Source organism: Myodes glareolus, chromosome 11, assembly GCF_982192425.1.
Source record: "Myodes glareolus chromosome 11, mMyoGla1.1, whole genome shotgun sequence".
NCBI classification, from domain to species: domain Eukaryota; kingdom Metazoa; phylum Chordata; class Mammalia; order Rodentia; family Cricetidae; genus Myodes; species Myodes glareolus.
In genome coordinates, this window is record NC_142036.1 from 41,574,320 (window position 1) to 41,699,931 (window position 125,612).

General features: G+C 42.8%; 5 protein-coding genes across 10 annotated transcripts; 2 read left to right on the forward strand and 3 right to left on the reverse strand.

Annotated features, from left to right (window-relative positions):
* Positions 1-1,699: 1,699 nt before the first annotated feature.
* On the forward strand, positions 1,700-28,387 carry Entpd5 (ectonucleoside triphosphate diphosphohydrolase 5). The gene is made up of 15 exons (XM_048449149.3): positions 1,700-1,845; positions 3,231-3,302; positions 7,758-8,040; positions 8,969-9,048; positions 10,208-10,351; positions 13,900-13,975; positions 14,195-14,230; positions 15,083-15,171; positions 15,403-15,482; positions 16,082-16,143; positions 16,981-17,082; positions 18,855-18,995; positions 20,213-20,269; positions 21,659-21,774; positions 23,879-28,387. The coding sequence occupies exons 3-15, from the start codon at positions 7,824-7,826 to the stop codon at positions 23,963-23,965; spliced, it is 1,287 nt and encodes a 428-aa protein (XP_048305106.1). The 5' UTR covers positions 1,700-1,845; positions 3,231-3,302; positions 7,758-7,823; the 3' UTR covers positions 23,966-28,387.
* Coq6 (coenzyme Q6, monooxygenase) lies at positions 27,989-41,717 on the reverse strand. Of its 2 annotated transcripts, none has more exons than XM_048449148.3 (12): positions 41,509-41,717; positions 37,187-37,321; positions 35,769-35,827; positions 34,823-34,946; positions 31,995-32,125; positions 31,148-31,255; positions 31,007-31,069; positions 30,622-30,729; positions 29,800-29,972; positions 29,580-29,695; positions 29,259-29,425; positions 27,989-28,600 (listed from the first exon to the last, which is right to left on the reverse strand). In XM_048449148.3, the coding sequence occupies exons 1-12, from the start codon at positions 41,693-41,695 to the stop codon at positions 28,571-28,573; spliced, it is 1,401 nt and encodes a 466-aa protein (XP_048305105.2). In that variant the 5' UTR covers positions 41,696-41,717; the 3' UTR covers positions 27,989-28,570. The 2 variants fall into 2 exon arrangements, with proteins under 2 accessions (XP_048305105.2, XP_048305104.2); XM_048449147.3 differs by having other exon boundaries at positions 29,770-29,972; positions 41,509-41,715.
* A 185-nt stretch (positions 41,718-41,902) lies between these two features.
* Positions 41,903-55,260, forward strand: Fam161b (FAM161 centrosomal protein B). The gene is made up of 9 exons (XM_048449144.3): positions 41,903-42,049; positions 44,779-45,098; positions 46,123-46,673; positions 47,401-47,750; positions 49,441-49,568; positions 51,891-52,055; positions 52,280-52,379; positions 53,816-53,958; positions 54,349-55,260. The coding sequence occupies exons 1-9, from the start codon at positions 41,996-41,998 to the stop codon at positions 54,419-54,421; spliced, it is 1,884 nt and encodes a 627-aa protein (XP_048305101.1). The 5' UTR covers positions 41,903-41,995; the 3' UTR covers positions 54,422-55,260.
* A 1,323-nt stretch (positions 55,261-56,583) lies between these two features.
* Positions 56,584-85,380, reverse strand: Znf410 (zinc finger protein 410). Of its 2 annotated transcripts, XM_048449145.3 has the most exons (12): positions 85,240-85,380; positions 79,674-79,857; positions 78,628-78,763; positions 75,223-75,441; positions 73,849-74,040; positions 69,808-69,958; positions 68,400-68,581; positions 67,368-67,457; positions 65,725-65,850; positions 64,323-64,463; positions 62,795-62,922; positions 56,584-57,298 (listed from the first exon to the last, which is right to left on the reverse strand). In XM_048449145.3, the coding sequence occupies exons 2-12, from the start codon at positions 79,704-79,706 to the stop codon at positions 57,260-57,262; spliced, it is 1,437 nt and encodes a 478-aa protein (XP_048305102.1). In that variant the 5' UTR covers positions 79,707-79,857; positions 85,240-85,380; the 3' UTR covers positions 56,584-57,259. The 2 variants fall into 2 exon arrangements, with proteins under 2 accessions (XP_048305102.1, XP_048305103.1); XM_048449146.3 differs by lacking the exon at positions 64,323-64,463.
* A 1,243-nt stretch (positions 85,381-86,623) lies between these two features.
* On the reverse strand, positions 86,624-111,550 carry Ptgr2 (prostaglandin reductase 2). Of its 4 annotated transcripts, none has more exons than XM_048449150.3 (11): positions 111,395-111,550; positions 106,236-106,320; positions 104,084-104,202; positions 99,869-100,060; positions 99,264-99,434; positions 97,491-97,610; positions 95,941-96,150; positions 94,082-94,203; positions 93,241-93,328; positions 90,921-90,960; positions 86,624-88,721 (listed from the first exon to the last, which is right to left on the reverse strand). In XM_048449150.3, the coding sequence occupies exons 2-11, from the start codon at positions 106,270-106,272 to the stop codon at positions 88,645-88,647; spliced, it is 1,176 nt and encodes a 391-aa protein (XP_048305107.3). In that variant the 5' UTR covers positions 106,273-106,320; positions 111,395-111,550; the 3' UTR covers positions 86,624-88,644. The 4 variants fall into 4 exon arrangements, with proteins under 4 accessions (XP_048305107.3, XP_048305109.3, XP_048305110.3 ...); XM_048449152.3 differs by having other exon boundaries at positions 111,353-111,498; XM_048449153.3 differs by lacking the exon at positions 111,395-111,550 and adding an exon at positions 111,192-111,312.
* Between the last annotated feature and the right edge of the window lie 14,062 nt (positions 111,551-125,612).

A 125,612-nucleotide genomic window follows, 5' to 3' on the forward strand; every position in this document is an offset into this window, starting at 1 on the left:
AGTACTTATCCCAATACATTGTAGCCATTAGTTTACCCATCTGATATTTTTTTAGTAAGTCTCCCCACTAAAGCCGATGTCCTTTATGGGTCTAGACTCTAGCCTGATGCTGATATGTTAGACACTTAGTTGGAAAACCACTGCCTGGCTTTCTAGAGACCATCCCAGGAACGGAAGTTATCATTAACTTGTCCACCTTTTATCTAATGTACAAACAACTCAAGGAGAGATGGCTTAACTCAGAGGTTAAGCGCACTTGTTTGTCTTGTAGAGATCCCAGGTTTGGATCCCAGCACCCATTTGGTAGCTCATGACTATCTGGAACTCCAGGTTCAGGGCACACAACGCCACCTTCTGGCCTTTCTGGGCACTCACAAACAGTGCAGACCCAGCAAGGCCGGCACATACACATAAGTAAAAAAGTAAAATTCAAGGATTTATTTTATTTTCATTTGTTTTATTTTTTGAGACAAGATCTCATTACTTAGCTCATGGTGGCCTTGAACTCTTTTCTTTCTTTCTTTCTTTCTTTCTTTTTTTTTGTGGTTTTTTTTAAAGACAGGGTTTCTCTCTTTGGAGCCTGTCCTGGAACTAGCTCTTGTAGACCAGGCTAGCCTCGAACTCACAGATTTCTGCCTCTGCCCCTGCCTCCCAAGTGCTGGGATTAAAGGCTTTCTGTAACATGAAGGGAGCCGGGCCTGCTTGTTTGGGTTTTCTGTCCTGCCCAGTTCCCCCAGCTGTTTAGTCCCAGAGAAAAATCACATAAGAGATCTCTATAAGTTATAAAGCTGATTGGCCCGTTAGGTCAGGCTTCTTACTGGCTAACTCTCACATCCTGATTAACCCATTTTTCTGATCTGTGTTAGCCTTGTGGCTCAGTACATTTTTCAGTGAGGCAGCTCACATCCTGCTCCTTCGGTGGCCTGAGCAGGAGTGCGAGGAGTCAACTTCCTCCTCCCCAGGCTGCTCTCCTCGCATCATTTCCACTTCTGTCTGGTTTTTCCACCTACACCTCCTGCCTGGCCAATCAGCGTTTTATTTAAAACATGATTGACAGAATACAGACAGTTCACCCACACCAGCTTTCACTACTGCTTCCCGGCTGGCCTTGAACTCTTTTATCCCCAGGTGAATTCAGACTTTCAATCTTCATATCTCAACCTCTCGTGTGCTCGGGTTACAGCCCTGTGCTACCAAGCCCCACTAGAATTCACTTTTGTTTTGTTTTTATGCTTCAGGATAGGGTTTTTCTGTCTAACAGCCCTAGCTAGCTGTCCTGGAACTAGCTCTGTAGACCAGGCTGGCCTTGAACTCATAGAGAACCCCCTGCTTCTGCCTCCCTGCTGGGATTAAAGGTGTGTGCCACTACCGCCCCAGCTAGATTTCAGTTCTTAAGAAACTTCTGCCCTATCGGGCAGTGGTAATACACACCTTTAGTCCCAGCATTCAAGAGGCAGAGACAGATAGATCTCTAAGTTTGAGACCTGCCTGGTCTACAAAGTGAGTTCCAGGACCACCAGGGCTACACAGAGAAACTCTGTCTCAAAACACCACCCACCCACCCACCCAAAAAAGAAAACTCTGCCTTAGAAACAATAATTCTGTTGGTTGGCATTTAGCAATTATAGAAGTAAATGCACACAAAAGGTGGAGAAGGGAAGAATGAAAGATAAATGATAAAAGATAAAAGAGAATGAGTTGGCAAAAATCTACACAGTTGCAAAGTAGCACAGGGTGACTCATGTGTGAAGCAAGGCTTGTTTCAGAAGGGCTCAACAAGGAGCAAAGAGCAAAAGCAATCCACAGTGAACGCAACACTCCTAGCAAACAGGCAGACAGGCTCTGGTGAGTACCTCATGGGGCATTGTGGTCTCCTGTAGTCTAGAGGGCATGGAAGATGAGGAAGAAGCAAACTGAAGCTCAGGGGAGGCTGGCAGGAGGGCTAGTGTTTGCTCTGGTTATAAAGAAACTGTGATGAGCTCAGGAGGTGAAGGCAGCAGGATCTGAGTTAGAGGCTAGCCTGAGCCACATAGGAAGACATCAGAAACAAACCGAAAACTACTTTTGAAAAGACAGTAACAGGAGACGGGCGCACATTACCTGTGTTGGGGAGAAGAGAATGAGCAAGAGATTACTGGAGAAAACAATTCTGAAAAGAGTGGATTTAAAATATTGTATTCTTCCCAGTCTTTAAAAAGGAAACAACTATCTATATTGTTTTGTGTAGCATACAAAACTTAACTTATTTGGACAAAGTGAAACTTCTATGTAAAATAGTCTGTCCTTGGCAGCTTGGGATCAAGTTCTCCGGTGTGGGGAGATTAATTCTTTGGAAAGAAGTCAAGCTCCTATGCTGTGCTAAATGATCCGGACCTATGTCTGAGCTAGTAGGTCTGCTTTGATCCCTTCGGGGTGTTTATCCAGCACCTACAGCGCATTATCACTGTTCTAGCCATAAACACATAAGAAGCAAAACTCAAAAATCCCTGTAGGTGGAGGAACATGGAAAATAGAAGTGGAGAAAGGAGGAACATGGAAATAGAGTAGACTGGGAGTTGGGAGGAGGAAGTCACTGTGAAGAAAAATAAAGAGAGAGCATGTAGTTAGCTGAGTTGCAGTTTTCAAAAAGGAAAGCAGGGAGGATTTCACTGAGAAAGTGGCAGGTGAGTAAAGACTGAAAAAGTGAGCAAGCCGTGCAAGCAGGCCTTGTGAAATGCAGTGCCGCCGTCAGCTCCACAGCGAAAGCCCTTCTAATACCATGTCAAGATAGCCAGTCTTAGAGGTGTAGAAGCCAGATGCCGAGGGCAGAGGGAATCTCGTGTCGTCTCGCTTTCTTGTAAACCCTTTGCTTGACCTTCTCACACAAGTATGACTCTGCAGTTTCTAGCTCCATGAAAACAGATACCCAGTGTGTGTTTCTTCCCTTTTTAATCTCTTCTGGAAGAAAACAGATGTCTGCTCAATGAATGTTTGCTGGAGAGGTTTATGGAAACTACAGTAATGCAGAAAATCCGAGTGACCCCGGAAGGAGTTTAGTGACAGAGTGAGAAAGCCGATGAACAAAGTCTAAAGCAGCTGGGCATGGTGATGCATTCTGCTAATCATCGCACTGAGAGGCAGAAGCAGGCTGATCTCTATGAGTTCAAGCCCAGCTAAGACTACATTTTTAAAAAAAAAAAGCAACTTTGTCTCAAAACACAAGAATATCTAAAATATATTTCTGCTTTCAGCTATTTAAGTTGACCTTCATGAGCTGCCCGCTTGCTGTAAAAGGAGAGCCAGCGAAGGTAGTGCTTTAAGAGGTGAGTACAAGTCGACCGGGCGGTGGGTGGCGCACGCCTTTAATCCCAGCACTCGGGAGGCAGAGGCAGGCGGGTCTCTCTGAGTTCGAGCCCAGCCTGGTCTACAGAACTAGTTCCAGGACAGGCTGCAAAGCTACAGAGAAACCCTGTCTTCGAAAAACCAAAAGAAAAAAAAAAGAAGTGAGTACCACTCACTTCAAGTCTGGCCAGGCACGTGCCCCTTCTGTGATTGCTTTCCTGGGATGGAGTTTCCTTTGTTTGGGATTCTGAAAGATTAGCAATTCTCACTGTTTTGTTTTTTCCCTAAATAATAGCTTTCCTTCTTAGTCATAGGATGGAAATTGAGCCTCGGGGCTCCAGTAGCTTTTCAGTAGCCATTGCCCATCGCAGTGTGCTCTATAACCACAGCTCCTTTAAATATTTGTAAACCTCAAGTTTAAACTTTCATTTGCTTAACTTTATGTAATATGTTGTTTCTGGGGAGAGAAGTGTTTTGGCTAAACAAACCCCAGATGGTTAACAAAGGAGAATAATCAAGGACCCCTACTCTGTGTACTCTGTATGTACCAAGTGTTCTATTAGGGATAAAAAGCCTGGGAAGTAGGCTTTGGTTTCAGATCTTGTGAATTAACCAGTAGTATTGACTCAACGCAGAGGTTCAGAAACGGAACATTTTGGAGTAAATACATAATAGTCGACTAAGCAAGACTTAACTGTTAGAGGATAGCTGTGGCATTTTTTACTGCTACCAGGAAAGCAGGAGCAAACAGCCAAGAGATGGCTGGAGATGTCCAGAGTCACTTCCAGTTGTCACAGCTGATATACTGGGGAGGGTTGCAGTGAAGCCTTCTACAGACATCTAGTGAGTACAGGCCAGAGATGCCACTAAACAACCTCCTATACGTGGAATAGCCTGTGACTAGGAGCCGTCAGCCCCAAGTATCTGTGATGAGGCTGAGAAACCCCAGCACAAGGGCTCTAGCTCTCTTCACAGTGTAGGTCAGCTGGAAATCACCAAGAAGAGTGCCCTGTTTGGTTTGGTTTTCATGTAATGTCCATCTAGGAAAGAATAAATGTTTAAAACAACCAGGTAGAATTGATTTCGTTGTTCCACTGAATGCTACTACTGAAGGTTTGGGTTTTTTTTTTAAAATGAGATTTATTTTGTTCTAATTGTGTGTGTTGGATGAGTGCTTGTATGAGAGTATCAGATCCCCCAGGATCTGGATAGACAGTTGTGAATTACCCTGTGTGGGTGCTGGGAACCCAACTCAGCGCTTCTGTAAGAGCAGTAATACTCTTAACTTCTGAGCCATCTCTCTAGCCCTGCTACTGAAGGTTTCATCACATATTTCAAGAACATTCACACTTCCTTTAATGGCTTCGATGCATTATGATGAAAAAAAGCCTCTTGTACATTTTGAAAATGTCAGTAATAATAGTAAGTGATAATAATATAACAATAATAACAAATTCATTGTTTCTTCCCATTTCCCACAACATCAGACCTCAGAAAAGATTAGAACATATTAAATAATCAATCTTTAAACAATATTTTGTGATTTAAAAACAGAAAACCATATAGAAGAAACAGAACCCTTGTTCTCACCCCCCTTTCACAGAGGAGGCAGTGAAGCCTCGGAGGCTAAGGGACTCGTCAGGGTTGTGTAACTCCCCAGGGGATACAAGCACTGGACTGAAACCCAGGACTCAGGCTTGACAGTTGTGTTCTCTCTGTTGTGTTCCTTGCTTTTATGCTAGGTTTCCAGCATCATTTGGACAAATTCAAAACAAATAGTTAGGGGCTGGAGAGATGGCTCAGAGGTTAAGAGCATTGCCTGCTCTTCCAAAGGTTCTGAGTTCAATTCCCAGCAACCCCATGGTGGCTCACAACCATCTGTAATGAGGCCTGGTGCCCTCTTCTGGCCTGCAGGCATACATGCAGAAAAAATATTGTATACATAATAAATAAATAAATAATTTTTTTTTTTTAAAAAAAGAACTGATTCCCTCAAGTTGTCCTCTGACCCTCAATCAAGTGTTGTGGCACACCCAAAATAAATAAATACATGAATGTTTTAAAAACAAAACAAATAGTTAGCTAACACATTGCTGGGTTTGTCTCTTCTGAAGGCACATTTAAAAATACAGTTGTGGGGGCTGAAGAGATGGCTCAGCATGGTTAAGAGCACTGGCTGCTCTTCCAGAGGTCCTGAGTTCACTTCCCACCTGGTGGCTCACAACCATCTGTATTGAGATCTGGTGCCTTCTTCCGGCATGCGGGCATACATGGAGGCAGAGTGTTGTATACATAATAAAATAAATTTTTAAAAAAAGAACTAAAAATACAGTTGCTAGGGCCAGGTGTGGTGGTGCACACCTTTGATCTCAGTATTTGGGAGGCAGAGGCATGTGGGTCTCTCTGTAGGTTTTTGGACAACCTGGTCTACATAGTGAGTTCCAGGATAGTTAGGGCTACATAGACCCTGGCAAAACACATGAACACAGAGACATTTGCCATAAGGGGTTTGAAATCAGAGACAATGAAAGATAAAACGTCTGATTTCTGGTCACATTTCACCACCGACTTGCTTTCTGACTTCCAGCAAGACATAGAATGTCTCTACCATAATTTATCCGTTCACAGGCTGCAGGAATCTGTTCCAGGCTGCTCAGTAGTTAGGAGCACAGGCTACTCTTGCAGAGGACCCAGGTTCAATGTTCAGTATCCACATGACTGTGAACAACTGTTATGTAACTCCAGTTCCAGGGTATTTGACTCCCATTCAGGCTCCCTGGCCATGGAGCAAAAACATGATACACAGACCTGTATACAGGCAAAAGATATCAATGCACGAGAAATTTACCTATTCACTCTAAGTTCTCATGACAGTCACATGATCCGAATCGTAAAGTGTGGGGGTCTTGTTAGGAGTTTGTACTTATGTTGATTTATTTCCTTAAAGTGTTGTGCATGAAAGCCGCTGCCAATATTGATCACAGGTCCAGTTTGGTGACCTGCTTTTGGAAGTCCATAAACACAAGGAGAGATGTTTTATAATTTTGTTGTTGGTGAGACTTAAATCCAATGTGTGTGTAGCTAAGGATGACCTTGAATTACTCTTTTTTTTTTTCTGAGACTAGTTCTCACCATGTAGCTCTGGCTGGTCTAGAGCTCACTGTATAGACCAGGCTAGCCTCAAACTCACAGCAATATGCCTCAGCCTCTCTGACTTCAATTTTGACCGACCTGCTGGTTTCAAAGGCACTACTTAACTGAGGATGACCTTGAACTCCTACCTTCCTACTTCCAGCTCCTGAATTTGCTAAGATTACAGGAACGCACTGACACCTGGTTTAACCCTAACCTAGCGCTTCCAGCAAGTTCTTCTGTGCAAATTGTAAACTGTGTCACTGGGTGTAGCTTGAGCATAGGAAACCTCAAAGCCCAAGTCCACATTTCCTCCAAAAAGATTACACCGATTCCAACAAGACCACACCTCTGAATAGTGCCACTCCCTACAGATAAACATTCAAACACGTGAGTCTATGGGGGCCACACCTATTTAAACTACGCAGTAGGCAAGGATGATTTGAAATTCTGACCCTTGGCCTCTACTTTCCCCAAGCGCTGAGATGACAAACTTGTACTTCCATGCTTGGTTCATGGGATGCAGAATATCAAACTTGGGGGTTTATGCATACTAGTCAAGCATTCTAATTGACCTACATCCCCCTTTAAAATGTTCCATTTTGAAATAACTTTCTTAAATTGAACAAGCTGACCTTAAACTCACTTTGCAGCCCAGGTAGATCTCAAACTTGTGATCCTTCCAACCTTAGCCTCATGAATAGCTGGGATTACAGGTCTGTATCATCAGGCCCAGTTGAATGAAACTTCTTTTTTAAAGATTTATTTATATATCATGTATGCCTGCATCCCAGAAGAGAGCACCAGATCTTATTATAGATGGCTGTGAGCCACCATGTGGTTGCTAGGAATTTAGGAATTGAACTCAGGACCTCTGGACGAGCAGGCAGTGCCATCTCTCCAGCCCCCAAAGAGCTTCTTAAGTGCCAGTCAAAACCAAGAGGAGGAAGACATGTTTGTGATATAAAGGCAAATTTCTCAAAATGGAAAGAAGAAAGTTAAGCCGACCCATAGAAGCAGGGAAGAAGACAGCCTTTGAGTGTGTGAAAACCACCCTACAATTCAAGACAAAGTGTGGGAAAGTATATTTTAAATCCCAGTTTCCTCTTGGAACCAGATACTCTTTGGTAGAAAGGCCTAAGAGCCCGTGTTGCCCTGGTTCAGCTTGTTGTACTGGTTATGAGAAATAGAGAAGGACCACCTTGGAGATCTGTAGGATTTCCATAATGAATTATTCATTTATTTATTAAAATAGATTAACCATAAAAGCCAGTTGACTAACCTGCGTATCTTTGTTCCCTAAGCCCCTACAGGAGTGTGAACAGCCCTGCTTCAGCAGCAAAGCCTCTGGTCCACATCTTGGGAAGAATATGGCCACTTCTTGGGACGCTGTCTTTTTCATGCTGATGATAGCCTGTGTTAGCAGCACTGTCTTCTACAGAGAACAGCAGACATGGTTCGAGGGTGTCTTCTTGTCTTCCATGTGCCCCGTTAATGTCAGTGCCAGCACCTTTTATGGGATTATGTTTGATGCAGGCAGCACTGGAACTCGAATTCATGTTTACACTTTTGTGCAGAAAACAGCAGGTAAGTGCAGCTGGGGCCCTTTGCAGTCTGCATGTGTCTATGCCTTAGCATCTTCTTCCAGAAACAGATGTGCTGGGTGTGGTGTGGATTAGAGAACCTTCCAGCTGTTGGATATCATTCTTCAGAGATATTATTGAACACATAGTTTAGTTTAATGTGGAATCAAGAGAGACTTGTGGGATGAACTAGGGACGTAGCTCAGTATGGGGAGCATTTGCCTAAGTTTCGTGAAGTACTGAGCTTGATCCACAAGAGCACATAAACTGTGCATGCTAGTGCATGGAGGTGAAAGCAGGAGAATACGGTCATCCTCTGCCACACAACAGGCATTGTCTCATGGATGGATAGATAGATAGATAGTTTTGTCCAAGTATAGCTGTAACTTGTCCATCTTCTCTAAAGGTTAATACCCCAGAGGTCCAGAAAATTGAGAATGCTGGCAGTGATTCTGGGGGAAAGTGTCCCAATAAATTTTCACTACCATCCTTGGAAAGGGAACTGAGGGGACCTTGAATACTAACTTTCTCTGAAATGACAGGTCCCCCCCCCCCTTGGGTTATCTAAAGAGCCCAGGAACTCAGGCAGGAGAACCATAATTCAAGGCCAGCTGAGGTTGTGTAGGGAGCTCAAGGCCAGCCTGGGCTACATAGTGAAACTGTCTCCAAAGTCTATTAACAGTTTGAAAAAGAAAGAGAGAGTTGGGGGAAGGAATAAGAGCTGGAGTCCCACCAGAGAGAGAGCAGAGGGACCGTCAGGGTTGCATAACACCCTGTAGTCTCCTTCCTAACAATTCTGCAAAGCATTCCTCACAGCTCAGCTGGAGACTGTTTTAATCTACTAAATCATACAGCAATGTCTAGAGATTAGCATCTGAGGTAGTCTGACATCTGGTAACCCCCACCCCCTCTCTGTTTCATGGACAAAACAGGACAGCTTCCCTTTCTGGAAGGAGAGATTTTTGAGTCTGTGAAGCCAGGACTTTCTGCTTTTGCAGATCAACCCAAGCAGGTGGGTTATGATTGATGGGTTTGTTTCCATGTTGTATATGCTAAGGAGAAAGCCCAGAGTGAGTGCTCTGTGCTTGAGCTCTGTCCAAGAAACCTTTTACTTCGTATTTGGGTGAGCGTCTCACTAAGTTGACACAGTTGACCTTGAACACACTCAGTGGCATTAGAAGGCCTTAAAATTGTGCCCATACTGTTTCAGTCTCTTGATAACTCTACAACACCCCTGTCATTAAACTCATGTTGTAAATCTCGTGCTGTTCAGTAATAATAGTGAGGGCATGTGAGACCATTTTTCCTTCTTAGTGAGGTTCTGAACTGTATACCCCAGACTCACAAGGAGTAGAAAAAAGGGTAGAAATAGATCTGGGGAGTGGGGCAGGTGCCCCAGTGGTTAGGAGTGCTTGCTGTGCAAGTGTGAGGAGCTGAGCTCAGACCCCAGAGCCCATGGAAAAAGGTGACATGTCCGTGCTTGACTGCTTGTCACCACAGCACTATGGGGATCAGAGACAGGAGGATTGATGGGGCTTGCTAGCTGCCAACCTGGCCGGGTGTGGTGGCTCATACCTGTAATCCCAGCATTTGGTCGTCTGAGGCAGGAAGATTACTAAGAGTTTGAGACCAATTTAGGCTATATAGTGAAATGTATTGTTTTGTTTTGACAGCCTGGGCCACAGAGAGACCTTGTCTTAAACAAATAAATAAAACAGTGTGAGCTTAAAGAACTGAAATGTGTTTGCTAGTTCAGCAGGTAATTGGCAAATGTGCTAGGGTCTGAACTGTTGAAAGCAACTTCATTAGCAGAAGAGGATTTGACATTTAGAAAGGAGGATTGCATTATGTTTGCTAAGAGGAGGAGTGTGCTGGCTCATACCTGTCATCTCAGCCAGCATATGGAAGACTGAAGCAGGAGAATTAAAGAAGTTTTGTCTCAAAGGGTAGCTTGTTATCAGAGTAAATTTTCCCGTAATAAACAGAGGGTTTTTTTTTTTCATTTCATTTTGTGTATGGGTGTTTTTCCTATCTGCACCATTGCCTGTGGTGGACAGAAGAGGGCATCAGACAGTCGTTAGCTGCCATGTGGGTGCTGGGAATCAAACCTGGGTTCTTATAAGAAAGCTAATGCTTTTAACCACTAATACTAGTGCCATTCTCTTTTCAAGGGTGCTGAGACTGTTCAAGAACTCTTAGATTTGGCCAAAGACTCAATCCCCAAAAGTCATTGGAAAAGGACCCCAGTGGTTCTGAAAGCAACGGCTGGACTGCGTTTACTGCCAGAACAGAAAGCCCAAGCTCTGCTCTTCGAGGTGATTTCTGAATCTGAATCTTGGATAATGCTGGGTTTTGTTTCTGTTTTTTCCTTCTAAGAAGTACTCGGGAGTGACTACTGCTTTTAGTATCCCATCATTGCCCAGTTATTGTGGTGACTGGGATAGTCAGCTGGTCATTTACATTTTAAATTACTACCCTTCAACTTAAAGAGGTTTTCCTTAAAAGTTCAAAGTACTTCTTCCATGATATTTTTATTGCATTTATTTATTTGTTTATTTTGAATGTTTGTGTGTGTGTGTGTGTGTGTGTGTGTGTGTGTGTGTGTGTGAACTCAACATGTGCCACTGTGCAGCATGGAGGTCAGAGGTCAACTTAAAGTTCATTCACACCTTCCATCAAGTGAATTCTAGAGATCAAACTCAGATAATGAGGTTTGGTGACAAATACCCTTACCCACTAAGCCAGCTCACCTGCCCTCCAAGATATCATTTATTTGAATTTTCCAAAGGTATAGTATAGGCATGGTTTTAAGTAAACTCTACTGAAGAAAAATTACATATAATGAAATCTGTCTACTTATTAGGGTCTGAGCATTGGATCCCCAGCACATCCATAAAAGTACCAGGCCTGGGGGCTGGAGAGATGGCTCAGAGGTTAAGAGCATTGCCTGCTCTTCCCAAAGGTCCTGAGTTCAATTCCCAGCAACCAATAGTGGCTCACAACCATCTGTAATGGGGTCTGGTGCCCTCTTCTGGCGTACAGGCATACACACACAGACAGACTATTGTATACATAATAAATAAATAAATATTTTTTTTAAAAGTACCAGGCATGGTGGCACATATTTAAAATCTCAGTGCTGCGGAAATGAAGACAGGAGATTTCTGGGACTTGTTGGCCAACCAGCATAACCCAGGTCCCAGTGAGAAATCCTGTCTCAGAAATGAAGGTGACAGACCTTGAGAAAGAAAGCTCAAAATTGACCTCTGCCCTGCATACATCTGTGCACGCAGATGTGTACACACCTGCAAATATGCACACACAAATTAAAATGTAAATGTACATTTAAAGTACTCAGATAAAGGTGTTTTGACAAATAGAGGTCTTGTACCCTTTTTTAGTCTGTTTTCACTACTCTTGAAACCAGGCAACCACAGATTTGCATTCTCTCACTGTATATGAGTTTTGTTTCTTCTTATGTTTCATAAAATTAAACATTATACAGTTCATAGTCTCTGGCTTTGTAAGTCTGTTTTTTTTTTCTCTCAGCATAAAATGTTGGGAATATTTTTAAAAATTTAAATACAATTTTATTAAACTTTATATTCTATTGTATGTATATAATAAAGATATTACAAGATATAGTAAACATTAGATTTCATGTTGTAAAGAACATTTATATAGGCAGAATCTCATTATAATTAAAAATAATCACAGCAGAGTGGGATTCTGCCCCCAAAGTGCCTCCACCTGAATCATGTTCTTGTCCTAGTTTAAGGCAAGCCGTTAACAAGATCTCACTGTGAGCAGGTTTTCTTGACTCTCAGCCCGTAGGGCTTAAGTTCTTGTGCAAGCATGTCTGTGGGAATTCAAATCCCAATTTTTATTGAAAAGTTTTTTCTTTAGATTTATTTTTTATTTTATTTTACTTGCATGCATTTCTGTGTACCAAAAGCATGCCTTGTTCCTATGGAGGTGAGAAGAGGTGGTTAGATCCCTTGAAACTGAAGTAATAGAGGTTTGTGAACCACTGTGTGAGTGATGGAATGGAACCTGGTCCCTGCGAGAGCAACAAGTGCTCTTAACCTCCGAGCCATCTCTCCAGCCCCTAAGATCTCAATTCTTCATCCTCATTCATTCATTCATTTATCTACCATCTGAGTGTTTAATCATGTTTTGGGCACAGTGAAATTACTGGAGATATAGATAAGGAATGAAAAGGATACAGTCAGTGCCTGCATAGAGCTTACATTTTAGTTTTAGGAAGACAGAAGATAAGCAACTAAATCAGTTACTGCAGAGTATTTCATGCTCCGTAGATCCTGTGGAAAGATACAGAAGGGTAAAGCACATAGGGAATACTGTAGGGCATAATTGTGTTCAGTAGAGCAACGATCCCTTCGAGCAGTGTGTTTTCTCATATGCCGAGCCATCTCTCTAGCCAAATCTCTTAGACATAATTCATTTGGTGAGAAATCTGAGGAGAATGAAGGATTATACAAGTCACTTGTAAGAAGACTATTTCAGACTAAAGAAAGAGCAGATGGAAAGTCTGAAGTCAGGAGCAGCTTCCAGGAAGTCCTGTGGCTGGCTTGAGAGGACAGGAGGCAGTAGGGAAGCAGGGTGACAGGAAGTAATCATATCAGTATTAAAAGGGCATCAGATCCCATTATAGACGGCTGCTGTGAGCTGTCAGTGGGTGCTGGGAATTGAACCTGAGTCCTCTGAAAGACCAGTCAGTGCTCTTAACTGAGCTGTCTCTCCAGCCTGGCCTTGTTTTTTTGTTTATGTTTTTTTCTTAAGGAAGCTATCTGGATGTTTTAAGCTAAGGAGAAATAATCTGTTGTCCATTTCTAAAGCACCAGCCTGGAAACAGTGCAAGCATGAGGGCCTTAGTCTTGCTTCCTCTCATCCACACAAGGCGGGCATGGGAGTATGCACCTGTGACCCCACACTGAGAAGACAGAGTCCTTTATATTTATATTTAGAGAGTCCCTCACCTAAAATAGTAGTGTAAAAATAAACTATAGGCCAGTGAGGTGACTCAGGGTTAGGGGTGCTTGCCACCATGCTTGATAACCCAAGTTTTGTCTCCAAGACTCTCATGGTAGAAGGATCTAACTGACCCCTGAGAGTTGTCTTCTACCCTCCAGACATGTACTGTGGCATGCACAGGCCCACATGAATGCACACATATGTGCACACTCATACACAAAAATCCATAAATGTACTTTAAAAACATTTTAAGGCCGTAATGCATGTATCAGTGGTCTATACTTATGAAGAATCAGGAACATTTGTGTAAGGCCTTCATTCACACCTCTTCAGTAAGACTCCATGAGGCCAGGTGTGAGGACCCCTAAATCTCTAGAAGCCCTAGCTGTGCAGCAGTCCAGCAGAGGGAAAGTGCCTCAGCTCCTAGGCTTATCAGCGTTCACCACCCGACCAGGTAGAGTTAGTCAGGGTGCTAACAAAAATTATAGGCTCTTGATTCAGTTGGAAGGGTTAAATATATGTTCTTCCCTATGTCCAATTGGTAATAAATTTAGATGGGTTTCTTTTTTGTTTGTTTGTTTTTGTTTTTGGAGGCAGGGTTTCTCTGTAGCTTTGTAACCACCGCCCAGCTAGATGGTTTCTTAAGAAGTCCATACCATGTGCTTATATTTTTTCAAGAAAATTATATCCTTGCCTAGTTCCTGCTCTGGCTTCCTGGGGGAAAGGAGTAAGTGCTGCTATCGTCTTATCTCGGGAGAGCATGAGAGAGAGCTGTTTCCTAAGACACAGAGGACTCAGCCAATGGGATCACTACTGACCATTTGTTTTACTGCCTCGCGGAACCTGGGTTTTCTGCACTTTTCCGTAGGTAGAGGAGCTCTTCAAGAAGTCGCCTTTCCTGGTCCCAGATGACAGCGTCACCATCATGGATGGGTCTGATGAAGGTGGGACAGACGCTGAAATTCATCCTGTGGGGAAAGCGGGTGGAGTCAATGGAAGATCCAGTTAAAGGGACTGGGAATAAGAATCCAGCATGAAAGAAAGAGGAGCTAAGTAAATAGGGAGAGATGGGGCAAGGAGACAATGCTCTAGACATGAAAATTAGAGAGAAATAGAATGGAGAGGAAAATGATCTAGAATCTTTTGTTTTTCTCTTCTTTTAGGCATATTAGCTTGGGTTACTGTGAACTTTCTAACAGGTAAATTAAATACATCTTGAAATTTATCTTTAACTGGCTTTTATAGTTTTTGTTTTATTTTTACCAGGAGGGTAAAGTCTACTTCTTTCTTCCTATACTGTTCTTTCTTTGTTTTGGGGTTTTTGTTTTTTGTATTTGTTGTTTGTTTTTTTGAGACAGGGTTTTTCTGTAGCTTTGGAGCCTGTCCTGGAACTAGCTTTTTTTTTTTTTTTTTTTTTAAAGATTTACTTATTATGTATACAGTGTTCTGTCTGTCTGTATGCTTGCTGGCCAGAAGAGGGCACCAGATCTCATTACAGATGGCCGTGAGCCAGAATTGAACTCAGGACCTCTGGAAGAGCAGTCAGTGCTCTTAACCTCTGAGCCATCTCTCCAGCCCCCTGGAACTAACTCTTGTAGAGCTGGCTGGCCTTGAACTCACAGAGATCCGCCTGCTTCTGCCTCCCTAGTGCTGCACTTCCTTTAAAAGAGGGGGCTGGGTTGGAGAAATGGCTCAGGAGTTAAAAGTGCTTACTGTTCTTTCCAAAGACCCTTGGGTACCTGTAATTTCAGCTCCAGGCCTCTAACTTCTGGACAGCCACACTCATGTGTATATAACCACAACCCACATAATTAAATTGAAAAAAAAATATCTTTTTTTTAAAAAAGAAGAGGTTAGGGAGATAAGCTAATTTTATAATCTGCTTTCAAGGCCTCAGCTTCAGCAAGGCCTTGAGTTTACATTAGCCTGCAGCCTCTGGGCTCAGAGAGCAGTCAGTTGTGACAAATACCTTTGGTGCACAAAAGCAGAGGAGAACCTCCAGACAGAGTATCTGGGTGGCCTGGGTACTCATACCTTGCTCTCATTAACAGGTCAACTGCATGACCATGGCCAGGAGACTGTGGGGATCCTTGACCTGGGGGGTGCCTCCACCCAAATCACGTTTCTACCCCAGTTTGCGGTGAGTCACTTTATTAAGGCCCTGTTGGCTACACACTTAGACAGTATCATGGTGCCAGAAAAGTGACACCCTGTTTGAAGATGTCAGCTCTACTGTGAATAGGCTACGTAGTCAATGACTGAAGAAAGTCTTCCCCATCTCTGATTTTGGGGCAGAGGGTTGTGGATAGTGGTACTAAAATCTTAATATAATTGCAGATGCTGAAGTCTTTTTGCTTTTTCTGATTTGCAGAAAACCCTGGAACAAACGCCTAGGGACTACCTCACTTCCTTTGAGATGTTTAACAGCACTTTTAAGCTCTATACACATAGGTGAGGAGGGGGTAGGGAAGAATAATAGTTTACATTGTGTTACTTTTCATAACTTTTCAAAGCACTCCTATTTGTTACTGTATCTTATCAGCCTCTGAAAGTCTCTGCCAGTCTCCTAAGCCCTGTCTACTGAAACCTAAGTCATACACCAAACCTGAGAAACGTAGGAGGCATCCTCATTTTTGGCAAAAAAATTTTATGATGTAAGAGTCAGTTTTTCTTTAGATGGGAGCCTGTGGAGAAGGCCCAGAACTCTGCCAGAGCTCCATACCAGCTCCTGAGACCTGGGCTCCAGTGTTGAGAAAGCAGTCTGGAATTGATAAGAGCTAAACCTCTGAGAGCTTTTTCTGGGGCTGGTTCTCGGGCTGGACCACCAGGAATGATCTAGTCTTCGGCATCACACCTGAGCCATTTACTGCATATCCTTGATCCAGACTCCAGAGTCTTCTTTATTGGTCACGTGAATAACGTGGTACAGAGAGATGGGGCCAAGTTTCCATGTTTCCAAAGGGAGTCAGAGAACCACGTCACATCTGAAAAAGGCAGCAGAGGGCTGAAAACATCAGGACAGCCTGAAATCAGTCAATCCTCTGTTTCAGTTACCTGGGATTTGGATTGAAAGCTGCAAGACTGGCAACGCTGGGAGCCCTGGAAACAAAAGGTTTGTCTGAGTACCAGTTTGTGGCGGGAGACGGTGGGAGTGATGCCAGTCGCAGCTCGCCTCTTCCCTTCCTTGGCATTCATTCTGTGGAGCAAAGGGTTGTGTCCGCTTGAGAAGCATGTGTCGCATAATAGACACAAAAACGGCTGGTGCTGTGATGTATCCGTCAGCTTGAGAGTGAGGGCTACTCATATAGGGTAAGAGCCTGTGTCTGCAAGGCTGAAGCCTCGACAGTGTTTAGTAGGAAATTGTACAAGCCTTTGTCAGGAAACAAGGTCTGTTGTGTTTGCCAAGTGGAATGACTGAGCAGTTCCCTTTCTGTCTTCACAGCTGGGCACAGGCAGAACTGGCTGCAGTCCCAGTTTGATGACTGGGAACAATTCGTTGACCTTTCTGTGCCCTCATCTTCACCTTAAACTGATTTCGCATCTGATGCACTCCAGTGCCTTGCTCACAGTAAGCTAGTACTGGGATGAGGAGCACGTAGCATTTCAGTTTACCAAGTATCTTCAATTCTATTTCATTTACTCTCTCAACTACCAGTGGAGGAATGTTCCTCTATTAAAGAAAGAAACTTATTACTATTTTTTTATTTCTTTGGGATGTGATAAAAATTATAAATCCTGCCAAATGTGTATATGCCTGAAAAATTGCCTCTGATTTAGAGAGTTCACCACTACCATAGAGCCTGTGAAGAATCCCTGCCACAGGATGCAGCCAAGGAACCAGTTTCATAAGATTATAAGGCCCAGATCCCTTAATCATTCCTTGCAGCCTTGTGTGCTTCTTCTACACTCCCTCTCACATGCATGCTTTCTTGTGTTGTGGTTCTTCCAGGAACTGAGGGACATACATTTCGAAGTGCCTGTTTACCAAGATGGTTGGAAGCAGAGTGGATCTTTGGGGGTGTGAAATATCAGTATGGTGGCAACCAAGAAGGTGAGTCGTGTTTCTTCACTGGTTAAAATTCCCTTCATCGTTCATGGTCTGTAAAAGTCCTATAGGAACCTGTTCCAGAGTCCAGAGTGACTTACCGTATTGGAAGCACTCGCTTTTGGTATGTTCATGGTCTGGAAGAGTCCTATAGGATCCTGTTCCAGAGCCCAGAGAGACTTACCATATTGAAAGCACTCACTCTTGGTATGTTCAGAGGCCAGCAAGCAGGGCAGCAGCTACTCTGCATCCTGTTCTGCCCCGTGGTGGAGCTAAAAACCTGTTGTAACCTGTCTGGTGCAGCACTGTGAGTTCCTCTTTCAGACCCAGTGTATGTTTAACAACTTCAGTTATAATAAAGCCCAATTGAGATAAGAATCATTCATTTCAGATACTATAGAAGGCACAGACATTAAAGTGAAGGGGAAATTGCCAGAGAAAGAAACAAGCTTTCTGAATAATTGCTCACAAAGACTGTGAAACATAATGGCAGGCAGTAAGTACCGCAGTAGCTGTGACTGTCTCTGGTGACGCAGGTTAGGGGAGGAGCTGCCATGGACATGAACAGTGAGGTTGAGGAAGGTCACACATTTTTTTTAAGACTTCTAAAACTCAGCCATCTTTTTTTGGTTTCTTCAGTTAATTTTATGTTTTTGTCGTTTTTAAGGTTTATTTTTTTGGCCGGGCAGTGGTGGCGCATGCCTTTAATCCCAGCATTTGGGAGGCAGAGGCAGAGGCAGAGGCAGAGGCAGATGAATCTCTGTGAGCTCGAGGCCAGCCTGGTCTAAAGAGCTAGTTACAGACAGCTAGGACTGTTACACAGGGAAACACTACCTCAAAAAACCAAAATAAATAAATAAGTAAATAAAAGATTTATTTTTTTATGTGTACGTATGTATTTTGTTTTTTGCCTGCATGTTTGTATGAGCACTGTGTGTGTGCGCCTAGTACCCATGGAGGTCAGAAGAGGAAGTCAGGTCCCCTGGGACTGGAGGGACAGTTAGTTGTGAGCCTTCACATGGTTGCTGTGTTCTGAACCCAGGTCTTCTATACGTACAGGGAGTGGGGCTGGAGAGATGGCTCAGTGGTTAAGAACACTTGCTGTTCTTTCAGAAACCTGGGTTCAATTCCCAGCACCCGCATGATGACTCACAACTGTCTGAAACGCCAGTTCCAGAGGATCTCATGCCTCTTCTGGACTCTGAAGGCACCAGATAATATGTGGTGCACAGATATACATGCAGGAAAACACACACACATAAAATAATAAAATTTTAAATGAGCAGCCAGTGTTCTTCATTAAGTCATGTCTTCAGCCCCCAGCTATTATTTTGTTGTGGAGGAAATTCTGGGTTAGCTTGTTCAGCAGGTGCAGCTGCTTCTGCTGCTGCTTCTTGTCTTCAGGTTTTCAGACTTAGAGAACCAGCAGTCCCTGCTCCTGCTCTCGTCTTTCTGGAGTGCCCTTTTCTCCCTGAATCTAATAATTGAGGGTCTAGTCAGTGCCTTTGTGGACAACTCATATCTTGAATAACATGGACCGTACAATACCTGTCACTCCACCCTCATATTGTCCAGCTGTTTCCGGAGCCGCTCCTCTTCCTTGCTGTGAAGGTCTTCAGCCTAAACCTCAGCCATAGCTGTGCTGCTTCCACTACTGCTGCTCACTGCTAAGGCGCAGCCGCCTTGAGTTCTTGTTCCTCTCTCATTGAGCCATCAACTTGCCACAGGTGACTCTTGCCACATCATTTTTCTCAAGTGATAAACTTTCACCCTGACAGGGGAGATGGGCTTTGAGCCCTGCTATGCAGAAGTGCTGAGGGTAGTGCGAGGAAAACTTCACCAGGCGGAAGAGATTCGGGGAAGCTCCTTTTACGCTTTCTCCTACTACTATGATCGAGCTGCCGATACACACTTGATTGGTGAGTGCATGCCTGGTGTCAGGTCACGAAGGAAGAGAATGGGACTATGCTGGCATTAAAGCTTGCGTTGATTGGAGAGATTTATCAACTTTTCCAGTAGTGTTATACTAGCCTCTAGAATGGAAAGGTGAATATACTTGAGGTCTTTGGGAAGTGGAAAATGACCTAATGTTCATAAAGTCTGTTTGAGGCAGGGTTTTACTATGTATCCTAGGCTGGGACTGAACTATGTAGCCCAGACTGGCCTGGAATTAGTAGCCATCCTTCTTTCCCAACCTTCTGAGTAATAGGGTTACTCAGATGTGCCACCATGCCTGACTTTGTATCTGGAGTCTTTTTGCATTTTTTTTTCAGTAATGGGGTTGAATCTAGAACCTCTGCACATGCTAGGCAAGTGTTCTACCATTAAATTATAGCTCAAGCCCCCTTTTTAACTTTTCATTTTGAGACAGATCTAAGTTGCCCACGATGACTTTGAGACGAACTAGGTACCCTGTGTGGGCCTTGTAATTGTGATTCCCTGCCTCAGCCTCTTGAGTAGCTGTGCTTCCAGGACCAGCTTGCTTTATATCTGTATTACAAAATTGTATGTTAGCTGTTTTGTAATTGTGACTAAATACTAAACGAGAGAGACATTAGAGGAGTAAGGGTTTCTTTTGGATCATGCTTTCAGAAGTTTCAGTCCATGATCAGCAACTTCCTTTTTTCTGCCACAGTAAGGCAGAAGATACTGGTTGAAGGATTAGAGGAGCAAAGTTGCTTACCTCATGGCCGCCAGAAAGAAGGGAGAAGCAGAGGGCGGGGCCTAAATTGAGCCCTCAGCTACACATTCCTCTTAACCCATGTGCCCCACCTAAGCCCCACCTCCAAAAGTTCCCATTACCTCCCAATTGTGTTACCAAGTTATGAATACATCTATGCCTTAATTGATGAAGGACATCCCCCATGGTTCAGTCACCTCTCAGTGAGCCTATAGGAGACATTTCCTATCCAAATCATAACAAATTGTGGTTAAATATATAATACAAAATTGGTAATATGCATTAATCATAAATAAACAAAATAGACAATGGATTTGTATTGCACAGATATCATGTTTATGTATCAGCCTTTTATGTTGGGAAGTGTATATTTCTAGTTTTTATTACTGTATATCACTGGGATAAATGTCCTTGTTTTCTTGACATATTGACACTAGCAATTCTGCTTCATTTTAGATTATGAAAAGGGTGGTGTTTTAAAAGTTGAAGATTTTGAAAGAAAAGCCAGGGAAGGTAAGTGTTAGGACATTCTTGAGGTTGGGCTGTGAAGTGTGGCTGCCAGTGCAGGGTCTCCTGGGACTTCTGAGCCTTCCAGTCTTCTGGAAGATGCTTTAGGCGCTGTCAAAAAGAATATGGGGATCTAAGACATTTCAGGGAAATAGAAAAACTTTCTACACTTTTTTTGCTATTATTATTGTATTACTATTCTCTGTGTTTTTGTTTGTTTTTCTGAGACAAAGTCTTACATAGCCCAGGATGGCCTCACATTTGTAGTGTAGCTGAGGATAACCTTGAATTCTGATTTGGTTTGGTTTGGTTTTTCAAGACAGGGTTTTTCTCTATAGCTTTGGAACCTGTCCTAGAACTCGCTCTGTAGACCAGGCTGTCTTCAAACTCAGAGATCCACCTGCCTCTGCCTCCCGAGTACTGGGATTAAAGGCGTGCACCACCACTGCACCCTGAATTTTGATCCACCTCTCAAGTGCTAGGATTATAGGCATGAGTCGCTGTCACTGACTTATGTGATAGCAGGGATGGAACCCAGGCTCATGAGGGCTAGGCCATCATTCTAACACCCAAGCTAGCTATACACTCAGCCTGGCTTGTGCTCACTCTATTTTTTTCATTCTAACACCTGAGCTAGCTATACACACAGTCTGGCGCATACACTGTCTCTCTTAAGTTGAAATAGGTTTATCAGCAGTAATAAAAAACTGAGCAAGAGAACACATGGGATATCCTTGAGGGCACAAATCTAAAATATTAATCATCTTTTCCAGTGGCCACAGGAGAGAGTTACATTATAGTTTCCTGTCCACTGGGCCTCAGTTGAGGACTTGGTATTAAGTGACCACAGTATGTCATAGAAATTTGAAAAACAGCTTGCTGAAAGTATAGTTCAGGTGTTGAGAACTTGCCTCATATGTGCAAGGCCCTGGGCGTGATTTCCAGCAGAGCCTTGACCCCGCTCACCCCCACACCCATAACTAATAAGCTAAGATGTACATAAATATGAATAGATTTTTTTTTTTACAAGACAGGGTTTCTTTGTGTAACAACTGTGGCTGTCCTGGAACTCATTCTGTAGACCCGGCTTGGCTCGAACTCAGAGATCTGCCTGCCTCTGCCTCCTGAGTGCTGGGATTAAAGGTGTGTACTGTCACCACACCCAGAGAATAGATGATTCATACCAGAAATGTGCAGGTTCTAAAGAAGCTGTAGTCTTGTAGAAGTAACCAGGACACAGATGTATACAGTACACAGTAGACAGGCTAGTCTACAGGAAGCCCAGGTACCAACTATATGCAGACATTTTTGCTTACTCAGCCACTTCCTACAGCTCGAGAAGACCCTACAGCTCTTTGTTGCAAACTTGAATGCTGTTTTCTCTCTCACTCTCAGTGTGTGATAACTTGGAGAGCTTCACCTCAGGCAGTCCTTTCCTATGCATGGATCTCAGTTACATCACAGCTTTATTAAAAGACGGCTTTGGCTTTGCAGATGATACCCTCTTAAAGGTAAGAAAGAGCACTGGATCTTACAGTTGTCTGTCTTGTTGCTTTGGGAAAGAACTTGTTTAGTGGTCAGAGCGGCAGGTGTTCTTGTTTGGGCTGAAGCCACACCCTGCTAGATATCACAAACACATGAAACACTTGGATGCAGTTATAGTCTCTGAGTACAGTACTAGGCATGGTGTCCTGTGGACACAAGATGGAAAGACTTGAATATATTCAAGATACACTGTTTATGAACTCAGTGAGAAGCATTGAGAAAGAGATGGGGAAATAAATATCCAGAATACAGTACAAGCCAGTTGGAAGGGCTGTGCTTCCTGAATCCCAGTTCCTCATCTTGACTTTGTGTGCCCTCACCTGCCACTGATCATATGGTTGTTAGAACTTGAGCTGAAGTTTGACCAAGAGAGCACAGATAGAAAGTAGCTGGGGTCATCACACAGACTTGTATTCGGAAGCTGCGAGGCAGATGAGCCTGCCCAGTAACATTGTCTTACCCCTTACCTCATCTTGCACAATGATGTTAACACACGTGGCTGACTTCAATGTCTCAAGCATCTGTAGTGTATCCTGTATATCCTAAGTCTGCTGGATACTGAGTTGAATCTCTTCTAATAGCTGTATGCAGCTTGAGGACAAGGATATCTTTTTAACCATCTTTGTAAATATAATTTGCAATCAATAGTGGTAAAGTAAGAAAATGAATGATATGAAATTCATAAAGTAAATTTTAGAGGGGATGGAGAGATGGCTTAGTGGTTAAGAGCACTTGCTGCTCTTGCAGAGGACCCAGGGTTGGTTCCCAGGACCCACATGGTGGCTCACAACCACCTGTGTCTACAATTCCAGGGGATCTGACGCTGCCTTCTGATCTCTGTGGGTACTAGGTACACACATGGTACACATACATACTTGTAGCTGAAACACTGATACACATAAAATATACAACTTTTGTTTGTTTGTTTTATTTTTGATTTTCAAGACAGGGTTTCTCTGTGCAGCTTTGGAGCCAGTTCTGGAACTTGCTCTGTAGACCAGGCTGGCCTCAAACTCTGCCTCCGCCTGCCTCTGCCTCCTGAGTGCTGGGATTAAAGGTGTGTGCCGCCAACACCTGGCTACAGTTTTCTTTTTCTTTCTTTCTTTCTATCTTCTTTCTTTCTTTCTTTCTTTTTTGGCAGAGGGTTTCTATGTGTAGCCCTGGCTGATCTAGAACTAGCTTTGTAGACCAGGCTGGCCTTGAACACACAAAAATTTACCTCCCTCTCCTTCCCAAGTGCTGGGATTAAAGGTGTGTGCCACCACAGCCCAGCTACAATTTTTTTTAAAGTTTATGTTTTTTTTAAAGATTTTATTTATTATATATATAGTATTCTGTCTGCATGCCAGAAGAGGGCAGCATATTTCATTATAGACGGTTGTGCACCATCATGTGCTGGGAATTGAACTCAGGTCCTCTGGAAGAGCAGTCAGTACTCTCCTTAAACACTGAGACATTTCTCCAGCCCCTGAAAAATCTTTTTAAAAGGATTATTGTACAACAAATAGTTTATTACTGATGAAGCAAGTCTGCACATGCTGAAATCAATGAGGAAGGAGAGGAAGGAGTTTTATGAAAACAATTTGATAAACTTTTGTACAGAAAATTGCCCCTTTCTGTAATGGAGGGACCAGATCTAAAGTTTTGTCCCAAGCAATAAAGGCATTGAGCTATCAGGACAGTCTGGCGTCGAATGCCTCAGCTGGTTTTTATTAACGCTTAAGGCACAGCTGCTTACATAGACTCCAAGAGCTGAGAATGTGCTTTTCTGTTCTAAATACATTCCCAGCTCTTGCCAGTTCCCTTCCTACCACATCCGTGAACATTACATTCTGACTGCCTTGTTAGGTTAAGGAGCATCCAGAGCCTTTTCTGACACAACCTCTGTAAAAATTTCTGGATAGTACGGCTTCCTGAGCCTGAGGTTCTCAGGCATGAGCATGCTGGGTGTAGGGCGATTGGGGCCGGGCCACAGGAGTGCTCTTTATAGGTATTAGCTGTGCAGAGGCCATCCTTGCTAATGTTGAAAACTGGATGAAAACGTGAAGACTTTTTCTTCTTCTTTAACAGCTCACAAAGAAAGTGAACAACATAGAGACGGGCTGGGCCCTGGGGGCCACCTTTCACCTGCTGCAGTCCCTGGGCATCTCCAGCTGAGGCTGCCGTGTCCTCTGAAGCCTGCATTTCTCAAAAACTTGGTTTTACAAGAAGGAGAGGACTCAGGCATTTTCTGAACAATTCTGGGGAAAGCCTGGACTGAAACCCATTAACTGGCTTTATTGGGAGGGAAGGGGTTTTATAGATGAGTCTTGCCCTTGAGCCTCGTGATTTGGGCTTAATTAATTTTGCACATCTACTGTGAACAGCTCCCTAACCACTTGGCAGGTGCAAAGCTGGCACCAGAGTGTAAATCTTTTGAGATTCTTTGTATGTCAGTCCTGTGAAGAAACAAGAATAGACTTGGAACTCCATGTTAGATTGAGAGTTCAGAGACAAGTCCCTGGGAACCAAAGAAAAATCTCATTTCAACCCTTGGAGTGCCTCATTCCTTTGAATGTTTCAGTTTTTTGCTTATAAGCTAAATTAAGCTGACTTACTGAAGTCCCATAACCTATTAATACTGATATTTTTTCTTCTTCCTACCCTTATACATTCCCTACCCTAAAACCCAAGGTGAGAACTATGTGGCTTTGCATTTCCATTTGTAATTCAAAGAGAAGGGGAAAAGACACTATATTAGAATTTGTGTGACCCTATGGCACAATTTAGAGCTTAGAGTGGCCCTGGGTGTTTTATTTTTAGACTGAGGTCATGTTACCTTGCTCTGGCTAGCCTGTGTAACCCAAATTGCCTTGAATTGTTAATTCTCCTGCCTCTGCCTCCTGGGTCTTGGGTTACAGGTGAACCATCATGCTCATGTCATGTTAAATCTCACAAGATGAGCGTGCACCTCTTACTGTGCCGACTAGAGCTGTAGGAAGGAGGGCTGATCCGTCCGTTGAGAGGGATGGCTGTTGCAGACCGTGACTGCTGCTCGGTTACCACCTTCTTCTCATGGCCCTAAACTTAGCATCTTTCTGTTTCTTTGACATACAGCTGCACCCTAGTTTTGGTCTGTGGTTAGAAGTTAGTGTGTGTGCTGTTTGAGTCTAACGATGACCAACGCTTTCAGTTTGTCCTTTTGGGGGTTGAGGTGTGGAAAGTGCTGGAGATTGAACCCAGGACTTCTTGCATGTTAGGCACAATGTGCTACCACTTTATAGTAGTGCTTTCTTGCCTGGATTCTTGCTGATTTTAGCCAGAACTTTCTGAATTTATTGTCTCCTTCAGGATTTTATATCCCCTTACCACCGATACCCAACATTTGATTTGATTGATTCTTTCGGCCCCTGTCAGAACAAGGACTAACATTTCTAGAGAACCGTGTGGTTTTCTCAGTCCACTCTGTTTTGAGGTTGAACACAGACCATCATGCATGCTAGGCATGGGTGCTCTACTACATTATAAAGTCATTATCTTAATTTTTTTTGCCAGGCAATGGCGGCGCACACCTTTAATTCTAGCACTTGGGGAGGCAAAAGCAGGTGAATCTCTGAGTTCGAGGCCAGTCTGGTCTATAGAGCAAATTCCAAGACAGCCAGGGCTACACAGAGAAACCCTGTCTTAAAGGGAGAAAAAAAAAGTGCTGTCATTTCTTGTGTGACTGTCATTGGCTTGCCTCCTACTCGGTTCTGGGTTTGAAACATTGATATTGCTCAGCAGCTGTCATAGCATTTCCCCTTCCTCTTCTCTTTTAGAGTTTTCAGCTCCCCTAACTTCCTTCCACTCTTCATAAAGGATATGACTATGCCTGTCTCCATGGCAGTCCCCAGGGAACCTTCTTTCTGAAGCCATTACATTGAGTCAATAAGTATTACCATCTGCTGTGTATAAATAGTAGGCAAATTTGTATATTACTCCCAATTTTAGGGGTTTGTTTTGATTAAATGTGGAATTTCTTCAGACTTTGATACTAAGAGTATGTGTCTTGAGAGTATGTGTCTTGAGACTAGGTTTCAGTGTTGCTTAAGTCAGCCATGAACTTCTTGGACACAAGTGATTCTTTCACCTTGGACTCCTGAGTAGCGAGACTATAGGAAGGCATGCTGAGCCTGGCTCAAACTTCCATTACTAAGTTCACTTTCACTTATTGCCTTCTTCAAAAATAATGCTCCCCAGGCAGTGGTGGCTCATGCCTTTAATCTCAACACTTGGGAGGCAGAGGCAAGCAAATCTCTGAGTTCAAGGCCAGCCTGGTCTCCAGAGCAAGTTCTGGGACAGCCAGGACTACACAGAGAAACCCTGTCTCAAAAGAAAGAACAAATAACAAACCCCATAATGCTCATACATAATGAAATAGATTTTCTACACTGGCAATAGCCTGAAGGTAAAATCCAGTTTCCTATGGAATGCATACTCAGTGTCTCTCTTCTGTTAAGTGTTTGCCTTTCCACTTAGGATGTCACTGTTTACAGCTTCACTAGCTGAGAGCTACCTCCTTCCCTTCGGTCATCTTCTGCTTTCTCCTAGTCCAAAACCTTTCAGACTCTTTGAAGATAACTACATTTTTATGACTTTTAAAAAACACGGCATATTTTCTAGACTTAAAAGTATTAGACCAGTCACAGTCCACTAAGTGCTGGTACAGTTGAGAGAAGCCAATCTGCTTCCCCGAGAGCAAACTCTACAGCAGGCTTTATAGCACAGGCCTGTAATCCTAGCTACCTTGGAGCTGAGGCAGGAGGATTACAAGTCATAGGCTTTCTATGTAGCCAGTTTGAGGCCACTGGGCAACTCAATAAGACCGTCAAGAAGTTTTAAAAGGGAGAGGGGTTAGAAGATTTCAGAGGGGCTGGAGAATGGCTCAGAGGTTAAGAGCACTGACTGCTCTTCCAGAGGTCCTGAGTTCAATTCCCAGCAACCACATGGTGGCTCACAACCATCTGTAATGAGATCTGGTGCCCTCTTCTGGAATGCAGGCATACATGCAGGCAGAACACTGCATACATAGATTTAAAAAGATTTCAGTGGCAAAGCATATTTAGCATATCAGGTCCTAGATTCAAGCCCAGCACTAAATAAACGAAGTGAACAGCTCCAGCTGACAAGTGAGTTCCTCCTCGTTGTACCACAGGTGGCTCCTGAAGCCTCAGAACAGGCACCCTAGCTGTGTACTGTCCCATAGACACCTTCGGTTACCTTGGAAACTGCCAGAACTCTTAAATAGATGGACTCTCACCTCAGAAATTTATCTGCATACATCCATCTTGACCAGAGAGCCTGTAGATTTACCTATCCTTTTAAATACAATTTGGAGTCTTAAATTTTCTTAGGGGGAAAAAAAAAAGACATGGGCATTATTTTGTTTGTTTGAAACAAGAGTTTCTCTGTTACCCTGGCTGTCCTGGAACTCCCCTGAAGACCAGGCTGGCCTTGAACTCACAGAGATCAGCCTGCCTCTGCCTCTCTAAGTACTGGAATTAAAGGCATGTGCCACCACTGCCTGGCAGCATGGGTCTTTTTTACTAAGGGGGTCCTATGTATTCTGATTTGATGTTGCTGGCAAGTTCCATCTCTGTGAAAATGTAAATATAATTTAAATACCTAGGATGTGGTCTGGTGCGTGGTAGATGCTGTGTGTATTATCACTATTATATGAAGAACATCTGAGTCACAGATGTCCTTACAATGTGTGCCTTAAAGTTCTCATCTCTTTAACTTTTTAATTTTTCTGTATATTAGAGAGTCAGTATTCTTATCAGGGCTAACTTTTTGGAAAAGGTGACCTTGTCCTGATAGTCTCTGGCCATCAGTTTTTCCCAACAGCTACCATCTTTTATTCTGGGGACATTTTCTGGATTTACTGACATATTACTTTGTACTAAGTTTTCTACATTGTTTAAAAAGCTGTCCCGTTGCAATAGCTATCTTATCTCTCCAAAAGTTATACCAACAGTTTAGTGTAGTTGAAAGGAGACATTCTTACTTCATCTTTTCAAAACAGACTTCTGGGCAAGATATTCTGTCCAGGGTTCTTATCTAACACAGGTAAGTTCTCTTCTGGAGGCCTCTCTGGTGCTGTGCAGTCAGTACATCAAAACCCCAAGTCAGAAACCACTCCACCACACATGCATGGACAGGTTGTCCCTGAGGCCTCTGCAGCTGTGTGTGCAGTAAGGTTATTTATTGTTTTTAATAACAGAATCAACAGAAAATGACATCACAGAGAGGAGTGTAAACAAAACTGAAATGTATAAGAAAGCCTAAAGCATTAATAAGACCTGGCTGTTTCTTCACTTCCCCCTTAAAGACTGGTGTACTTTGTCAAAGCAATGTGTATTTAATTTGCATGCCAGTGTTAATTTTAAAACAATCTAACAAAAATGTACCAAGTATTTCTGATTCTTTGTCAAGATAATTGTATAAATTTATGACCTGTATTAAGGTATTCTGTTTAGAAAGTATTCTTACCAAGTGAAATGAGGAGATACCAGCTCAGTAACTTGTCTGTTTAGTAATAAAAAGCTCCTTTCAATCAAACAGTTTTCCTTTGGGTTTTTTCCTTAAATGTCACTCATTTTTTGGCTACACAGGCCCATTAAGCAGAAGAGGAAAACAGACACAGTTCTAGTGTAAATTTATGAAACCATCTTGGAAACGCATTCTGATGGTCACAGGGCTAGATGGTCTCTGTCATCAACATGATCCCCAGGAGAGGAGTGCTCACTTGCTGGCAAAGGCCATTATCTGTTCCTGGAGAAAGAGGAAAGGGGTAAATGATATTTGGTCACTGCAGGTGAGGACTGGTGACTTCATCATGAAATAACCAAGGTGACGAAGGGAGAAACATGGCAGAGGTTCCATACAGACACTCCTAGGAGTCCCTGGCTTTCTTTCAGCTCTAAGAACAGGGCTGGCAGGACTCCCCGAGGACTGGAGTTACAGATGGTTATGAGCCACCATGTGAGTGCTGGGGATTGAACCAAGGTCCCTCTGGAAGAATAGCAAGTGTTTTTCGCTGCTGGTTCCTCTCTCCAGCCCTTAGCCCTGTATTCTTAAAACCTTCCTACATATTTCAAATTATTGCTTAGATGTGGGCACCACAAATTCAGCAGGTACTCTTATTCAGAACCAGCTGGGAAGGTAGACTGGGCATGGTGGCTGGGCATGGCAGCACATGCCTTTAATCCCAGTACACAGCAGGCAGAAGCAGATGGGTCACTATGATAGATATATAGTCTGGTATACCTAGCCAGTTTCAGGCTAGCCAGGACTACATACAAAGTCTCTATCTCAAAAATAACTACAATAAAAAATGTTATAGGCAAGAAAATTAATTCAAAGAAATTTAGAATGCCTGCAGTCCTTTCTCAGTAGAGAAAAATCTTGGAGAGTGGTAGGGGCCACTTACTTTGAGAGGAGACACTGCGTTAGTTGCCTGCAAGCCCCATGTCCTGAGCAGCACCAGTGGAGTGGCATTGGTGGAATAGAGCCTTTTCAATAGGTCAGTAGCAGCCAGAAGGGCAGTATTGTGACGCTGCCTATCTGTCTCATAGCCTGCGAGGTGGCTCATGGAACCTGGAGTTAGAAAGCAGGAGGAAAGGTCAAACCCCTAGTCCAGTAGTAAAGACCTCTTCCTCCTCCTCCTCCAAGTAGACACTACCACATCTGCTGCCTAGGGCAATTTGGCAACCCTGACCTTTACATGATGTCAGGGTACCTGAATCCTCACCTAAGTCCTTCCCGTTGAAGGCCGCTGTACTGAGATGATGAACCAAGCTGGAAATATCCCCGAAGCCCATGTTGACACCTTGTCCTGCAAGTGGATGGACTCTGTGGGCTGCATCACTAAGAATAAAGCAGCATTCAGATATGGCCTCCAGCAACAGAGAAAGGAGTGGCCTGCTCCATTATGGCCTTACCCAATGAGTGCCACCCGAGGCCGGACGTACTCAGCAGCATGTCCCAGTCCCAGAGGAAAGAGGGCTCTGCTTTTAGCATCCACCTTGGCTATACTTGGGGGCAACTGACGAGCTGAGACCCTAGTGGGCTTCAGAAGGGTGACGACATAGCGCAACATGGTGCTGGCCGAGTCGACGAAGTCTGTGTGGTTCGCATCACTCCACTGCATGCCATCAGCCCCCAAATGGTGAAATCTGGTTAGTGACTAGTAAATAGCTAAGGACTCAATCCCTCTTTATAACCAACGCTAAAGGTAATGCTGTTTAACATGCCTAAACGGATCTTGTTCCTGAGTGACAAGCCCTTTAAAGCACATACAAAACTCCATTTCCCAGTATTCCCCACGGGTTTTATTTCTGGGTTGCCCCTGACTAGAACTGAACTTTACCTTTCACTAGTCCCCAGCAATAGTCACAAATAGCTCACCTTATGTCTCTAAGCTTAGGTAAAGCATAGACTGCCCTCCCACCTCTGTCTCCTGGGACACCTTTAAACCCTCCTCTCTGTCCCCATGCTATGCTCCGCATGCATACATCTGTTACTGCACTTGTCATTCTCTCTCACTTGACTGTGCATCCTGGAGCCTGTTACATAGAAGGCTCTACCCCAGAGGTGCTGTGCTGCACAGGAATATACAGTACATGACCCACTAACCTTGGCAGGCCTTTACCAGCACAGCAGCCACAGCTTCCATTGTTTTGCATTTCCTGTATGCCCTCACAGAATCTAAACCAAGGACTGCACTGGCTAAGGGGAACCTGCACGATTACTCCTTTTCCCCGTCCCCCAGTAGCTGGACAGGGGATACGCACAAAGGCAGAGTTGATGGCATCCACAAACTCTTCCTCACCCATGCTGACCAGCTCTGCTGCATGATCATGGGATGTGGACCAAACCAAGGAACTCAAGGTATCTGAGAGCTGTATCAAAAGAAGAGCATCAGCTTGGTGTGGTGGCGCATGCCTGTAGCACAGCATACAGCAGGATGAGTGTCAAGCCAGCCTGGGGTATAGTCCTCAAAACAACAACAACAACCTGCCTCTTCTGAACTTGGGTGTTTTCAATCATAAAGGAAACCAAGAAAAGGAAGCCATGCACGCATGGGACACAGTCCCTTTTAAACCAGGCTGAAGGAAAGTGAAGTTCCAAAGACTGAGGCTGGCTACCTTTGAGCTAACTGGCCGGAGGATCTCTTACCGGGAGTAGAGCAATAGGCCCAGAGGGGAGAAATCTTTGCCAGGCTACATTGTTTTCTGTGGCCTAGAATGAAAAGAAAGTTCTTAGAAGGGGTACTGAGTGCTAAGGACAAGGTCCCCAGATGGCAGCTCCAGAGCTTACCTCTGATAAATGCAGAGTGGCCACCACAGCAGACTGGTCATAGGTCCAGCTAACATTCTGGATCCCAGCAGCTCGTCTTACTCCTGAGTTGTGCCCATCAGCACCAATCTGCGTGGACACGAGGGCCTACTAAGTCTTACAACCACTTCAAAATCAAACTGCTCCAGTGTCTTTGCCCTCCTGTCTAGTCCAGGTGGAATGGGAAACCATTAGGCTTGTCTCACTCACAGACCTACAAGGACAGCCCTACAAAATGGGACCTCACCCAGGGACCAAATGTGGCTATCTAAACCAAAAGGTGCCAGCAATGGCCATAATCAACCAGAGTCTTTTGATATGTGAACTAGAAAAAACAGGCATAGAGTAGGCACTGCAGTTTAAAAAAGAAAAAGTTGGTGAGCACAAAGAGAAACAAGAAATTGAGAGCCTCAAGGAGATGAATGGCACCGGGACTTCAGGGACAGAAAAAAGAACATGGTCCAAGTTTCCAACACTCCTGGCAGGCCTGGTTATCCTATCCTAAGGTGGCCCATGAGGTTGGTTCACATATAGCAATCATCTATCTCAGACTGCCTTGAATAGGGGGTAGTTGTTCTATAAACAATAACTTGGGGTTGGGGATTTAGCTCAGTGGTAGAGCGCTTGCCTAGCAAGTGCAAGGCCCTGAGTTTGGTCCTCAGCTTCAGAAAAAAAAAAAAAAAAAGACAAAATAACAAAAAAGACCAAAAAAAAAACCAAGGTAACAATAACTTAAAGTAACCCCACGGTTTCCATCTGACAATACAGACTCTAGAATGTAAGGTATGGACATGCAAGACCCCCTGACAAAGCAAGAATCTTCAACTACCAACAGTTTGGTCTGGAGGGTGCTGCCATCACCTAGGGTAATTTGGACCCAAGGGCTGGAGTCTGTCATGGAAAATGGGGCAGGCCAGGCATAGTCAACAGCTTTGCTCCTGTAGAGAACCCTCACACGGTCTGGAGAAGGCAAAAGAGAAAGAAGCAAAAAATCAGAAAGGTGGGTAAAGGATTGAGCATAAACTGTAAGTGCCTAAAAGCAAGGTCCCTGGATAGCCCTGTCCTGTCATTTACTGGCAACCAAGAAAAGCAAGATCTAAAAGTAAATCAAATCATTAACACTCTGGCTCTGGAACTGCTGGTAAAGAGCAGAAAACAGAGAACCACTCAATGTCAGAAAGACAAAAAGAGCAAGTACTAGCTGGGCATAGTGGAGCATGCCTTTAATTCTAGCAGATGCAGGCACATCTTTTTGAGTTTGAGGCTAACCTGGTCTATAGAGGGAGTTGTAGGCTAGCCAGAGCTACATAGTGAAATCCTGACTCAACATCCCCATCCCCAACACAAATGAAAAAGAGAAAGGAGAGAGAGAGAAAGAGAGAGAGAGAGAGAGAGAGAGAGAGAGAGAGAGAATTCTAGCATAAGGCTCTCCTAATTTTACAGTGTCTAAACAAGGTGGTGGGGGTGGGCATGACGACACAACACACACACCACAGGCTGAAATATGTGTTATACCTCAAAAGATTTTCTTCTTGGGTGCTAAGTTATAGCTAGATGAAGAAATAAACTCTGGTGCACAATCAGGGGACAATGGCAACAGATGACAATGATGTAGGTAGGTCAGTGGAAAAGCACATGCCTAGCATGATGTAAATCCTAGGTTCAGTCCCAAGATAGACACAGGCACACAGACAGACAGACAGACAGACACACACACACATACACACAGAGTGATTCTGGTGATGGAGCCTAAGGCCTTACACACTAGACAACTGATCTACCATTGAATATACCACCAGTCCAAAATTTTGTTTTGTTGTTTTTCAAGACAGGGTTTCTTTGTGTAGCCCTGGCTTTCCTGGAACTCACTCTATAGACCAGGCTGGCCTCGAACTCACAGACATACACCTGCCTCTGCTTCTTAAATGCTGGAATTAAAGGTGTACACCACCGGGAGTGGGGGGAGTGGGAGGGTGTTGGGAGGAGGGGCTGAAATGGAAACTTTTATAATTTAATAAAAAAAAAAGAAAAAATAAAATTAAAAAAAAAAAGGTGTACACCACCACCGCTGCCCAACCCTAAATTATTTTTAAAAGCTAGATGGATATGTACAATATCCCATATTAAAAAAAAATAACAAGCTGGGCATGGTGGCACATGCTTCTAATTCTCATATTTGGGAAGTAGAGGCAGGAAGACCAGGAGTTAAAGGCTAGCTGGAATTACATAGTGAGTTTAAAATCAGTCTGAGCTACATGAGATCCTGTCTTAAAAGACTCAAAGAAAAAAAAGCAAAACTCATATAAATTGCTTCCAGTTTTTCTCTCACTTGACTCCCACAATATTATACATAGAGGAATTCATATATCTCCTAAGTAGTTTATATTCAGGACATGCATAGAACTCTTCTAACTAAAAAACAAAAAAAAAAGACCCATTTTTAAATGTGCAAAAGATTTTCAATAGACATTTCTCTAAAGCAAACATACAAATAATCACAGGATGTTATTAACATTATTACTCACTAAGTAAACAGATTCAATGGGCTGTAAGTTAAAAGCCAGCAAGCACTGAGAAGGATGTGGACAAAGTGAGCCACTTAAACCCGGGGAAGGTGAAACGACGCATCCTCTAGAAACTGTCTGGTGATGCCTGAGAATGTTAAATACAGAATTATGATGTGACTATGCAACTCCACTTCCAAGTGGGAAAAACACATGTTGCTGGGCCTGTTTATGCAAGCTACTTGTGAGGCTGAGACAAGCAGTTACAACTTAGAGCCTGCCTAGACTACAGAGTGAGTTTAAGGCCAGCCTGAGCAACCTGCTGAGACCCTGTCCAAAGCAGAGAGCTGGGAAAATATCTGAGAATAGAGAGACTGCCTAGCTTTTAAGACCCTGCATTCAATCCTGCATCCTGGAGAACACATAAAACAACAAACCAGCCATCACACAAACCAGTCACGACACTATTCACCAACTGCCCAAAGTGGAAACAACACAAATTCTATTAACTGATGAATAAGTAAATACAATTTGATATATCCACACAATAAAACATCATTAGCGATAAAAAGAAGAGGATTACGAGTTCGCTGCAATGTGACTGACTCTAACCCCTAATCAGTGTGGCTCACTTCTGAGCTGCTGAGAACAGACAGCTCTAGGAAGAGAAAAGCAAAGGTTCAGTAAGATGAGGAATGACAATGAGGTGTGAGGTTTCCTTCTGAGTGATGGAGACCTTCTAAAGGATCCTATGGCAATAGATGCACAACTCTATAGATACATTGAAAGTCACCGAGTTACACAGGTAAAATGGGAGAATTTTATGGTATTCAAGTTTATTCAAATAAAGCTGGTAAAAAGAAAGGTAAATCCTAAAAGAATTTCAACTTTTTTTTTTTTTTTTTGAAAAGACCTCACTGCGTATCCCTGGTTGGCCTGGAATTCACTATTCAATCCTGGCTGGCTTCAAATGCCAGACCTGCCTACCTCTGCCTCCCCAGTGCTGGCATTAAAGGTGTGCCACCATGTCTGGCCATCAAGGGTTATTCAGTACCTGTAAAAGGGCCTTTTATAAGGGTCTACAAGAGGGTCTTTTCTTCTGACAAGTACAGAGGCAATCATTTCCCAGAGAGGAATGGAGATGGCAGCTCACCTGCCACAGCCTCCAACTGCTTTGTGAGAGCACACATGATGACGTCATTTTCCACTATGTAGCCCATGTCATCTAAGTTATCCCTGTCGAACATGATCAGGGCCTCTGAGCAGGAGTCCCACACCTGCAAACACAAAGAAAAGTGCATCAACCCTAAAGAAAATGAAACACAATTCCAACCCCAAGCCGGATGTGGCTTTCCAGAATGAGGTAGCACATCCCAGTCTGTCTGCCTCTTTGGCAGAATATAAGGTGAGAAGCCTCAGAATCAGGAATGGTAGGCACACCTGTGAGCCCAACGCTTGGGCACTTGTCACAGGTGACGACTGATCAGGCAAGACTCAGCTACACAAGTTCAAGGCAAGCCTGGGCTACCTGAGCCATTACCACAAAAAGATCAAGCTAATTAATTAAAAAGAAAGTAGATTATTAGCCGGGCAGTGATGTCGCATGCCTTTAATCCCAGTACTCAGGAGGCAGAGGCAGGCAGCGGATCTCTCTGAGTTCGAGGCCAGTCTGGTCTACAGAGAGAGAGTTCTAGGGCAGGCTCCAAAGCTGCAGAGAAACACTGTCTCAAAGAAAAAAACAAAACAAAAAACCAAAAAACAAAAAACTGTAAGTCGATTCACAAGAATGCCTTCCCTGAATTTAAATTTTGATTCATGCCAGGCAGTGGTGGTGCATGCCTTGATCTCAGTCCTCAGGAGGCAGAAGCAGGCAGACCTCTGTGAATTCGAGGTCAGCCTGGTCTACAGAGAAAGTTCCAGGACTGGCTCCATAGCTACAGAGAAACCCTGTCTCAAAAACAACAACAACAACAACAAAAAAAAAAACCCCACAAAAACAAAAACAAATTGATTCATAAAACGTCCAGAGAAAGCAGACACTAACAAGGTAACATAAGACAGACCAAGACATCCCGACAAAATTAAGGGAAAGGAGGTACCTGCATCCGCCGGAAGGCTTTGCACCGCATATTGCAGATGTGGTCCCATGCACCAAAACCTAAAAAAAAACCCACGTGACCTCACACGGACCCCTGCTCCGGGGCTCCCTTGTGTCTCTCCAGCTGTTAAGCAGGACGTTGTTTTCAGTGTTTTCCAAAACCAGAAGGGAAAACTCTTCAAGCTGTCAGGGTCAGTCCTGCTCTCAGCTCCAGATCACACAGCACGAAGAAGCCCCAAAAGGCCAGAGCACAGTAAAGCAGTGAGAATAAAAAAGGAAAAGTAAGCAGTATCAGTCTTTTCCCTACTAGCTTTTATTAGCTATAAACATTCTAAAGACTGTTTTCTTCATCTCTTCATGGCACCAAGTACATTTGTGCTTTGAAGCAATATTTACTGAGCATCTAACAAGGGCCAATTATAATTTTAGATCCAGAGTAGACCAAAAAAATCCCCATGTGCAGCTGATATTTTAGCTGAAGAGACAGATAACATGAACATGCACATAATATAATGTCAGGACAGCCAGGGCAGTTACACAGAGAAATCCTGTCCTGAGAAACTATAAAGAAAGAAAGGAAAGGAAAAGAAAAGAAAAGAAAAAAAAAGAAAAGAAAAGGAAGGAAAAGAAAAGAAAAGAAAAGAAAAGAAAAGAAAAGAAAAGAAAAGGAAAGAAGGATCTATAGGAACTAAGGAGGAAACTCCATTCTCAGGCAGAGTAACTGGGTTCTATCCCTAGTATTACATACATGTAGTGGTTATGCCTCATATCATCCCAGCAGCTGGGAGGTGGAAGCAGAAGGACCAGCATTCAAGATTAAGTTCAAGGCCAGATTCTATCTTTGAAAAAAGAAAAGAAGTCAGCCTCTAGTCCTAGCACTCAGGAGGCAGGGGCAGGCAGATTTCTGAGTTCAAGGCCAGCCTGGTCTCCAAAGCAAGTTTCAGGAGAAAGAAGAAAGAAAGAAAGCACAAGCAAGCTATCAAGCCAAAGTGACTGAAGAGTTTAATTCTAGATAGACCGGTTTCAGGTACGATGGCCTGAAGGAGTACCATATAGCACAAATAGACAATTCATCTACATCCCAAAAAAAGACCATTAAAATGCAGACTCCTAGCCCACCTGAGGACTGACTTGGAATGGAGTGAATGTAGGGGACTAAATAGCAATGGTCTAACATCATAAATGAGGTGACATGATGGAGCCACATGTCTCAAGATGTCCTCTCCAGACCAGGACTCGACACTGTCCAAGTCAGCAGCCCTCATCTTCAGTTATGACCACTGCCAAGCCTACCTGCTCACTCCCCACTGCGAGCTTCCTTCCCCCTGCTCTGGTGACTGACCTAGGGGCCTGCTCTGTGCCCTGTGGAAAAGTCGAGAGGAAAGGAGGCAGGACCAGGAGATGGGCTCATCTACTCACTACTGAGCAGGGTTGCAGAGCCAGGGGAGATGGAGCTGACTCTGTTGCTGTAAGTGTCTGACAGCTTCTCCAGTACTTTCTTTGGACCCGCCTCTAGCAAAAGGATTTTCTTGTCACGAAAATGAATGTCATGTCCTAAAAAAGAAAAAGAATTAACATTTTCATTCATTTTAGGAATTTAATTACAAGGATTCAATTACACAGTAGGGCAACTACAACTAATAACAATGTGTTGCACACTTCTAAAGCTAGCAGCATTTTCAAAGTTTTCATCATAAAGAAATAATAAATGCTTAAGGAAATGTTTAAGCAAACTTAAAATTATGTATGTATGTATTAAACATTACAAGGTACATTAATGTGTACAAGTATACATTAATAAGTGTACTTTTCATGCTTTAAGTTTTCAATCAGAAACAAATATAAAACCAGCTATGGTAGCTCACACCTGTAATCCTAGCCCTAGAGGCTAAGGTGGGATGGTTGCTATTGTGTGATATTTTCATTGTGTTCTGACAAGTAAAGCTTGCTTGGAGTCAGAAAGTGATAAGGTGGATGGAAACAGGACCCTTTGTGGTTGAAGAAACGGAAGAGGTAGGAAGGAACTGTGGCACTCTCTCTGCTTCTCTGATCATTCAGGTTTTTTACCCCGATATCTCACTCCTGGTTTTTACTGATAAGATTAATTAGACTTATGCTTCAGGTTACCATGATTTTCCAGGCAGCCTAGGCTACAGAATGAGAGCATGTCTCAAAAACAAACAAAACACAAAACACCAATAAAAACAAAAAAGATGAACTAGTCTCTTAACCTTGGATGTGAAGTTTCTAGGCTGGGGACAAAGACAGTGGTGGCATGTTCACCTATCAAGTCTGAGGTCCTCATTCAATCTGCAAAAATAATAATAATTCCAATTTCCTAGGAGGGAAAACCACTCTCCTAAGCAATGACATAACTGCACCACTTCAGCTGAGACAGCCACCCTTCCCCCAACTGCACGTCTCCAGACAGAGCTCACTGCACGTCACACACAAAGACGCAAATAACGGAAAAATCTATTACCCACAAATAGGATTCCCTAGGAAGGAATAATAAAAAAAAAAAATTGTAGCCATCTATTTCTTACCCTTGGAGTGAACTCATTAAAATTGAGAGCTCAATAGTATAGCATAGCTTCACATGAGCGAGGCCTGGGGTTTCATCTCTAGGCTGTGGTTGAGCACGTACACACAGGAGAAAGGCGAGGGGGGAGTTAGAATAGAAACAGAGAACAATGGAGTATTTTAAGTAAGTAAATCTACTGCAGTCTCAAGACAGAATAAAGAATTTATTATTTAGGGACTGGAGAGATGCCTCAGAGGTTCAGAGCACTGGCTGCCCTTCCAGATGTTCTGAGGTCAGTTTCAGGCAACCATACAGTGGCTCACAACCATCTGTAATAAGAGCTGGTGCCTTCTTCTGGCATTCAGGGATATACTGAATACATAACAGATCAATCTTTTAAAAAATTATTTATTTAAAAAATATACCACAAACCTGATCCTAAGACATCTGTAGTGAAAAATGGAACAAAGAAATACTGTCACTAGGAGAAGGCCCGCAGCCCATTCACCCTAGTCTTTGACAAAGCTAAGAACTAGAAGGTAATTTGCTACTGACAAATAAAATTATAAAGAAATTTGCTACTGACAAATAAAATTATAAAGAAATAATGTGGGGCTGGAGAGATGGCTCAGCGGTTAAGAGATGGCCCTGCTCTTCCAAAGGTCAATTCAATTCCCGGCAACCACATGGTGGCTCACAACCATCTGTAATGAGGTCTGGTGCCCTCTTCTGACCTGCAGGCATACTCGCAGACAGAATATTGTATACATAATAAATAAATATTAAAAAAAAAGAAATAATGTGGCTGGGTGGGGGTGATGCATGCCTTTTGATTCCAGTACTCAGGAGGCAGAAGCAGGCAGATCTGAGTTCAAAGCCAGCCTGATCTACAGAGGGAGATCCAGGACAGCCAGGGCTACACAGAGAACCCTGTCTCCAAAAAGCAAACATACAAATTTAAAAAAAAAAAAGAATTATAGTTCTAAACACATTATCAAACACAGCCAGGTGATGTATTTTATTTCCTAACTAATGTGACTTTTTTTTTTATGAAAAAACACTTACAAATAATGTCAGAAGGCCTGGTGTAGTGGTAGATGCCTGTATTCCTGGCCACGCAGGGGCTCAGGCAGGAGAATTTTAGAGCCCAGGAGTAGGAGGCTCAAAACAAAAACAAAAAGAATGGGACAGTACAAGAATGGATTTAAAGCCGGACTGTGGTGGCGCACACCTTTAATCCCAGCACTCGGGAGGCAGAGGCAGGCAGATCTCTGTGGATTCGAGACCAGCCTGGTCTACAAGAGCTAGCTCCAGGACAGGCTCCAAAGCTACAGAGAAACCCTGTCTTGAAAAACCAAAAAAGAATGGATTTAAGTGTACTAGGGAATTATGCAGGGAACTGTTCCCAAACTCAGATGTGAGAGGGAACGCATGAAACGTAAGTTAGTTGCATGTCTGAAGACGAATAAAGAAAGACAGAGTGGACTTAAAGGGAAAATTAATAAAAGCCTACATGAATCAGGAGTGTGTTTAGAACCTCAGCTTTAAGGAGGTAGATGGGGGGAGGTGTGCCAGCCAGGGCTATAGAATAGGGCCTTATTTCAAAAGAATAAACAAACAAAAGCCTAATGAAAAATATCTTATATATTTTTGTTTGTTTTTTTGTTTTGTTTTTTTTTTTTTGGACAGAGGGTTTTATACACCTGATGCTGACCTGAATCAAACTCACTATGTAGCCCAAGGATGACTTTGAACTTCTGATCCTCCTGCCTCTATCTTCCAAGTGCTGGGATCACAGCACAGGAGTTTACCACCATGCTTTTTACCATCCTGATGTTTAACAGTCACTCCTGAGTTTTAAAATGTAGCATTCTGTGAGAGAGACAGAAAAGGAAACAATTCCAATATAGAATTGTGTGTGGATGTTATTAGGAGGAAAGCAGTGCTGCCTCCCTCCTTGCAACACTGGGGAAAGAACTAGAAAACGACAGCAAACCAAACGAAAAACTCACAAAAATCTAACACAGGAGCAAGTCACCAAAACCGGAACACTAAAGTTTCAAAGAGACCAGGAATGGAGGCACACAATGCACACTCTCGGTAAATTTAGTCAACAACACTGGGCACTAGGGAAATATGAACACAAACTACTTCCTACCCACTAAGAGGACAAAGACAGTAGATAGTGCTGTCAGGGTCGGGAGAACCTGGAACACTCATACGACAATGTAAAACGGAGCAATCTCTCCAGCAGTTTGCCAGTTCTTCAGAGCATGAGTTACCACATGACCCTGAGCAGACTCAACTGTCCCCACCAAAGCTTGCACACAAAACGTTCTTGATAGTCCTACGTGTTACAGGCCACAGTGAAAACTAATCAAACATTGATTAGTTGATAAATGAGCCAAATGAATGTGATACACACACACGGCTGAGAATTGCCTCAGCCCTCGAAGAGCTCTGATACATGTGACATGGGTCAACCCTGGAAACACTAAGCATATCTCCACCCACATAGAACTGCAGAAAGCAAACCTACAGACAGGAGGCTGGAGACTAGCTCTTTAGGGCTGAGAGGATAAGAAGAAATGGAGTAACTTCTAATGAGCTCCAAGATTTTTTGTTTTGTTTCTAAGAGTAAGGAAAGTGTACTAAAATTTACTGTATTGATTTTTTTGTTTTGTTTTGTTTTTTGTTTTTCGAGACAGGGTTTCTCTGTAGCTCTGGAGCCTGTCCTTGTAGACCAGGTTGGCCTCGAACTCTGCCTCCCAAGTGCTGGGATTAAAGGCGTCCGTCACTACCGCCCAGCTGCTGTATTGATTTTATAGCTCTGCGAATGTATTAAAAACAGATTGGACTACATGCTTTAAGTGGGAGGACTTACAACTATGTGAACTATACCGTAAGCAGCTTTAGGGCCGGGCGCCTTTAATACCAGCTCTCGGGAGAAAGAAGCAGGAGGATCTCTCAGTTCGAGTCCAGTTTGGTCTATTATCCAATAATACAGTAAGGCTCATAAATTCTGGGCAGTTCTCACGGGTCTGACTGACTTATAAGGCCCGCCCACTTTTGATCCCATAGGATTGAAGCATCGTGTTCATTCCTGTGGGTCCGAGGGCTCCCCTGGAAGGAAGCGAGCAAACCACCATGTCAGGCTGTGAGCATGTCCGCCCTCCGCAGCCCAGTTCCCCGCCAGCCACCGCCGGGGTGCACCTACCCAAGGCGCAAGCCATGGCAGCGCCCACCAGGCCTCCTCCTGACACCACCACATCGTACACGGTGTCTGCCGAGGAGCCGGCCCATCGCCGACAGGCGGCTAGAGAGAGTCGTCCGGCCGCAAGCGGCGCGCTACTCCACCAACGGACACACAGCAAGCCGGTCATCGAGCCAGTGCGGGCCGCCATAATGACTCGCGCCTGCGCCTGCGCCTGCGCCCTGGACTCTCCAAGCACCCGCCCGGGAAGCACTTCCGGGGCAGAGTCTTTCAACCCTGAGCCACTTCAGTCCTTTCTGCAGACCGGAAGTAAAATGCGCGAAGAGATTAAGCCAATCAGAAAGTGGCTCCTGACTCCTGGGGCGGAACAGACTGGACACTGGAAGCCAATCCGAGGCTAGCGCTATAAAGGGGCGTGGTTACCAGTGCCTCGCCGGCCGCGCTGCTGTCACCGCTGCTGTCGCCGCTGCTTCTGCTTCTGGTTAGGAAGATGACTGTGGGGAGATCTACCGGGGTCCCCGAATGCGCCGAGTGGAGCCGTGAGGTGAGCGGAAAAAGGAGGAAGCACGATGCCTCAGAAAGGAATCCCCAAGAGGGGAAACTGTTTGGCGTTGCCGTGGAGACAGAGTCAGGGGCGTGTCACCAAAGGGCGTGGAATTAAAATTACCTGTGCTTAGATGTTGAGGGACTCTGTCTTGGGGATTTGAACCACTTGCTTCTTGTACCAGGCTCTGACATCGGAGAGCGTAGCAATAACAAACCACGAATTAACCTTGAAAATATTAAAGTGATCTCCAGCTACATACGATTTTCCAGAAAAGGCAAACCTAAGGGGCAAGTCGTTGCGAGCAACTGAGGAGGAGGGGAGAAACAGGGAGAGGCTTCCAAAGGCTGCCAAGGTTTTTGTTGTTTTAGAGTGAGGAAAATGTACTGTAGTAATGAATGCGCAGCTTTGCGAATATACTGAAGTTCATTCATCTGTATGTGTGCCTACTCTCAACCTCATTTTCTAGAAAACAAAACAGATTAAACAATTTCCCCCAAATCTATAAAGACCGAAGGTAGGCTGGTGGTTGCTTAGGGCTGACAGAGTGAGAAACGATGTGCGAGGGTTAAGGGAAATTAAAAAAAATAGCTACTAAAGGTTATAGTGTTTCTTTAGTTGTTGAGAATAATGGTCCTGGCCCCTTTGGGGGTAGAATGACCCTTTCATGGGTTGGGATATGAGATATTTACATCACGGTTCATAACAGTAGCAAAATTACAGCTTTGAAGAAGCAATACAAATAACTTTATGGTTTGGGGTCAGCCCAACATGGGGAACCGTATTAAGGGGTTGCATCATTAGGAAGGTTGAGAACCACTGCTCTACTGCTTTAGGGGAAGGAAGAAAAAGTTCTGAATTACACTGTGAGAATTAAGCAATTCTGCCTATATTAGAGCCAGTGCCTTAAAGAGTTGAGTTGTATACCAGGGGCATTGTGTTTCAGTAACATTTTTAAAAAGAAAGAGCCAGCATTATGGCTCAGACCTGTAATCTCAACAACTCAAGAGATTAAAGCATCAGGATCAAGGGTTCAAGGTCACCCTTTGACCCTGTCACAACAGAGAGAGAGAGAGAGAGAGAGAGAAGAAAAGGGGGAGAGAAAATTGAGCCTCAGATCACATGCTCTTCGGCAACAGAGCTAGGGGCACAGCACTCACAGATCTTTAACCCAACCCAGATGGACGGCTCCAATTGCAACTAAGCATCTCTATTCCACTCCTGGCCTAGTTCCTGCCAACCTAAGGGCATGTCAGGGCACCGTCCTCCAGCCACACCAGCTTCTTTTCATCACTTCAAGATTCACTTGAGGAAATAAAAATCAGCCTAAAACTGAAAATGAGACATTCCTGACCTCAGTGGTCCAGTTCTGCTCTCAGCTTTATAATGGCGGCAAAGCAGCATGCATTCGGCAGGAATAAGACTTTAAACTTTTATGTTCTACTCTTGTGGTACTGGGGACTGAGCCTAGGATCCCTGTGCATGGTAGGTAAGTGTTCTGCTGTGGAGCTAACGCCCAGCCCCAGATTTTTAGTCTTTAAATAGCAGTAGGATCTCAGTGTTGGGCAGTGGCTGAGACTTGCAGTTCCTAGTGAGTCACACAATCAGGAGAGTGTGGCTTGCTCTCAGGGCTCTATGCTGGTAAGCTAGATGCTCACCAGGTTAGCGTATTAGTGCCCTTCTACTTAAAGGTACTGTCTTCGAATGGGTTTATCTATCCGCAGCCCCATCGTAAGTGAAAGACCTCGGTGTCACTCAGACTAACAGATACAGCCAAGGAAGTGATAATGCTTGCTTAGCAGCTGTTGCCCTTTGTCCTGCTCTGTTACCCACCTTACTAGACCGTTCTCGATCCATCACAGCACCCGTCCAGAGTTGGCCCCCCTTCCCCTGACCCTCTTCGCAAAACAGTCCCAGCACACCGATGCTAAAACTCTGTCCCCGCACAATTGCTATAGTTTTCCTGGAGGCTATGCCACAAGTTGATGAATTTAATCCTGATTATTGGTACATCCCTGGCGACCTCGGACCCGTATCGGTAGAAAAGCTTTCCCAGGGCACATTTGTGTTATCCTGTTCTCACGAGAATACAAGCTTCATGACATACTAGGCACCCGGCCCATATGGTCTCATATACACATGGATGAACGTGGTTTTGGTGCTGGTGCTTCCCAGTGCCAGGCAAGGGCTCAGCCGCTGAGTTTCACTCCTAGCCCTTGACATATAAAAGTTGCTTGGGTGTTCTACTCTCCACGTTGCTCCTTCACCTAGACACATATTCCTCATGTTAATCATCCTTTCCTGGTGACGGTGTGGAGGTTGGTTAGGTTGTAAGGAAAGAAAGGGTGTCGGTGGGGAAATAAGAGAAGATGGGGAACAATTAGGTAAATCCCAAATCCACCTGGGAACAGAGGGTAGCCAAGGTCACGGCAGGCGTCCTGGAGCACTGAGAACAGAATGTGTGCTTCCCTCTAGGTACTCAGGGTGCTCTTCGTGCTGAACAGAGCAGGGAACTGGCATTAGCTCTTCTGCCACAGTTGCTGCCCTTAGACAGGCATATATAATACATTATATTGGGAAATGTCTTTTGAGTGAAGAACACATCTTACTTTTCTTTGCCCCTTCTTAGTCCCTAATATACCAGGCATTATTCAAAGTACGATTAAAGTCATTTTTGAGTCTCTCTGAAATTACAGTTTAACTCACTATTGATTTCTCTTTTATTTTAGATATTTCCCCCCAAATCCTCTTCAGACACTGAGCCAGAAGATGAACTGTCTGGAGAAGGGCTGGTTTTGCCCAGAGCTGGAAAACTCCATGAGTTCCTCAGCCCAGAGGAGGAAACAGATTCTGCTTCTGACTCCACTGGGAGCTTTTCTAGGACCTTACAAGTTGGGAAGCAGAAAGGCAGGTGGAGTCTGCTAGAGTCTCTGTGTCAGTCTGACCAAGACAGTGATCAGGATGGCTCTGAGGATGAGGAAGACTTAGAGACTTTCTTCCAAGACAAGAGCAGGGGGAAGCCACAGGTCCGGGACCCTCCATCTCTTAGGTAAGACACTCAGTGACTGCCACGTTCCGGCACACCAGGCCAATCATGCCATAGCTCAGGACCCTTGCCTTCCCTCTGTCAGATCACCTCTGGAAGTTGTCATTTATCTAAGACCCAGCCCAGAGTTAGCTCTGGGATCCAGCCACATGCTGTGATTCTTTTGAAAAATGCTATTTTATGTCTATGGGTGTTTTGCCTGCATGTACTGTGTACCATGTATTTGCCTAGTGACCGTGGAAAACAGAAGAACATTGGGTTCCCCTGAACTGAAGGTACAGACAGCTCTGAGCAAACGCTCTCAACTGCTGAACCATCTCTCCAGCCCACGTGTTTTGAGTCTTACCCGGCGATCAATCCTAAATAACTCTGGGCAGCACTTACTTAGTTGAAGCACAGGATGACCCACAGGATTCCTTTCCCAGACAGCCTCTCCTCCAAGAGTGACAAGGTTCATTGTCTGTGGCCAGGTCTGCCAATGCTGCGTATATGCTCTATCTTTTATGTTTTTTCCTCTTTTTGAGACAGAGTCTCATATACTGCAGGCTGACCTTAAACTCCTGAGCTTCCTTCCCAGTTACACCTCTCAAGGGCTTGGATTACAGGCATGCGCCACCACTCTAGCCTTTTTATCATTTAATATGTACTCTCTTTCCAATACCTTCATGAGTGGATATTATTTTTGCCACTCTACATGGGAGATCCAAACACCTCAAAGTTTGACTTGGATCCCTTGACTCTGCAGCCCTGTGCTCCCCACTGCACTGTTTCTCTTAGGCAGTTATCAGAATGCGAAGTGGCAATTCCTGCATGAATTCTTAGGGGATAGTTTCCATTGGGCCTCTGAGATTGTCTGTGGCAAGAAGGGAAGCCCTTGGGGCTTTGGGGCCAAGGCTGAGAAGCCTCTTGGCTATGATCCGCTGGACAGGGAGGATGGCGGGGTAAGGGATGGGGTGAGGGGGAACACACACTCAGAGAGGCCCTAGCCTTCTGACTTCAGGGTCTCACAGTGCAGCTTTCTCCTCAGGTGTGGTTCCATGAGGCGCTGCAGCTCCATGACCAGCCTTCCCTGTGACCTCGCCAAGACACAGAACCTGCCAGCCTCAGACTCTGGGCCTCCCTCCCAGCACAGAAGTGTCTGCTCCTGGGCATCCTCCATCACTGTCCCTCAGCCCTTCCGCATGACGCTACGGGAGGCCCAGAAGAAGGCCCGGTGGCTGGCCTCACCTGCCTCTTTTGAGCAGGAGAGGCTGCAGGCCCAGAAACAGGGCCAAGAGGAGTCTGAGTGCTTTCGACAGTTCCGGGCCCAGCCTGTGCCGGCGCATGTCTACCTCCCACTCTACCAGGAGATCGTGGAGCGCAGCGAGGCACGGAGGCGTGCAGGGATCCAGAAGAGGAAGGAGCTGCTTCTCTCCTCTTTGAAGCCCTTCAGCTTCCATGAAAGGAAAGAGCAGAAAAAGGAAGCTGCTCCACAGACAGACTCGGCTGCAGTGGCTCAGGCCAAGGTCCCCCCAAAGAAGGCCACTAGAAGGATCCCCAAGGCCATTCTGGAACCAGCCCTTGGGGACAAACTCCAGGGTAAGGATACAGAGGCGCTACGGGGATTTACATGAAGGTTCAGGGACTCCACTGGTGTGGAGATTACCCCATGCACAGTCTATGTAGTCAGCAGAGAGGATTAGGTCTGTCTGCAGTGGCTCTCCCCCTTCCTAATGCTGCGACCCTTTACTACAGTTCCTCATGCTGTACGTGCTGTGCTGACCCCCAACCAGAAAAGTATGTCATTGCTACTTCCTAACTGTCATGAATCGTAATATAAAATCTGATATAAAGGCTATCTGATGGGGTTGCAACCCACCGGTTGAGACACACTGGTCTATAGGGTGATCCTACAGCAACCCCCTCCTTGACCTGTCTCTGTAAGTACACGTGAAAGCCTCTGGGCCAGCACAGGGATGGAAGCAAAGGTCACGACATAAAGGACCTCCATCAGCCAGTGCCACTTCCAGCCTGCTGCCTCTGGGAAGGCCACCTCTCCCTCCCTCACCCTGGAGACGGACTAACCATTTGGGGGATGATTGTTAACATTTCCCTATTACTTACCACAGACTTTAGTGTTTAAATGAGGGTAAGTTTGGCCCGTGGTTGCCTGTGCCTGTAATCCCACCTTCTCAGGAGGTCAAGGCAGCAAGGTTTAGATAAATTGGAGACCAGTCTTGGCTGTACAGTGAGAGTCTGTCTCCAAAAAGGGGAGAGTGTCCTCCAGACTTGTCACCTCTCCTCTTCCTTCACTGCCCTCTCACAGAAGCAGAGCTCCTCAGGAAAATTCGAATCCAGATGCGAGCCATGGACATGCTCAAGATGGCTTCGTCCCCCATCAGCACGTCCAGTAGCCAGACTCCCCGCACAGCTGCCCGCACCCAGGAGGAAAAGCTGAGCTTTCTACAGACAGAATTCGGATTCCAGCCTCGGGTGAACCCTGTGGTCCCTGACTATGAGGGCCTTTACAAGGCTTTCCAGAGAAGAGCTGCCAAGAGAAGGGAGACCCGGGAGACAACGCGAAACAAGCCCTTCCTGTTACGGACGGCCAGCCTGTGCCACACTCCACGGCCCTGTGATGCCACTACTGCTGAAGGAGGGAGAAAGAGAACCCAGGCAGGTGGCAAGGAGGGCCAGGGTCTGAGGCCTGAGGCCTAACGTGCAATGGAGTAGGCCCAGGTCTCAAAGGAAGGCACTTGCCTTGACATTTTTCTTTTTCTGTTTTGATCACCTGCTCAGTTGCACTCGGATCCACATTCTTTTTTTTTTTTTTTTAAAGAAAAGATTTATTTACTATGTATACAGTGTTCTGCCTGCACGATAGAAGAGGGCACCAGATCTCATTATACATGAGTGTGAGCCCATGTGGGTGCTGGGAATTGAACTCAGGACCACCAGAAGAGCAGTTAGTTAGCAGATCTAAAGATCTGAGCTGTCTCTTCAGCCTCCAGCAGATCCACATTCTGTAAACTGAAAACAAGAACACACCTTTCCCACCTCCCTAGAGGGATTTCTGCAGATGTAAGTCCCAGCAAGCCTGAGAGCCCAGTCTGTCTTGGCTTTGTGTCCTGTCGCTGTGATAGAATACACTGACCAAAGCAGCTCATTGTAGCTCGTAGTCCCAGTCTGTTACAGCTGGGAAGTCACAGTGGCAGGACTTGAAGCAGCTCATCGTATTTATAGTCAAGAGCAAAGAGCGAGTGGACACACACTTGTGCTCGCTCTTTATCCACGCACACAGCTGGTGGGTCTCTCCATTAATTAACATAATCAGGATAACCCCATGGACACGCCCCCAGACCACCTGATCCAGACAGCTCCATAGTGAGATTTTCTTCCCAGTGATTCTAGAGTGGATTAGATGGACAAAGCTAATCACACAATTATAAAAAACATTTGGCCAGGCAGTGGTGGTGCACTCGGGAGGCAGAGGCAGGCAGATCTACAAGAGCTAGTTCCAGCACAGGCTCCAAAGCTACAGAGGAACCTTATCTTGAAATAAATAAATAAATAAAAACATTAGGATTGGGACCGGGTGGTAGTGGCTCATGTCTTTAATCCCAGCACTCGGGAGGCAGAGGCGGGCAAATCTCTTTGAGTTCAAAGCCAGCCAGGTCTACAAGAGCTAGTTTTAGGGAAGGCTCCAAAGCTACACAGAAACCCTGTCTCAGGAAAAAAAAAACATAACAAACAAGCAAAGAAACAAACAAACAAAAACATTAGGATTGGTAATCAAGTGTGGGCCTAAGATCTTGTTCTCCTTATCCCCAGGAGTGGGGGAAATAAAGATTCTCATTTCTAGTCCTTCACTGAAACTGAATCCTATTTAAGATAGAAACTAATTGCATGGGCTGGAGAGATGGCTCAGCGGATAAGAGCACTGGCTGCTCTTTTAGAGGTCCTGAGTTCAATTCCCAGCAACCACATGGTGACTCACAACAATCTGTACTGAGATATCGTGCCCTCTTCTGGCCTGCAGGCATACATGCAGACAGAACATTGTATATATAATGAATAAATCTTTTTTAAAAAAGAAAAAACGGGGGCTGGAGAGATGGCTCAGTGGTTAAGAGCATTGCCTGCTCTTCCAAAGGTCTTGAGTTCAATTCCCAGCAACCATATGGTGGCTCACAACCACCTGTAATGAGATCTGGTGCCCTCTCTGGCCTGCAGACACACATGTAAGCAGATATTGTATGCATAATAAATGAATAAATATTTTTTTTTAAAAAAAGAAAAAACTATTTATTTAAAAAGAAGAAACGAATTTCATGTTGTCACCAATACCAGCTCTCCTTTCTTGTAGAAGTCCCCTCAGCCAGCTGCTACCCCCTTGCCAAGGAGTCATTCTCTGAGTGGTCTTGCTTCCTTTTCTGCCAACACCCTCCCTGTGCACATCACAGATGCTACCAGGAAGAGGGAGTCTGCAGTCAGGTGAGTGAGGAGGTCACAGCAGACCCATGGCAGAACTAGAGCTGGTCGTGCTGTTGGGCCTCTTCTGCCATATCAGAGACATCTTATGGGGTGGAGGAATTCTCTGATGGGGCGGGAATATGTGTTCCCATCCAACAAATCCTTTTGAGGTTTTTTGTCTGTGCAAGACACAATGTCAAGCCAGAGATACCCTGGGGAACTTAGAGTGTAATATGAAGTCTGAAATGTGGGGTTTTTTTCAGGTGATGACCCTGTCTTATGAGTAGTCAGTATAGAGGACTGTGACAACACAGGGGTGCCTAGGGTAGTGGTCTCACATGTCTAAGGTAAAACATGAAGAATAAGAATAAGGAGGAAGGGACTGGGAGATGACTCAGTTGGTAAAGCCTTTGCCGTGCAAACCTGAGGACCCGAGTTCAGATCTCAGCACCCTGTGTCTGTGCCTACAGCTGTGCCTACAGCACTTGCTCTTTTGGGTCAGTAGTGGATGGAGAGAGAAAATCCTCCAGCTGGTTGGACATCCATTCTAGCCAAAATGGGAGTTCCATATTCAGTGAGCAGCTGCTGTCTCAACATAAGATGATGCCAGCTAGGTGGCAGAGTAGATAAATGCACTTGCTGGTGAGCCTGCCGACCTCAGTTCAATCCCTGGACCCCGTGGTAGAATGTGAGAATTGACTCTTGCAAGCTCTCCCTGACTTCCACATGCATACTATGAAAACTGCCCCCTCTAAGGAATAAGGAGGAACTAGTCAGACAAATGCTAGAGAGACAGAAGTTTCCAGAGAATGTGTAAAGCCTGCCTATGAGACTGTTTTTGTCCAGCCTGCTGTCCCTTGTAGTGTGCTCAATGACCTTTTCTTTCCAGAAGAAAAAAAAAAAAGGAAGACCAAGTCTGTGGACTTTCTAGCAGTTAAGCTGACCTGCCTCTGTGGTGCTGTTCTCATTTGGTCAGAAAGGAGTCCTATGCCAGGGCTCTGGAGTGAGCCAGGGAGCAATGATCTAGTTCAGCCTGGGCTGACATCCCAGTTCCTCCCGAGAGGCTCCCAGGGCATAGCAGGACCCTATGTTCCCGTCACACCTTGCAAGAATATATTTAGGATGCAGTGATATTCCTTCCTTCCTCAGATTTCATGACTACTAACCCCAGGCCAAGCGCACCAGTATCCCAAGGCCTAGGAAGCGACTCTATATGCTGTTCAATGGCGGGGTAGACACTTTAGCAGATTAAGCTTTTGTGCCTTTCTTCCTGCTGTTTGTATGTCTACGTGCAGAGTCTTGACTATTTTGTCTTTTGGGGGAACCCACCACAGAACTCTAGAGTAATTACATGAACTGAGTACTCCAAGTTGAACCCATATTACCTACATTGGAGGCCTGTTTCCAGACCTTCATGGAAATGGAGATTTGACCTCTCAGAGAACTGGGAACCTAAGTCACTGCCTGCACAATGGTAAAGGGCAAACTCGGGAATCCACCATCCTGGTTCTGGTTTTGGTTTCCCTTTGTATTCTGAGTAGCTGTGAACAAGAGACTTTCTGCCTCTCGGCCCCATGTCAGAAGGGGGCCTCACATGTCTACCTCATCAAGGCCTTGTGAGAATTACATGAAATGTAATGGTCTTTGGCTCCTTGTGGGCGGCTTGGTAAACAGTAGCTATAGTACTACTCCAGACAGGGGAAAAGCCTAGCAGACCTACTGAATTTTAGCTATGTAAGGCCATTTTAACTCGTGTGTTCTGCAAAGTGGGAAATCACAGGACACAAAGGGCTGGAAAGGCATAATCTACCACTGTTTTCTACTCCAGAATAGATGCTGAGATGGGGTTCCACGTGGGGCAGGCTGACATCAAACCTACTAAGTAGCTGGGATATCCTGAGCATCCAATTCAATTCTGCTCTCAAGTACTAGGATTACAGGTGTTCACCACCATGCCCATCCCCAGAATCATTCTTTCTGGAAGTGTACTTGTGGCAAATTTATAGAAAATATCTTATTCGTAGAAACACCAGCTAGGGGCTGAAGATGTCTCCGTGGTTAAGAGCATGTACTATGGAGGACTTGAATATGGGTCCTAGACCCACACTGGGCAGCTGACAACCGCCTGTCACTCCAGCAGACTTGATGCCCTCTCTGGACCCTGGAGGCACCTGCACTCACATGAGCACATACCCCTTCATACAAACAAACAAAAATCTTACCCAAAACAAAAAAACAAAACAAAACAAAAAACCACTTAACTGACTTTGACTTTCCAGAGAAGTCACTAAGATTGCTTATAAATGTATCCAGGTTATCTCTCCCTTTTGCTTTCTCCTTTAGAATGTCACTTGAAAAAAAGGACAAATCAGACAAGAGCATTCAGTGGCTGGAGATGCACAAAAAGAACTGTCAAGCCATGTCTAAATCAGTGACCCTGCGGGCAAAAGCCATGGATCCCCATAAAAGCCTGGAAGAGGTGTTCAAAGCAAAACTTAAAGAGAACCGGTCAGTGTCCCCCATGTTCAGAGGAGCACCTGGATTAAGTTCCAGCACATCGTGGGCTTTGAAATAGCAAGATGGAGTCAGGGTAAACTGAGTCATCAAAGTTAGTCAAGGATTTTTGGTAGGCAGTAGGAATTCAGTGTACATAGGAATGACTCTGCTTAATCTGAATGAAGGGTTTTCTGACTAAAAAGATTGGTTGCTTCTAAAAACTTTGTTAATTCCAGGAACAATGACCGTAAAAGAACAAAGGAATATAAGAAAGAATTGGAAGAAATGAAGAGAAGAATACAAACAAGGCCCTATCTTTTCGAACAAGTTACCAAGGTAAACCGAGACTCTCAACTCTTCTCTGCCTTGAGTCAAAGCTTCTTAGAAACTGTGAAAAGATTTTACTGTGTGAGTATCAGAGTTCCCTAAGACTCAGATACTCTAAATTGAACTCCATCATGGTTAACCTTTTCAATTTGATTGTACTGAATGACCTAGAAAGTTAAAGTAGTACACTTCTGGGTGTGTCTTGGAGAGTGTTTCCAGAAAGAAGGAAGGAAGGAAGACCCACCCTGACTATGGGCAGCACGATCTCATAGCTGGGGGCCCAGGTGATGAAAGGCGCGGGCACACATTCTCTTTGATTCCTGGCCATCATGATATGCTCAGCCTCTGCCACATGCTTTTACCTCCATAATGTTCAGCCTTGCCAGACGTTCAAAGTGACAGGGCCAAGGGACCATGGACTCAGACTTCCGAAACTATGAGCCAAAACAAGTATTTCTTTTCACTTTTTAAAATATAAAGATATTTGAGACAGGGTTTCTTTTTATATATGGTGCAAGCTGACCTGTAACTCATTGAGTACAGGCTGGACTTGGATGCACCATCCTCCTTCCTGCCTTACTCTCCCCTTGCTGAGATTAAAGAAATGCACCACCACACCCAGCTTTTACATTGCTACGTCAGGCAATTAGTTAGTGACAAAGGCTATTTGTTTTATTAATGCCATTTTACTCCAAACATAGGTCCTTAAGGGTCAGGGTGCTTGCTTTTAAGCACCCCAGAAAGCTCTTTCCAGAGATCTCCCTAGGAAGCTCTGGAGTCCTTAAACTCCACCCCAGGCAGTTAAGTGCTGTGTCTGACTCTGGTTCAGTGTGGGTGAGAGCTCCATCATACAAGTGTGTGCTATTCCTAGGTAATGGTGGATCTCCTTCTGCTGCTGATACCCCTCCCGCTAGAATTTACTTAGGCTGACCTCCTTAGGTCCATTTTTGTCAAGAAAGCTCGTTTTTCTTTTCACAACAGATCTTTCAACATACTAGAACCAAAAGCCTGTGGTTTTGTTCTTGAATAGGTAAAACAAGATAGGCTTCTTCTAACTATATACAGACCATTCTCATTCTGCTAAGGATTTTTAATATGTTAGTCTTCCTGCTGATGATGGTTTGGTTGCTTTTCAAAGGTGTGACTCTCAAATTAATTAACAGCTGACACCTCCCAGAAGTGTAGACCTCATCTGAGACCTTCTAAATGGAAACTTGCATTTGAACAAGATCCCCATGGGGCTCCTTTTTTTTTTTTTTTTTTTTTTTTTTTTTTTTTACCAACTATGGCTATAAAATAAGCCTCTAAGTGATTTTGGTGCCAACTTTTGTCTAGCACTAAAGGTGGGGGTGGTAGAAGGGGCAATATTATAAAAACTGATCACCCAGGTAGCTCAGAATCATAATTCATGAGACTTCTACAGTCAACCAACTTCCACTCCACAGGCCCTCGCCAGGAAAGAAGCAGAAGAGCGGTATCGGGACACCCTGAGGCAGGCTGGCCTGGAGGAAGAGTTTGTGAGAACCAAGAGTCAAGGCACACAGGCTGTGCAAGGCAAGAAGAAAGCCAAAGCCAAGGATTCTCCTAGGTACTGAGACCCTGGTATCATCTGTGGCTCTAACTTGTCATCCCCAATGACGCCACTAGGGAAAAATTTAGAGACGTTACTCATTTTGAGTTTACAGTCCTATACTTCCGTAACAGCTTGTTCACACACCTCTACTTGTGAGATGATCAAACTGCTTGGCTGGCAGACCTCTCCTTAGAGCTAACTCCCTGGTATCACCTCTTTCATAACTAATATGTCATAAGGCAAAGAAAGAAAAGCAGAATATTACTGCTATTTCCAATTTTCTTGTTTTAATCCCAAGTAATTCCCGTTTTTATCTTTAAAATTCTATTTCTACCAAATAATAAAAATGCTGAGACCATTCTTAAGCCTTATACATCCTTTCAATTTACAATATTGTTTTTCTAGCATCCATGATACTATAAAACTCAGCATCCAAGATTCATGGCAGGATTTAGATGACTCTGGACCAGCCTGCTGACCCGTGGAGGAACTAGAAGAGCAATGGCTTGAACAGCCAACCAAACTGCTTGTTGAAGCCGTTCGTTCGTCATGACCACATCTCATCATCAAGCAGCCAACTAGGTGAGGAGCTTGAGTTCAGAGCCATGGCTACTGTTAGGGAATGGGAGAAAATAACAACAGAAATGGCTGAAGAGATCAAAGTACAGTCGAGGGTGGGGTTCAAGGTTCTTGCTTTGCACTTGACATCAAGGAGTGGGCACAGAAAACGAGGTAGAAGCCCACACATATGGAGTAGGTGCAAGAGGAATCCAGGTAGAAAAACAGGTAGCAATAAGGAACTAGGGATCCAGGGCTGCCAGACCATACACATTCTCATCAGCAGCCAGAAACCTGGTGTTCTGGCAACCAAACCTTTAGGAATACTGTGCGTGTAATAAAACATAGTTCTCAGTCTACATCTGAAACCTGATGCACAGGCCCTACCACTAGCATCTGATACACATGAACAGGTCAGTTTTTGTTGTTTGTAGGATGTCTTTCGCACCCCTTGCCTCCACCTACTGTATGCCCTGTAGCACCCCTCTTTGGGTTGTTAACAACAAAAATGTTTCCAGATATTGCCAAATGGCCTCTAGAAGGCAAAAAAGTCCTGGATTGAACATCACTGCTGTAGAAAGCAAAGAAAGACTGGTAATTTTGGAAAAAAACAAGTAATTGCTATGAGCTTAGTCTCCATACTAATGGATAATTCTGCATGCCAATAACAAACTCACAACAGCAGTTCTGTTCTGCCGTTCTTGAGAACACAGCACTGTTTGAATGTTTGTAACAGCATAAAATTCATTTTATATAAAACTTCTGAACACTGTGATTTTGTACTAATAAGTGATCTTCGGGATGTTTTTGTCAATTAGCTGTGTTGTAGGCAGATAACAGGCTAATAGAAGCCCATTTCTCATGTTTAACCATTTCTGGAAAAATTACCATTTATTACTGCCATTCTTCAAGACTTAGACATATTTTTGATGAGTCTGATACTCTGACAATAGCAATTTAGGTTTGCCAGTTCTGTTTGCTTGTTTTTTTTTTTTTTTTAAAGTTGAGGTAGCTCTCATTGTCCTGGAACTCTCTATGTTCTAGGCTGGCCTTGAACTCAAGTGATCCAGCTGCCTCTGCCTCCTGTGTGCTAACATTAAAGGGGGGCACCACCACCACCAGCTTAGGTTTGCTAGTTCTAAATAGTGGTGTCAGGTTTTCTTTTTCAAGATAGTGTTTTTTGCATAGACCAGGCTAGCCTCAAACTCAGATCTACTCTCTGCCTACCCAGTGCTGGGATTAAAGGCATGTACCACCACCTTGTCTGGTGTCTGGTTTCCTAAGGCTCCTCAGTTCAGTTTTACCTATATAGTACCCTAAAAGCTAGCACCCTATCTTATGGTAGTAGTGTTTCTCCTTATTTTTAAAATTATGGTGTGTGTGTTGTGAGGGGTATGTGCATGAATGCAGATCCCCACAGAAGCCAGCAGAGGGCATCAGATCCTTTAGAGCTGGAGTCAGAGGGTGTTGTGAGCTCCTTGATGTGGGTGCAGGCATCCTCTGGAAGAGCAGCAAGTACTCTTAACTGCTAAACCATCTCTCTAAACAAAAGTGTGTTTTTCCCTTCTTTTTCTTTCTGGGGACAAGTTCTTACCATGTAGTTTTGTCTATCCTGGAATTTCCTATGTCAATCAGAAATCTGTCCTCTGAATGCTGGGGTGCCACCACACCTGGCTTATTTTCTTAAGACAGTGTCTCACTGTATAGACTTGGCTACCTGGAACTTATGTGACTAGGCTGGTCTCAAACTCGTAAGGGATCTGACTGCCTTAAAGGGATGACTCCTATCCCTAGCCCCCTTTCTCTTTTCTTTTCAGTGCCCTATCTTAAAGAGGAAACTGGATTATTTTCTTGACCTCTTCTCTAAAAACACATCTGTCTAAAACAGCAGTTCTCAACCTATGGGTCGTGATCCCATCAGATATTTACATTACAGTTCATAACAGTAGCAAAATTAAAGTTATGAAGTAGCAACAGAGAAAATTTTATGGTTGGGGTCAGCACAACAGGAGGAACTGTATTAAAGGGCTGCAGCATTAGGACGGTTCAGAACCACTGGTCTAAAACAAGAGCCAAAGAACAGACTGGTTGTTTTGTTTATTTAAAAGGAAAACTGAAACTCTAGATCATGTGGTTTTTAACTTAAAAAAAAAAACCCTCATAACATGCTACTTTAAGTCCCATAAACAAAACAAAATGACCAAGTACAGGTGTACAGGTACCTCAGCCTGGGCCAAGGGGAGATTCAAGTAATTTATGTTTTACAGCCCAATGGCTGAGAGTCTTTTATGCAGGTTGCTAAAGGAAGAATGTCACAACATAACTGGCATCACTCCCTTCTTCAAAGCAACAAGGCATCTTGAAAACTCAATGTCCTGGTGAAGTTCTATAGTTGGAAGCAGGCCATCATTTAACCATATGAAGATAGCTGGGTCTAGGATGAAAACTCTCCGAAGGAAAACTTGCACAGTCACAATGCAAATAGTCATCCAGCATATTATTACACTGCAGTAGAAAGAGAGGCAGCTACAGTATCCAGCCCATTCGTCACTGCCTCACTCTGTCAGGATCAGATGGAGGTTGAAGAGAAGCCCTTAGAAGGATCCCTCTTTTCAGCCAGGGATGATGAATAGAAGCAAGGCGAGATCTTTGGCCTTCACAGATTCATTTTAGTTCTGGCAGAATGTGAGTCTTCTGGATCTGTTCCCATCATGCACTCTGGAGTCAGATAGAGCTGCTTCTCCAGAGGTCAGCACACTCATGTCTGTCTTTCAGTTAAATCTCCTTGATTTAGTAACTATAAAATTGAAAACAAATATAGACTAGGTTACAGATGAATTACAGAAGCAAAAGAACATCTCAGACTAAATGAAAGGGTTAAGAGTGGAATCTGGGGAATGAACTGATAAATCCAGTAAAGGATGATGGGCAGAACTTACTTATAATCTGTTTTTAATTTTTTAAAAAAGATTTATTTATTGCGTATACAGTGTTCCTCCTGCCTGTATACCTTCATGCCAGAGAGGGCACCAGATCTCATTACAGATGGTTGTGAGCCACCATGTGGTTGCTGAGAATTGAACTCAGGACCTCAGAAGGGCAGTCAGTGCTCTTAACCTCTGAGCCATCTCTCTAGTTCGTTTTAAATTTTTTTTTTAAAGATGATTTATTTTTATTTCTTATGTACTGGTATTTTACCTGTATATATGTTTCTATGAGGGTGCTGAACTCCCCTGGAGTTACAGTTGTGAGCTGTAATGTGGTACTGGGAATTGAACCTGGGTCCTTTGGAAGAGTGGCCAGTGCTCTTAACCACCGAGCCATCTTTCCAGCTCCCAAAAGCTTGCTTTTGTTGTTATTTTGTGAGACAGGGTTTCTCTGTGTAGCCCTGGCTGTCCTGGAACTTGCTATATAGACCAGACCAGTTTTGAACTCAGAGATCTACCTACCCCTGCCTCCTGAGTGCTAGGATTAAAGGTGTGTGCCACCATGTCTGGCTGCCACATTAACTGTGGCAATAAAATAACCTGAATCTACAAGTTCAACGATTGTGTTCATACCCACCAGTCAGTGATGGAATAATCACCGCAGGGAAATCAATAATGGTAGAACCAAACTGTTGTAAAGCCAGAGTCAATCCAAAATACTGACAAGCAGGGAAGAGAGCTGTTTCTGTTACAAGTCCTGAAGCAGGGACCTGCCCATTAGAGACTCAGGGTTTCAGTCGGCTTAAAACCTTTTCTGTGGTGAAGGGAGACAGGCCTGAGGACTCCTCCACTGATATTCCACTCTATGTTGTTCAGTTTCTGAATATTAACTGATGAAACCAGTTTCCATCTGTGCGTGTACGTACATATGTTCATGAAGGAGGTCCATATGCCATCTACCTTGTTTTTTTGAGACAAGGGCTCTTGCTACCTGAAGCTCATGAGTTTTGATGCATTCACACATTGTCCGTCTCTATCTTCCCAGTGTAGGATTACAAGGCACATGCTGACAAACCTAGAATTTTTTTTTAAACTCCCCAATGTTGGGATTATAGGCATGTGTCACTATGCCAAACTGTTTTTTACAAGGGTTCTTGGGAGCCAATTTAGGTACTCATGCTTGTATGGCAATAACTTGACAAAAATGAGCTACTTCCCCAGTCCCACCAGAAAACAGAGCATGCCAGGAAGCAATATTCCTCCCTGGTCTCTGCTTCATTGCCTGATTCTAGGTCCCTGCCCTGGCTTTCCTCCATGAAGAACTCCAATCCATACGCTGTAATAAACCTTTTCTTCCTAACTTGCTTTTGGTCCTGGTGTTTAAATCACAGCAATGGAGAAACAAAGTAATATGTTAACCAAATGAAAATATGGACTCTGTTTCAAGTACACAACCAAAGACAGTTTTTTTTTCTTTTTTTTAAATATTTATTCATTTATTATGCATACAATATCTGCCTACATGTGTGCCTGCAGGCCAGAGAGGGCACCAGACCTCATTACAGATGGTTGTGAGCCACCATATGGTTGCTGGGAATTGAACTCAAGACCTTTGGAAGAGCAGGCAATGCTCTTAACCACTGAGCCATCTCTCCAGCCCCCCCAAAGACAGTTTTGAGGAGATAAAAAACAGAAACTAAATATTAGAGGACAACAAATTATTACTAAACTTGTTGGGTATGGAAAGACAGTTATTTTAAATCCTTATCTTTTAAGAAGTATACTTTAAAAAATTACAGATATGTCTATAATGCTTCAAAATATTCTGGCACAAACAGTAAGAGAACAAAAGAAGTATAAACTACGGAGGGACTGGAAAATGGCTCAGCAATTAAGAGCATTTGCTGCTCTTGCAGAAAAGTAAACTTGGTTCCCAGTGACTACTCGGTGGCTCACAACCACCCGTAACTCCAGTTCAAAAGGATCTGATGCCTTCTTTGGCCTCTCAGGGAACCAGGCATGCATGGGATACACAGATATACATGTAGTCAAAACAAACACGTAGAATAAAAATAATTGTTCAGGTTGGGTGAACGGTACATGGATTTTTATACCCACACCTCTCTCAATAGACCCTCCTAAAGTTATTTATTTAAAATAAATTTCAAAGTAGAAAAATGAAGAGAGGCAAAAATACAAGTGGCAGTGGCGTGAGACAGAGATGAAAGGTTCCAAAACAGCAACCTACAAAAGGTAACTTAGAACCAATAATACCAACAGTAGAATGTTCAACACAAAATAACAAGTTACAACAACAAACAAAGTCCTGACACAGTATGCTGACATGAATGCCCAGAAACCTGTCATTCTAGATAACCCAAGAGTTAATATGTTTAGAATATTTAGAGTTATTTGAATACTCTAATGGCTTACTAGGGCATTAAAGGCTATCCTGAAAGGAAAGAGGGAAAAGGAGAGGTTGTAAAACAAAACACTGGCGATCTCTGCAGAAAGCCTATCCATATGCCATGAACATGTGATGGTCACACACTCTCAAGACACAAGGTCAAGGCCTAATTGGTTTTCACTGTTTTCTGGGTCAGTCAAGATGATACAGTTGGAAGAGCTCAGAGTCAATCTAAATCTCCTTGACTGGGATGATAGGTCTCAGCAAACAAGCAATTGAACAAGATCCTTTTAGCTAGATGGTTTGTCCTGTTAGCTCCCAGACTCATGACCATAGTGGGAAAACGACACCTTTTTTTGAACAGGAAAAGATTCAGATAAAGGTTTTTGGCCTTTTTTTTATGCTTAGGTGTTTTGTTGTAGTTGTTTGTGGCAGGGTCTCATCATGTAGCCTTGGTTGGCCTAGCATTCATCATGTAGACCAGGCTGGCCCCAAACTCATAGAAATCTGCCTGTCTCTGCCTCCCAAATGCTTGTATTAAAGGGTATGTTCTACCACACTGGCCCAATTTTGCCCCCCTCCCTTTTTGAGAGAAGGGCTCACTCTGTAGCCCAGGAGGATATCCTGGAACTCACTCAGCAGTCTAGATTGCCTTCTAACACATAATTCTTCTGGTTTCTCAGTGGTGGGATAATAGACACATGTCAACATGCCTGGTATAAAGAACTGTTTTATGATAGTGATGCATGCCTGTAATCCCAGCACTTGGGAGGCAGAGGCAGGCGGAGCTCTGTGAGTTCAAGGCCAGCCTTAGTCTACAATTCAGAGTTCCAGGACAGCCAGAGCTGTTACAGAGAAACCTTATACCAAAACCAAAAAATATTTGCATGGATTATTATCATGTAAGTAATATATTCTGATCATACTCTAACCCCAATTGACCTTACTTTTCTATGAAACCCAACCCTCTCTTCTTTTCATGATATCAGCTTAATTTCCCCATTTTTAGAGTGTCTATTACCACCTATCGCATTTTTAAGATGGTATGTATACGCGTGTTTGAATATATGCAGGAACATATGAGTGTGGAGGCCTAAGATTGATGGCCAGTATCTTCCTTGATCACTCTCCATTTTATTTATCAGTCAGGGACTCTCAGTGAACCCAGAGCTTGCCGATTCTAGTTAGTTAGCCACCTTGTCCCAGGAAATACTGGGACTGACAAGTGCCTGACACGGCTACCCAGTATTGCCATTGGTGCTTGGGATCTGAATGACGACTAAGTTTGTCTGGCAAGAGCTTTATCCACTGAGCCACTTCTGCATATTTTTTTCTCATGTGTGGTGTGTATAGTGTGTGTAAGTGTGTATTTTGTTATGTCTGTGTGCACATGTATGTACAAGTGTGGAGACCACAAGTTAATGTTGCCTTTTTCTATTGCTTCTCCACCATTGTTTTTTCATTTTTTTAATCTTTCCTTTTAATTTATTCTTTGTGTTTTTCACATCATGCACCTCCATCCCATTCCTTTCCCCGTCCCTTTGTATCTGCCCTTGCAACCTCCCCCAACAAAATAAGATTTAAGAGAAAGAAAAGATAAAGAAAAAAAAAGAAGAAAAAATCAATCTCATCATGGAAACTGTGGTGTGACACAGTGAGTCAGTCATGCAGTAAATCCTTTTATCCACACATCTTTATTTGCAAGTGCTCATTGCAGAGTTACTGGTCTGTTTCCAGGCCTCTGGGTTCTGCTACACTATTGATGCTGGGCCCTCACTGGAACACTTCTCTTGGTTTTCCTGTTGTGGAGATCCTGCACCTTTGGGTATGAGGGACCAGTCCCTTCACGTGCTCTAGCAGATCACAGATGGGATGGATGTTGGGGCGCGGGGGGGGGGGGGGGCCCTGGGTAGTTGCAGGTTTGGTTAGCCCACAAGCTCTCTGGCATAGGGGCTACTCTCCCAAATGCTGCAGCTAATGAGGGTCAGGGACAGCCCTCCTACTCTAATGCCCTTAGGGTCAGCTCTCCCACCTGCCTCAGGCATTGATGTGAAGTGGTAGAGCATCTCTCTGCTGCCTATGCTGTCACATGACAGATGAGTAATGGGGACAGCTCTCTCATGCCCACAACATACAGGCTCGCTCACCCACACCTTTGCTAATGTTTTCAACTTTTAAAACACCTTTTCTACATTATTTTGTATGCACAGCCTTATAAAACCACACAAATATGTCATGGGAGTCAGCTCTCTCCATTATATGGGTTTTCAGGAATCCAATTCAGATCATTAAGCTTGGTGGCAAGCATCTTTACAGATTCAGTTATCTTGCTGGCCCTTCTCCCCATTTCTTGAGACATGGTCTCTCATTGAATCTGGACGCAAAAATTAATTTCATAGACTGGCTACTCCCTAGCACAGCATTACAGATCTCTATCGCCCACATCTGGCTTTAACATGGGTGCTAGGGATCTGAATTCAAGTCCTCATGCTCGCATCACAGGTACTTTATCAACTGAGCCATCTGCCCAGACACTTGTGGTGTTCTGTTTTGGGACTTGCTTTGTAGAACAGGTTGGCCTTGAACTTCCAGAGATCTGCCTACCTCTGCCTCCTGAATACTGGAATTAAAGTATGTGTCACCACTGCCCTGATATCCTCTTTATTGACCTCCATGGATATCTGCAATCATGTGCATGCGTGACACAGAGTACTAATAGTTAAAAATAAACTTTAAAAAGTATATTTGAGAGTGCTTAGACCTCAACAGTGTCAGCTCAATCTCCCAAGTCACAAAACAACAGACTGCAGTAACACTGGACTAATGCTTAAAGGAAAATAAGTCAAAGTTACAGGAAGTGGAGGTTAGCAAATTTTAGATCCAGTAAACTAGATTCTCAATCACTGTCCATTTAAGTCACCACAGAAACAAAGTAAGGGCAGGAGAGAGATGGCTTTACCTCCTGTGGATTTACCGCAGTTAAGACAGAGACTTCATAGGACTGCCTCCCCGACTGCATGGCCACCAAGTGATGTGTCACATCAGTCACGGAGGACAGGGGACGTGAGGATCCTTCAGTAAGCACCTCTGTGAAACAAGAGGAAATTATCATCAACGAATAGTGATCCACGTGCACACCCACTGCTTCATCAAGCCAACCATTACAAACGCTAACTCTGTTCCCTGGAAAATTCAACCCCAAATTTTCACTTTTTCATTGTTAGTGGATTTAGAAAGTATTACAAAAGAAGGGTGGGAAGTTAAAGAAACTTGGATATAAGAATGACAATTTTTCAATGTAACAATTTAGAATAATATGTTTTTCAGACTGTTACCTGGATTAAAACTATATGAAATAGGGCAAACACTGCACAGGCAGGCAGACCAGAGCATGAGAACCAGCCCTTGCGGCCGTCAATACTGATGTTCTGAGCAGTATGTTCACATCAAGAACATGAGCTAATCCTGGCTTCAGAATTCACACTCTGTCCCTTCCCTTGACTTTGCTCTTCAAGGCCAGCAAAGCTCTCCATGCCACTTCCGTCTTCTGATGTGGTCAGCACCAGTGCTGCTCAGGGACCGGGTGGAACGGGGGAGCACATTTTGGGACTTGTAAGCTCCACACTGAAGTTACAAAAACCTCAGACTGTGAAGGAAGAAGTGACTAAACACAGGGTCTCATACTTAGTAGACATTCATCAGGGGATCACCATGAAAATTTTGGAAATAGTATTACAGATAAACCACTTAGCCCTCAAGCAAACTACAAGGTTTTTTTTTCTTTTTCTTCTTCTTTGGGAGGTTTTGTAGCCTGGATTGCTCTTCCTTCCAGACTGTATTGCATAATGAATGTTTGCTGATGTAATTTCATCTATTTCTCAATGATGTTTCATACATTTATGCTGTTTCAACTTCTCAACTACAGCTTATGGTCCCTACCTCCTACTTTTGTCTTTCCCATGGTGCCGGGCACACAGTAGGCACTGAATAAATGCATGCTGACCTCACCTGGTAAGTGTTTCAGAGAAGAGGGCCTGGCCTGTGTAAGCTGGGTGAAATTTCTATACCAGAGGAGCAACTGTTTCCTAGAGAGCCCTTTCTTTTCTCCAGAAGATATGGCTTTTGAAGGTATGGAGAAATTGCTTTGTATCTCCTCTGTAAAACCTGGTTATGCTCTGTTTAAATGTTTTAAAAGTTAAGCTCTTCCATAACTGCAACAGGAAAGACAGACACAGTTGGGCTAGAATGCTAAGGATTACAGATAATTTAAAAAATTTTTTCTTTATTCTTCTGTTAACATCATATTTAATCATTAAAAGAGAAAAGGTTCATTTATTCACCCCAGAGAATAAATTCAAATACTATTCAATCACATCATCATACAAGAAATAATATTAATAATAATAATCTCCTCTATTTTGGAGATACTCTACTCCTTAGCCCCGAGCTACAACTTGTTTCCCCACATAAAGAACTAGAAGTCTTACCATCATCAACTCCAAGAATAGAATTGGTATTTGGTAGACTCAAGGACTCTCCACCAAGGCTGGACTGGGAATTCATAGACACCAGGTTTTTACTGGGTACTGAAGCTTCTTCAAGCAAACTACTGCCCATTAGTGGCTCAGCTGTACAGAGAACAGGATGTGAGAGACATACAGCAGTCAAGGCTGTGCCTGGTCCTCATCTCTCTTCACAAAGAGAAGCTGGCTACCTCTTTCAGAACTGCAAGCTTTTGTCTTGGATGCTTCTCCCATTTCACTCACTTTCAGATAACAAGAATAAACCTACTGAGGAAGCCAATCCTTAGGGATAATTATCTGTTCATGTGACCACCATCTGAAGATCAGCATATAACAGAGAGCGAAATAAGGACATCCCTTGAAAGGAGAACTTGGAATTTTTTTTTTTTTTTTTTTTTTTTTTTTTGGTTTTTCGAGACCGGGTTTCTCTGTAGCTTTGGAGCCTGACCTGGAACTAGCTCTTGTAGATCTCTGTGAGTTTGGCCTCACAGAGATCCATCTGCTTCTGCCTCCCAAGTCGAGTATTTGGAATTTTTTAAAGAAAGACATGGAAAAGAAAAAGGGGTTCTATTAATTTTAAAGTATGGTAAAGGCTGCCAAACTATTAAATAAAAAATGTTAAATCTTTAATGTCTGTGCTCTTTAAAAGCTGAATCACAGACCATCTGGCTGACCTCAACCTCGTTAGGGGACATTTAGTGCTGTTTTTTGTTTTCTGAAAACAGAGTCTCAAGTAGCCCAGGCTGGCCTCAAACTTGCTACATTGTTGAGGTTGGCCTTGAACTGCTGATCTCCCACCTCTACCTTTCAGGTGCCTGGATTATAGGCATGCGCTACCATTCCTGGCTTTTTTGTTGGTTTCCTAAAACAGGGCTCTCACTATCCTGCCCAGATTGTCCTCCCACCTCAGCTTTCCAAGTGGATCTACAGCTGTGAACAATTGGAGAAATTGTTATTTATTTGTGTGTGTGTGTGAGTGTCTGTGCACGCATGTGTGTTCACATGTGTGTTCACACACACACACCTTTTTGTGGTGTTTAAACTCAGTCTTACACATGTTAAGCAAGCATTCTACTACTGAGCTGCACGCAAAGCAGCTCCTTAGTGGAACTTTTAATAGTATGTGTTCTGAGATTTACTACTCATCTCATTTTTCAAGTTCCTTTATTGTTAAGGGAGGAACATGAACAAGAAAAATATATGTTTTGAAAGCTTACAGATGATTATACTGTACAACTGTTATAAACTATAAGTCCATCAAATGAAACCAAATCTCTCTACCCTAAACCTAGCTAGATTTCCAAGTAGCCAAGCAGGCCAATGGCCTGGCTGCTTTACAGTTCTGCACCAAGACCCTTCTCCTCACCAGTTTGTTCCTGTTCTTGACTCCCAGTTGTTCCTAGCTGCAAGTGATGCTTTTTCATGTGGACATTTCTGCTCCCACTCTGAGAAAAGGTCTTCCCACAGACTTGGCATTGATGAGGTTTCTCTCCTGCAAAAAGCACTATGTTAAGATAGGACAGCCCAAAAGACAGTATAAAATTCTGATGGCAATCAAGTAGACAGAAGACTGAAGGCTGCTCTTTGGCATACAATCTTTCATAGCTGTTTGGTTTTCTAAAAATAAGACTTTAGGGTCGGGCAGTGGTGGTGCATGCCTTTCTTTAATCCCAGCACTCAGCACTCGGGAGGCAGAGGCAGGTGGATCTCTGTGAGTTCGAGGCCAGCCTGGTCTATAAGAGCTATTCCAGGACAGCCTCCAAAGCTACAGAGAAACCCTGTCTCAAAAAAACAAAATAAATAAATAAATAAAATAAAAATTTAAAGATAAATCAATTGAAGTAATTTTGGAGACAACTGGACAGAACATGAACTGAATATAAGATAAAAGCAATAAGTTATTTTTAAATTTAAAAGGCATAAGAAAACATCTTTTTATATTCTTGTATATATCTGGCTGTACATCTGACATAGTTTACATAACCAGTACAACACAGCACTAGCAATACACATGTGAAATCCACATCTGGCCCACAAGTTATCAGTCTGCCACTTTGACTTGGAACTTGTTATCCTATTAAAGCAGCCCAGGAGCTGCAGACAGCTCATTTGGTAATGTATTTGCTTAGTATGCAGAAAGCCCACACCTGGGAGGTGGAGGCAAGATGGTCAGAGGTTCTAGATCATCCTGTGTGTGCTACACAGACTTGTCTCAACAAAACAAAAAACCAAACATCTCCAGCACTGAGATCTCAACTATGACAGTCTCATCCCTGACTGACTATACATCTCCACATCCCTAACGCCCACTGAAGTGCTTTGATGTAGTCATCAAAATCAAGTCTTCTTGCCTCCACTTCCTCAGTGCTTATTTCTGGTTGGGAAGATGGGAAAGAAGGGAAGGGAGACAAACACCACTTCAGATTTTTCCATTAAGTTTACAAAGTATGGCTGCTAAAGAATGTTTTCAGAAAGTTTGAATGACATTTTTATCAGGGGAGATTAGGTCATCTGCATAGAATGAACAAGCTGACAGAATCACATGGAATTTAATAATACAAGGCAAAAAACAGGTCAGTAGGTCTTTTCTTCTCCATTGCTAGCTCCCAAGAAGCCCTACTGGGCAGTGTATTAGAATGGAGACTGAGCAGGGCGGCCATGCCTCCTCAGAGAACATGAGCACCACAGGTCTCGCTGCCACTAACATCAGCCTTCCCACCACGCTCGGGATTTTGGAATCCTACCCCAGAGGAATGAAGATGTCAATACAGGATCCGTATCAATATGACATATAAAAGATCCAACACAGATCTCAGAAAAGGGTCTGCCTAATGCAAATGTAAATCTGAAGAGATCAGAAGAGCTAACTGAGGAGAAAATCCTTTCAATATAATTATTAAGGGCCTTAATCTCTCAGTCTCGATCTTTATCATCTTAGAACACTGCGCACCGCCTTCCCACCCTCATCTCTTACTGTTCGCAGTCTATGAACAGAACAGGCTCTACTACCTGAGTGAACTACCAGGTGCTTCCGGAGGCTGGAATACTCTGCAAAGGAACGGCCACATCCCTGGGCTTCACACAGGAAAGGTTTCTCTCCTACAGGCAGACAACGAGAAACAGGCTCAGCCTTCTGAGAACTGACCATCATTGTGTTCTGCTTTCTTTAACTTATGCTATGTAACGTCAACAGGGTATGCAGCAAATGTTGTCTCTCAATGTTCTGGAATACAGACCACCAGACAGTCTTCCAATTTTTTTATTCAAATTTCTTCCTTGGGATAAGTACCAATTAATATTTCAAGAACACTAAAAAGAGAATTATTCATTCCCTAACATACTGAAAGGTTATGCCATTTGGACGGAATCTAATCTAGAACAATTGTTGTTTGAGCTGGACTGTACTTTGTAAATGCCTTTAAAACACACCTTCCTGTCATTTGCGCGGGGACAAGGAGTAGCACAAAAGCGGGAAGAGGTACTAAATTCAGTGATTAGGTTTTGCAAAACACATTTCTGACAAAGGCTCCAAAGGCATCTGTAGTATCTCAGACTAAGAAGCAAGGAATCTTTACTTGGCTCCATCCATTCTGACATTTATTCTATTTCTCACATTGCGAGCTCTAACAAGAAAGCAAGCACCCCAAGTTCAGGGGTTGTATCTTGGCTCATATTTAATGCTCTGTAACATTTGTACGGCTCAATAAATGCAACCATACAAAGTTCAGAGAGACTGGAAAACAAGCTGACTTGTTCATTATCTCCTGGTGTCACTGCTATCCAGGACAGCCTTACCCTTCTTCCTACAAGTCAGGCTTATGGAGACAGAATCAACACTGTCCATTCCTCAAACACAGATGAGGTTGGACACATCCATTGTACTGACAATGAATGAGCAGAACACACGAGACACTGAAACGAAGGGAATCTTTCTTCAACACTGCACCTCCATTTCTACTTCCATATTGCTTTCCTAAGTAGAAGCAGCAGCAAGTAAGAGCACCGCCACAGAGAGCGATAAAGGGATACAGGGCTGCACACCTGTGTGGATGCGGCGGTGGTTCTTCAAGTTCCCAGCTGTGGTGAACTGCTTACCACACCCAGACTCATGGCACATGAAGGGTTTCTCCCCGTTGTGTGTCCTCATGTGCACCTTCAGCCTCTGCAGCACATAGAAGCTTTTCCCGCAGCCTTCTGCAGGGCAGATGAAGGGGCGCTCGTTTCTGCAGAGTCATAGTGAGCAAAAAGACCTGAAAACACTGTGCTGGTGGTGACAAGCCAACATTTCTACTTATTCTCAAGGCACACAAGAGACCCCAAACTTGGATATATTAAAATAACTCTTAACATCTGAGGCATCTCTCTAGCCCTGAGACTTGGAATTTTTGCTCTTTAAGATATGTAGATGCCAAATGTCTTACTGAAATATTTATAAAGAATGAGGTAATGAGAGGTGGAGGCAGAAGAATCAGGAATTCAAAGACATTCTTTTCTTTTTCTTTTTTTGTTTTGTTTGTTAATCTGTTTTCAACAGCCTTGGATGTCCTGGAACTCACTCTATAGACCAGGCTGGCCTGTCCCCCCCTCCCGAGTGCTGGGATTAAAGGGGTGTACCGCCACCGCCTGGGAAAGCCATCCTTTTTTGGTTTGAGGCCTGCCCAGGTCACATGCCTCAAATAAAATAAGTAAATCAGACAACACAATTCTATTAACATACAAGACCCCTCAACCAGGTATGGTGATACACACTTATCTCGGCATGCGGTAGTGTAAGGAAGGAGGATCTTGAGTTCAAAGCCAGCCTGAGCAAACAGTGAGAACTTGATTTTAAAAAGGGGGTTTGGGGGACTGGAGAGATGGCTCAGTGGTTAAGAGCACTGACTGCTCTTCCAGAGGTCCTGAGTTCAATTCCCAGCAACCACATGGTGGCTCACAACCATCTGTAATGAAATCTGGTGCCTCTTCTGGCACGAGGGCGTACATGGAGGCAGAATGTTGTATACATAATAAATAAATAAATCTTTAAAAAAAAAAGGGGGGGGTTGGGACTGGGACTACAGCTCGGGGGACAGTATATTTTTAGCAAATTATAAAGCTCTGGTTTAGATTCCAGAACAACAAAAACAAAAACCAAACAGGAGGCTTCTTGGCATGGCTGTAAACCCAACACTTGGGAGGCTGAAGTAGAAAGATCATTTAAGTTCAAAGAATTTGCAGCAACTTGGGCAGCATAAGATTCCATCTAAAAACAAATAAGAACCAGAGATCTTGTCTTTTTTCTATAGCCCAGACTTGTCTCAAACTTGCCAGCCTTCTAAAGGCCGAGATTATAGGTGTACATCTATCATCACACCTGACTAAGAAAGACAGTCTTAGCCAGGATAACTGGAGTCCCTGCTTTCCTGGAGTTTGTCTGTTCAGGGACAAGTTCCTCTTATGATTGGCTCACCGATGAGTTTTAAGGTGGTATTTGAAATGAGCCGGCCACACAAACGTCCGGTCACAGCCTTCAACTGTGCACCTGAGCTTCTTTTCCACTGGAGGAAGAGGCCCAGAATCTTTGGGCTGCCCGTCGCCAGAACCAAGGTGGGCATTTTCTCCTGTAACAAGCAACATATTTATAATTCAGGGAAGAATCCTCCTTAGATTCAAACAATAAAACTCCTACATTTCATCCCAAGTGATCATTAAACAGATATCTGCCTGTGTTTCCTATGTATATATAGGCACAAGAGTACTCTGTATTCCCATCCAGAGAATTACCCACAGTTATCATGTTTTTTTAACAAGTTTCTGACAAATATAAAAATACCAAATATGGCTTCATAAAGCAAATTTAAAACTATTCTGTAGGAGCCAGACAAGATGGTATAACCTGTAATCTCAGCTTTTAGTAAAATCAGGATTCAAGGCCACCCTTGATAGAGTAGTCCCAAAAAGAACCCTACTCCACCAAACAAGCCCCTCCCCCACCATTTTGTAAAACAGTTGGTAGAGAAGTAACACCCAGAGTGGAAGCTACAGAGGTAACTGAAGTTCTAATAACAAAATCCTGTATTTTAGCCAGCCATGGTGGTGCATGCTTTTGATCCCATCAGGAGGCAGAGACAGGAGGATCTCTGTGAGTTCGAGGCCAGCCTGGTCTACATTCTGGACGGCCAGTGCTACGCAGAGAATCCCTGTCTCAAAAAACAAACAAACAAATAATTAAAATGCTGTATTTTAAGACAAAACTGTTCTGCTGAGTTTACAGCAGATTTTTGTCACAGATGCCACTCCTAAGATTTACATCTTTTCATTCAACTTATTAATTTCATACCACTTGAAGGGTAAGAACAACCTTCCAATTTCCTCTTACGCATGCATCTTTAGTTATCCAATGTTTAAAAATGTAAAACCACAGGTGAGTTTTAAAAATTTCAACCAAACTTTTTTAACAGCGAGAACATCTATAGGCAGCTGTTCCATAAACAGAGACAAAGAGAAGAACAAACAATGGCTCCATTAAAATCACAAAGTCAGTCCATTCCAAATGTATGCTAGTTCTATATCGGCAGGTGGTGCTCCTTTTCCTTCCCTCCTTCAAAATGTTGTTCCACAACAGAGGATAAAACACTCACAGTCATTTATTCTGCCCTGAGTACACCGAGTTTCTCTGTATTACATACAACTTAGGAATGGGATTTGCAGTTCCAAATTTCCCTCTGAAAAGCAAACAGCAGGATGCGATGTGCTTTATTACATCACAGTCCCTACTGATCAAAAGCAGTTTCTGTCCCATCAAGCAATCTTTTCTTCTATTGCTATACTCTCCTTGCTACATTTTACCAAGTTAACAGTAATAAAACTAATTGTTCTAGGACATTTATCAGGACATAATTTCAGATGCGTCCTGCTGGCTAACATTAACATTTTCCTTCATAATACCGCTCCCTATTTGTTAAAATACATTTAATAAACAAAGTTAAACCAGAACTAAAGCATATATAACATAAAATTTCCCATTAACCTCAGAGATCCAGTTAATCAGTTTCTAATGAAAGGTTTATTAAAACCCTGTGCTAACCTAGAGATTGGCACCAGGAAACAACTAAAGCTTTGTACGTTCAAATTTCTACATACATTAAGAAAACAAGGGTCAGCAAGATGACTCAGTGGGTAATGGTTCCTGCTGCCAAACTTTAAGATCTTTGTTTTAAGCCGGGGTGGCGGGGGTGGGGGAGGTGGTGCATGCCTTTAATCCTAGCACTCGGGAGGCAGAGGCAGGTGAATCTCTGTGAGTTCGAAGCCAGCCTGGTCTACAAGAGCTAGTTCCAGGACAGGCCCCTAAAACTACAGAGAAACCTTGTCTCAGAAAACAAACAAAAAAACAAAACCAAAAAAAGATCTTCATTTTATTTCTAGGACTCACATGGTAGGAGAGGCCCAACCCCCACAAAGTTGTCCTCTAATCCCTAAAAGGGGTGTGCGCGGGAGCACACACACACACACACACAAAATAGAACTGTATTTTTTGTCTTATGTGTGTTTACTTTGTATTCAGAAATATAAGACACTTGTTAAGACTGTAAGGTAACTTTATTTATTTATTTATTTATTTATTGTTTATTTTTGAGATGGGGTCTCACTATGTAGCTATGGTGGTCTGGAACTCACTAGATAGACCAGGTGCCCTCGAACTCACGGGGATCTGCCGGCCCTTGCTTCCCAAGTGTTGTAATTAAAGATATGTGCCACCTCACCCCATCCCCTTTTTGGTTTTTGAGTAAGAAAAACATTCATAGAATACTTTAGATTGAAAGCTTATACCTAATTATTAAGTCTCTGCAATGGCTCAAACAGGTTAAAATATTGACCTTTATGCTTTAAACATGAGAAAATTAAAACCATACAAGGCAAGAAATCAGTAAATGATGTCATCACATCTGGACCCCAGGCCTGCACTGCTTCTCATTGGCAAACATGGCACTATTTCCTAAACCTGAGTAGAATGGTGAAGGTTTCAGAATCTAAGGATTAGAAAAACCATCTCAGGGAAACCCCCCCCTCAAATGATTAGAATAAATAAAGGGCACTATAATGTACTATGATAGTCACAAATAAAGTAATTATTTGAAGATGAACAAAAAAAATAGAATTTTCTGTGCAGGAGCTATTGTTTTTAAAAATGTTAATACTCTGAAATTATCTGTGGAATCCCCAAGCTCTCTGAGATATTATTTAGCTTTTTGTTTCTATATTATCAGCAATTAAAATAGTCATAAATATATTCCTGATTATCAGCAAAGCTCCAAACAAACAGCTGTGTACCGACAACTCTGTGTTTAATCTCGGTTTGGCTCTTGATAATACTGACACATGTGGTAATAACTTAATTACCACAAGCTAATGAATATACAGAAAGAATACACAGAAAGAGAACTAATCGAAAAAAACTTAAAATTAATGGTATATTATGTAAATGAAGGCTTGATTGGTAATAGGATGTTCTGAATGTACCCATCCATGATTCTTAAAGGTAACATGTATGTCTGCATGTATGTACAGTGCCCATGGAGTGTGTGGGATCCTCTGGAACTGGAGTTACAGGTTATGATCCACCTGATATGGATGCTAGGAACCAAACACAGTTCCTTTGGAAGAGGAGAAATCACTCTTAACTGCTAAGCCGTGTCTCAACCCCAAGACAGTTGCACTGCTAAGCTGTCAGGTGATACTGATGATTTGGGGAAAGCACTCCAAAATGACCAGCAGCACACATGAAGCTGAACAGGCATGCAAGCTGAAAAGAAATACCACAGACTGAGAAAACAGCTCAGTGGGAGAAGTGCTTGTCACATAAGCATGAAGTGTGTGCTTGTCACATAAGCATGAAGTGCATGCATGTCACACAAGTAAGGGGGCCAGAACCCTTAGAAAATGTAAAAATTATGTGTGGTATAATCCTAGCAGTGGGGAGGTACTTTACCTCCATATGCATATATGTGTACACACATAAAAACATTTTTTAGAGATACTATAACTAGCACAAAGCAATCAGCTAATCAACAAAACTGCCATGAACCAGCAATATAGTTTTAGCAAAACAGTGACTCAACATTAACTTTATAGTTGTATTTTTACTAACTGATAAAACTATTTTAACTTCTTTGAGCTCTAGATATAAAAAGTTTATGGCTATGTGGGCCTTGAAAATCCTTCTGCATCAGCCTCATGAATGCTGGGACTAAAGTTCTGTGCCACCATTCCCAGGTCCCTAGCTGTTCTCTAAAAAATACTCTGTACATTCCTCCAAAGTTGGAAACTCAAAACATAAGTTTAGCTGGTTTGGCAGACAAAGCCAAGTTATTTTATAAAATAGGACAACTTATTTTTAGGCTTCCATTCTTATCAATAAAATAATTTGATTACACACAATTCAAAATCTAGCTATTGCACCACCCAAACCTCTGCATGGAAAAGCAGAAAGGAAATGCCACAGGAGTCTCACCATTGCTGCTGGTTTTTGCATTCTTTGCCAGCTGTGCACGAGTAGCAGCAATCAGACTGTCATGGGCCAACTCCTGGACCCGGAGGAACCATGGGATACTGCTGTCTGTGCTCTCACCAGAGAGGAAGTCATTCCCTGAATCCTCTGTCTCGTCCTGTACAAACACGAAGTGCTCAGTTGAAGAGCCCAGACCTGAAAGAAAGATAATAATACAGGGAGGTTAGCCAACATCCTTTTAGTAGCCCTGGCACAGGGACTTTGTGTCCTGGAAAAAAATCATTCTAGATCCTTTTCACTTCAAGTTTCTGTTCTTATAAATAATAAAGATATCATTTTTCCATTCAGCCCACACACTTGTTAACTCTGCCTCCTCTTGTTTCAGAGACATAATGTTCTTTCCTGCAACTAGGCCATTTGAAATTTTCCAATCCATGCTCAGTCTTCTCTCCTGTATACGTCAGTTAAATTCTCCTTCATTAGGGCAGGAAAGATGGCTCAGCAGTTAAGAGCCCTTGGCTATCACTATATAGGCTAGGCTGGCCTTGAACTCACAGAGGTCTTCCCGCCCCTGCCTCCCAAGTGCTGGGATTAAAGGTGTGCACCACCACTGCCCAACAACTTTATTATTGGATTTGTTTGAGACATGTTGCCCTGTCTCAACATGAAGTGTGTGATAATCTTCAAAACAACTCCCCTTCTAACTTGCATTTCCATTCAGTCACACTCCATTCTCTCCTCACATCTATCTTCCAGTAATAATTTTTGCAAAGGTCACCAGATAGAAATTTAATCTCGCTAGTCCATCCTATAGTATTTGGAATCATTTAGTATCCTTTCTTTCTAAAATATTTTCCTCCTTTGGTTTCCCATCCACTATTTTCTCCCAGTTCACCTTGTTATTCTGTTGTCCTCTTAAATGTTCCCTTACCCAGGGTCCTAGACTTACCTTTTTTCTATATATGCTTCAAATATCTCTAGAATCAAAGAATCATGATCCACGTTTCACATTTTCTGAATGTGATGAGCAGCCCAGCTGCCTACTTATCCCAAACCTCTCAAGAACTCTGGATTCTTATTTTTATCTCTCTAAAGGTACTCCCTCCTCAATGTGCCTCCAATATCAAAACACCAACCAACTCATTTGGAACTAAGCATCCTCCCCCAAGCCTGTTCTTGCTCTCACTATCTTGACAGGTCAAGGGCGCCACATTAATTTTCCAAACAAGTAAATGTTTCTGTTGCAGGATGTAGTGGCACACCAACTCTCTAATCAAATAATAAAGATTCTTTGCATCTTATGAGTATTAAATACTGGCTCACCTCTAACTCTTTCCCCTGAAAACTGAGTAGAGCTCAGAAAAGAGTAAAACGCACCTGCTCTTGTTAGGTTAAGAAGAATAAAAGAAGTGCTATCACTTGGCTGTAAATCTTGCAACAAGTTAGGCGACTCTGGAGTGGACAGAAATTCTGGGGACTTCTGTACAGTCTGAGCCCTTGTCTCTTCTCCGTCTGGGCCCACGTTCACCTGAAGGCTCCTCAAAACAGCTGAAGACGGGACCTCCTTGGAGGAGTTAGTTTGATGTGGAGTATCATCTAGTGAAAGAAAACACCATAGCTTCATGTAGCATTCACCTCCAGGGAGCTCGCCTGTTCTATAAATAGCACCTAAGACACTAAACTTCAGTTAGTTTCTACTACCCTTATAAAAGTATACAGAATTCTCATATTTACAAATACAAAAAGTGCTTTAGAATAATCACAGGGGGAAAAACAGCCTGGGAAACCACTGAAATTCTGTACAACAATCAGTATGTTTCATTACAGTTTGGGGTTTACACTAAATATACATAAATAATTTAAAAGATTTGCTCTAAAGAAGTTTGTTCTAAGCTGGACATAGTAGTACACATTTTTAATCTCAGCACTTGGAAGATAGAGGCAAGCAGATCACTGTGAGTTCGAGGCCAGCCTGGTCTACAAAGAGAATTCTGTGACAGCCAGGGCTAAATAGCAACCCAATCTCAAAAATCCAAAAAAGAAGTTTATTTTAAGGGATGGGTCACATAAGACTCTGCCTCAAAAATAAATAAATAAAATAAAACACCCCCCCCTTTTTTCGAGACAGCGTTTCTCTGTAGCTTTGAAGCCTGTCCTGGAACTAGCTCTTGTAGACCAGGCTGAAAACACCCCATTTTTAAATTCTTGAAAACAAAGCATTTTAAATGAAAACTACCATTTAAAGAGGAGATGGATATAATGGCTCTATACAATCAGGAATTATACTATGTGATGAAGTATACACTATTTCCAGAGGCTTTCATTCGTCTTTAAAAAAGACAGGTAACACTTTTTTCTCTTTTAAACAGATGACAAATAAGATCATAATAAAAATAGACCAACTACCATTTTCATAAGCTACTGGTCTAATGAAGTTGTACAATAATGTGAATCTTCCTAATACCACACAACCAGACACATAATAATTTAAAATGGCAATCCAATGCCATGCGTATTTTACCAAACACACCAAAAATATTTGAAAAACATAAAATTCAAAATAGCACTGTTCATCATAGCACAATATTGGAAAACAGTCATTAACAGAGACATTAACAAAAAAGTTATGGTCTCTAAATATTGTAGAATACTCTGATACCAAACCGAGCTATAGTAAGAATGAACCTCACTATGACAGAGTAAAACAAGGTACAAAAACATCTTGTAAAGAGATTATATCATTTCATTCATTTAAGATCACAAACAAGATAAAATTAAAATATTCTGCTTAGAGATGTATACAAGAACGGTTAATTTTGGAAAACAAAACAAATAATCACAAAAGTGATGGTGCATTAAAGAAGAGAAGTTTCTGTATCAAGGAGAGTGAGCTATGGAGAGCTTGGACGCCAATGATGTTCTTGTTTGGGGAGCTCCGTATACAGATAGTTCCTTATATTTATTCCTCAAGCTGTACTAATGTGGCTTTATGCTTTTCTGTAGCCACCATGTATCATAACAGAAAACATGCGGGCCAACAGTGTGGCTGAGAACTTGTGGGTAAAGTCGCTCGCCACAAAGCCTGACGACCTGAGTTCAATCCCTGGGACCAATAAGGCGGGAGAAGAAAACCAACTCCCACAAGTTGTCTGCTGACCTCCACACATGCATTTAACATTTGATTTACTTGATTTCAACTCCTCTGGAGATATACACACAAGTGGAATTGCTGACACAACTGACAGTTAGCTTTTGAGGAATTTCCATACATTTTCCATAATTTAACAGTTACAAGGTTCCCTTTTCTCCACATTCTTATCAATGTTTGCTCTTTTTAACCTCTTTATAAGACATCATTCTAACAGAGTATGGACTTCTTGTTTTTATTTTAATTCCCTACTCCATTAGTGTACACTCGTGTGGGTATGCATGTCTATTCATGAATAAAGTCCACAAGAGGGGATTAAGCCATGTATGTTCGCTCACACTTTAATCCTAGCATTGGGGAAGCAAAAACAGGTAGACCTCTGAGTTCAAGGCCAGCCTGGTCTATGCAGCAAGACCTCCTCTCAACAAAACTGTGTATCAGATCTTTGCAGCCGGAGCTACAGATTTCTTTCTTTTTTCTTTTTAGTTTCTCTGTGTGGCTCCGGCTGTCCTTGAATTTACTCTGTAGATGTAGATCAGGCTAGCCTCAAACTCACAGAGTTCACCTGCCTCATGAGTGCTGCCTGGCCAGATTGTTTTTTACTTTGTTACAGTTACTAGAGTGCGTGCTCACACGTCCATGCTATGCAGCACATGTGGAAGGCAGACAACAACTTTCAGGAGTCAATTCTCTCTTCCCACCGTGTGGGTTCCAGGGATTGAGTCAGGGTCAGCAGGCTTGGTGGCCGGCTCCCTTCTGTTCTGCGGGGATTCAAGCTTCAGTTCTCATGCTTGCATAGCAAGCGCTTGCAACCACCTCTCCAGTCCAAGGTGGGGAAATCTGGATGTTTATAATTTATATGTCTGTTTTTCCTGAATCTTAGAAAACCTTAAAGTCTCCTCAGAGCATCACTAAAGGAAGTAATCAGAATTTTTAACAAACAACTGTCATCAACAGGCTGACATTGCCCTCCCCCTGATTAGTATTAACATTCTAAACAGTCCTCAAACAGCTTAGATTTGAGAGAGAGAGAGAGAGAGAGAGAGAGAGAGAGAGAGAGAAGAAAGCCCTTTAAAATATTACACAGATCAACGTAGAACACAGCCTTTAATCCCAGTGGAGGCAGAAGCAGATAGACTGACTTCCAGGCCAGTCAGTCCATCTCAAATACAAAACAAACCAACCACCCAAACCAAACTCGATAAGCACTCCCTCACCTATACCACACTTTACACTGTTACCTCTATCCCTGCAGCCTGGTTTCTCACCCTTTCTCTGCCAATATTATTTAATGCCTCCTTTTAGTCTTCATCTCCTTGGCCTCTTAGGGGCCTTTAACACACTGATTTCCCTTGGGTCCCAGGCCTCCTAGCTATGCTGATACTCATCTAACTCTAAGCTGGCATTCTGCTCTCCTTTCAGGTCTCTTGCCTGATCCCAGGTGCTGCACTGGCCTTTCTGTCTCCCACACATCCTTATTCTATGTTCAAATTACTCAGGCATGTATGACTTCCATGGCTGTTTTTCCCATGACTCTTAAATTTTACTTTCAAAAATCAATTATCCATTCTACTCTTGCCACAGAGTAGGCTAAACTCATAAGATTTCTTTCACCTGTAGTGAACATATTTTACCTGGTAACATTAGCCGACTGCATTCTGAGGCCTCGGTCACTGGAAGGAGGGATAAGCAAGTAATGTCTTTAGCTTCTGATTCAACTAGCCCTTGTCCCAGGGGGATGGAGGTATTCTGAACAAACTGAACCAGGAGCTGAGGAGGGGAAAAGAAGCAACACTGAGAAATAGGATGCTAGGAACGAATCTCAACTTTCAAATTTACCCAACAAATGATGACATAATTCATTCTTGTTCCTGGTCTCAGTCATATACACAGAAAAACTAGACAAACTACACATCAAGGTGTGTGTTCTACATAATGGTTTTTTTATGTAATTAAGTTATCAAATAATGAAAGTGTATTTTAAAATAAGCTTTTTTAATTTTTAAATCAACTGTACTGTATTGATTACATCTTACAAAGCATTTTCCTAGGTAGAGGTATATTTAATCCTTGTATTAAATTCCTAGGTGAACATGTATTTCACAAATGAGGAATCAATCTGAGAACACTGACTTGTCTAAGAGCCATAACTAGTTAGAAGTTCTAATCTTCAAAATCAAGTAATTATTTCAAATTTAGTGACTTTCCTATTATGGAACACAGATTTACTAAAATTAAGGTGGGAAAATGAATGAAATTATAAAATGCTTAAATCTCCCAATAATGTTCAGAAAGAAAATATTTTCATTTATATGTAAGATTAACAGTTTATGTAATAAATATATACATACACACACACACATATATACACCACAACTATATAATATAAATTCATTTTAGGGATATAAAATATTTTATTATATAAGCAAGCACCTTAGTATTTCATTAAATACTTAAATAGCAAATGTAAAAAATCCACAAAAGATAGAAACAGAACAGTAAAATCTTGAAGAAACCGTTTAGTAACAGAAAAATTGTACAGTAAGAGTTGCAGTAAAAATCATTTGGCTCACAAAGTCAAAAATGTTTACTATTAAGTCACCAGAGAAGTTGTTTCCTGAGCAATGGACTAAGCATAAATTCTGAAAACCCACCAAAGAAAACAGCTAAGTGGGCTCACCTCTGGTTTGGATTCTAACTCATCTGATAACATTGATTCAGCTTCTGAAATCCTGTGGCTGTTCAGGGCACAGGTTCAAATCTAATTCAGAGTCAATGACACCTTCCTGTTATACTCATAGCCCTTTAAGAAACATTATGGTTTTTTCTGTAAGATGCTGAGCTAGGCTGGTAACCAATTTAACCTAAAATAGGGTAAAAAAGAGAAAGACACAGCATTAAGAGCAGCAGGAAAATGTAGCTAAATAAACATATGTCTTTATATCTAAAAAAAAAAAATCACAAAGAATTCAGCCTATAACATTTGTTTTAAAACAGAATAAGTCCACTAAGTATCAAAATCTATAAAAACATTATGTTTTGATAAACTTTCTACTTTTTAAATTCTTATTTTTATTTCAGGCACGCATATCTCGTGTTTCCAAGTGTCCACAGAGTCCAATAGGAGTATCAATCTCCTAGAACTCCAAGTGGTTGTAAGCAGCCCTATGTGGATGCTAGGAATCAAACTCTGGTTCTCTGCAAGAATAGCAAGTGTTCTTTTTTGTTTGTTTGTTGAGACAGGGGTTCTCTGTGTAGCCCTAGCTGTCCTGGAACTCACTCTGTAGACCAGGTTGGCTTCAAATGCAATAGAGATTCACCTGCTTCTGCCTCCCGAGTGCTGGGATTAAAGGTGTGCGCCACCAAGCAGCATGGCAAGTGTTCTTAACCACTGAGCCATATCTTCAGTTCCCACAAAATTTCTCCTTCTAGTGAAATTTTTTTTTTTTAAGACAGAATCTTGGTATATAGCCGTGACTGGTCTAAAATTCACATATGAACCAGGTTGAACTCCAACTGTCAACAAATTCTTCTACCTCTTCCTCCTGAGTGCTCAGGTAACAGATATCACCACATAAAAACGTCTTCAATATGGAAAAGCTATATTCCAAAAGATGTTTGTCAAAAATAAAAAGCAAAAACCAGGAAGCAACACGTGATTACCTTTTAGAAAACCTGAACACATTTATACAATACAGGGTATGGTTAATTAAATATGGTACTGGTACTTCAAAATACAATTTTGGTTGGGAATGTAGTTCAGTGGTAGAACATTTGCCTAATGTGCAAATACCTGGGTTTGAGTCACAACACCACACACACACAGATTGTGAAGCCCATACAACAAAGAAAATTGATTACAAATTTCTTTTTCATTTCAACACTAATTACATCATGCATAAGAAAAAGTAAAAAGAAAGTCACATACATGCAGTAGTTATATTGTGTAACAGGTCAGTGTGGCTTCACTTTTCTTGGCTCTTCAAGGTAATTATGCTGTTTTGATCATTTAAAACACAAGCCTACGGGGGCATGGGGTGGTGCACACCTGGACTCTCAGTACTCAGGAAGCCTGGGCTCCAGAGCAAATTCACCACCAGTTGGGCTACAGCGATACTCTTTCTCAGAAAAGCAAAAACAAGTAACAAGCTGAGAGGTGTAACTCGATGGGTAGAGCACATCAATGTGTGTGATGGTGCCCAGAGCCCGGGCAGTTCCGTACTTCCCAGAGGCAAAAGCACACCCATTTTCACTCTCCCTCCCTCCTTCCCTGGTTACCACTGCAGACCTCACTAGACCCCTAGCTGAAAACTCTCTTGATGCTTAAGTCCCGTCCACCCCAGTACTCTGGCACATGAATTCACTTAGTTTGGTGTAATTGCTGATAAAAGTGGGAGTACTGCTATCCATAAAGATAGAAAAAAAAAAAAAGAAAGAAAGAAAGAAAAAAAAGAAATGTACCTAGGATGGAAGCTTTCCATTAACACCAGGGTAGACTGGAAAGTTAGACTAAGACAGACATTAAGAAATACTGGAAGCCAGGCGGTGGTGGTACACGCCTTTAATTCTAGTACTTAGGAGGCAGAGGCAGATCTCTGAGTTCGAGGTCAGCCTGGACTACAGAGTGAGTTCAGGACTACACAGAGAAACCCTGTCTTGAAAAATAAGAAGAAAGAAGTCCTGGAATTAGGGCCTGTAAGATGACCCATTTGTGAAGGTGGCCACCACTCTTTGACAACTTCAATTCAACCCCCAGGACCCATGTGCTAGAACTAAGTCTTACATGTTGTACTCTGACACCCACATATGTGCACACAAATACATCTAATTCTTAGAAGGAATACTGGAATTAAAGCGTTATTGATGTTAACAGTGGCCTGCAGTCCAGTTTACAAGATATATATGAAATATTCCTTTTACATACCACATAAAGCAAAGTATCATAAATGTCCAACTTTTCTTTCTACATACATTTTTGTTCCTCAAGCACTACAACAGCTTAATGTGGTTTATCCACTCATCTTCATGAGAGGAGGAAACCAAGGCTGATCAAGTTATTAAGTTGTATAAGCAAGCTGGCATGAATAGTTGGCACAAATAGGAAGTGATTACATCTAAGTCTGATCTTAAATTTAGAGGGCTTAGCAATTCCTCTTCCCCAATTTCAGCTCACATAACAAGCCAAGAAATCACCAGATGTTTGTCCAGATTATTACTAAAGTACATCCAACTTTGAGATTCTTGACTTGCAGAATCACTAAGACATCACACACCCTTAGGGGTTGGTCACCTACTGTGTCTTTTTATTTTAGTGTTTTTGTTTTAGTAGTCTTTGAAAACAAGTAAGGCTATTCTGGAACAACTGCAATATGCATATTGTAACTTAATACAGCCATACAATCCTGGTGCCAAAATTTCTGGCTTGTATAGGCACTTAATGAACAAATAAAGTAGAATGCACTAGAAAGGCTGAAGCCCCAGGAATCTTTGCAAGAGCAAGGGGTGGAACAGGCATCTGTAATCTCAGCAATGGGGAAACTGAAGCAAGAGACTAAGGAGCTTTCGGCCACACAGCAAGATCATATCTCAGAATGAAAAGAAAACAATCCATTCAAGAGCATAGCGGTTCATCAAGTGCTCTATGTGGACTGCATCTGTAACACAGACCTTGCTAAGCACATTAATTGGCCAGCAGTACAAGGGCAAACACGTAAGCTAGGCCTGCAGCTAGTTCCAAGTCCATTATCTACTTAACCACTTCAAAAGCTGCAATGGAAACTTCTTGCAATGCAAATCTTTCCAAAAAAACAAGTTTGGGGCCAGACGCAGTGGCACACATTTTAATTTAGCAATATGGAAGCAGAGATCAGCATATCTCTAGGCGTCTGAGGCCAGCCTGGTCTACACAGTGAGTTCTGGGCCAGGCAAGGCTACACACACAGTGAGCCCTTGTCACAAACTTTCAGACAGTCAACATAAATGTTACCCATTTTGTAAGATTTTTAGTTTTTATTTACTGTGCATGGGTGTTTCGCTTACATGTTGTCTGTACACCACACATATGTAGTACCCATGGAGGCAGAAGGTGCTGGGTCCTCAGTTGTGAATCGCCATGTGTGGTACTGGGAACTAACTAGACCCAGGTCCTCCACAAGAGCAGTGCTCCTAACTGCTGCTCTGAACTTGGCAGATCCCACTCTCACCCACTGTGAAAAGTACAATTCAACTGTCTTTAGTATACCCACAGTTGTGCAATCCCATACACAATCAGTTTTGTTTGTGGGTGTGTGTTTTTTGGAGAGGGGGACGGTTCAGACAAGCTCTTGCATAGCCCCAGCTGTTCTGGAACTCTCTATTTCTGAGGCTGGCCTTCAACTTCTGGTCCCACCTGCTTAGACCTCCCAGTACTGAGAGGTCTTGGCTAATTTTACCATGCCTGGCTAATTTTACATTTTCCCAAAAGAAACCCTGAAGTCACTACGCACTTCTAAAGTACTCATTACTAGGAGTTTGAAAGACCTCATACAAGTTTCCCTGTGAGCACATAAGAAGCAATGGCTAAACATTCAGAGGATCAGTAACATGACGAATGACACCCAATTCCTTGCCCCTCTACTCTGGACTTTTCTTCTGACTTCCAAACCTTTACTATCAATTACTTGTCGAGTAATTCCACATATATATCCATCAGCGTTTCAAACCAAACCACATCCAAACCCAGATTACCACCTCCCCTACCAAACCTGTTCTTCTTGAATTAACCCTTTTATTTATTGCTCAATCTCCTTCCCACTCGTCTGCAAATTCTATCTAGCAGTCTCTCTCATTCTTCATATTTAAATAATCCCAGCCATTAATGAATTCCCCAAATCATTTACTCCTGCTGTGATACTGTTTAGATTTCTCGGTATCTTTCAAATACACTGGGGGTGGGGGGCAACCACGCTATTAATACAGGTTTCTAACTGGTCACCTTGCTTTTAAAAGTTTCCCTTTCCTCAGGGCAGAAGTGGCATACGCCTTTAAACCCAGCACTAAGGAAGCAGAAGCAGGCGATCTGTACATTTGAGGCTCAGCTGGTCTACAAAGTAAGTTCCAGGAGAGTCGGGGTTACAAGAGAAACTGTGTCTCGAAAATCCAAAAATAAAATAAAAATACTCTTTGCGATCTATCTTTTACCCAAACATTCATTTTTCCCCTAAAATACAAGAATGTTTATCACCCCTCATACTCAAAGTTTAGTGTCGCAGAATAAGGGTCAAACCTCTTCACTAATACACTCCCCCCAAAAATTTAGAAATTTAGAAATTGCAAAATTTTCTCCAAATTTGACACCTACGAGGTCAAGACTTAAATAAAAACCTACATCTTCTGATGCTCGGTTGCCCTGTATTCTGCTATACACTACGATAACACAAAGCGTAATTTCTCGGGGCCAAACACCAAGAATTGTTTGTCTTCAAAATATTTTTTCCTTCTCTTTGCATATATTACCTTGGCCCCTGTGCCAAGATAAAAGTATGAACTCTAAATGCCTTCTCAATATTTAACTCCCAAATGGTACCTAAGTACATTTCAGAGCCTCATGCGCAAAAGGGATAAAGTTTAATAACTAATTGGATCTTCTTCTGAGAAACTTCAGAGGACAAAATTCAATAGGCAAAACACAGCCAGGCTACCAGCCCTCGCTGCCCACACACGGGCCTGAAGCGGCAGGTAGAGGAGACGCCAGAGGTCCAGCCCTGGTCCTCAGGCAGCCCCCTTCCGGACCCAGGGAGTGAGGGGACGCCGGAAAAGGAAGCGGTCGCTCTGGGTGAAACGCCGGCCGGGCATCGCTGGCCGGCCTTCCCGCCAGCACAAAGGCCTCGGTGCAAGGAAGGCCCGAAGGTCCGCGGACAGGCCCGGCTGCGGGTGCAGTCCGGCGCCTCCGCCCAGGGGACTCGCTGACTCCGGGTTTCTGGGTGCAACTGGCTTCCAAGCACCGCTCGCAAAAACAAGCCGAAGAGCCAAGACAGCGCGCCCCAGATCATGGGAGGCGTAGGGCCGAAGGCGTGGGGTGTCGAACCGGTCGCCCTCAGCCCGCCAGACACCGGGGGGGAGGGGGGGAGAGCCCAAGTGGCGGGGGGGGGGCTTCCTTGTGCCCTTAGGGACGAACTCGGCTGCAGACCCCCAAACCCGGTCGTGGGTTCCTTTCTCTCCGGGAACACCTAGCTAAGCGCTGAGGCCAGCCCCAACCCAGGGCTCACCTTCCAGTACAGGGCAGCTGGTCGTCCGGCAGTCAGTCCCGAATTCCGTCCACACACGGCGTCTTCCGGCTCCCGCCGGAAGCAGCTCCCGAGCGGGACAGGAAGTTTGGCCACCCCCCCCCCCCCCCACACACACACCAGCACACCCACTGGCTTTCTTCTCCGCCCCGCGGGTGTTATTCGGGTTGAGGTGCTGACCTTCGGGCAGCCGCTTGGGCCGACCTCCCGGTCCCCTCACAGCCACACTGGGCTCCGGCCGGTGGAACCGCAGCACCCCGCCCCCTGCCCGCCAGGACTCTCGGGTCCCGAAATCTGAAACCAGGTCAGTGCCTTCTAGCCGTGACGTCACCGCCTTCCCGCTAGGTGGCTGAGTGCCGCCGTGGTGGGTGGGCAGCTTTCCCCGCAGCTGCGGAGTTATGACAGTTAACGAGAAGCAATGCTCCCGAAACACCAAAACTCTCCATGAAGAGGACCCAAGGAGGGACCTGCACAGTCAAGCTCTGCATTGTCCATTCGATTGGGTATGGATTTAGGCACACGTACAGCTTTGGGAACGTTCAAGAATCTTGGATGTCCTGACTGAGGGCTAAAATACCTGAGTTCCATGGTGAACTACTTGATGGAACTTTTGAGTTTGACTGACTACGTGAAATGTAAAGAAATGGCATGGTAGCACAGTAATCATTCCCAGCGCTCCCAGCACTGGGAGTTCCAGGCCTCCTAGGGCTATACAGTGAGACCCTGTCAAAACTAAAATAACAAGAAAAAAAACATGATGTGGTACGCAATAGTGGGGGATTAAAGGCAGTGCCCATGAGAATTAATGTTCTCTTAAGGCGTTTATTTTCATGTTTAGAGATAAACTAAGAACCTAAACAAGCTAGGGATTAGTAGATTGGGTACAAAACAAAACATTCCAGGCCATCCGGGTGGAATAATTCCTTGGTACATAGTTCCATGCTGGGCACTGGGAAGCATGGCTGTAAACCCATTTGAGAACTGCCATGACAAGGACAACTGGGCTACATAACATCTGAAAAGAAACCTTGGGATGGCAAGGAAATGTTTACTTACTAGGAGCTAAAATCCTAAAGTTTAAGTAAAAATAAACAAACTGAGTGGTGGTGGCACACACTTTTATTCCCAACAGAGGCAGGCAGGCAGATCTCTGTGCGTTTGAGGCCAGCCTGGTCTACAAGAGCTAGTTCCAGGACAGCTAGGGCGATTACACAGAGAAACCCTGTCCCAAAAAACCCAACCCCAAACAAAACAAAAAACAAAGTAGATTTGGGAGTTCACCAACATATGAAGAAATGAAGAACCCTCCAGAAAGAAACTGGTCCAGTTTCTTTGTAAAACAACGATAGACCGATGCAAAACTGGATTGAGTGATTACTAATACAGTTTGAATGTATTTATTGGAAGTGTCACCTATAAAATACATTGGCTGTGTAAAAAAGTGTCTTAAATCACACTTAGAAAACATTTTCAATTTTGCTTTTCTAAAGGTTGAGTTACAATTAATAAAAACATCAATATATGTGGAATATTCATGTCTACAACCATTGGTTAGTTTACTTTGTCCTATCATTTTCTGAAGCCTTTTTTGTTGTTGTTTTTTGTTTTTTTGTTTTGAGACAGGGTTTCTCTGTAGCTTTTGGAGCCTGTCCTGGAACTAGCTCTTGTAAAACAGGTTGGCCTCTAACTCACAGAGATTCACCTGCCTCTGCCTCCCAAGTGCTGGGATTAGAGGCGTGCACCACCACCACCACCACTTTCTGAAGCTTTTTTACTTGGGGCGAGTTGGGGAGTGGGGATTGCTATTGGGAATTAAGGCCCCTAGAATACTGAACAGTGTTCTGCCCTGATAACTTCCCCAACCCACTTTAACCAATAAAATTCTCAGTGATGTTTATACCTACTTGCCCTCCAAAGGTTCCCAAAGTGCGGACCTTTAACACTAGCACTCCAGAGGTAGACAGGCAGCTAGAGATCTGTGAATTCCAGGGCAGCCTGAATTACATAGCAAGCTACATAACAGACTATCTCAAAAAAATATTCCTAACGTAAACACAAGCTTTTGTTAGGCTTGCTACATAGTAATTTGGGAGAACACAAGTCTTCTGGGTGTAAATCTGGTCTATTGAGTCTCTCATCAACTCAACTGACGTTATTTATCTTTTCATATCACTCCCAATCCAAAACTTCTCTTCCTCAGTCTGATACTCCCAATGCTGTCCCCAACCCTATGTGCTTACCATGAAAAGTCCCTCTTTGGGCAGGCTGGGGAGATAGCTCAGCAGCTGCTCTACCAGAGGACCTGCACTCAAGAACCCAGCACCTACACGGTGGCTCAAAACTCTCTCCAGTGCCAAGGGATTCAATGCCCTATTCTGTCTCTGCAGGCATCAGGCATGCATGTGGTGTACAGACAGACAAGACACATAGGTACATAAAGACTTTTACAGTCTCTCTTCCATATGAAATATGGAAAGCCCATCGCAATTCTAATACTCTCACTTTAAGAATAATGTTAAAAATTTCCCCAGTTCAACAGATGTTAACTGCTTCTGACCTTAGAATTAGAGTGTTCACCCAGTTTTAAAAATAACTTAAAGATATGCCTACATATGATCCATTAACAGTTGTATTAACTATCCAGAAGTTTTTAAATATTTGATACAAATATATGTAACAAGAGTTTTAACAAACAAAATTAGCTGAGTATAGTGAGTAACACGTGCCTGTAACCCCAGAGATAATTGGCAGTGGGGAACCTCAGGAATCAGTCCAGCCTGAGCTACACTAACAGATCCATCTCCAAAATAATTATTATTACTAGTTATTATTACAAGGAAAATAAGTCAGGTATAGTGGTACATGCCTGTGATCCCAGCACTCAGGAGACAGGCCACAAGAATCATAAGTACGAGGCCAGTGTGGACTTCATATTTGAGACCCTGTCTCAAAAATAAAATAGAGAAAAACAGATGATACCAAATCTATTGTGGCAGTGCTTCTCACCCTTCCTGATGCTGTGACCCTTTAACACAGTTCCTCACATTGTGGGGCCTACAACCATAAAATTATTTCATTGCAACTTCATAACTAATTTTGCTACTGTTATGAATTGTAATGTAAATATCCGATATGCAGGATATCTGGTAGTGACTCCAAAGGGGTCACAACCTACAGGTTGAGAACCATTGTATTATGGTTAACAATCACAAGTTAGATATATAGTTAATATATGATATTGAAAATAAGAAGGTTATTTAACTAAAAATATTACAATTACACTTAAATTAAGAACTATGTGTACTGTAAGATTATTTTTTTAAATGTATCTTAAGAATCTTTGTGCACAGTAGGAAATGTAGGGTTTCCTTGATGAAGATACGCAGACTACAGAGAAAAATCTTCTGAAATGCAGACAATCTGCTTCCCGATGTTGCCTCCGGTCATCATAGACTGGAACGCAACTGAAAGAAAAGAATAGGTCGTCTGAAAAGAGAAATGTTACTATATGTTTGTTAGAGGTCTGACACACAACATTAGTTTGAATAATTTCTTCAGTGATTTTTCTGCCTTTTATTTATTTATTTTTTGCTGTTTTGAGACAGGGTTTCTCTCTGTAGATCAGGATGGCCTCGACCTCACAGAGATCCACTGCCTCTGTCTCCTGAATGCTGAGATTAAAGGGTATGTGCCACCACTGCCCTGGCAAAAAACAAATCTAAAAAGAAAAATCACTGGGTCAGGTGGTGGCGGTGCACGCCTTTAATCCCAGAACTCAGGAGGCAGAGGCAGGTGGATCTCTGTGAGTTTGGGGATAGCCTGGTCTGCAGGGTGAGTTCCAAAACAGAACACATAGAAACACTGTGTGTGTGTGTGTGTGTATTTAATATATATAAAAATCTGGGGCTGGGGAGACGGCTTATTGGCTGAGGTGCTTGTTGCTCTTGCAGAGGAAATGGGCTCAGTTCCCAGCACTCATGTGGTGGCTCACAACCATCCCTATTCCTGGCACCAGCTGTATGAGGTCCAACACTCTTATGAATTCCATGAACACCAGGCATGCATGTGGTGTACAAACATGCATGCAGGCAAGACACACACAAAAGACTTATTTTATTTGTATGGGTGTTTTGCCTGCACATATGTAAGTATACAACATGTGTGTGGTGCCAGTAGGGACCCAAAGAGGGCTCTGGATCACCTAGAACTGGTTATGAACTGCCATGTCGGTGGCAGGATCTGAACCCGGATCCTCTGAAAGAGCAGCAAATGCTTTTAACCAATGAGTCATCTCTTCATAATTTTTGTGTGTTTTTTTGTTTTGTTTTGGTATGTTTTTTGTTTCTTAAGACAGGGTTTTTCTGTGTAGCTTTGCACCTGTCCTGGCACTAGCTCTTGTAGACCAGGCTGGCCTTGTCTGGGATTAAAGGCATGTGCCACCTCTGCCCAGCTCTCTCCATGATGTTTTAACTATTACATACAGAAGGAACTCTCATGGTGTATCCATGAAGTGCATGGTCCTCAGCTAGTGGTGCGGTTTTAGGAGGTTCTGGAAACTTCATGAAGTAGAGCTTAGCTGGAGAAAGTAGTCAGCAGAGTTGGGCCCTTCCTGTCTTCTTCTATCACCTTCATGTACACCCATTACCAGGATGATCTGCCCTACCCAAGTGCATGGCGCTAAGTGATCATGAACTGTACCCTCTAAAATCAGGAGCAAAATAATTGCTAAGATTTTGTTTCAGGTAATGAAAAAGTAACTTATACACATATTAAATATCGCTAAAGTGAACCCTAAGGGTGTTTGATTGCAATATATAAGGAAACCTACATATATAGGACAGTTTCTCAGGGAAGAGGTAACTTTTATTTATTTGTTTGTTTCTTTGTTTTTCAAGACACTGTTTCTCTCTGTGTAGCCTTGGCTGTCCTGGAACTCACTCTGTAGACCAGGCTGGTCTCAAACTCACAGAGATCCACTTGCCTCTACCTCCAGAGTGCTGGGATTAAAGGTGTAAACCACCACCACCCAGTTTATTTTATTTATTTTTATTTTAACTTATATTTGAAACAGTCTCATTAGCTGAGAATAACCTTAAGTTGATTGTATTGCCTCTACCATCTGAGTTCTGGAGTTATAGTGGTTGCTAATATTCATGATTTGTATATCATTTATGGTAGATCAGCTCTCTACCAACTAGCCCAATCCTCAGTCTCAGCAATGAATAAGATGGGTGTGGTGGCAAATTCTTGTAATTTCAACACTTGGGAGGTCAGGAATCTAAGGTCAGCCTCAGCCACCAATCAAATTCAAAGCCAACCAGGGCTAGATCAGACCAGATCAGAAGACAAGACCCAGATCAGAAAAGCTCTGCTCCACCCCCATTCTTCCTGTAAAAAAAGATAAACAAAACAAAGCGAAGGAAAGAAGACATAGCTCAGCCTTAGCTATGCACAAGGCTAGCATGCACAAGGTTCCATCACCGCACAGTCTTTCAGTTAACACAGCTCTGCAATGTCTCCACAAAGAAGAAAAGGGGTGGGGAGCTAGGGTTTAGCACAGTGGTAAAGTGTGTTTAGCATGAAAGAGGCCATGAAAGTACATTAAAAGAAAAATCAATACACGCATTGAGCACATATGTAGAAGAAATCTTCATTCATCTTACCTCCCATGTTTTCCAATCCATTTATCACAGTCTCTTTGATCTGTAAATCAAAAATAGTTAGATTTAGAGTTAATGGTTTCCATAAAAGGAAACAATGCAATTTAGGATTTTGCATACAGTAGAAAAATGGGTAGCCACCATTTTTCAGTAAAATCCTAATCCTATATTCCTGTTGTCTGATCGCCTTAAAAATTTTTTTATACATTTATTTGTTTTGTGGGTGAATGCACATGTCGTAGCATGCATGTGGAAGTCAGAGGACATCTGGTACTTGTTCTGTAGACAAGGCTAGCCTACTGCTTGGTTTAAAGGCATAAGCTGCCATGCCCAGCTCAGTTCTTTCTACTTTTCTACCACAAGGGTTCTGCGGATCAAACTCAGTTCATCCACTAGGCAGCAAGTGTCCATATTCACCGAGCCATCTCATTGCTGCCCCAACACTCTCATCCCCATCTAATCTTAAACAAACTACACAGGCAATTTAGCTGAAAATGATCTTGAATTTATGACCCTCTCCTGCCACCACCTTCCAAGTACTGGGATGACAGGCCTTGCCACTACACCCAGTTTTGTTTTGTTTATTTCCCCTCCTGGGGTGGACTAGGCTTCATGCAGGCTAAGCAAACACTCTACCAAGTTACACCCTCAGTCCACATACACCCTCTAGGGAAAAAATGATCTAAGTGTGCACATATACAAGTTTGCCTGTCATTTTCAGGTTCCAAGAACATCTTATCTGGATACCAGATAAATAATTTCTAATTTCAGGCTGTGGTGGCACATGTTCTTAATCCCGGTCCTTGGGCAGGTGGCAGAAGCAGGTGGATCTCTCTGAGTTCAAGACCAGCCTGGTCTACAGAGAACTGTCTTCAAAACAAAACAAAACAAAAAACTTCTAATTTTGCCCAACAACTAAAATCAGAATAACCATAAAGGAAATGAATATTAAAAGGATATTTACTTAAATCTATAAAAATTATAAGGGAATAGATTATATTAAGCTAAAGTAATGTAATTGTACTACTGAGTTTACAACTGCTTTCTGTACTTTATAAAATGTAGTAGTAACTCGTTCTAGTTACATAAAATTTAACCAATTCTCATTAAAAAAATATCCACAGAGCATTCTGGTATGTGCTTATGTGACTTTTAAGAGAGCACAATTTCTGGGACTAGAGAGATGGCTCATCAGTTAAGAGCTCTGGCTGCTCTTCCAGAGGACCCAGTTCAATTCCCAGTGCACTGATGGCTCTCACAGGCACCTGTAGCTCCAGGTCCAGGGTCTGACACCTCTCTTCAGTCCTCTGTGAGAACCAGGGCAAGCAAGTGCTATACAAAAATTTCTGTAGACAAAACATCCAGAAATAGCATGAAAAAAGAAATCAGAATTCCTAAGTACAGTTCCACAAATACTTAAGTTAATGAACATTACAAATTTAGATTTCAGGAGATATACCTATTGACTTTGTAACTAATCTATGGAGAGTAAAGCTTTGTAATTGTTTAGCTTTATTTTCATCTGTGTTTTGCCTGCATGCATAGATGTATGTACATGTATGTACCACTGTGTGCTTGGTGTCCTGGGAGGCCAGAAGAGGTTACTGGATCCCCTGGATGGAGTTATGGACAACTTGTAGCAGCCATGTCAGTGCTGGGAACCAAACTGGGTCCTCTGCAAAAGTAGCAAGTGTTCTTAATCACTGAGCAGCCTCTACAGTCCTGAGCTTAATAAAATATTGCATAGAGCTAATAAAAGGGTTTCTCAATCAGAAGATTATGGTCATCTGGGAGAAAATTTTATTCAGAGATTAACTTTTTAAACTATGTGTCTACGTGTGTGTCTCTGTGGAGTATGTGCGTGTGAGCAGTTACTTAGGTGGTTCAGAGAGGCTCACAGAGCCCCTGGAGCTGCAGCTGCAGTCAGTTGTGAGCAGCTTGACATTCAAGTCGGAAAACAAACTTGGGTTCTCTGCAAGAGCAATGTGCTCTTAACCACTGAGCCAATTCTCTAGCCAATCTTTTGTAATGAAACCAATGTTCGCTATAGTAAATTAAAAAAAAAAGTATGCCAAATGGCAGCAGAAATATACTTTTATAGTTAATAGAAATTTGGACTGGGGATGTGACTCAATTGGTAGAGTACTTGGTTAGTTTTGGGTTCAAGCCCAGCACCACATAAACAAAGCATGGTAGAGCATGCCTAGAATTCTAGCACCAATGAGGCAGAGAGATGGGGGGTTAAGGGTTCAAGGTAATTGTCAAGTTCAGACCCAGCCTGGGCCACATGAGACGTGGTTTCAAAAAACAAAAGAGGGTTTACCTTTAGCTTTCCTTCTTTAAACCACTGACTCAGCTGGAGAAGTCCAGGCTGAAACTTATCTTTATAGTTTAGCACGGTAAATCTCTCTCTGTAAACAGAGAATGAAAGAATAACGATTAGAGAATATTTCAAGAGTGAGAACCTGAGGGCAGTGGTGGCATAGGCCTTTAGTGGGAGGCAGAGGCACGCAGATCTCTGTGAGTTCAAGGCCAGTCTGGTCTAAAAGAGTGTTCTAGAATAGTCAGGGCTGTTAAACAGAGAAACCTGTTTTGAAAACAAAAACAAATGAACACAATCAAATCTTTCAAATTGGCAATCCCTGTTTGTCTTTAAATTAGCCTATAACCACGCTGAGTCTGGGCAGATACAGCTTTAGGTGTGAGGATAAGGAAGTACACCAAACTTTGTTTATATCTGCTTATCATCTATAACCCTGGCAACAGTATTGTGATTTTTCATTTATAGATAACATTCCTTCATAGCCTCACATGATCTCATCTAATCAAAGCCAAGTATCTATTTTCCGAGAAACAGTTAACCAAAATTTAAATATTGAACCTCTTTAAATATATACTTTTCAGTCAGGCAGTGGTAGTGCACGCCTTTAATCCCAGCACTTGGGAGGCAGAGTTTGAGGTCAGCCTGATCTACAGAGTGAGTTCCAGGACAGCAGGGGCTGTGAAACCCTGTCTCGAAAATCAAAAGCAAAACAAAAAAAAACCTTTTCAATTATATTTAATAAGGAAAAAGAACTATAAATGAAACATTTCCCACCTATGAAATTCAGCTCCGTAGCCCCAGCCCCTGTGCCAGTATAGTAAGGGAAAGGTAGCACACACACCTTGTGATGTTTCTCTCCTTCTGGATTGCTTCTGCAGCAGGGGACAGTGGAGGAGGGTATGGCACATCCTTATTGTACTGAGAAATTTGACCACACAGGATGACGTGGCTGTTCTGATTCATCTGCACAGAGAAACACTGACAGTTACACCCTCAGCCACCTTCCTATTGATGGATTTAGGACTACATCAATGAAAGCTATTTAACCACCACACTTAAATTTTTTTCAATTAGTTTCATTTATTTTGAAGATTTACCTATGTAGAAGTACTTTTTATTTATTTATGTATGTGCACGTGCATGCACATGCCTCCATAAATTTTCACCACATGCATGCAGGTGCCTGTGGAGGCCAGGAGAGGGCCTTCGATCTCCCTAGATCGTTACAGATGGTTTTCAGCTGCTTGATGTAGGTGCCAGGTTCCAAACTCAGTCATCCACAAGAGCTGTAAGTACTCTAAGTGCTGAGCCATCTCTCTAGCCCCTACAAATTTTATTAAGTCCACTCTGAAAGAATATAGAATAAAAGTTTGGTGATCACCAAAAAAATTACATTAGTTGCCAGTGACCTTGCTGCTTTTTTGTACTATGTTCATTTTATTTATTTGTTTGGTTGGTTGGTTTTGATTTTTCGAGACAGGGTTTCTCTTCAGCTTTGGAGCCTATCCTAGAAAAACTAGCTCTTGTAGATCAGGCTGGCCTTGAACTCACAGAGATTTATCTGCCTCTGTCTATCTCGAGTGCTCAGATTAAATGTGTGCACCACCACCACCTGACTAGTATGTCTATTTTTTTAAAGCTTATTATTTTATATGGTGGGTCTGTAAACATGTATAGGTACTGTAACAGGTCCCCAGACCTTAGCAGGTCCCGAGACTTTACCACAGCTGACTCCATGATAGAAGTAACATTCAGGCTGTTAAACTCAGCACTTTGACAGCTCCACCTGCCAACTCAAAAGCCTAATCCATCAAAGTCCATAGTTCTGGGAAAGTCTAAATGTATTAACCTTGCTTTTTGGCTTCTGTAGTTCTGCTTCTGATTAACTGTTCTTGTTACCTGAAGTATGTCAACTCAGGATACGGTTTTTGTGCTTAAAAGCTCACCCTGAGAAAGGCTTGGGGCTACACTGGGACCCAAACACTGACCATCTAATAAAGACTTTCTATTGGCTTAAACCCATGACCAAGTAGTCTCCATAACTGACACATCCACATAAGTGCAGGTCCCTGATGAGGCCAAAGGGGCCAGTTCTCCCTGGAGCTTGAGATACAGGTGGTTTGAGCTGCCTGACAGGGACGCTCACACAGATTCACACTCAGTCCTCTGCAAGACCAGTACACACTCTTAACTACTGAACTGTCTCTCCAGCCCGATCATATATTTCTTTAGATTGAAATGATATAATCTCAACTGTAAGTAATTTTACATATAGTCAATATCTATTTATTTTTATTATCAACTGTTGATATTTTACCACATTGTCAATAAAAATATATAACATAGATAATCTATGAAAACCATCTCCCTACCCAACTCAGGGGTTATGGCTGTTAGGTGATTGGTGGTTGGTGAGATACAGGTCAGAATCTCAGTATTCCAGAAGTGTAACTCTTAATTTTTCACAAAAGTAAACTAAAGGTGAAAATATATCACGAGGCAGAAACTGAAATTCAGAACACAAATGTGCAATCAAATGACAGCAAGTATCAAAATCTTCTGTATATCTTAAACACAATAATCATGGAATTTGTCAAAATGAACACTACACTTTTATAGCTTCCCTCCGTATCAAGCAAAAATATCACAATACATAAAATACAGTATCAGATCTGTAATGGAAAGAAACCAGCAAACCACCTGACTTATCACCGTATCACTGATGTCGCCACCAACATTGTCAAAGTAGACATCCACTCCAGCTGGGCACGACTCTCGGAGCTGTGCCGCCACATTCCCCTTTTTATAGTTAATTGCAGCATCAAACCCCAGTTCTGAAGTCAAAAAGAGGCATTTCTCATGTGTTCCACAAATTCCCACCACTCTGGAACAGCCAAGCAGGTGGCCAATCTAGGGAGGAAATGTTTGAAAATTAAGTGGCTTTATATTCACACAAACATAAAAATGTCAAAGAACACAAGATATTGCAAGTATAAGAGAATATGTGCCCCAGATAATTTTCATGTCAACTTGACACAAGCTAGCATCATCTGAGAGGCAGGAACTTCAAAATGCCTCCATAAAATCTGACTGTAGGCAAGCCTGTAGTGGCATTTCTTTAGTGTTTGGAGTGGGAGGGCCCAGTCCATTGTGGGTGGTGCTACTTCTGGGCTGGTGGATCTGAAGTCGATTAAAAAGGTAGTCAATAGTAGTCCTCTAACAGTCTCTGCCTTAGCTTGCTATTTGAGTTCCTGCCATGACTTCCCCCAGTGATGAACTGTTCCCTGGAAATATAAGAATAGACTCTTTCCTCCCCGAGTGACTTTTAGTCATGATGTTCCATCACATCCAGATTCACCCTAAGACAGCACTCATCACAATTTAGGTTTCATTACAGTGCTTTAGACTAAAACATTTAAAATGTGGTGGCACACGCCTTAGATCCCAGGACTCAAGAAGCAGAGGCAAGTGTCTCTATGAGTTCAAGGCCAGCCTGTTCTATATAGCAAGTTCCATGATAGCCAAGGCTACATAAAGAGATTATGTCTCAAAAAAAGAAAAAAGAATGAAATGAAAAGAGAAAAAAATTAAAACCAAAGAGACTGAGAACAGATGTGATCCTTAAAATATATATATATATATATATATATATATATATATATATATATATAGTTTAAAACTTACAACTTTAATGTAATTTTTAAAATAAGTAATCAGACCCAAGCTATCACTCTTAAAATTCAATAATTTTCAGGGCTGCGGAGAACACAAACAATAGCTAAAATACATTGTTTCCCATACTATAAAAGCTACTGTATCAGTTACTTTCTATTGCTGTGATAAAACACAGCAACCAAAGGCAACTTAAGAGAGAGAGATTATTTGTGTTTACATTTCCCAGGAGAAGCAAGGCAGCAAGCAGCTGGCATGGTGGCAGAAGCAGGAAACAGATCACATCTTCAGCCACAAGCAGGAAGAAGAAAGAGCAAACTAGAAGTAGGATGAGGTCTTGAACTCTCAAAGCCCACCCCTAGTGACAGACATACTTCCTCCAGCAAGCTGCACCGTCCCCAGACAGCACCACCAACTGGGTGACAAGTGTTCAAATAATGGAGACTAAGGGGGCATTTCTCATTCAAACCACCACAGCTACTGTGATGGCTGATCATCTTGACAAGATCTAGAATCATTACCACAAAAGCAGACCTCTAGGCACGTCTATGGAGGTTAACTGAAAAGGGAATACCCACCGAATGTGGTGGGTACCATTCCACAGGCTGGGGCACATCACTGAATACACAGGAGAGAGCAAGCTGTGTGCAGGCATTCGCTGCTTTCTGTGTCTTGAGTGCTCCTGCTGCCATGACGTCCTGCCATAATGCAACATAGCCTGGAATTGTGCACCAAATAAAATCCTCCTTCCTGGGCAGGCATTTTATCACAGCAAAGAGATAACTAATATTGCTACTATTTATAAAACATTGAACTTTGTACAGTTCTTTGAAAACATTTATCACATACCTACAATTCAATAGCTTTCTGCAGTATCAGCACTTGGAAGGTGGAGGTAGGAGGAATAGGAATTCAAAGGTAGTCTAAGCTACATAGTAAGTTTGAGGTCAGCCAGGGAGACAAGTGACTCCATTTCAAAATATACATTAATAAATAACCTTCTTGAGGATGAAGAATTCTTATTAATTTCTTTAAAATAAGAGTTTGATTTTATATTGTTGTTTGGTCAGGCAACTGAGCATAGAGCTTCATGCATGCTTAGCAAGGGCTCAAAGCACTGAGCTACAACCCAACACCCCTCTTTATCATATTTTGTGAAGATGTATTTATCTGTGTGTTTTGGCTGCATGTATATATGTGTATTATGTGCATGCCTGGTGTCCTATAAGCCAGAAGGCAGCACTGACCTGCGGTTAGAGAGTTCTAAGCCACTCTGGTGCTGAGAACTTACCTGGGTTCTCTGCAAGTACAGTGAGTACTCTTGGTCACTGGGCATCTCTCTATTCCCTGCTTGTCTTTTAGATCTCTATGATTTCCATCCCTATATAGATGACAGAACTACTCTAACATTTGCCACATCTATTTTAGTTAACAGAGAAAGAGACACAAAAACCTGTTTTTTTCATTTTTATCAACAGAATCTAAACAGGTAATACGATTTCCGCCAACAATGTGCAAAATAATGACATAATAAAATTTTAAAGAAGAAGTCTGGAAAGATGGCTCAGTGGTTCAGAGCACTTACTTCTCTTATAGAAGACTTGGGTTTGGTTTGAAACAGCAATATCAGGAGGCTCACAACCACTTGTAACTCTAGTTTCAAGGGATCTGACACTCGAACATGCATGTGCTCACACAAACACATCAAACAAAAATAACAAATCTTTTTAGTTAAGATGATTTTTATCCTTGACAAGTTCATATATATGTATCCTATAGTTTGGTTATAGTTGGCCACATTCCCTCTCACCTTTCCCGTTCCTCTGAATTCCTCCTTCACCGTAATAGGCCCCTCCCACGTTCAGTCTTTAATTAAATTTAATCTGTTGCTTGCATGTGCGTGGGTATGCAGTTATCTGCCATATCACAGGAACTTACAAATGGCTAACTCTAAAATTAGTTACTTTTGTGACAAACTTTTATGTAGTCCAGGCTAGGCTTGAACTCACTAAGTAACAGAGAATAGCCTTGAACTTTTGATCTTCTTCCTCTGCTTTGTAAGTGCTGAGATTACAGGTGTCACCACACCTGCTTTACCTGGTGTTAGGGGTCAAACCCAGAGCTACATGCATGGTAGGCAAGCGCTCTACCAATTGATCTATGTTATCAGCCCTCAGTTGTTTTTTTTTTAATTGGTTTTTATTGAGCTCTACATTTTTCTCTGCTCCCCTCCCTGCCTCTCCCCTCCCCCTGCCAGCCCTTAGTTTTATATTTTAAATTATACACATGGATTCTGTGATCTGCTTATGCCTTCTATTTTAGAAAAGTCAAGTAATTTTTGAAGACTTTACCTGCCCAGCCAAAGATCCACAGGCACCTGCTGCTCCACTGACAACCATTGTCTGATTGGATCCAGCAGATATGTGACCTTTCTCCTGTACCCCAATCAAGGAAGTCAAACCAGGCATACCTATAGCTCCAAGAAAATATGAAAGATGTCCATCCACAAGTTGTGGGTCTACCTAAAATAAAAGATGTACATTTTAGCCAGGTGGTGGTGATGCACACCTTTAATCCCAGCACTTGGGAGGCAGAGACAGGTGGATCTCTGTGAATTCGAGGCCAGGCTGGTCTACAGGACAGGCTTCAAAGCTACAGAGAAACCCTGTCTCGAACCCCCTCCCCCCCGCCAAAAGTCCATTTTAAGCAATACTGAAGTCACAGTTTTAAGCCAAGAAGTCAGAGCTAAAGACTAACTAGTGTCCACGCCCAGCTTCCTCTCTCAGATCTCTATGCCCCTCCCTGTAAGTATACTGCATCAAGACCTTTAAGGTCTTGTAAGTGAGATCAGAGAGTTGGGGATCTAGTCCAATTTTAGTCCTTCCCTAACAAAGTAATATGAATGAAGACATGAGAATAAAGGAAGAAAGATCAGAAAGTTTTATATTATACTCACCTTTTCAAGGCCATTCCCATCTAGAATGGCTTTGGTTTGCCAGGGCCAATAAAAAGAAGTCACAAAATCGCCTTTAGCCAAATGTATGTGCTTGCTCTCTTCTACAATTCCAATACCTCCACCATCAGCCACCTGAGACAGCTGCCAAGGTGCTAAGTAGTCAGTGCCAGTGTCCTCATTCATCTTACAGCGCTGGGAGAGGAAAGCCTTCATTAAGGGATGCTCAATTTACCCAGTGAAAGAAAAGCAGGTAAGTCTCTCTTGTGCCATCCCCCCCACTTATTTTACTCTGCAAAAATTGGGGAAACCATGTACCTAACTCTTACCAGTAAAGAAGCACAACTGAAAATAAATAAGTAAATTTAGATCTATTCAAATTAGAGTATGGTAATCAGAACAGTGTAGTACTGGCACATCAGTAAGACCTTTGAGACAGTTAGCAGGTAAAGGCACTTGTCACTAAGCCTGTCTGACAACCTGAGTTCAGTCTCCAGGCCCCACATGATAGAAGGAGGAAAGAACCAACTCTCAGTTGTCCTGTCCTCCACCTGTGAGCCATGGCAGTCATGCACGTGCACATGCAAGTATGCACAAAAATACAAGTTCATAAATGTAATCTTTAAAAATGAGTGGAATTCATTAAGGAAACCACCTAGGGCCCATCTTTTCCTTTTGGAAGTTTTAAAGATTCACTGTTGGGTGCAGCAGTGTGTATCTGCAACCTCAGCACTTGTAGAAGCTCTAGGGGCGGAGCCAAGCAGATGCTGGAGGCTTGCTTACCAGCCAGTCAACAAAAGCCTGACCCCCAAGTTTGATCCCTGAACCCACATAAAGGTGGGAGGCGAGAACTGACTGCAAAGCTGTGCTCTGGTCTCCACATGTAAACCAGAGCACATAGGTGGCCTGGAGACGGTTCAGTGGTTATAATTAATACAGTTGTTTACAGACTCAAAGATGGAAGGGGAAATGACCATTTATTTTATAAGGCTGGTGGGATGGCTCAGCAGGTAAAGGTGCTTGCTACCAAGTCTAGCAACCTAAGATTGGTCCCCAGGACTCAAATGGTAAAAGGAAAGACTAGACTCTTTCAAGTTGTCCTCTGGCCAACTCACACACACACACACACACACGCGCGCGCGCGCGCACACACACACACACACACACACACAAATAATATAATAAAACATTTTAAGTGGGGCAGTGGTGGCACATGCCGTTAGTCCCAGCACTCAGGAGGCAGAAGCAGGCAGAGATCTGTGAGTTTGAGGCCAGCCTGGTCTACAAAGTGAGTTCCAAAACAGCCAGAGCTAAAGAGTGAAACCCTGTCTCGAAAAACCAAAACAAAAAACAAAAAAAAACCCAAAAAAACAAAACAAAAAAAAAAACAAAAGCAAAAAACCAACTGACAAAGAAGTACCAAACAAACAAACCTTTCAACTACAACAAAAACAAAAACAGAATTGGAAGATTCATGCTTGCTACTTTCCAAACTCACTGTAGTCATAATAATCAAGGTAACAAGACACATTTGAATAAACACACATATTAATGGAATAAGGTTTGAATCTAGAAGTAAATGCTTTTATGGTCAACTGACTTACGATTTATTTATTTTTTAGTCTCGCTGTAATTCAGCTAGCATCAAACTGCAGTCACCTTCCTGCCTCAGCTTTCCCAGTGCTGGGGTGCAGGTGTGAGACCCTCCCCCAGCTGTCAGCAGATTTTTGACAAAGGTATCAGGAGCAAAGTGCAGTCTTTTCAACAAACGACACCTACACAACTGTATAGTGCGATATTATTTGTTTTTGTTGTTTTTGTTTTTTTGAGACAGGATTTCTCTGTAGCTTTGGAGTCTGTCCTGGAACTAGTTCTTGTAGACCAGGCTGGCCTCAAACTCACAGAGATCCGCCTGTCTCTGCCTCCCAAGTGCTGGGATTAAAGGCGTGCGTCACCACTGCCCAGTTTATTATCCGTGTTTTAATAAATAAAGGCTGCCTGAAGATCAGTGCAAAGCAGCAGACTAGTCAGTGATACAGGTCAGGCAGTGGTAGCCACACCTTTAATCCCAGCAGCCACACTAGTCAGCCATAGAGGGCAGGCGGTAGTGGCTCACGCCTTTAATCCCAGCACTAGAGAGGAATATAAAGCAGGATGAGACAGGAACTCTCACTTTCAGTCTCAAGATTTCATAGCGTAAGAGCTCTCTAGTGGCTTGGCTGTGTTGATTTTCTGATCTTCAGGGTGAACCCCAATATCTGTCTCTGGGTTTTTATTGTTCATGCTACATAACTATGTATCCACCAAAAGACTGAAGCTGAACCCTGGATGATTCATCTAGGGTGTCAGTGGGGTTGTAGTTCAATATGCTTGCCTAACATCAAAGGCATAGGCTCACTCCCAATACTACAAAAAAGAAAAAAAGAAAGAAGGAAGAAAGAAAGAGAACTGATTTTAGATGTCCGTCTTACTAGACCGAGATGCTTACTTGACTTAAACGATGTCTCTGAGCAGATCTGATATCTGTACGGGTGTTTCTGAAGCCTCCACATATGAACTAGTGGGCTCAGTGGACCATATCTGCCCACAAGGCACCATCTAGTTAGGTGTCAGGGGCTGCATGAAAGAAACAAATCACCTGGAATATGGAAGAATCCGCTTCTTCTCTGGAGTGGATGTCTTTCCTCTGCCCTTAGACTTCAGAACTGCAAGTTCTTTGGTCTCTGGGACTCACATTTCCAACAGACAAGTGCAGCAGGTTCCCAGGCCTTTCATGATCTGTTTTCCTGGTTCTCAAGTCTCCTTCAGACTTGGACTGAGCCAGGCTACAGCCTCCCTGGTTTTCTGGTGGACTTTTCAGTCTCCATGATTGTGTTAGCTAATTGCCTAACAAATCCCCTCTCTATCTATGCCTCTATAACTGCATCTGTCTCCCACAGTTTCTGTCTCCTCGGAGAACTATAATACAGACTTCTTTCTCATAATACATACAAATATTAACTCAAAATGGGCCACACATATTTTACAGCTAAAACTATAAACTTCTTAGAAGAAAAGTTAGGGTTATATCTTCATAGTGTTGGGTGAAGCAAAGCCTTAAATATGAGATCAAACATATATGACAAAAAGAAAAAGTAGTAAACTGGACTTTATCAAAATGAATAACATACAAGAAGTATATTGTCATTGCAATAGAGTGTAAAGACAACCCATAAAACAGGAGATAATTATTTTTTATTTGTTTTTCATAACAGGGTTTCTTTGTGTAACAGTCCTAGTTGTCCTGGCGAGGAGATATTTCTTACAGAGCAGTATGGGGTACCAGGGTTTATATCTAGAAAACAAAGTCTATAACTCAATAATACAGATCATTTTTTTAAAATTTTCCATGAAATGAGACATTTTTGTTTTTTAATCAAATTTATTGTTATTTTTTAATGTGAATGTTTTTCCTGCATGGTGTATGTGCACCAAGTGTATATCTGATGCCCAAAAAGTTCAGAAAAGGGACTTGGACCCCTATAATTAAAGTTACAGACAGCTGTGAGATACCATGTGGGTACTGGGAATAGAACCTGGGTCCTCTGCGAGAACAGTAATTGCTCTGAACCATCTCTTCAGCCCCAAATAATTCAAGTTTAAGATGTTTGTGTACTCTAGGTAGATATTTTTTAAATTTATTTATTTATTACGTATTCAACATTTTTTCCATGTATGCCTGCATGCCAGAAGTGGGCACCAGATCTCATTATAGATGACTGTAAACTACCATGTGGTTGCTGGGAATTGAACTCAGGACCTCTGGAAGAGCAGTCAGTGCTCTTAACCTCTGAGCCATCTCTCTAGCCCCCAGATATTTCTTCAAAGACATACAAGTGGCCAATAATCACATGGAAATATGCTCAAAATTAATCATTAAGGAAAAGGGAAATCAACCCACAATGAGATACTTCTTCACACCAAGTATTACGTCTATAAGTGTTAAGGAGTGTTAAGATGGGCATGGTGGTGCACGTCTTTAATCCCAGCACTTGGAGGCAGAAGCAGGTGGATCTCTGAGTTCAAGAGAACTAGAGGACTACACTGAGAAACCCTGTTTCAAGAGACCAGAAAAAAAAAAGACATCATTTCTCAAATAAGCACAATAAAATTCTGATGCAACAACACTAAAACATAAGACCAGAATTATTTCATCAATTACAACACCCCGTTTCTTACCATGTAAGGATCCACAGAGAGGTAGAGAGTTCTAACCTGAACTTGTCCTTCACTGATATTATCTGCTAAACTGACTTCTTCCATCCTGAAATTCTCTGCCACTGGATTTCCATTTTTCCCTAGATTTTCAAGCAAAAATATGAAGTTAAAATATTGCTTCCCCCCCACCCCCAGGTAGTCTCACTATGTAGCCTTGGCTGAGTTCTCCAACTCAGAGACATCCACCTGCCTCTGCATCCCATGCTGGGACTAAAGGTGCACAGAGCCATGCCTAGGAAAAGTTACTTTCTCATAACATTTTCTAAAGTTACCCTAGGATTTAAAGTACTCCCTTCTAATTCAAACAAGAGTAACTCAGCATAAATTTTCAAATAGTTCCCATCACTCTTGAATTTAAGTTCAGAAATACTCTTGTAAACTAATTTTGTTTTCAAAAAATGATTATAGGTATATAACATATTCTGTTTCAAAGTAGGAAGACTCTGAAAATGAAAAATCCCACTCTCTTGTGTAGCGGTGGTGCACACTTTTAATCTCAGCACTCAGAAGGCAGAGGCCGTGGACTCAGAATTTGAGGCCAGCTTGGTGAGTTCCAGGCCATCCAGGGCTACATAGTGAGACCTTCTCTTTAAAAAATGGGAGGAAGTGAGGACAGGAAGCTGGGAGCTAAGGGTGGGACACAGGATGGCTGGAGAGATGACTCAGTGGTTAAGAGCATCTGCTGATCTTCCAGAGGTCTGGGGTCCGATTCCCAACACCCACACAGTTGCTAACACGCATCTAGAACTCCAGTCCCAGGGGATCCAATGCCCTTTTCTGACCTCCATGGGCACTGCATGCACAGGGTGCATAGATACACATGGGAGCAAAACCCTATATACATAAAATAAAAATAAATCCTCAAAAAAACTGAACTCAACCTTTAATTATGGAGTTAAAATTTATAAAGTAATAAAAAAACCAAAAAAATTAGGTAATTTTTTCATCTTCATTGTAAGACACAAACAGAGGCTTCCATGAACATTTACTATTTTGCTTTTAAAGTCTTAAAAATAAGATAACTAGAAAATGAGGTATAAGAAAAATGCTTAAAGTCGGGCAGTGGTGGCACACACCTTTAATCCCCGCATTCAGGGAGGCAGAGGCAGGTGAATCCCTGTGAGTTCAAAGCCAGCCTGGTCTACAGAGTGAGTTCCAACACAGCCAGGACTGTTACACAGAGAAACCCTGTCTCAAAAAACTAACCAACAAAACCAACCAACCAAATAAATAAAATGTTTAAGCGGACGCTAACATCACTGAAGTGTATTCATCTTGAATTATGTTTAACAAGAGCAAACTTCTTTTCAGGAACCATTTCCTGATTTCCAAGGTGGGATCCAATGTAAAGGTCTCAAGCTAGCTATTCACTATACTAAAACCGAGGGCAGAAAACATGGTAAGCAGGCAACAAGACAGGACCACAACACAGTGGGCCCACACTCGGATTACTGCCATACCTAAGTTTCTATGACCCAGCGAGATGTCAGTATTGATAAAAGATGGTATATGTCACGTAAAACAGAAAAGCCAATATAAATAATCAGTCACACCTACCACAAGGAAAAATCCAAAATTAGACACTTTCAATATAACTTTCCATGATTCAAATGGCCTTGAAAAGTTAACATCTGGGGCTGGAGAGATGGCTCAGAGACTGAGAGTGCTGACTCCTCTTCCAGAGGACCCAGGTTCAATTCCCAGCACCCACATGGCAGCTGACCACTGCCTGTGACTCCAGTATCAGGGAATCTGACAACTTCATACCAAATGCATATAAAATAAAGTTAAATAAATATTTTAAAAAGGAGAAAAGTTGACATCTGAAAACTGAATATGACATTGTCTAAAAGGTTTTATCTAACACATTTACTAGTCTTTTTCTTTATTTTCTTTTCTATTTATTTATTTTTTTTGAGATAGGGTTTCTCTGTGTAGCACTGGCTGTCCTGGAACTCACTCTAACCTCAAACTGAAAGATCTGAAATTTACTAATCTTAATTTACATTACTACCTTAGTTTACCACACGGATATCATGTCAATTCTTATTCTTCTCTTTCCAGGAATGATTACAGAGACCAGGACTGCTCATTTTCACAGAACGATACATACCAGGTCGGGAGTTCAATACCACTCTCTGTATAATCATCACTCTATCTGTGCAGGAGCCTCACAAGACTTCTGTAGGAAATAAATCCTGTAATTATAAAAAAAATCATTAGAAAGATATGAAGTATTCAATTAAAATTTTTTTAAGCTCTTGAGTTCAAAGTCATAAAGCATGTTCCAGGATAGATAGGGCTGTTACACAGAGAAACCCTGTCTCGGAAAACCAAGGAAAGAAAAATTTAAGACTCCATTTGTGCATCTGAATGGAGAGGAAAAGTCATATTTAGAATCTAAAAAGAGCTAGAGAGGTTGGTCAGTGGTTAAGAGCACTGGCTGCTCTCAGTTTCCAGCACCCACATGGCAGCTCACAACTCCAGTACTGGGGATCTGACACCCTCTTCTCTCTCAGGCACTACATGCATACACAAAGGCAAAACACCAATACCCATGAACTAAAAAGAGCAGAACTAAAAAAAAACCTAATACTGTCCTGTCAGTTTGCTTCCTAATGTAAACATATGGAGAAAAATAGTAACTAAGTCCAATTAGAATTCTTAGCTAATAGGATCACATTCACTGAAGACCGAAAGAGAAAAAAAAATCTCTGTCATGGATAATTCTGAGACATGTGTCTTCACACCATCAGGATTAAGCATTCTACTAAGGTTTGATTAAAAACATACAACAACAACCCCAATTCACACTCCTCCAGAATCAGGCAGTTAGTCAAGCTATAAATGAAAAATACTAGCCAAGGACTGGACAAACAACTCAGCAGTAAAGCACTTGTCCAACATGTACAACCAGGATGGGATCTCAAATATCAGAAAGCAGACTAAAAACTTAATCGCTTGGGCCAGCAAGATGCCTCCATGGGTAAGGCTCCTGATGCCAAGCTTACTGACCTGAGTTTATCTCCAGGACCCACATGACTTCCAGAAGTTACCCTTTGATCTCCACATGTGCCATAGCATACACACAGCCCTGACACCCACACAAAATAAATTTAAAAAATTTTAAACAACTGTTTAGCTGGACATGATGGTGCACAACTTTAATCCCAGTACTCGGGAGGCAGAGGCAGGTGAATCTCTGGATTCGAGACCAGCCTGGTCTACAGAGTGAGTTCTGTAGGATAAGACAGCCAAGGCTACACAGAGAAACTCTGTCTCAAAAAGCCAAAAACAACAACAAAAAACTCTCTTCAACTGTAATACAACCAATTTTTCAAAGGTTCTTTCGTGTTTGTGTTCTGAGTGTGTATGCCAGGGTGCCCCAGAGATCCACCTCAGTGACTGAATTACTAACAAGCTTTCTTTTTCTCAGGGGTTTGAGGTTATTTTGTTGTTTTACATTCTTGTTTTTGGTGGGGGTGGGGCACGTATACTGTGGTGTTCATGTGGTGGTTAAAGGACAATCTGCAAGTCGGTTCTCTTCTTCGCCAGAGCGTGAGAGCTGGAGAGACGGCTCGGCTGTGAAGAGCACTTGCTGCTGTTGCACAGGACATGGGTTCTCTTCTTAACCTACAGATGTGAGATGCCTCACAACTATTTCTAACTCCAGTTCCAGAGCACCCAGTACTCTCTTCTGGCTTCCTTGGGCACTAGACATGCACTTGATGCACATACATGTAGGCAAACACTCATGCATATAATACATGTAAAAAAACGACATGTTTAGAACTGGAGATACAGCTTAGTGGTAGAGCGCTTGCCTGACATGTATGAGGTCCTAGGCTTGAAACCTAGGACCCAAAGGGAGAAAAGAACTAAATATCTGGTGTTGGTAACATTCAGTAAGGTCGATGATGAATGCAGAAACGCACCCTACTCCTTTAAACTCTCTAATGCACATGCTGATAGTCTCAGTAGTGATTGCAGAAACGGCTAGTTAATCTCAAACTCACTCTTCATTTGGGATACTCTTCATCAGAATAAAATACTTTCTGGCTTTCCCTTAAAGCAAATCCCATTATCACTCAAAAATCCTTCAGTTAAGTTTCTGTACAACATAAATACTGTGCCATTAGTGACAGAATCAGCAGCACAGGCAGCCTCTTGCCCCTAACATCTAGTGCTCAGACAGCCCAAGCACTGGCAGCTGACAGACTCCATCAGGACTCCAGGTTGACACACTGCATTTGGGGGCTCTCTTCCATTCCTTTCTAGTTCATGCCGTTGCTTTTTTTTGTCACTTTTGTCTGTAAAGTCCTGACTGTTCCTCACTGTGACTTTTTCTTCTATCTTCTCCTATTTGAAAGTGATAGGTAGATTAGGTAGATTTAGAGGATAATGAGATTCAATTTCTCTTTCTCCACCCCACCCCCCACTGGGATCCTGGCATGCAGGAGGCAAGTGCTTCAGATTCTTTTTTTTTTTTGCCGGGGGAGGGGGGGACGGGGGGGGGGGGACAGGAATCTTTTGTTGTTTTGGTTTTCAAGATAGGGTTTCTCTGTAACTTTGGAGCCTGTCCTGGAACTCACTCTGTAGATCAGGTTGGCCTCGAACTCACAGAGATCCACCTGCCTCTGCCTCCCAAGTGCTGGAATTAAAGGCGTGCACCACTGCCCAGCATAGGACAGGAATCTATGCGGTGCTGTCTATCTTATTTCACCATGTCATTTAGTCCATGGGAAACTTTTCTAAGATGGGGCTGCTAGGTGTTCACATTCCTGAGTTGGAGTTCAGGGCTTCCCTGGCCTCATCCTCTTAACTGGCTGTGACTACAAGTACATTCCATCACCTCCTGCCAGACACATTTTCTATGGAACTGACATGTATAGAAGTCACGTAAAAATTAAAAAGCAAGGGGGCTGGAGAGTTGGCTCAGTGGTTAAGAGCATTGCCTGCTCTTCCAAAGGTCCTGAGTTCAATTCCCAGCAACCACATGGTGGCTCACAACCATCTGTAATGACGTCTGGTGCCCTCTTCTGGCCTGCAGACATACACACAGACAGAATATTGTATACATAATAAATAAATAAATAAATAAATAAATAAAAATTAAAAAGCAAGTTTATTCCAATACAATTGGTCAGACTGTCCTTCTGTGGTTATTAATTGTACTGTGATGGCTGAATTTTCAAAAGAGCAGTTCCAATGTCTTAGTCTCTTTTCCTGTGGCTGTGAGGAAATACCCTGACAGGGGCAACTTCAAGGAGAACAGGTTTGTTCTGGCTCACGATTCAAGGATGTAGTCCATTGTGGAGAAGTCACAGCAGGGGATGGAGGCAGGGTCACAAGACACCCCAAGAACCAGAGACAGTGGAGTGGATGCTGGTGTCCGACTAGCTTTGTTCTTTTTATTCAATCCAGGACCCAACCAGAGGAAACAGTGCCAATCTGAGAGTGAGTCGACCTCCCTCAATTAACCTAAACTCAAGCTAAGTCCTTGCAGGTGTGCCCTGAACTCCTCCGTGGTTCTGATCCTGATGATCAGTGTTAACTGTCAGACAGAGAAGTTTCATATTTGTTTACTTTCAGTCTTGTTTTATTCCCCTAAAATAACAGAGCCAACAGTGATGCCTACCACTGTGATCCCAAGAAGGTAGAGGCCAGGGAACTGAGTTCAAAGCCTCAGCTACATAATAAAATTCAAGGCCAGCCTAGACTACAAGAGACCTTGACTCAAAAAAACAACATGCTATAGCTAGCAGGATACTATATGCCTGTAATACCAGAACTCCAGAGGCTGAGGCCTGAGGATCTCAAGTTGAAGGTCACCTAGATAACATGAGAGATCCTATCTACAAAAGAAAAATCTATGGCTTGGCTACACGTGTAGCTCAGTGGTGAAGTCTTCCTGAACAAACACAGGCATTCAAAGACATGACTATGATATGACAGGCCTGCCTAAACACGGCTCATCATCAGGTGCTGCTGCGGGGCCTTCCGTTTTAAATCAGAAATCTTCACAGGTCAAATACAACTGATCAGTGAAGGACAGCCGCACTCTCAACAGCGTAACAATCAACATACTCAAATCACACAAGAAACCTTCATTTACTCACAAAATTTCCACCTAGAATACGATAGGCCAAACTCAAGATCTGAAGGGCAGTGGGGGAAGAGCCATGGCAGAGCTGGTGGAGGTGGGTGGGGGTAAGCCTCAGCAATCCCATTTGCCTGTTAAATTAAATGGTTTTGTAACTGGTGTTACTATTCCGAAATAATACCAGCGAAAGATCTGCTTAGTCATAGAAAAAAAAAATTCTTGAGTGCCCATGTAAGGAAAAGCTCACTGAGCAGAGAACATGTTATGTTTCTAGCCAGGTGGGACCTCTTGGTTTAGTTCCTAATGTTTTCAGGTGCCCCAAAACTGGGTGAGTGAGTTTTGCTTCCTCTGAACATGCTATAGTATAAAGTACATTTGTAATCCCAGTTATTGGGCAGAACTGGGATGGCAAGTTCAAGGCCAGTCTGAGCAAACTCGTGAGAACCTGTCTCAAAATAAAAATTAAATACGAACTGGAGATACAGTCCAGTTTTAAAAAAAAAAACAAACATTTGTTAGCATGCATGGGGGTGTGTGTGTCTGGGATTCAATCCCCAGTACAGAAAAAATAAATTATTAGTTTGCTTAAATTCAACTTTCTCCTCAAACACTACCAAGATTAAGTTGAAAATGTCTCCTCTTCCCAGAAGTTATGGGGGGAGGGGCTGAATGACTTGTCCAAGGTCGCACACCTTGGCTCACACTTGAACCCATTCTAACACACCATTTCACAACACTAGCTTCCTAACGCGATGCTGCGGAATCGAATCCAGACCTGACACCTTTTTATAAAAGACGCCTTGGGTTCAGCCGTATCTTGTTCGACCACTCTGCCACAGAAGATTCAGTGGGTCTTTCCTCTGCCCTCTCTGCCATCATGTGAGATTCCTACATGGTTCTTCCTTCCCTCGGAAACCCAACCTTCCTCTGTAGCTCCTACTACCAACCACTTTCACAGAAACTGACCAGAATTTCAAGCCGACTGCCTAGGTCCTCAGCACCAAGAGCTTTTGACACGATTTAAGTATTTCCCTATGCACACAGTAGGTGTTCAACAGATGCTCAAATCTGAGGCCCCTCAATCATGCCCAAACTTCACGCTGTCTACCCAGACAACTCTTAAACACCTGCTTATTGGGCATTCCCTAGTCTAATGTCCCAGGCTATACCGCCGGTGTCGCCAGGAGCTCGGTGAGGACGCCCGCAGGTCACTGCAACTTTCTCCTCCGCTGCGGGTTTCATCTGGCTTCCGGCGTCCGGATGCGGTGACCCCCCCCTGCAGTAATGTCCGCTTGAGATCTCGCGAGATTTGGTGACCAGCAGGGCGCCCGCTGGCGGGACCACCCTTGCCCTAGAACCACACTACGCAAGCGCAAGGGTAAACTGGCTCCGCGCTCCCTCCCGGGGCGGGACCTGGAGTTTAGAGGAAAGCCCGGGTTCCCAGAGTCCGTGAGTGGTGGAAGGAATTGCTAGTGTAGGCAGGAGGTATGCGTAAGTTAACGCCCGTTGGTGTTCCGCGGGCCGCTCTGGACCCGGAGAGCAAATGTTTAGCCTTGACCTGCCTTGTCACAGCCAGCGAGTTCACGTCAAGTCCTGGGTGTTCTCCTCGGCTCCCCCCCCCCCCCCCCCCCCCGTACGGGAACCGACGTCCTGGCACCTCCTAGATAGGCGCTCTGACACTCACAGCCCCAGCTTCTAGAAGGAATTTTACTCGTGGACTCGCTGAGTCTTAGGTTGGGGACTTACAGTGAGGCAAGAACCATCAAGCCTAACCCTTGTCGTGTGGGTGGGGAAACTGAGGCCTAGAGGACTGGAGCAGTGGTTCTCTCCCTTCCTAATGCTGCGACCCTTTAATGCAGTTCCTCATGTTGTGGTGATCCCTAACCATAAAATTATTTCGTTGATACTTCATAACTTTAATTTTACTATTGTTATAGATTGTAGTGTAAATATCTGTGTTTTCCGATGGTCTTAGGCGACCCTTAGGGTCACTGAACCCCAAAGTGGTCACAAGGTTGAGAAATACTGGATTAGTCCCTAGAGAATGTGGTTTGATCATCTATCTTTAAGCCAGTTCAGGACAGTGCTGCCCAGAGACCTTTAGTCTTCACACACACTCTCTCTCTCTCTCTCTCTCTCTCTCTCTCTCTCTCTCTCCTTCCCTCTCTCCCTCCTTCCCTTCCTCTCTATCTCTACCTCTTGTTTCTCTCCCTCCCTCCACTCCAGATTGCTTAAAAAATGGTTTACAGAATGTATATTGATTTCTTACCCTAACAGACCACTCACTCTGAATGGGGCAGCAGTAGGAATCATTGTTAACATGGTATCCCGGTATCCCGCAAGAGCTGAAGCCTGGCAGTAGTGGCAAAAACCTTTGATCCCAGCACTCAGGAGGTAAAGGCTGGTGTATCTCTGTGAGTCTGGAGCCAGTCTGGTCTACAGAGAGAGTTCCAGAAAAGCCAAGGCTACATACACAGAGAAGTCTGTCTTGAAAAACAAAAAAACAAAACAGAAAAAGAGTAGCTGAAAAATGAGTGCCGACAGCAAGTGGGCAACTACCAAAGGAACTCGAGCCCCTGGCAGCAGCGCATCCGAACATTTTCACCTTGTTTGAAAAACCTCAGGAAAGGGCTAGGAGGATGTTATCACTGTAGAAATGTCTTCCGGTAGGAACTGCTCTCTTAGGGGTCAGATGAGAGAGCTGGAGGAAAAGGAGATGCTCCCATAGACTAGAACTGATAGGTGAGAACAGAGGTAGTCTTTCGTTTATGTCTAAAACTACAGGAGAAGAAACTTGGTTGGGGCTGCCTTGATGTGACGTCCTCTTTTCTCCCTCGGGTGAGTTCAGGTTCCCGAAGTTCAAAAGGTGAGTGAAGGAGTGCAGGTGTGTTTGCACTTGCTGTCCTCCTGTCTCTTAACACCAAGGATTACTTTCATCTATGTGATGCTTAACTTGAATTATACCATGCGTTAAATGACTTTTTTCTTTGTAAGATTTAATTTTCATGCTTCTTGTTTTGTTTTGCATCAGGATGCCCTAAATAGACCTGGCTGTTCTAGAACTCATTGTATAAACCAGGCCGGCCTTGAACACATAGAGATCCCCCTACCTCTTCCTTCTGAATGCTGAGATTAAAGGTGTGGGCCACCACCACTGGCTTTGGCTTTATTTTCAATGTAACTGGGTTCCTGTCATGCCCATTTTATTCATGTGGAAATGGAGGGTATCAGTGAAGCACCAAGTAACTGATAAGTAGAGGAACAAGTCCCTGAATGAGACCAAATACCTAATTCTTCTTTCTACGTTTGCTGAAAGTTGGGAATTCCCTTTCTTCCCTCCCCGTGGATCTCTGTGCTGCTTCTCTCTTCATTTACCCAGTTCCAGAGATAAACGTTTTCCAGACTAAAGGAGGCGTCAGCATTTCTCACTCAACCTGCTGAAAAACAACTGTGGCGTATACTGTGGCCCTCAAGCCTTACCAATAAACATAAACATTTAATCTGACGTGTTTATATATTCATTCATTAAATTAAAATGACTTCATTTGACTTCCTGTGTGGTCATCTCCTTCAGACTGCAAATTACCCAGAAGGAAGAATCAAGTGTGCCTAACCTGTTTCATACATAGCACTCCGTCCATCAGACATAATTTCATACTAAATAAATACATTTTCATGTTAGTGGTAATTGTTCATAATGACACAAATGTGAACCCAAACATATGTTCTAAAGCAATAGCACAATCATGTCGGGACAAAACCACACCTGTCTCTCCCTCGGTCTGTAATACAGTAAAGGTCTATATTATTGCTGGTTTTGCTTTTCTCAGTCTCCCAGCTCCTTTTGATTAGTCCTGGCCTAGAACGTGCTTGATAGATGTCAGTTGTAGAATATTCATAAAAACCTGTCAAAAAATTACATTCTTCTAGCTGGTAGGAAATGGTTCAGTGGTTAAAGTACTTTGCGTGTAAATGTGAGGGCAAGCGTACAGATCCCCAGAACTCACAGAAATGCCAGGGAGGCCCAGCAGGCAAAGCCAGAGGATCCCAGAGCAAAGTGGCTATGAAAACTTAAGTTTGGTTGAGAGGCCCTCTCTCAATGAGTCAGGTTAAAAGGCATTTTAGGACAATTCCTAGCATCAACCTTGGACCACCAACACACATATGTGCCCAAGCCAAAAGAAAAAAGACAAGTAGGAAAAGGGGGGAAATATATGTGTGTGTGTGTGTGTGCGCGCGCGCGCGCGCGTGTGCTAGAGAGCTAAGCATGGTGGCACACACTATAGCCCTAGCCTTCTGGAAGCTGAAGCTGGACGACTGCAAGTTTGAGACAATGAGAGCTGTCAAATGAGACCCTGTCCCTAAGAATAGAAAATACTAAAGTAATATGTTTAAAATTTTTAATGGACATGTAATTCACTGTAGGCTGAGACTGGTCATTCATTTCTTGGCTGCCCAGACCCAAATAATCACACAGAAAATATATTAATTACAACACTCCTTGGCCAATGACTTATGCATATTCCTAGCTAGCTCTTACATCTTAAATTAACCCATTTCTATTATTCTGTATATTGCCATGAGGCTGTGCCCAGGTGAAGTTCCAGCATCCGTCTCCTTTGGCAACTACATGGCATCTTGTTGACTCTGCCTGCTCTCTCTATATATCTGTTTGGATTTCCCTCCTGGCTTTACTTTGCTAAGCCATTAGCTGAAACAGCTTTATTCATCAACCAATAAAAGCAACACATATACAGAAGGGCATCCCACACTGATTCACATATCAAAATCCAACATTAATTTATTTTTTATGTTTGAGTGTCTTATCTGCTTGTATGTATGCATACCAAATGCATACATGATGTCCTTGGAGATCAGAAGAGGGTATTGGATTCCCTGAAAACAGAGTTATAGATGGTTGTGAATCACCATGTGGGTGCTGGGAAACAACCCAGGTCCTCTACAAGAGCAACAGGTGCTTTTTACTGCTGAGCATCTCTCCAGCACAGATTCTAAGCCGGGCATTGGTAGCACACACCTTTAATCCCAGCACTTGGGAGGCAGAGGCAGGTGGATCTCTGTGATCGCTGTGAGACCAGCCTGGTCTATGGAACAAGATCCAGGACAAGCTCCAAAGCTACACAGAGAAATGCTGTCTCAAACAAAACCAAACAAAAAAAACCAAAAACCAAATTCTGCTTATTATACGATCTAGCAATTTTTAGAATATTCAAAATGTGTGTCACTATCTGTAACACCTGAGTCTGTTACCCCCTTGATACAGTTCGTGCCTCACTGTACCATATGCGAGCCGGGCAAGGGCCTGGAGATTGAAAGAACAAACAAGAGACCTGGGTCATTCGAAAGGAGATCAGCCAAAGGCCGTTTATTCAACCTTGTGGAAATCCTTATATATCTAGCTGCTGCACAAGGAGTTCCCCCCAGACAGGTGGGAAATTGCCACACCCAAGATGGAGTAAACAATGCCCAACAGCTAATCACCAGGCGGGGGCAGAGGAAGTTTAGGAACAAACAGAAGGTTTTAGTTGGCCTCAAGATGAACCCCAGGAGCAGGGGTAGACCTGGGCCCTACAACTATCCACATTTTCTGATTGTATAATATTTTTTTTATTGTTCTCTGCCTATTAACAAGTACCTTTTCCAGCTCCTGGCAACCACCAATCTCTTTTTCTGTCTGCATAGATTTGCTTTATACATTATCATAAATTATTATTATAAAAGAGTGCACATTATCTTTCTTTTTCTTTTCTTTTCTTTTTCGAGACAGGATTTCTCTGTAGCTTTTAGAGCCTGTCCTGGAACTAGCTCTGGTAGACCAGGCTGACCTCGAACTCACAGAGATCCGCCTGCCTCTGCCTCCTGAGTGCTGGGATTAAAGGCGTGAACCACCACCACCCAGTTTATCTTTCATCATTGCATGGGCCTAGTACCATAGTTGAAAAAATGATGTAATACAATTCTAAAGTTATACCTAAGTGTACAGTCTTGGTCAAATTGAGCATTTAGGAAAAATTTTGTCTTAAGGAGTTTCTTTTTTATTTTATGTATTGGATCCTCTGGAGCTGGGGTGACAGATGGCTGTGAGCCATCTGATGTGGGTGCTGAGAACCAAATTACAGTCCTCAGAATAAGTAGCAAGCGTCCTTAACTACTGAGCCATCTCTGCAGCCCCAGAAAGTTAAGTGCTTTTCTTTGTTTGGTTTGTTTGGTTTTTGGAAGCAGGATCTTACTATGTCGCCCTGGCTGTCCTATAACTCACTATGTAGACTAGGCTGACCTCAAAGTCACAGAGATCAGTCTGCCTCTAGGAAAGATAAATTCTGTCACAAGATGCCTTCTCTGAAAAGCATGCTCTAAGCAGAAGTTTAACGTGCTGACTGTTTATTAGAGAATGCCTTCAAGATCCACACCCGTGGAAGGAAGGACTTGGAAAAAGTAGCAGCTGAAATCCACAGAAAGCCAGCTATGGGAGCTTAGAATTAACATGGACAGCATTGCCACCTCTTAGACCTGAAATCTCCCAGGTGCTTTCAGTCAAAATGGAAGGACCAGGCAGATGCCATAACAGGCGTCTTCTTTGCTTAAGTCTTCTCTCAGAGATCAGACCTCAATTTCAGTGTCCTGAGACTGAACAAGCAGTTTCTGAGGAAAAGCCGCAAATAAAGGACAATCCATCTCCAACACCCTCAACAGCGAGCCGGAGGCTTGGTACATGCAGAACTAGGCCAGGCCAGGCCTAAACCGGCTTCCACAGCAACTCAAGGTCTGGGCCTCCCAGGTCTGCTCCCAAATTAAAAACTATAGCCCTGACTGACCCCTAGCTAGTCCTAGCCAATTAAAACGTACTAATATGATTTCTGCTTGCTTAAGCCAATCACATCTAAAATGACCTAACTTCCTTAGACATTCTCCTCAGCAAGGCTTGAAAGAAACCCCCAGTCACTTCTTGGGGTCGCCACCATTTTGCCTTTTTGTGGGATGGTTGACCCAGCATGCTGGAATATTAAAAAAAGATTTTGTTTTTGTATTGAATCTGGTTTCTTGGTGGTCTTTGGGGGTCTGGGCTCTGGGTAGAACAAAAGTCATTATACAAATAAATCTGATCATTTCACACTGTAATTTTCTCCCATATCTCCTAATGCAAGAGTGAGCTTTCAGACTTGAATAGTTCCTTATTCCCATGTTAATGATAAAAGTATACTCACTTCTTTTACTTCTTCCAGTAACATTTGGTTTCACTAGCCCACATTCTGCTTAGAACATAGACTAATGGAATCCAGAACTTGACGTAAAAATCCAAAGTCTAGGCCAGGCATGGCCTAGTCCCAGCCCTCTGGCAGAGGCAGGCAGATCTCTGTGAGATCAAGGTCTAGATAGTGAGTTCTGGCACAGCCTCTGTCTCATGTAGACTCTGTCTCAAAAATCAAAACAGAGATATAAAAAAAAAATTTAAAAATCCAAAATCTTGAACCAGATGTGGCAGTGCACACCAGATGATCCCAAGTTTCAGGTCGTCTTTCAGAACATAGCAAGGCCTTGACTTAAAGAAAAAAAAAAAGAGTTTCAAAATTGGCAGAAGGTCAATAGGATTTTTCCTCTGTTCTGTGCTAGTGATGGGGACACATTTTTTTTTTAAAGATTTTATTTATTATGTATACAGTGTTCTGCCTGCCTGTATACTGCAGACCAGAAGAGGGCACCAGATCTCATAGATGGTTGTGAGCTACCATGTGGTTGCTCGGACTTGAACTCTGGACCTCTGGAAGAGCAGCCAGTGCTCTTAACCTCTGAGCCATCTCTCCAGCCTCCAATGGGGACATTTTTATATACCATAAAACCACTTCAAGTTGGATGGTTGTGCACATCTTTAATCTAGGACTTGGGAGGCAGAGGCTAGCGGATCTCAGTGAGTTTGAGGCCAGTCTGGTCTATAGAGCAAGTTCTGGGACAGCCAGCGCTGTTACCCAGAGAAACCCTTATTGTAGGTGGCTTGCTCATTTCCCGGCTGCCCAGACTCCTGAAATAATCACTCAGAAACTATATTATTTGTACTGTTTGGACAATAGCTTAAGCATATTTCTGGCTTATTCTTACATCTTAAACTGACCCATTTCCATTATTTTATATTTTACCATGAAGCTCATGGCCTACCAGCAAGGTTCCAGCTGGCAGCTAGCATCTTTCCCCTCTGGCAGCTCCAGGGTATCTCTTGACTCCACCTTCTTTCTCCCAGCATTCAGTTTAGTTTTCCCCACCTACCTCTACTCTGTCCTATCACAGGCTAATGCAGCTTCTTTATTCAATAACCAATAAAAGCAACACATATACAAAAGAATTTCACACACCATTTCCCCTTTTCTGTTTAAATAAAAAGGAAGGTTTTAACTTTAACATAGTAAAATTACTTATAACAAAGCAGGTATCAAGCAAGAATTATAGCTGCAATGTTTATATCTACTTTATCTTTATCACAACTAAGGAAAACTATAACTATCTATTCTTCAACTCCATCAAAGACTCCAGAAGTATATAATATTACCTAAATAAACAGAAAGTGCATTGTAGGCAACTTCCAAAACTCTAGAATTGGTAGAGACATCTCGCAGCCTGGACCCAAAGTTCTTCTATAGTGTTGCAGGTACTCATCTTCAGCCTACTGACCCGTAGTATCTGGCACACTTTTCCATGAAGCAGGAAATTTCAAAGTCAGTTCTGCCTATATTGGCAGTTTGTCGGTCACTTTCTTCTGTGTCCTGCAGAAAGTCTTGCAGACTCTTCTATAAAGCAGGAACCCAAAGAACTGTCTTGCCTTCCTCAGGAGGTTAAGCAATCATTTTTTTGTGGGTCCTGTAAGTTCAGTTCATAAAGCATACCATCAAGTAGTCCAGGCAAGAGCAGTTTCTTGTCCAAATAGATAGCAAACTCTATAAGGAGCCTCTTTCAATGACCATCTTCCTCTTGATGTAGACTGGTGCTGCCAGGAGCAGATGTGTCTCACTGTAATGAAAAATCCTCAGTTTTTGAAACATTTAAATGCCATATTATGAAGGTCTCTGAAAGATTTGAAGAATTAATTTCTAACTGAAATATATCTCTATATATCTAGAAAATCTAACTAACATGACTACAAGCTTGACTCTTATAGATGATTATCTATTAACCTATATTTCTTAATTATACATTACATTTTTAAATGAGCTGCACAAACACAATACCTTAATCAAGAGCAGAAATAGACATATAACAAAATTGACCTTAAATTTGTATCAATAAACCAAGATTCATACCAATGCAAATTTCTATAGCATATACCCCTTTAAATGTAAAGAAACATTTATAAACAATTATTTAGGAATTTGGGTGTAGTTAACTCTAAATTGCTTCCTGCTTTTTGTTGGTCAAAGTAATTTTGGGGGTGTCACGGCAACCTTCCAGTGGATCTTGGCCCATCAAACAACATTAGTCTGAAAGCAATCCACAGGTTCTCATCCTCTGTGGAAACAAAAGAAGAACCTCTTTTCCAAAGTACCAAATCATTAGACCCATATTTTGAAATCAAAAAACCTTTAAAGTATATATGTTGCTTAGCTTAGCAGCCCGTACAATGAAATGTCTCTCTGTACTTAGCTCCTCACAGTCAAAAAATTAAAAGCAAACATAATAATATATATAATCCAGACTCTCTGTGTATACTTCATCTTTATGTGGCTTATTTTTCTTACTCTATTACTTTTTCTACAAGTTTAATATTTATTTTATTATCTTTACTTCCTTAATCTATGACTGTCTGTACTCTTTTATATTATATTTACCGTCTCTTTACTCTTTTTCTTCTCTCTCCCAAACCTACGGACATTTTTTAAACATACTGTGTCTTGTTTAGAGGTCTTTTCTGTCTAAATCTGTCCTATTGTGTATCTGAAATCCCTTTCTGTCCAGGAACACTTCTTAAAATGTTAAGCAATGTTACTAAGACTAAAGCTTCTTTGACTTTTGGCTCTGCCCAGTTCAACATGTTGGAGCTCTGTTTATTGCCCCTGAGAGTCATTCTCTTGACCCCAGATCCAGGGTCGGGTAGCAGCAGGTCTGTGTTGCCATTAAGCACCAAACCCCATTTAAATGCTCTGTAGCCGGACCTCCCAAAAAAGTCCGAGTTCATGCTAGCAGCATGGCCCAGGAAGCCACCATTTCAAAACTGCTGTTTTTTTGTTTTTTGCTACCACTGGAATCAGGAAGACCTCTCTTAAAGGAATCATGCCTCTGCTTGCTTCTAGCAAACAGAGCAAGAAACTGCGTTAAACTCTGTTGTTTTGTGTGTCTAGAATTTCTTTTCAAGCTCTCTCAGGTTTTTATGTGGTTGTAGTTATCCATGTTGGTGTACCAATCTGTTGTTGTAGGCTGCTTTTTTGTTTCCTAGCCAACCAGACTCCTGAAATAATCACTCAGAATTTTTATTATTTGCAATACTATTTGGCTAATAGCTTAAGCATATTTCTGGCTTACTCTTGTATCTTAAATTAACCCATTTCCATTTTTTTTATTTACCATGAGACTCATGGCCTACCAGCAAGGTTCTGGCTGTCAGCTTGTGTCTTTCCCCTCTGGCGACTGCATGGCATCTCTTGACTCCGCCTTCTTTCTCCCAGCATTCAGTTTATCCCCCCCCCTACTCTGCCCTATCACAGACCAATGCAGTTTCTTTATTCATTAACCAATAAAAACAACACATATACAGAAGGACTTCCTACACCAAACCCTGTCTCAAAAAACAAAACAAAACAAATCAACTTTTATTACTCAGAATCAGGTCAGGAATCCAGGAGCATTGTTAGCTGGATACCCCCATTAAAGGTTTCTGCAGTCAAACTGCCAGCTAGGCTGTGGTCTCATGAAAAGATCCAAAAAGATCTGCTCCCAGGCTTTCTTCCCTGGCCTTATTCATGAGCTGTTAGATTAACTGAAGGTCCAGTTCCTTGGTGATGAGCATCCTCTCTCAGCTCCACATGCACCTTCTCCATAAGACTGTTAGGCTAACGAGCGAGCCAGGCACTGACTAAAACCATGCATGTACCTGCTGCTTCCTCACATCAAGTGGGAGGGGGCTGGGGAAAGGGAGAACATGGCAAGATGGATGTCTCAGTCTCGTGAGTGCTGTAGACTGAGCCCAAGTCCTTGCACGCACCATGCATGTCCTCTATTTCTGAACTGCTTCGCCAGTTTTTCTTCTGACTTTAAAGGAATTTTATAATGTTTGATGTTCCATTTCCCCCGCTTAATTTCTTCAATTGGGCCTCGAATAAAAACCTTTTAGGATCAATATCATATAGGTGTAGCCACAGCATCAACAGGGCTTGGGCTGTTTTAGCAAGTGTTCACCCTCGGCAGCGGGCAGATCCACCACCACTGCAGCCTCAGGGCAGTAGATGCAGCACCTTACCTCCTTTTTGCTAGCCTGCCTGTGAGAAGTCACTTTGGATGACAGTTACCAAGTATGGACATTACCCTTACTTCTAAGTTGTACTTCCTTCAACTGCAGAAGAGCTGCCTATTGTTTTTTGAGACAGGGTTTCTTTGTGTAGCCCTGGTTGTCCTGGAACTCGTTGTGTAGACCAGATGAACTCAGAAATTCATCTACCTCTGCTTTCTGAGTCCTGGGGTTAAAGGCATATGCCACCACTGCCCAGCAAGTTACCTATGCTATGGCCTGCCCTACCCTGGCAGAACTTTTACACACTGAGCTGTGGGGAAGTAGCATGGAGATAGACCCAGGCCAGAACATCTCACACTCTCAGACTCTTAGCAGGAGCCCAGCAGTTCTTCAGGCATAAAGCCTTCTCAGATCATTCGTGTCTGTGGTCCATTTTCAGAGCACAGATCACTGTTTAGGAGAAACTTGTACATCTTTATACTTTTGATTTTTTTGAGGGATTGGACTTGCTGATCTCTTCAGTTGGCCATAATCACAAGATTAATTTTGGATCTCAAATAATCTAGAGAAAAAGTTGAGATTTTGGGTGTACCCAAGCTGGGTTTAATGGTGCACACCTTTTGCTGAGAAGTAGAGGCAGATGAATCTCTATGAGCTTGAGACCAGCCTGGCCTACATAGTGAGTTCCAGTTTAGTCAAGGTGATACAATGAGAATCTGTCTTAAAACAAACAAACAAAAGTATATCCCAAGAGAATGTCTGCAAAAGAAAATTTCTAAAAAATTGAGCCGGGCGGTGGTGGCGCACGCCTTTAATCCCAGTACTTGGGAGGCAGAGGCAGGTGGATCTTTGTGAGTTCGAGGCCAGCCTGGTCTACAAGAGCTAGTTCCAGGACAGGCTCCAAAGCTACAGAGAAACCCTGTCTCGAAAAACTAAAACCAAAAAAAAAAAAAAAAAAAAATTGAAAAGAGAAGTTGGATGTGGTGGCTCAGGGCTGGGCAGTGGGGGTGTTTCCAGATTCTTGGACTCTCATTCAAGGAACTGAAATAAATCCCACACAGATTGCCAAGGAGCATGGGAAATTTATCTAAAGCAACACAATAAAGAAGACCAGGAAGCACTACAAGGGGCAGCAGATACTCAAGGGCATTCTTTTATAAAAGTCAAGAGAAGGCGAGTTTAGTTGCTAATGGGTATAGTGAGTGTGGTTCTCTGTTTTTGTTTTGTTTTGTTTTTTTAAATATTTATTTATAATGTATACAATATTCCATCTGCGTGTATGTCTGCAGGCCAGAAGAGGGCACCAAACCTCATTACAGATGGTTGTGAGCCACCACGTGGTTGCCAGGAATTGAACTCAGGACCTTAGGAAGAGCAGGCAGTGCTCTTAACCACTGAGCCGTCTCTCCAGCCCGCGGTTCTCTGTTTTAACTGATAGATTATATAGGTCTTAAAATCATTTTTCTACTGTGCGTGGCCTTAGCCATGATGCATCATATTTTATTCATAGACTTAAGATAGTGAATAGAATATTTTCCCTAAAAATTCACATAGTTTTGTCTTACTCTATGTGCATCTCAAACCAGATCAGGTTAGATCACTCCCCTGACATATACCATGTACCAGGATATGCTGGGAATATATCTGAATAGAAACAGTGTAACTTTAGTTGTCATTAGGGGCAAAGAGACTGACTGTTGTTCAGGAAGATTGTAGTCTGATGCGGGTCGGTGTGAGATTCTAGGTGCATTGTTCAGAGAGGGGCATGCACTTGCTCTGTGTGTGTGTGTGTGTGTGTGTGTAGTATGTGCAGGTAAAGGATCTAGGTTGCCAAGTGCTGCATTGTATATAATCCAACCAAATACAACCCCAGAGAGCTAAACATGTGCTTTTCTTCCTTGCCTATAATCTTAAGCACTTGGGAGGCTAAGGCAAGAGGATATGAGTTTGTGGGTAGCCTAGACTACATAATGAGACCCTATGTTTTGCTAGTCTGTTTGGTTGGTTTGTTTTTTTTTTATTTATTATGTATACAATATTCTGTCTACGTGCATGCCTGAAGAGGGCACCAGGCCTCATTACAGATGGTTGTGAGCCACCATGTGGTTGCTGGGAACTGAACTCAGGACCTTTGGAAGAGCAGGCAATGCTCTTAACCACTGAGCCATCTCTCCAGCCCTGGTTTGAGTTTTTTTGTTGCTGTTGTTTTGTTTTGTTTGACAGTATATTGCTGTCACCTTGGCCGACCTGGAACTCTCAATGTCTTTTAGACTAGCCTTAAACTCTCAAGGCAGGTGATGATTTCATTTTCCTAGATTGTCATAAATGGTTCTTCCGTTTACTTAAATAAAATTACCTTTCCTAGGAGTTTTTTTTGTAAATTATTAAATTTGCTGCCATGTGTTGATCACCTCTGAGCTCGACTGTGTGTGTGGTTTCTATGGATAGACAGCTGGGACTTTCATAATAATTAATAATGGACCATACTGATCTCTCCTCTTATTATCAACCAAACGCTTATCCCTCCTTTCCCTTCTTCCCCTCCACCTTCTCTTTCCTCTTCCCTCCCATTACACGAAAGAGTTTTAGTTGAATGTTTGCTTTATGTTCCTAAACAATGAATCCCAGGATTCCTCCTTGGTGTCTCCCTTCTTTCTTTGTGCTCCATAATGCCAGCTGAGGTTGTCAATACAATGCAGCCAAACTGATGGATGGGAATGGCTTTTTTTTTTCCTGCCGTTTTCCCAGGGATCTGAGCTGTGCATTAAATCTGGGCTGAATCACTCCACATTTGTTTAGCATTGCTGCAAGGTTCACAGCAATTTCCCCAACTCTGTGAGCATCGATGATCTCAGATCCACCAGCGTGACTGGACCTCATTATCACAGTGTCTGATGTGACTTTGGTGCGCGGTCCAATAAGTCTGACATTTGCCTTTCTACTTGGCATTGCTCATGCTCTTGAGAGTATGACAACATCAGCCAGGACGTTCATGTGCACCATTAGAGCAGCACCGAAAGGCGAAGCAAAGAGCTTATTCACTATTCTGAGTCATCTTTCTTTCTTTCCACCCTCCTGGTGCTAGGGATGAACCTAGGGCCTTGCACATGCTAGGCAAGCTCTCTGCACCTCAATCCACCTCCTACTCATTCACCATTGTTTAGTAATAAACATGACACCAGATCTAAAATATCAAAAGCATAATGTTGAATAGAAATGGCAAATTACAGGGGCTGGGAAATGGCTCAATGGTTAAGAGCACTAGCTGCTCTTTTCTTTCTTTTCTTTATTTTTTATTTTTTGGGGTTTTCAAGGCAGGGTTTCTCTGTGTAACAGCCCTAGCTGTCCCAGAACTGGCTCTGTAGACCAGGCTGATCTCAAGCTCACAGACATCCTCCTGCCTCTGCTTCCCAAGTGCTGCGATTAAAGACATGCACCACCACTGCCTGGCATACTGGCTACTCTTATGGGGAACCCAGGTTTGGTTCCAAGCACCCACATGGTGTCTCACAACCACCTATAACTCCAGTTCCCAGAATCCCCATCTGGCCTCCGCAGGCACCAGGCATGTACACGGGGCACATACATATATGCAGGTGGCTACACATAAACAAATAAATCTTTTAAAAACTTTAAAAGAGGACAAACATTGGCTTTTAGAAAATGCAGGTGACTGCTGTCTAGAATATCTTATTCTACTTCACGGTGTTATGTGAGGCACCCAGAGACCTTGCTCGCCTGTGGTTCATGTAATCTTCCAAAGCCCTTTGTTTTCTTAAGTCTTTCCAGAGAAGCCCTGAGCTGTCATATAGTGAAGCTCTATGTTAGAATGCAAATGAGAACGAGCCTTAGAATACTACGGCGCCCTCTCCCCCTCACCCCGATGGCACTGTGGCACCCATTGATGAAGTTAATTTCAGCACTGCCGTTTATCTGTG

Coding starts and splice junctions, on each gene's coding strand:
- Entpd5 (XM_048449149.3), top strand. CDS start 7,824: ATGGCCACTTCTTGGGACGCTGTCTTTTTCATGCTGATGATAGCCTGT. Junction 8,041..8,968: donor TTTTGTGCAGAAAACAGCAG/GTAAGTGCAGCT, acceptor TGGACAAAACAG/GACAGCTTCCCTTTCTGGAA. Junction 14,231..15,082: donor TACTGTGAACTTTCTAACAG/GTAAATTAAATA, acceptor TCTCATTAACAG/GTCAACTGCATGACCATGGC.
- Coq6 (XM_048449147.3), bottom strand. CDS start 41,695: ATGGCGGCCCGCACTGGCTCGATGACCGGCTTGCTGTGTGTCCGTTGG. Junction 37,322..41,508: donor TGCCATGGCTTGCGCCTTGG/GTAGGTGCACCC, acceptor TTTCTTTTTTAG/GACATGACATTCATTTTCGT. Junction 29,426..29,579: donor CTTCAACGGGAAGGACTTAG/GTGAGGATTCAG, acceptor TTCTAACTCCAG/GTTCCATGAGCCACCTCGCA.
- Fam161b (XM_048449144.3), top strand. CDS start 41,996: ATGACTGTGGGGAGATCTACCGGGGTCCCCGAATGCGCCGAGTGGAGC. Junction 42,050..44,778: donor GCGCCGAGTGGAGCCGTGAG/GTGAGCGGAAAA, acceptor CTTTTATTTTAG/ATATTTCCCCCCAAATCCTC. Junction 45,099..46,122: donor CGGGACCCTCCATCTCTTAG/GTAAGACACTCA, acceptor CTTTCTCCTCAG/GTGTGGTTCCATGAGGCGCT.
- Znf410 (XM_048449145.3), bottom strand. CDS start 79,706: ATGTTATCAGATGAGTTAGAATCCAAACCAGAG. Junction 69,959..73,848: donor TGCAAAAACCAGCAGCAATG/GTGAGACTCCTG, acceptor TGCTTGTTACAG/GAGAAAATGCCCACCTTGGT. Junction 68,582..69,807: donor TACCACCTTAAAACTCATCG/GTGAGCCAATCA, acceptor ATGACTCTGCAG/AAACGAGCGCCCCTTCATCT.
- Ptgr2 (XM_048449150.3), bottom strand. CDS start 106,272: ATGATTATACAGAGAGTGGTATTGAACTCCCGACCTG. Junction 104,203..106,235: donor GGTATTGAACTCCCGACCTG/GTATGTATCGTT, acceptor TTGAAAATCTAG/GGAAAAATGGAAATCCAGTG. Junction 97,611..99,263: donor GTGGATCTTTGGCTGGGCAG/GTAAAGTCTTCA, acceptor GCATTATGGCAG/GACGTCATGGCAGCAGGAGC.